The sequence below is a fragment of the Cryptomeria japonica genome, chromosome 3 (assembly GCF_030272615.1).
Source record: "Cryptomeria japonica chromosome 3, Sugi_1.0, whole genome shotgun sequence".
NCBI classification, from domain to species: Eukaryota; Viridiplantae; Streptophyta; class Pinopsida; order Cupressales; family Cupressaceae; genus Cryptomeria; species Cryptomeria japonica.
Window position 1 is genome coordinate 570,351,873 of NC_081407.1, and position 144,179 is coordinate 570,496,051.

The window sequence follows — 144,179 nt, forward strand, 5'->3', positions numbered from 1 at the left end:
TGGTAGTGGGGTTGTTAGGATTATCTGCAACCCCTGTAATTTGACTATGGGTTGGGCGATTTTAACAGCTCGTGTGTCCACAACACCATCATTAATAATATTTTTGTTCTTAGCCCAAAACTTTGGTTTGTCACTGTTGTAGGCTGGTCTTGGACCCTCCTTGTTCTCATTGTATATTTTGACAAGTCCTTTTTTGATAAGGGCTTTCTCTATTTTAAGTCCTTGAGCTATGACTTCTTTGAAATTGTCAGAACATTTTATGTCTAAGTAAAATTCCATTTCCTCATTTAAGTTTGAAATAAAAATTTCAACTAATTGCTCTTCGGGAATGGGAAAGGAACTTCTACTAGAAATGTGTCTCCATCTTTATAAGAATGTTAAAAATAACTCACCATTGTTTTGTCTTGTATTGCATAGATCAACCATGGAGATATCATGTTCTATGTTATGTGCATGATGAGTGATAAATTTTTGTATGAGGTCCTCAAAGGTCCTAATCCCACCAGGTAGGTGTGAGAACCATTGCATGTTTGAACCTCCCAAACTTTGGGGAAAGAGGCGCATTAAATATGTGTCCTCATATGCAACCTCTAAGTAGGTGGAGAAAAAATATCACACATGATCTCTAGGATCTCCCTTTCCTTTGTATTTATCAAACTTTAGGGTTTTGAAGGTGCATGGGAAAGAAGGTATGTATATGTTTCTATCAAATGGATATGGGCAGATATCTTCGAGAGCATATTGCTTGTGTGTCCTTCCTAAGTGCACTTGTTGGGCGAGATCTTGCATCTGTTGTCTCAACATATCCATTTCTGTGTAGGGGAAAAAGCGAGACTAGGCTAACATGTCCTAATCCTACCTTTTGACACACATTGTGAAATACGAAAGAGCCTAGAGGTATCACACAATTGGCTACTTCTTTTTGTGAAAGAGAGAGCCATGGGCTACCTATTAGGGTTTCTATTCCTTTGTTGTAATTGAAAGATAAAATGATGCAAGTTCAATTCCTAACCTCAGAGTGCAAGTATGAACTAATAACAAAATTGCAGAATTAAAGTTAAACAATGGAAAGCTGCAAACACAAGAACAAGACAAGAATGCAGATGCATACTCAGAGTTAAAATCTGAGTGAAAATGTTCGGGATGGGGGTGCGGGCGCCACTATCCTGATTCTGCTCCTGAAACTGCACCTGAAACTGCTATTTTACAACTTGGAAAACTGTAGGAAATGTTGTTTGATAGAAGGACCAGGGCACCCAGCGCCCCTGTCCCAGGGACCAGGGTGCCTAGCGCCCCTGTCCTGGCAGGACCAGGGCGCCCCACGCCCCTGTCCTGGTTTTTTGCTCTGAAATTTGGTGTGTTGTTCTATCTCGGTCTGCTTCCATCGGATCTGCAACTTGCGGCGTCGTCCGAATCCTGAAACCTGCACTTATATCTAAAAAGGTATGGTGGGCGGCTATATAGGGTTTTGCCTTAGTCAAACCCCCACTTTGGTGATTTCCACCTCCACGAATAGCCAAGTTGTATTGTAAAAGTAATGTGTGTGCAGACCTTGTGTGTGTGCAAGATCCTAAAATGCAAGTAAGCAAACTAGAGCAACCTAGAAAGTAAACCCTAGTTGCTTGTAAATGATAATGTAAATGCTCCAAATCAAGATGTAAAGAGATCTAAAGCATGAATACAAGTGATATAATGAGGCTTATGCAAAGACATGAAAACAACATGAAATCATACCCAACCCCAAGGGAGGGGTACAAGCCAATCTTCAGTCGGTGATCCCTTATTGCTCTTCAATGCCTTCAAAGCCCTAAATGGATGAATGAAATTGATGAATTCTTGATGGATGGATGTTGAATGTTGTTGAAGTCTTCAAAGATCTCTTCCGATCCCTTCAAATGAAGAAAGAGAGCTCTTATATATGAAACCCTAGGTCTTACTTTCAACTTTTGGCCGACCTAGAGATTGAATCTCCCACCAATTTCTTGGGGTTAAGCTTTATTTTATGATTGGATTGCGCTCCTAAAATTTCAGGAAAAATGTCCGGGACCATGTGCACTCCGGGCGCCATGGTCTTGACAACTTTTCACCAAATTTTCAGGGCCGTCGGATATGATGATTTTAGAGAGAATCCTGAAGTTACAGGTGATTTCGAGATGTTTTGACCCCCGAAATCAAGCCCCCAAGTTCAAAATAGGACCTAATTAGGGTTTTTGATTAAATGATGTATTGGAAGAATAAAATGAAAGGGGCACACTTTAATGAAAGGGCCCAACTTTATGATGTGGAAGATGATGAAATAGGACCTTAGACCTAATTAATTTGATTAATTAAGTGCTAAAGGGGAAATGTAATGCAAAATGCAAAATGCGCCAAGGCGGGTGCTAAACTAGGTGTGAAATTGTACTACTTTAGCAAGTGCGTACAATTTACGACGTTACAATTTCTATAAGAGGAGTGGGGGTGTTTCTGTTAGGATAACCGGTGAACAACTAAGAAGGGGGGGGGTGAATCAGTTGTTAACAGATTATATTTAATCCACTTAATAACCTTTAACCAGATTAAGTACCAGTAGGGAAGAAACAAATACCGGTAAACAATACAACTTAACAATTAAACAGATAATCAATGCAAAGCAGCCATACCACATAACACCATGATTTGTATGTGGAAAACCTGGAAAGGGAAAAACCACGGTGGGAAGCCTACCCACAGTTAGATGATACTTTTGCAGAAAGTATGTGTTACAATAAGGGGCGTGCACATGCAAGAAGGCACATTGTCTAGAGCGTATTGCTCATTACAAAAGAGTCTCACTGACTACAGAGAAGCAACAACCATCTCAAGATAAATGGACAACAATCCAATAGAGTGAATTGCCAGAGATAGCATCTACCATGCCTGATTATAGTCCCGGTTAAGCTCAATACCAGAGGCCTTTGACCTCTTCCTTATTCCCAATTTGATCACCTATGATCAACCGAATCTCCTCCGCATATGATATTGCATTCCAAGACCACGACACTTATTACATTCCCACACCAGGATCTACAAGGAGATCTTACATCATTTTATACCAACCCTAAGGCCTAAACCAAGTAGGTCAGCCACTTAAAAGATATTACAATAAGATCACTACATAAATCCATATTACAATGATATGCCATGTCGGCTTAAGACCAAAACAACAATAACAAATCCATAAATCATCCTGAAACATCCTAGTAACGTGTAGAGTACACGTTAACATGATATCGATCCATAACCTAGATAGGTATCAGACCTATTCTGGGTCCACCAAACCAAGACAATGTCTTCAAGTAGTTGAAGCATGATCAAAGAACATCTTCAACATCCTAAAAGCCATCTAGAAGCTACACCAACACCAATTATGCATCCTATCAAGATTCCTTAGTGAAAGCTTTGCCGGTTAAACCTTAAACCAATGTCGGTAAGGGTTTACAAGAGTGTATGATAGCATCCGATTAACAAGTCAATACCATCTGACCAAGACATGCTCCAGAAGCACATACCACATGTAACCAATCACATTCCATAGATCCAAATATGTCGGAAGTGTCCAACAAATAGTCTCTTCTGGCAGTAACACTAGATCTTCTACCAGTAACCAAAACCTGTCTGTCGATAACCAACCATAATGGCTAGTGTTGACATCAATGACAAAACATCAATGCAACACATAATCAATTCATCCATAATGCCAACAATCTCCCCCTTTGGCATTGATGGCAACACTAGATGTGAAAAACATCTAAGTACCAAGAAATGCCAAACAAGTCTCCCCCTGTGGAAGACAACCAACAATCTCCTGAATATCAATAACTCTCCCCCTGTGAATGATATCTCTGAATTTATTTTTCACATCACTATCACTCCCCCTTTGACATCAATGTCAGAAATCTAACAAAAATATCAAAGCAAGAATATAAACCTCTGAATATCAAAGCTGACTACTCCCCCTGAGTAGTAGCACCAATCATCAGTGCCGAAATGAATAATATCTCTAATAATGCATGTCAGACTGATGACAAACTACATCAATCAAGTCTCTACCAGAGGGGTAGAAACCCCTAACCCATCTCTCAAATACTCAAAGGATTCCTTAGACAGTGGTTTAGTGAATATATTTGCAATCTGTTCTTTAATGTTCACATTAACCACTCTGACTTCCTTTGCTTCTACCTTGTCCTTCAGAAAGTTATACTTTATTGATATATGCTTAGTCTTAGAGTGAAATACTAGATTATTAGACATGTCAATAGCTGCAGAGTTATCACAGTAGATAGCTCGCAGTTCACTATAATTTACCCTGATATCCTTCAACATTTGCTTCATCCACAAGACTTGAGTGCAATTAGTTGCTGCTGCAACATACTCAACTTCTGGAATAGATAAAGAAATGCATGACTATTTTTTTCTAATCCATGAAACCAGTTTCTTTCCAAGAAAGAAAGCTCCACTAGAAGTGCTCTTCTTGTCATTGGTATCTCCTACCCAATCTAAGTCAGTATATGCACATAAAGTGAAATCATCAATTTTAGAATATAATAAATCATATTCTATTGTTCCTTGCAAATACAAAAATATCCTCTTTACTGCACATTCATGATTTTCTTTAGGATTACTTTAATATCTTGAAACAATACTTACTACATTCATAATATCCGGTCTAGTCTAAGTTAGATATAACAGACCACCAATCATAGACCAAACCTTGTTGGATTTACCGTTGTAGAAGTATCCTTGATAGATAATTTCTCACTTGTCACCATAGGAGTACTTACCGGTATGGAATTATCCATACCAAACTTCTTCAACAATTCCTTCAGATACTTAGTTTGACAAATGAAAATGCCTTTGTCAGTTTGAGTAATCTGCAAACCTAAGAAAAATTTCATCTCACCAATCATGGACATTTCAAATTCATTCTTCATATTGTTAGCGAATTCCATGCACAATTTATCTTCTCCTCCAAAAATGATATCATCAACAAATACTTCAATAATCATAATATCATTATCAGTGACCTTATAATATAAATTACTATTAGCACTACCTTTAGTAAAACCAAGCTTCAAAAGATATTTATCCAATCTTACATACCAAGCTCTAGGAGCTTGTTTCAAACCATATAAAGTTTTCTTCAATCTGTAAACCATATCTTTATCATCCGTTAGTGAAAATCCATCATGCTGCTCAATGTATACTTCTTCCTCAAGTTCACCATTTAAAAATGCACATTTACATCCATTTGATAAACCTTATAGTTCTTATAAGCTGCATAGGCAAGAAATAGTCTAACAACTTCAATTCTAGCTACAGGTGCAAATTTCTCGCTATAATCAATTCCTTCCATTTGATAATATCCTTTACAAACCAATCTAGCCTTGTTTCTTACAACTTGACCATCCTCATTCAGTTTATTCTTAAAAACCCATTTAGTTCCAATAACATTCTTTTTTTTAGGTTGGAGAACTAAAGTCCAAGTTTCATTCTTCTCTAGCTGATCTAATTCATCTTCCATAGCCTTTAACCAATGTTTATCCTTGCAAGCTTCAATAAAAGTTGCCAGTTCAACTTGAGATATAAGACATATCTCTTCATTTGCATGTCTTCTTCTTGTCATAACTCCCTTGTTCCTATCTCCAATAATTTGATCTTCAGAATGATTTAATCTTACATACCTTGGTGTCTTTTGAACTTCAAGTTCACTGCTCTGATCATCAGTCACAGTTGAATTTTCTGATTGTGTCGGTGTAACTATCTCGGTTTCTTATACTGGTTGAGGCATTGTCGGTTCAGTTATGATCATTTCCACTGCCGGATCCCTGCAATATGATATAGATTGATTTATGTACTTCTCATCCACTTTCACATTAGCACTCTCCACAATTTTTTGCAATCTTTTGTTATAACATCTATATGTTTTTCTTTGAATTGAATAACCAAGAAATATCCCTTCATCACATCTAGGATCAAACTTTCCAATTAAATCATCTCTTTTGATATAGAATTTACTTCCAAAAATTCTGAAATATTTAATAGTAGGTGTATGTCCAAACCATAGTTCATAAGGAGTCTTACCGGTTTCACCTTTGATGTGAATTCTGTTGAATGTGTAGACTATTGTACTCACTACTTCTCTCCAGTAGATGTGAGGCAATTTGGCTTCCTTCCATCATCATAGATCTTGTTGCATCCAAAATGGTTCTGTTCTTTCTTTCCACCACTCCATTCTGCTGAGGAGTCTGAGGTGCAGTTAACTATCTCTTGATTCCATTTTGCTAACAATAACTATTAAATTCATGAGAAGTGAACTCACTGCTATGATCTGATCTTAGATATTTGATTTTCAATCCAGTTTCTGTTTCTACTTTTTCTTTAAAGATCTTGAATTTCTCAAAGGCTTTAGACTTTTCCTTAAGAAAAGTCACCCACATCATCCTAGAATAGTCATCAACAATCAACATGAAAATACCTATCACCTTGAAAGCTTCTAGTCCTTGCTGGACCACATAAGTCAGTGTGAATCAAATCAAGTACATCATTAGATTTATCATGTATGCTCTTAAAAGAACTTCTAACTTGTTTTCCCAATTGACATTCCTTACATACCAGATTATGAGGCTTCATAATCTTAGGTATATCTCTAACTGCTTTAGTTGAACTAATCTTAACAATACAATCAAAATTAACATGACACAACTTTTTATGCCATAACCAACTCTCATCAATATGAGCAACCAAACATGTCTTATTACTAGTGTTCAAGTGAAAGATATTACCTCCAGTCTAAATACCGGTTGCAATCTCCAAACCAGTCTTGTTAATGATTTTGTATTTTCTATCTTTAAACTGAAGTTAGAAACCCTTGTCCACCAAATGGCCACCACTCAAAATATTATGCTTTAAACCTTCTACATAATAGACATTATCAATGTTATGCTTTCCATCCAAAAAAATAATACCTCTACCTCTAATCATACATGCTTTGTCATCTCCAAATCTGACTTGACTGCCGTTGTATTCTTGCAGGGATAAAAATTTCCCTTTATCTCTAGTCATATGATGTGAGCATCCACTATCAATTACCCATTCATCCTTATCTTCAACTTTTGCTGACAAGGCCTTTTCTTCATTTTGATACCCAGTTCTGGTTCATCTTCTTTTAAAGCATAGAACACCCATTCCTTTTCATTGTTGGATCCACTAGCAGAGTCTTTTGTCGGTTCATCTCTAGAGTCACTAGTTAATCCTTCCTCATCCGCTATGTAGCATTATTTACTTTTCTTGAATCTATATCTGTTATGGTTAGGCTTAAATGATTTCTTAACTTTTTCCTCAAACCTTGCATTCCTCCCAGGGCATCTAGATGCAAAATAACCAATCTTATTACATGAAAAGCATTTAAAAGGTGCTTTTCCTTCATACTTACTTCCTGTTAGACCTTTAGGTACTCTTCTAACAAATAAGGCTTCACGTTGCTCAAATTATTCATCTTTTTTCCTCATGTCTTTCAATTCTTTTGCATATAGGACTTTCCAATCACTTTTGTCGGTAGATGATGATGATGATGCATGAAAAGCAGGTTCAGACTTTACAACTCCAGAAGATCCAAATTCTTCAAGCTCAAAAGAAGATAATTTCCCAATCAGAATGTCTTTGTTAACTAAAGAGTTTGCCATTGTTCTCAACTCATTAATTGCAGTTGCCTTCATCTTGTAAACCGGTGGAAGGGCTCTCAAGACTTTGGAAACTATTTCATCTTCACTCAGAAATCCTCCACAATGTTGAATTCCCATAACAATCTCATTTACTCTTTCCATAAACACAACAATTCTTTCATTATCTTCCATCTTTAAGTTTTCATATCTTACCCGGTAACCATCAAGTTTAGCAATTTTGACAGTAGGATCACCTTCATTTAGAGTTTGCAATCTATCCCACATAACCTTTGCCAATGATTTATCAGTCAATCCCATGATCTTCTAATCAGTAAGTGCACACAAGAGGGCTTCTCTAGCTCTGCAATCATTTTCAATATTCTTGTCCAAGTCTGCAGGAGTAGGATTGCTAGATGTCGGATCATAAGGTGTGTATCCTTTCTCAGTGATCTCCCAAATATCCTTTCCAAGACATCTAAGATGAGTCTCCATTCAAATTTTCCATATCCCATAATTTGTTCCATCAAGCTTAGGGATTTCTCTTCTGAAAATAGTTGCCGGTGGATTAGAAGTGTTAGCTACCATAGGATCTATCTCAAGCGGTTAAACTTATGCAAAAGATGACCAAAGCTCTGATACCAACTGTTAGGATAACTGGTGAACAACTGAGAGTGGGGGGGGTGTGAATCAATTGTTAATAGATTATAACATTTAATCCACTTAATAACCTTTAACCAAATTAAGTACCGATAGGGCAGAAACAAATACTGATAAACAATACAACTTAACAATTAAACAGATAATCAATGCAAATAAACCATACCACATAACACCATGATTTGTATGTGGAAAACCCAGAAAGGAAAAAACCATGGTGGGAAGCCTACCCATAGTCAAATGATACTTCTGTAGAAAGTATATGTTACAATGAGGGGTCTGCACATGCAGGAAGGAACACTACCTAGAGCATACTGCTCATTACAAAAGAGTCTCATTGACTATAGAGAGGCAACAACCATCTCAAGATAAATAAACAACAATCCAATAGAGTGAACTACCAGAGATAATATCTACCATGCCTGATTACAGTCCCGGTTAAGCTCAATACCAGAGGCTTTTGACCTCTTCCTTAATCCTAATTCAATCACCTATGATCGACCAAATCTCCTTCACATATGATATTGCATTCCAAGACCATGACACTTATTACATTCCCAAACCATGATCTATAATGAGATCTTACATCATTTTATACCAACCCTAAGGCCTAAACCAATTAGGTCGGCCACCTAAAAGATATTACAATGATATGTCGTGTCGGCTTAAGACCAAAACAACAATAACAAATCCATAAATCATCTCGAAACATCCCAGTAACGTGTAGAGTACATGTTAACATGATACTGGTCCATAACCTAGATAGGTACCAGACCTATTCTGGGACCACCACGCCAAGGCCATGTCTTCAAGATGTTGAAGCATGATTAAAGAACATCTTCAGCATCCTGAAAGCCATCTAGAAGTTGCACCAACACCAATTATGCATCCTGTTAAGATTCCTCAGTGAAAGCTCTATCGGTTCAACCTTAAACCAATGCTAGTAAGGGTTTACAAGAGTGTATGATAGCATCTGATTACCAAGTCAATACCATCTGACCAAGACATTCTCCAGAAGCATGTACCACATGTAACCAATCACATTCCATAGATCCAAATATGCTAGAAGTGTCCAACAGTAGTCTCTTATGTCGGTAACACTAGATCTTCTACCGGTAACCAAAACCTGTTTGCCGGTAACCAACCATAACAATTAGTGTTGGCATCAATGACAAAACACCAATGCAACACATAATCAATTCATCCATAATGCCAACAATTTTCATGTTGATAATTATCATCATAGTTATGTGTATTCCTTGCCTCCCTTTCACCGTGATTTTGTTCAAGTGCTGATGGCTATTATGGTGGGATTGTTCTGGTATATGCTTAAGTTGTGATACGTTAAAGTCGGTGGGAAGTTTGGCTTCTTCTTGAGCAAGTTTTAGAAAATGGGCATCAACACTTCCTTTGAGAATTTCTTCAAAAAGTCTGTTAAATCTGGGGTTGCTAAGTGCGTCTTCTATTTGTGCTTGTGTAGGGGTCTCTAGGTCTCCTCTTTTGGCAAAGGGGTTAACGTTCGCTTCTTCTTCTTCCCATATTTCATTTTGATTTTGTCGATAACTCTGAGACCTAGTCCTAGCCACGTTTGAAGCATGCTTTTGTGGGTGAAAAAGTGTGTGGTTGAGAATGGGATGAATGAAAAAGTGGATGTGTGATCCCTTCTTATAACTCCAAGATTTTAGGATGATGATGATGAGTTGAAGTGTTTGTGGATGTTTTATCTCCTACACTAAAAGTTGGGTATCAACAAAGTCCTCTTTAGAATTGCTCGTTTGATGTCAACAATTATAAGATGAGGTGTAGCAAGGTTTGTGTTGTTACAAACATAAGCTACCTAGTAATGAGAGGATGCTCTCATGGACTAGTTTTAACCTATCTAGTGTTAGACAGTTCAGACGAAAGACAACTGAGAGAGGGGGGTGAATCAATTGTCAAAGATTACCAGAAGCATTAGCAATTTAAACTTTAATACCGGAACCCAAAACAATAATACCAGAATAGCAGTTAATGTAATTAAGCATAAACAATAATCACAGAATAAAAGCCATTCACATAACACCAAGATTTATACGTGGAAAACCCGGTAAAGGGAAAAACCACGATGGGAAGCCTATCCACAGTTAGATAATACTTCTGCAGTAAGTATGTGAATTACAATGAAGGGGCATGCACTTGCAGGAAGGGCCAACAGCCTAGAGCACACTTCTCATCACAAAAGGAGTCTCACTGACTACATACAAATCCAGACTACAATCCAGAGAAGTGTTGAACTACAAAAGATAACATCTCCTATGCCAGAGTACAGTTTCAGTTAAGCTTAATACTGGAGGACTAAATCCTCTTACACAAACCCAATTTGATCTCCAATGATCACCCAACTCCTCTACCTAAATGATATTACATTATTCACACATTACATTCCTTTACCATGACCTCTTACATTAACCATGATGCTCTACAATGAGATCTTACATTTATATATACAAACCCTCAACCATAAACAATCAAGTCAGCCACTAGACAATAAACTAATTACATAATTACAAACCATGTCAGCCTAAGACCAAACAAGTAATATCAACACATAAGACATCCCGAAAATACATCAATAGGTCCCATCCACACGTTACATCAATGTCGGTCCACAACCTAGATCAACTAGGACCAAGTATAGGTCCACACGCTTCAACAATGATCTCCAAATGCCAAGTCTCGAACATGATCACCAACAACATCTTGAAACTCTATCAGAAGCTGCACCAATATCACTTATGCAATTCATCAAAGATCTTCATCAAAAGCTCTATCGGTGAAACCCTCACCATAACCAGAAACCAATCTTTTGAGCAAGCAAGATTCATCCAATCACCAAACCAAAACCAACTGACAAAATATGAGTATAAGTATCATGAACAAGCCAATTCCATCATCAAATTATACTGGAGCTTGTCGGATCATGCTGGATTCAAGTTAACCAGAAACCACTCAACCTACCGGGACCAGAAGGGTGCCAGTAAAGCATCCAAACAACTAGTGTTGACATCAATGACAAAACATCAATGCAACACATAATCAATTCCACCAAATGGCCAACAATCTCCCCCTTTAGCATTTATGACAACACTAGATGTGAAAAACATCTAAGTACCAAGAAATGCCAAACAAGTCTCCCCCTGTGGAAGACAACCAACAATCAATATCTCTCCCCCTGTGAATAATATGTTTGTAAAGCTCTGAATTTCTCTTTCTTTTACTTTTCATATCTCTCCCCCTTTGATATTTATCATTTTATTTCTTTAACTTTTTCACATCAATATCTCTCCCCCTTTGATATTTATCATTTTATTTCTTTAACTTTTTCACATCAATATCTCTCCCCCTTTGACATCAATCTCAAAGCTGACTACTCCCCCTAAGTAGTAGCATCCCGCGTCAGTTTCGGAATGAATAATATTTATGATAATGCATACTGGAATGATGCCAAACTGCATCAATCAAGTCTCTGCCGGAGGGGCAAAAATCCTCAATTTGTCTCTCAGGTACGCAAATGATTCCTTTGATAAAGGTTTAGTGAAAATATCTGCAACCTGCTCTTTAGTGTTCACATAAACTAGTCTAAAGTCATTTGCTTCCACCTTCTCCTTCAAAAAGTTATACTTGATAGATATGTGATTTGTCTTAGAATGAAATACCGGATTCTTTGATATATTAATAGTAGCAGAGTTATGATAGTGAATAACTACCGGTGCATCACAATCCACCTTTATATCCTTCAACATTTGCTTCATCCATAAAACTTGGTGTACAATTAGTAACAATAGCAACATACTTAGCTTCAACAATAGATAGAGAAGTACATGACTGTTTCTTGCCGATCGATGAAACCAACTTCTTTCCAAGAAAGAAACCTCCACTGGAAGTGCTTTTCCGTTCATCAACTTCTCCAGCCCAATTAGCATCTGTATACGCACATAAATTAAAGTTATCATCCTTAGGGTAGCACAACCCATATTCTGATGTACCTTGCAAGTATCTAAAAATCCTTTTCACCACCATCTCATGATTTTCTCTAGGACCACTCTGAAATATTGAAACAATACAAACAACATTCATAATGTCAGGCCTAGTCCGAGTCAAATAAAGCATACCTCCAATCATTGATTTGTATCTTGTAGGATTTACCGGTGCAAAAATATATTTTCTTGTCAATTTCTCACTTGTAACCATAGGAGTACTTACCAGTTTAGAGTCTCCCATACCAAATTTCTTCAACAATTCCTTAGCATATTTAGTTTGACAGACAAAAATGCCTTTGTCATTTTGAGTAATCTATAAACCTAAGAAAAATTTCATCTCACCAATCATAGACATCTCAAATTCTTTCTCCATATTCTTAGAAAATTCTATTGATAATTTATCTTCACCTCCAAAAATAACGTCATCAACAAATACTTCAACAATCAGTATATCATCATCAGTGATTTTATAATATAAATTACTGTCAACACTGCCCTTAGTAAAGCCAAGCTTCAAAAGATATTTATCCAACCCTACATACCAAGCTCTAGGTGCTTGTTTCAATGCATATAAAGCTTTCCTTAACCTACAAACCATATCAGTATCATCTGATAGTGAAAAACCATCAGGTTGCTGAATATAAACTTCTTCATGAAGATCCCCATTCAAGAATGCACATTTAACATCCCTCTGATAAACTTTGTAATTTTTGTAAGCAACATAACCAAGAAATAATCTTACAGCTTCAATCCTAGCTACAGGTGCAAAAGTCTCTCCATATTCAATTCCTTCCTTCTGAGAATATCCTTTAAAAACCAATCTAGCCTTATTCCTTATAACTTAACCATCCACATTCAATTTATTCCTAAAAACCCATTTAGTTACAATGACATTTTATTTTTAGGCTGGGAAACCAAAGTCCATGTGTTATTTTTCTCAATCTGATCTAATTCTTCTTCCATAGCTTTTAACCAATGTTCATCTTTACATGCCTCAATTACTGATACCATTCAACTTGTGAAATTAAACATACTTCATTAGTTTCCAGTCTTCTTCTTGTCATAACTCCATTGCTCTTATCCCCAATGATTTGATCTTCAGAATGATTCAATCTCACATACCTAGGAGTCTTCTGACTCTTTGTTCCTCTTCCCTATTCTTCATTTACTATAGAATTCTCTGATGTTGCCGGAGTAACTGGTTCAACTCTCTATTTTGGTAAAGGTGCTACCGGTTCAGATATAATCATTTCCACTGCTAGTTCCTTCTCATAAACTTTGATTTGACTTTTGTTCAACTCATCTACTTTGACATTAGCACTCTCCACAATTATCTACAATCTCTTGATATAAAATCTATATGTTTTTCTTTCATTAGAGTAACCAATAAATATGCCTTCCTCACATCTAGGATCAAATTTCCCAATAGTATCATCTCTTCTAATATAACATTTACTACCAAAAAATTTTAAATACTTAACTGTAGGTGTATTGCCAAACCATAATTCATAAGGTGTCTTACCGATTTCTCCTTTGATATGTACTCTATTGAATGTATAAACTATTGTACTCACTGCTTCTCTCCAGTAGATATGAGGTAGATTAGCTTCCATCATCATTGTTCTAGCAGCATCCAAGATAGTTCGGTTGTTCCTTTCCACAACTCCATTCTGCTAAGGTGTCCAGGAAGTAGAAAATTATCTTCTTATACCATGCTTGTCACAAAAGTTATTAAACTCACCAGATGTGAATTCTCCACCATGATTTGATCTCAAACATTTAATCTTCAATCATGTCTTAGTTTCCACTTTAGCCTTAAAGATTTTAAACTTTTCAAATGCTTTAGACTTTTCTCTCAAAAAAGTAACCCACATCATTCTAGAATAATCATCAATGATTAGCATGAAATGTCTATCACCATGAAAACTTCTAACTCTAGCAGAGCCATACAAATCAGTATGAATAAGATCAAGAACATCATTTGATTTATCTTGTATACTCCTAAAAGAGGTTCTGACATGTTTACCCATTTGACATTCTTTACATACCAGATTATAGGGCTTCATAATCTTAGGTATATCCCTAACTGCCATAGTTGAACTGATCTTTACAATGCAATCAAAATTCACATGACACATCCTTTTATGCCATAGCCAACTCTCATCAATCTGTGTAATCAAACATGTCTTCTCACCGGAGTTCAAATGAAATATATTACCTTCTGTTTGTGTACCGGTTGCAATCTCCAAGCCAGATCTGTTAATGATTTTTCATTTTCCATCCTTGAACTGTAATTGAAATCCCTTATCTACCGGTTGTCCTACACTCAAAAGATTATCCTTCAAACCTTCAACATGATAAATATTGTCAGTATTGTTCTTACCATCCAATGATATAGTTCCTTTTCCTTTGATCATACATGCCTTGTCATATCCAAATCTAACTAGTCCACCATCAAATTCTTGCAAAGATAAAAACTTCCCTTTATCTCCAGTCATATGATGTGAACAACCACTGTCAATTACCCATTCATCCTTGTCCTCAATTTTAGCAGCAAGTGCCTTCTCTTTAGGTACATTCTCTTCCAGTGTTGATTCATCTTCCTTGATAGCCAAGAATACCCATTCTTTCCCATTGACGGATCCACTAGCAGAGTCTTCTATCGGTTCATCATCTGAATCAGTAATGCCTTCCTCACCCACTATGTAGCATGATTTGTCTTTGTTTTTCTTGAATCTATACTTTTTCTGATATCCAGGGTTAGGCTTAAATGATCTTTTAACTCTTTCTTCAAATCTTGAATTCCTTTCAGGATATCTAGATGCAAAATGACCAATCTTATTACATGCAAAACATTTAAAAGGTGTTTTTACTTCATACTTACTTCCTACTGGTCCTTTCGATACTCTTCTAGAAAATATTACTTCAAGTTGCTCAAACTCATCATCTTCTCTCTTCATATCTTCTGATTCTTTTGTATATAAAGCTTTCCAGTCTTTCTTACTGGTTGCAGATGTAGATGCATGAAAAGCATGTTTAGTCTTCACATCTCCAAAAAGGTCCAAATTCCTCAAGCTCAAAAGAAGATAGTTTTCCAACCAAGGTATATTTGTTGATAGATGTATTAGCCATTGTTCTCAATTCATTAATAGCAGTAGCCCTCATTTTTTAAGCTGGTGGTAGGACTCTCAGGACTTTAGAAACAATTTCATCTTTGCTCAGAGTTCCTCCACAACATTGAATTCCCATAACAATCTCATTTACCCTTTCCATGAATGCAATAATCCTTTCATCTTCTTCCATCTTCAGGTTTTCATATCTCACCCGGTAACCATCAAGTTTAGCAATCTTCACTATAGGGTCAACTTCATTAAGAGTCTCCAACTTATCCCATATAGCTTTTCCAGATGATTTGTCTGTTAATCCCATTATTTGTTGATCAGAAAGTGCACACAAGAGGGCTTCTCTTGCTCTACAATCATTCTCAAGATTCTTGTCCAGGTTTGTCGGAGGAGGATTGCCAGATCCCAGATTATAGGGTGTGACACCATTCTGTGTGATCTCCCAAATCTCCTTACAAAGACATCTCAGATGAGTCTCCATCTGAATCTTCCATAATGTGTAATTTGTTTCATCAAGCCTCAGAATATCTCTTCGAAAGATAGTTCCAGAAGAACTAGATGAACTTGAACTGTTAGTCACCATAGGATCTTTCTCAAGCAATTAAGCTTTCTGTAGAGAGGACCAAAACTTTGATACTAATTGTTAGACGGTTCAGATAATCGGAAGACAACTAAGAGGGGGCCGAGGGGGGGGGGGGGGGTGAATCAGTTGTCACAGATTACCAGAAGCATTAGTAATTTAAACTTTAATACCGAAACCCAAAACAATAATACCAGCATAGCACTTAATCTGATTAAGCATAAATAATAATCACAGAATAAAATCCATTCACATAACACCAAGATTTGTACGTGGAAAACCCGGTAAAGGGAAAAACCACGGTGGGAAGCCTACCCACAGTCAAATAATGCTTCTACAGTAAGTATGTGAATTACAATGAAGAAGCCTACACTTTCAGAAATGCCAACAACCTAGAGCACACTGGTCATCACAAAAGGAGTCTCACTAACTACATACAAATCCAGACTACAATCCGGAGAAGTGTTGAACTGCAAAAGATAACATCTCCTATGCCAGAGTACAGTTCCGGTTAAGCTTAATACTGGAGGACTAAATCCTCTTACACAAACCCAATTTGATCTCCAATGATCGCCCAACTCCTCTACTTGAATGATATTACATTATTCACACATTACATTCCTTAACCATGACCTCTTACATTAACCATGATGATCTACAATGAGATCTTACATTTATATATACAAACCCTCAACCATGAACAATCAGGTCGGCCACTAGACAATAAACTAATTACACAATTACAAACCATGTCGGCCTAAGACCAAACAAGTAATATCAACACATAAGACATCCTAAAAATACATCAATAGGTCCTATCCACACGTTACATTAATGTCGGTCTATAACCTAGATCAACCGGGACCAAGTATAGGTCCACACACTTCAGCAATGATCTCCAAACGCTAAGTCTCGAACATGATCACCAACAACATCCTGAAACTCTATCAAAAGATGCACCAATATCACATGCAATTTATAAAAGATCTTCATCAAAAGCTTTGCCAGTGAAACCCTCGCCGAAACCAGAAACCAATCTTCTGAGCAAGCAGGATAACATCCAATCACTAGTCCAAAACCAACTAACCAAATATGAGTATAAGTATCATGAACAAGCCAATTCCATCACCAGATTATACCAGAGCCTGTAGGATCCAAGTTAACCGGAAACCACTCAACCTACCGGGACCAGAAGGGTGCCGGTAAAGCTTCCAAATGGCTACTGTTGATATCAATGACAAAACATCAATGCAACACATAATCAATTCCACCAAATGGCCAACATCTAGATGTTTAGTAATGCCCTTTTAGGATGATTGATCCTAGATGTAGAGACACATTAGAAAGTAATTTTGTTCGTATGATAAGCAATATCCGAAAGGACAAAGGACAAGACCTCTTTGTGTTGAGAGTTGAATGAATTTTTTTATGTGTTTGGAATGAGTGTGAACCTTGGAATTTCTACTAAGGGACTATGATTTTTTTGGAAATGATTTTGAAGTGACAAAGATGGAAGAAAATGTAGGAGGATTATGTGAACTTAGGAGTCTGTAGTAAGTGATTGCGGGTTGTGGAATGTATGATGGAGGAATGCGTTGATCGTGATTGTGATGATATGATAGAGCCCTTCTTTTAAAGAAAGCTTGTGATGCAAGTGGTTCTAATTCAAATTCGTTGTAAAACCGTGACTAAAATTGTGATATCAATGCATGAAAGTGTGATGTTTCAACAACAACTTACGGTTTGTGTATAAGAAACTTATTCTTTTTGGGTTTTCGTTTCACTTTGCTTCTTTTTGGTTTTTCTATAAATTGACTTTTTGACATATTTGAGAGATTTCCAAACACGAAGCATGGGTATCTTTTTGCGAGAATGTGTGAAGTTGTTTTGTTGAGATTTTTGTTGGGGTGTAACTTGTTTCAATTTGTTTGAATCCTTTGACAAGAAAATACATCAAGCACACAAACACATATTCTTGCCTTTTTAAAAAATGGCATAAAAGGTGTGGGTCTAAATCAACCCAATCATGAACTTTTTGACCCTGATAAATGTATGTATGTTCATCGGCCCAAATTTCCATTGGTATGAAACAAGATGAAGACAACTCAAACACTTTTTATCCCTAAGCTAATGGCCAGTTGCGATATTTTCAGCCCACAACTTGATATTTCTTCGACTTTGGTACTACATACCTTATGTATCCCACCGTAGCAAGTAACGATGTGATATACTAAGTCTTGCATGATAATAACAGATAGGTGGTCCCTATGATGGGGGAGTCACCACTTTCATTCAAGATACAAGTAGCCTTTCAAAAAGCCATGTTTCTACTCAAGGAAATATGTGTGGTGAGTATCTTGGGAGAAAAACCATCTATGCTCTTACACTGAACTTTTCACAAATATCCTCAATCAATAGAACAGGTGAGCTTCTAAAACAAGAGGTGTCTATTAATGTTCGATGTCTTTGGACGTAAGTTCATTTTGCAGTGACTCACTTAAAAGCCTGGGAACTCATGGTGGGGACCATATGTCCTTTTGACAAGTTACATTGTAGGAACAACTACACCCAAGGCTACAACTTTCGCTCTCACCTGATTTCTATAGCGACTCGAAGGATTTACTACGCAAGGTCATCCCAAGAGTGATGTGTCTCTTGGCAGGCCTCTCTTAAAAATAGAAAATTTAGAGTGTTACTAACACTTTTCTCTTGCACCTAGGACCACGAGAGCCAAGGGAGAGGATAGTGTGTGTTAGAATTGGGACCACTCTACAAATTTGCACAAGTGTGCCAAACACAAAAGACACTTTTTCTTTTTAACCTTTCACTGCAATGTGATCTATTTGCTACTTGAAGATGTTGCTCCAATAGATATGGTGTTCTTTTTAACCAAGATAAAAATTGTTTGACACTTGACAAACTTTTGGAAAGCAAAAACCTGGTCAACAAAAATTAAGTCATGTAGCCTTTGTAGCAAAAAGGTAAATGTGAGGTTCTTTTTATGCACCAAATGAAAAGTTTGAGTTTGTTTTAGTTGCACCAAAAGACAATGGAGTTCATTTTATCCCTTTGTTTTGAAAAACAAGAAAGATTTGATTCATTTTATGCACCAAAATAAAAAGTTGATTTTGTTTTAGTTGCACCAAAAGACAATGAAGTTCATTTTATCCCTTTGTTTGAAAAACAAGAAATACTTGATTCATTTTATGCACCAAAATAAAAGTTGAGTTTGTTTTAGTTGAACCAAAAGACATTGAAGTTCGTTTTATCCCTTTGTTTGAAAAAAAAAAGAAGAAAGATTTGTTTTAAACAAAAGAAATTAAAATGCTTTTTAAACTAACTCCTTCCAAAACCTGCAAAAAACTGTTAGACCTGCAAAATCCACTCAAAAAGTTAGGCAAAATGGTGGGCTTGACAAGCCTAAAACTTCATTTTTCTTACAAGAATTAGCTCTCTGCTCGATACAAAAGCACTAATCTAGTGCAGGTTTTTAAAGCACCATATAGAGAACAAAAGCGCTACAATAAGTTAACAATGCTATAAAATGTTGCAAAAGCGCTAGAAAAAGTTAACAAAAGCGCTACAATATGACAAAAGCGCTAGAAAAACTTAACAAAAGCACTATTTTTAATTTTTTAGACTGGTAACATGGTGCTAAACCGCACTACAAAAGCGCAAAAATGCGTGAAAAGCGCTATTTTGGGCAATGAAAGCACCAAAACTCAGAATGGTTAGTTAAAAAGTATCAGAAGGTTGCGTGTTCGATTCACGTCGGGTTCACCAAATGATGTCATGGAAATGGGGACAAGGTAAAAACATAGTTCAATGTTAATAAGTTAGTTTCAAAGAACTAAAAATCATTCCAAACATATCAAAAGAGATCTCAAAAAGCATGGAAGAAGTTTAACAAAACAAAAGAAAGGAGAAGAGTCTCCCTAAGATGCTTCCATGATGCCTTTTGATGCTTCTCCCTTGTTTCTCCCCTCTCCAGGTCCCAAATGAGTGTAGCTCTCAGCTTTTAGCACTATACATGGATGCCATATGGAGATTCAAGATGGTTGTAGATAATAAACAAATGCTTATGCAAGTGTAAAAGGGTTTCTATGAGAAAGCTCCTAATGTCTATGTGAATTCCACTATAATAACAATGCTCTAATGTTCTCTAATGCCTTTTTTTGCTTGGGGAATGAGGTCCTTTTACAGGGAAAAATGTCGATTGAATGGCTAAGATTGAATGGGCTTGTGAAGGGTCAAGATTGATGGGTTTAGGGTCCATGTGATGACTTTCAACCCAATCCCATGATGCCAAGTGTCAACATGAAATGGCTTGAGAGGATAGATAAGGAGCATTTGATGCCTGAGGAGACAAGAGAGTAACCTCATGTGGGTTGGGTTATTGGATAAATATATTATCCAAGGGATAAACATGGTCAAAATAATGAATGCTTGAAGAGACCCATGAGTTAAAGGATGGTTGAGTGAGAGAGAAAGTCTCTAACCAAAGGTTAAGTTTGAGTTAACCATTTATGGTCATGTAAGAGACTTTAATGGTTTTAGAAGACTTTTGATGTTAGCTTGTTGGAGACACAAAGCCTTTAATGGTTATTGAAGACTTTTGGGTTGTTTTGAGAAGTGACCTTTCTTAAGGGATGTGCAAATGATTAGAGAGGGGGATTAGGCTAATTAGAAGGGGTTAGAAGAGTCTAGAAGGAGGTTTAGAAGAATATAGAAGGAAGTTAGTGAGCAAGTGGGTGAGGATAAAAGGGGATTTTAATTAAAATAAAATCCATTCATTTCAACTAAAATTATGCAACTTGCATTTGTAGGAGAATGCAAGTGGGAGGGTTTTAGGGGTTAGAAGATTTTATGGATGTAAATAAATGTTGATTTATTTAAATGTGGAGAGGGGTTAATTAAACAAATATGCTTTATTTATTTAATTAATTATCAGATCATGGTTTAATGAATTAAAATAAATAAATAGAATAATTTATTTAATTAATAGGAGAAGAGGGTTTAAGATAAATTTAATTAATTACTGATCGATGGTTAAATAATCAAATAAATACTAAGTATTGTTTATATTAAGTAGACAGATTTGGGTGTCTACAACTTGTTTTAGTAATAAAGTAGGAAAGAGGAGAAGTTGAAGGATCCTCGATGGAGTGGTTTAATACTCTTTTAATATGGTTTTTACAGGACTCTGTTTAAGACTTCTTGTCTACTTAAGTATGTCAATGATGTTTTAAACTTGATATTTTGGTATGCTATGACATAAATGCTATACTTTCATGCTTATGTATATAATTTGATGGAGTAAATATTATGATAATGTGTGTAGATGTGTTAAATGTGGTTGTTTGCATACTAACTGTCTTTTACAGCATCTGGACATAGTAAATTGATTTATCTCCTACAGGTTCAAAATGTCAAAAAACTTGCAGTCATACAAGGAAGCATAGTTGAACTGGTCCAATGAAGTGGGGTGTTCCTATTGACCCAGAACAAGAGATGAAGATGGAAAAGACTTCTTCCATTGGAGTTTGATTGTTTATAACAAACTATTTATTGTTCATGTTATTGTGTATAAGAGATGACAGGTATGGTTTAATCGTTGATGTTATATGGTGCTAATAAGACCATCTCTAATGGTTGTTAATCTTTATAGTTTATTAAATTTCCTTCCTAGATCTAAGAAGTTAGTTTCCTAGGTAGTTGAATAATTTAGACTTTCATAAGATCTATATAATACAGTTTCATGTGCCTGTAATGGCCAATATTGTTAATGAATATATTTATGTTATATTTGAATATATCTCTGATTGTAATTGCTATTATCATTCATCTATGAATATGTGAAGTATTGTTTTGATTTCTATCTTCTGTTGATCATAACTATAGTGTAATTAGGGGGACCCACTTGAGGTACACTTCATTTGTTTTATATTAGTAAAGTAGATAGTTCAATTTGTTGTTAATAACTCAATGAGGTTGAACAACACTAGCAAACTATATGTTATTCTTGCAACTTGAGTAGTTTTAATGAGTTGATAGTATAGTGGATTCAATTCAATTAGTATAATCATTTTCATATCCTTTAGTTGTTATTTGTTACTACACTTGGTTAGAAGTTAGTTAATTCATTTCATAGCTGTAGGTATCGTTGAATTGTTGAATACAATTATGTTGGAGTAATGAGTAGCTTTTTCCTTGTAATTTGCTTTCTAGTCAAATAGGTGACAACCTAAGTAATAACATGATGCATATATTGTGTTGGTTCATTTCAAGTTTACGGCCCTAGGTTGACAATTAAATGTGTCAATATCCATGAGGGGTTACTCTATTAGATAGGTTATCTCTGGGTTTATAGGCTACACAACTAATGATCACAAATGGATATAGGAAACTCTACAATTCTCTCAAGAATTTAATTTTCTACTCTATTGTATTGGTGAGTGTAGTTGTATTTGTTCCTAGCTCAAACATATATGTGAATATTAATGTCTATTATTGAAGTGATAAATTTCCAGAAAAGAATCCAAATGAACTGAAAATATGGAATAAGGAATAAGAATATGTTTGGAAGACAAAAATCTGATCTGCAATGAAAAATGAACAACTACTAGAAAATGTTGAAAGAAACACAAAAACTGCACCACTGAACTGAATAGGAACAAAACTAAAACACATATTTTTGGTTGATGCAAGATTTCTCATCGACTAGGGATGCTCCTGCATCAGATACCCCAAGTAGAAAATGATGTTCCATGAGAGGAAGCTCATGAACATCGAAAAGGATTTGAATATAGACCCCATTCTCATTTTTGATCCAAATATCCTCTTTGTTTGCAAAGTTCTTCTTCCTTACCCCTTTCGGTAACTCAATTGAATTCTCTAACTTCTTTTCCACTTCTCCTCTTTTTCCTTGCTTTATATCTTCACATTGTGTCTTATTACCACTCCCTTTCTTTCGCAAACCTGATTTAGTTCCTCCATCAAAATTCATCTTGTATGGCACCATAACTCTAATCTTACTGCCATTTGGTACCATCTTACTAATAGATCCATCCACAAGATCCTTCTTCAGATCCGCACCATCATCCAGTATAACCTCTATATATTGCTTCTCAACACTCCAACTCTTCACAAGACTCAAATTCTTCACTTCCTTCTCTTTCTCCTTCAAAGAAGCCAAAGTGAACTTCTGTACTTCCTTCTTAATTATGTTCAAGTTTCTTCTACAATCATAGATAGCTCCTCTATCATACTACCAAGGTCTACCCAGCAAAACTTGGCAAGCACTCAAAGGCACAACATCACATAAGACTTCATCTTTGTAAGGCTCGATATTAAAATTCACCAAGAACTTCTCTCTCACCTCTACCACATGGCCATCTTGCAACCAACTCACCTTGTAAGGACAAGGATATTCAAGGCTATTCAAACCAAGCTTCTCTACCATCTCCTCTAATACCAAATTTTCAGTACTACCACTATCCACAATAACCTGACAACACTTACCTCCTGATTTGCAAACAGCTCGGAATAGAGTCTTCCTTTGAGTAGGTCTGGTTTCTTCTTTGCTTTGCTCCATCAAGACTCTTCTAAACATAAGGGATTCTCCTTGCTCCGATGCTATCATACCCACATCTGCAACTCTAGTTTCCTTGTCTTCACATGCTAAGAAACTCCTTACCTTTCCTTTGTTATCTTGGGGACACTCATAAAGCTCTATATCCGGTTTCTCCCCACTTGAAACATTTACCCAAGAACTCCCTACTGCTACTACCATTTCCTTTTCTTTGTGTCTTGTGCTCTAGTTCTTTACTCCATTTAGATTTTGGTTCCTCGAAAGTCTACTTCTCCATACTGCCACTCATCTGCCCTCTATCTGTTGTATATCTTTCTCTTCCCTTAGGGTTATTCTACTATCTTCTCTTCAATTTATCTTCTACCTTCAATGCATATTGATAAGCCTCCTCAACTGTGGAAATCTTCAGCATACTCATCTCATCCCAAATGTTAAATCAGAGTCCATTTATGTATCTAGCCACCTTCTCCCTATGCGTCTCTTGATGTCCAAATCTGATCATCACCTTGTAGAATTACTCAGTATACTCCTTCACACTCATGTCCTTCTGCTTTAGGTTCTGCAACTTCTTGAACAACTCCAACTCATAGTCTCCCAGAATGAATTTAGCCTTCAGTCTCACAACCATGCCCCCACTGGGTGATTTTCATCTCACCATTCTCCACTCTATCTCTCTACAACTATCTCAACCATAAAGAAGCATGCCCTTTCATCTTAGTTTGTGCTAACTAGACTCTCGAAGGGTCTTTAACATCGTTAAACTCGAAGTAGTCCTCCAATTCTCCGATCCAATCTATCCGGTCTTCTGGATTCAATGTACCTGAAAATTTTAGAAACCTCAACTTTATGAATTTTGCTTACTTGCACCACCGCTCTAAGAAATATTTCTTCTCCCTTACTTGTCAGTCCTTCAACTTCTTCGAACTCTAGCTCTTCTCCTGCCTCTTCATACTCATCCTTTGATTCCAGATTCCTTCGCAAGCCAGCCAACACGTTTCAAATCTCATTCCTCATCTCATTCTTGAAATCCTCCATCATCTGCTCTACCCTTCTAGGGTTCATCCTTATCAGCGAAATCTCCTCCTTTGATATGGTGCAACTGCTTCAACTCAGCGATCTGACTACAACTTTTCAATTTCCTCTCTATCGATGATCTATTAAACACACTTGCCACCTGCCTCAAATCAACGATTTGTTCACCCAAAGGAATGCCTCAAGGCTCGCAACCAGCTTTGATACCATCTGACACAACCATGACCTGGAGGATCCTCAATGAGAACAATCTGGATCATGCAGTAAGAGTAAAACAACGAAAGCAACAAGACGTAAGGTAGAAAATGGACAATTTGACATCCACAATATCATAGATTCATCATAAGCCATTTGACAAAATCCAGTAAACATATAGGCTTATAGGCCTAGTTTAGCATACATTCCAAATTATAATCTATCTAGACCTCCAATAGGTATCCAAATCATAGATCATGATTCTAAATCATCATACCACTTCTATATCCACCAAAGGATCAACTACAACAATATATATAACATCCAAAACACATCTAGGTCGACCACAAAAGATCGCATTCTCCAAGACAGGAAAATGAAATGTGTAAGATAGGTTGGACCCAAAACGTGAAGATCTCCTCCACCAAAGACAAGAATGAAGTGCAGACCACCAAGGAAGGTCGGCCAGGGACCAAGGAACATCGCGCAAGGTGCCAATTAGATCCGCAAGTCAAGAAATCACTCCACACGAGAAGAAATCCCCAACTAGCCATTAAGCTCAATGCTCTGAGAACTAAGAAACAGACAATCTGGAAGCGATAACTTATCGGAAAAGAATCCAAATGAACTAAAAATCTGGAATAAGGAATAAGAATGTCTGGAAGCCAGAAATCTAATCCACAAAAGAAAATGAACTACAAGAAAATACTGAAAGAAACACATAAATTGCACCACTGGACTAAACAAGAAGAAAACTAAAACAAATATTTTTGGTTGATGCAAGATCTCTCATCGACCGGGGATGCTCCTGCATCATTAAATAAAGGGTAATTTTTTCTTCGAGGACACTTTCTTGAGTTTTAGCTAGGGATACTACCCCTACTTAGAAGTTACCCCTAGATCCTTATTGTGGGATATACCCTTGGGCCCCAACTGAGGGGATAGGCCCCCTTGAGCCCCATAGGAGGGGCTCTAGCCCCCTACACTCCCCCATTAATTGGTTTGGGGGGAAAACATGGCTAACAAAGTCACCACAATTTAATCACAATAGCATGATCAATTTCCACATACCAACAATCTTCAACCTGGAGATTGATTAGGGTCCACAACAAATAGAAGGTACATTTGAGATTACCATGTCTAATTATATGTATGTTAAGATACTATCATCAATTCATCAACCGAAACCTAATACCAAGTTTTTTCACAATTCATCAATTGAAACAACTCCGACTATCCATTTGATTTGAGAACAAATCTCTTGTACTTGGGATCCAAAAGACCCAATCCACCTTTAGCTTTAGGTTGAATAGAATGCAAGCATGAAGTAGATTTAAATCTAGCTTTTCCATCCCAATTAAACCACAAAAAATGGTGAATAATTTTATTTTATAACTCATTACCCTTTTTGAGGAGAATCCAACATAAAGAATAATACACATGAGAAGCAAGGAATATAAAGTCCACACTAGAATCACTAGTGACAAAAAAATGTTTCCCCAACTCAAATGTTTGTTTTTTAAACTTAGTAATGAATTGCTTCTACATGTTGAAAAGAGGGGCACATGGACTAAAAGAAATATGTAGATAACAAGTGACGTCTGTGTTGTATATGCTTCCATTCTTTAGGAATCCACTGACATAAGCTCAAATTGAACCAAAAAAATTTCAATTTTATGATGTACTATCTTTGATCGCAAAAGAGAGCAAGATACGTTTAAGATCTCCACCACATTATTAATTTCCTTACAAGTGAACACTCATAGTCTAAGGGAACAATTTAAGGCACTTGAAACCTTTTGTCAAGGATGGAAATGAACACTAGCAAAACCAAAGTGATGTTCTTCTCTTTACAGAGAAAAAAAATGAAGCAAAATCACTTTCTTTTTAAAGGCTATCCATTGGAGGTTGTGAAGGAATACAAATAACTTGGGCTTGATATTCACAACAATCTTAATTGAGAAACATGCATAGAAAAACAAATTCAAGGAGGGTGGAAAACTTTCTATTCTCTACAAAATAGATGTAGGGATGTTGGGAAGGAGAAACAAGAAAATGTTTTTTCATTTGTTGGTCAACCCGTTCTTTATGGGTGTGAAATCTGGGGCAGCAACATGTCAAGTCAGAAATGGAGGTAAGTAGAAAGAATTCAAAAGCATCTAATCATAAGCAACCTCAAAATTAAAACAATTGTCCCTTATGAGATTTTATTAGCAGAAACATGGACCTTTCCTTTGGAAGCTTTGGCGGTGATCTGATTAGTAAGTTACTACAAAAAACTCAAAATATGGAAAAACATCATTGGCCTAATATGATTATGGAGGAAGAGCTAATTAGAAGGAAGAAACAAAATATCAAATGGATGAAAAAATGGAACACTACTTTTGAAGAATACTTAATTATTAATGAGGAAATTAAAAAGTTTGTGAAGGAAAAATTCAAAAATGGAATATAGACAAAACATAATGGGTGAAAAAAAACTTACTATATCAAAGAATTTAATGTAGGTGAGATCATGAGGAAAAAACTTACATAGGAAGGAATATTAAATGGAAAGCAAAAATGTTAATAGCCTAACTAAGGACAAGTTCTCATCACTTGAGAAAATACTTGAAGAGGAGTGGGAAAAAAGAATATGCCTATTTTGCAATAGGGGAGTGGCAGAGACAGGATGCAATTTCATCACGAAACGCTCAGAGTATTGCGGAATTCACATCAATTATGAGGACATCTTGAAAACTAACAATCTAAGCACACTGTTTGAAGATGTAAGATTAGGAAAAACAACAAACTTATTGATCAAAATTCATTGTTGAAGATCAAATCTAAAAAAGAGGTTACAAACTACTGATGACCTTCAAGGCCCTATTATTGAAGGGTTTTGTACTGTTCTTGTATCTTTAATTTGTTTCGGCTTCTAGTTATTAAAATATTTCTTTCTTTCATTCATTACCTTAGATCTCATCTTAAACATTACATCTAGATCTTTTTTTATAGACCACGTCTCAATAACACACCTACCTCTTGATAATTACCAATTCTTTATTCAGCACATTGTTTGAAGATGTAAGACTAAGAAAAACAAACATACTTTTGATCAAAATTCATTGTTGAAAATCAAATCTAAAAAGAAGATTACAAACTACTTAAAACTTCAGAACCCTACCATTAAAAATATTTCTTTAATTCATAACCTTGGATCTGGTCTGAAACATTACATCTAGATTTTTTAACATCTCAACAAGACACCTGCCTACTAAGAATTGCCAATTCTCTGCTTGCCACAGCCCATCTGATCACTGCCTCCCTTTAAAACCCTTACCTGTTTTATCTGCTCCCATCAGGCCCACCTTCCACTACCAGAACAGCGGCCCTACCGAAACCCCAGGGAGTGAACCGCGGGGTCCCTCCTGTCTGAGATAACCCCTGCTTGCTCGGAAAAGAAAAGTAGAAATGGCGCAAGCCACCTTCATAACACTAGCTCCGCAAGAAAGTGATGGATTCCAGATCTGCCCGGTAAACAGGTGCGGACAAATCAGCATTATCAAATCCAGCCCCAGAAAGAATTGACAGGCTTTGAATTGGCCGTTTTCTTGTTGCGTTGGCCATCAATTGACGTCTGATGGCCCTGTTGAGATGGGATATGCCAGAGAATATATGGGGTCGGCTTTCCACATCGGTAGACATGGATAAAAGGATATGCTTATGGGCAAAGAATGTATGCTTGCAAATTAAATAATAAAATACTCCCATTTCATTGGGGATGACCGCCACTGCCAGGCCTCCAACCTTATCCATCTAGTCGTGGTATATGTTCAATGTATATCCAATTCAGATTGTATCTGTCCACATATTTCTATTTCTGTTTCAATGCGTATTTAGCTTCCAATGTGTGTGTATATTCCATTTCAATATTTCCTGTTGAAACGTATGCCTTTGTTTTTGTTAACCTAGGTTGGTGTTAATCTAACTTTGTGGCGTCGCCACTCCGATATTCGGCATTGAATTCAGGACGTTCTGCCCATAAGAGGCATTTGTTGTCAACACCTCTCTGTGAGATTAGCGGGATTCGAGCTTGGAACTTTCATGTTTTATTGTATTTTTTCCTTTACTAAGGGGTAATAGCTTGTTTAACCTTATTAAGATGAATGCTCTTGTTGCGACCAGTCCCAACTCTATGCAAGCAGGTCGGCTTCAGGGGTTGGAATCTAAGCTTGAACGGAGTTTGTTAGTTCCTTTTCTTGAGATGAGGGTAAGATTTCAAATGAACACACCTTTCATTAGATTGTGAAGTATTTAGTATGTTTTCATAAAAATTGTATTTTTTTGAATGTCCTTTAGTTTTTATGCTACATAAGTCCCGGGTCATCTTGATCTCAAGTGGGTATTTGGGGTTTTTCCTTGAAAATGCAATCAGGGATATGCCAGCGCCTCTTATGTATGGTTTATAAAAATTAACAATATTTTCTGGTTTGAAGCTTTCAATAAATCATGGTCTGATTAGTTGCCCCTACCAGGCATGACCTAAGTAAGTTTATCGTTGACCTTTAAGACCTGAAACTATGCTTTACTAATTGTAATTCCATCAGTAGATTGTTTTTATTTTCTTACATACAATCTTTTGAATCTTCGACTGCTGATATTTTTGATAATGTAGTTTTGATTCTGTTCCTTAGGTCTGCTTCATTCATATCTGTAGTTTGTCAAGCCCTGAAAGAAGGAAATAATTCATTTCTATCCGGGGACACAGACTTTAATCCTTACCCCAAGTCAACTATATTATACCCAAACGACTATCCAGAATTCAATTCCATGGTTAAAGTTAATATGTATTGGGTGGAAGTAGCTTCATCTTTCTATGGTAATGTATTTGTGCAGTATATTGTGTTTACTGTTATTCATTTCTCAAGGAATGATAGGATGAAGTTGAAATGAACTGTAATTGTTGTGGCACATTGTTACGGAGATCTACCTCTCAAGTCCATGGGAGTTTCCCTGGCAGAATTTTCCAAGGCTTATTTAAATAGTATCTGCTCCCCTTAGAACAAAGGTTAAAGGAGATGGTAGCTGGCACTCGCTATTGAATGTTTAGCTTCTATAGCCCATGCCTCATATTCCTTCCCTTACAACAAGGGAAGTAAGTGATTACTACATTTTTGGTCTTCTTAGAACATAAATCTTGCCTTGGCAGATTGAAAGAAGTGGGGTCAGGTCTGATGGTTCGCATCTAATAACTATCAACCGGAAGTTATAAAGTTGTGGCAGACGCATAAAATTATAGATACTAACTGAACATGCATTGTGTCTGCGAGGATCATGTTTATCATATTTCCTCCTTGTTGAATTTCTTTTTGCACTGATTTTTCTAGGGAAATATTTCAGCCTAGTACCTAAAGTAGTTCATTTAGGGAATCCAGTGGGCAGAGCTTGCATTTTAATTGAGTTGCCACTTCTGGATTTGAGTTCTTTGATTGCAACTTAATGTAATATTTTCAAATTCCTGAATTGATCAGCACAGAGTGGTTTTTGTAGGCTGACCTGTATAGGGTAGTCCATGTAAGTATTTTAATTAATAACTTGAAGATTAGTTCCCCTGTTGAGCCCTGCAGTAATAGGAAACTACAGATGAAAGGCTGCTGCATATTATCCTTTAAAAATTAGCGCATTTCAGGGACAACTCCTGAAGGGTTTGGGTGATGTTCTGGACATACCCTGGATTTAGGGACTTGGAAGGGATGTCCCCTTCTTTCAATACCAGAAAGCCTGTACCATTTGGTGCATAATATATATGAAGGGTAATTCTTAAGATTGCCAAAAACTTCTAAAAAGCTATTATTATTGTAAACTTAGTACATTGTGTTTATTTATTTTTATGGAGGATTTTGCATGTGTAATTCAGAAACAATTATAACTTTACAAAGCTGTTTTAATTATATGATATAGGAGCATTGAGGGGTATTTATTCCGTCAAATTTGTTCGAGGTACGATCTTAATCTCATCTTTTATGGTGTCAAAGTCTTACAGTCAGTAAGACTTGATTCCTGATAGACTCATTAAAAACCTTCCAACTTAACTGTTTCCAAAATATCAGAAAATTTTAATCACCTCTGAAACCACATTCCTATGTCTCTGTATCCCATGTGTGAAGCTCAGAGATACACTGATAGAAGGTACAAAAAGCAGTCTTCCTTTACTTATTTCTGAAATAAACAAAGGTGATGCTTGAGTTCAATAGCTGACAATATTGAAGGGTGTTTTATTTCAATCCCGATTCTTACCTTGATCTCACAAAAGGAATCAACAAACTGTGTTCAAGCTTGGGTTCAGCTCCAGAAGTCGAGCTGCTTGCTTGAAGTTGTGACTGGCTGCAACAAAAGCATTTATGGCTCATTAAATAAGCTATAACCCTTTAGTTAATGAACCTTGCAGTGTTTTGAATGATCATTACTCTCTGATGTTATGTTCCGGGTCACTTTGATCTCAAGTGGTACTTTGGAACTTTTGCTTGTATAAAATGCAATCAGGGATATTATGCCATCCAGCGCCTCTTATACATTGATTATTATTGGAATTGCATGGATTATTAATAGTTCCAATATTTGTGGTTTGAAGCTTTGGATAAATCATCCCGATCGGTTACCCATAATTTGGATTTATTTTCAAATATTAGTTATTAAATTATAGATATTCTATAACTTTTATGTTAAATAAATTGCACCTATAAATTGCATATTTCATTCAATTTGGTTTCATTTTAAGGATTTTGGATTTGTATATTATTATTTATATATAAAAATAGATATCTGGATTGTTTTGCATTGGCATAAAGAATTATAGAAAAATAAAACTTTCTAAATGAAAAGTTGTATTTTATAAAGAAGGATAACATAGAAATGTTAAAATAAGTCGTAAAATAAATATCACCAAACAATCATGTTTTGAGTATACAAGGCTAGTTTCATTATTTGTAATAAAAACAAATATAACCATTCATGTTATAAAATACATAAGGGTTCAAATGGAATATATAAAAGAACATATAAGTTTAAGTTTTTTGAACCAATGTTTTACATTATTTTTTTGGTACTGTACTTTTATAAATGAGATCAAAATATTACGAAAATCTTTGGAGCCATCTTAGCAAACAAAGCATAGGGATAAGTATAGAAGTTGTCTTAAATAGATTAGTTTTAATGTATCATATGTTAGACATAAAGAGGCAAACTTTGATTATTGGCATTATTATTAAAGTCTATTTTCACTTGATATAGTAGCATTCATAGAAGCACCCACAAATGTATGCCATTGATTCATAAGCATTGGTTTGAAATTCTACATAGAAACAATTAAAAGAACACCGACCACTCTTAGATGCTACAAAATTGATATTAGCTTCAACTAAGTTGGCTAGGAGATCTTGAGACAATATCCCACCAACATTTGCAACTCTATTTTGAGTGTTGTAACTCACCAAGGCATTTATAGAATATGACTTTGTTACTTAAATCTTATTGATGTTGGCCTTAACAATGGCATACACTATATCTTTATCCAATGATATATCAATTTTGTTGGATAGAAAAAATGATGGTATTGTGTTGTTGAAGTGACTTGGAGGAAACTCTTGAAGCAATTTAAGGCCCACCACCTTATGGATTATTCTTTCAACATGGGGGAATCAATGATGAATATCTTCATGGTGTGCCTTTGGTAATATTTGGCAAATTAAAGGGTTTCCTATTTCCCAAGCTTTATTATTTACTTAGATTCATGATGGTACACAACACGCTACTTAGACTTAATTCATTCTTGATTACTTCATCTTAGAAAGCCATGGTTTATATATGTAGAATGCATGCATATTGTCTTCTATGAGAATGTTCATTCTCACTTGCTTTACAGACTATCACGAGGACATTTTAGTGTTACCTTATTCTTTGGATGAGCATATTTCTAGATTATCATTATTTCAAAGAATATCCCAATCTAGCCATGAAGTTCGATTTATTGCAAAATGAGTGCCATTGTCATTATAAGAGAATACTGAAAATGATTCATCGAAGGGGGGGGATACTGAAAATGATTCATCGAAAAGCAGGGAATTTTGATGGGCTTAGGATTTGGTGGATGAGTTGAATAATTAATCAAACTTAGTATGACCCTACATAGAATCACCAAATTTGAGTCCAATCCATTAATTGAAAAAGAAGCTAAAATACTATTCTAAATTGTATTATTAATTAAATTAAATCACCCCATTTAATTTAAGAAAAGAATAACAATGTTTTGAGATATTTGCAATGCACAATGAATGGATGATAAATTAGAAATGTATTGCACATGAAATTTTAATGTTTTTCAACACAAACTCATTTAATAAACTAATGTTGCAATTAGTAGATTAATCATTGTGTTTGAAGATCTTATTCGTAAATGTGAATTAGAGAAATTTTTTTATAATAGATAAAAGATAGGGGTTTTGAAAGGTCCCCCAAAACTTTTTTGTCAAAATTGAACAAAATGTACTAGACTTGACCACTATGGGTCAACTAGAGCAACTAAAAGCATTCACCATCATCTTTCTATCTTCCATAATAAAAACTTCTTTGTATACCTTTCATGGCCTAAGATTAGTTAGTCTTTAGCGTCATTTATCCTATGGTTGTTGGCAAGAGACACTGTATCGGAAGAGATAAGTGATTGAGGATTGTTTTGGTGTTGTCATTGATAGCAACTCAAATCATAAGCTTCATTTAGAATTTGTAAATTCATTCTATTGGAAGTTCAAAGTCTACTTTGCTCAAGTCTAGAAGGTGGAACATAGTGGTCGTCAGAGTATGAGTACATTAAGTAGAACTCAATTTTGGGTGCATATTTTTCCTTGCAGAGGAAGAGGTAGTCAATTCGATGATTGGAATAGCTTAGTCCGCAATCCTAGCCTTCGATATTGATTCTCATGCAAGATTGATGATCCAGTATCTGACATTTCAGGAAGAACAAGGTTATTTGGGTGATTAGTGGTGTAGCATGTTATGCAAAATCTTCGGGATGATTTTGTTGATTGGTTCCAAGTTCAAAGTTGTTGAGCCAACATATGTGAAGCATATAATCAATTTGTTTTGGTTTGCACGTGCATTTGTAATAGGATTGAGCCGACTTCTTGTTACACATTTCATGTTTTGCAAATGTTTTTGGAGCCAACATGTTGGTGACCTAAATCAAGTGATGCAAATATATAAGACTGATCTATTTGATCATTTTGGTGATCGATGTTGGCGTGCAAAGATTGTATGAGTGTCTGTGCGTAGTTTCACATGCACTATCTTTGGATTTATGCTCCGGTGTATGACAGAAAACAACAGAACATAGCAGTGTGCCAGAACAATGGAAGATAGATACTTTGTGCTTAACCAGAACTGCACTTTGGCATTTGTAGATGCGATTCATTAGTTTAGACATTCAAGTTATCATTTGTAAACATTTGTAGGACAATGAGTCCTCCAAGGGTTGTAGCCCTCTCTTATAACTGAGTAGCGAGTTCTAGGCAATGTGTTCGAATGCATGTGCATCCCCCTTGTAATATTATTATACTCTTGATCACAGTATTTTGATATCATGGGTCTCAATCCCACCGTGGTTTTTCCCTTTTCGGGTTTCCACGTAAAAATTCTGGTGTTATTGTTTTGTGCTTGTTTGTATTAAGTTTTTGCACTTTACTTTTATTCATCTGCATCAAGTGGTTTAAGAATTTGTTCAAGAAAGTTAAAAATTGCAGAACACTAATTCACCCCCACTCTTAGTGTTCATTGATTCCAACAATTGGTATAGGAGCCTAGTTCCTCGGAGGAAGCCTAATAGCTTGAGGAAGATCCAGAATAGTGAGTCAATGGACTCCTGTTTACAGAAACAACTCACTGTGGTACTTGAAGATCTAGATACAACAAGAAAAGAAGCAAATAGCTTGAGAAGAAATTTGAGTGATGCTGAAGACTTCATTGAGTCATTGAAGGAAAAAGTGAACACATCCAGAGAAAAGAGAAAGGAGCTTATGGACAAACTCAAGGAGAAAGAAGACCAAAGCATTGATGACCAAGCCTTAAAAGACAAGACAAATGAATGTGAAAAAATTGCTAGAGATAATGCAGTCTTGAAGCATGAAATGCAATCCATTGTGATGAAGTTGACAAAGGAGATTGAAGACAGGAAGAAAAATGAGGAAAGTTTGACTCAATCATTAAAGGATAGATCTGATGAATGTTGCAGACTAAATCATGAAAATGGCCTACTAAAGCTTGAATTGATACACTCCAAGAATAATGAGCAAGATCTTGAAAGGCAAATCATAATTCTGATAGATGAACTTACCATTGCTAATGAGTATAAAGAAAAATTCAATGCTAGCTCAACTAAACTAGATGAGATACTACAAAGTCAAAAGAGTAAAGGTGATATGGGAGGACTTGGATATGAGAAAGGAGAAAGCTCTGGATCTGGTCAAAACAATGCTAAACCTCATCATCAAAAGAACAAGAGAACTTTGGTAAGACAACCTAATGCTTATAAATTCAATGGTAAATGCTTTGTTTGCAATAAATTCGGTCATATGACAAGTCAATACAGAAATAGGGCAAATCAAAATAGTTCATCATTCTCCGGACAATGTTTTAATTGCAATAAATATGGTCATAAGTCAAATGAATGCATAAGTATGGTAAATAGGAGAAATATAAGATGCTATGCTTGTGGAAGATTTGGACATATTGCTAATCAATGTAGGTCAAGGGGAAATCAAGGTAATTCTAGGCCTAATTAGAGAAATAACATTGATTGCTATGCTTGCAACAAATCCGGTCACATTGCAAAATTATGTAGAAGCAACAATATGAACAAGAATGTTTCAGCACACAAGAACAAGTTATATGGTAAGGGCAAAGTGAAGGTTGAAGAGATAAGAGAGAAGTAGAAGAAGAAATCGATCAAAAAGGGTGACTCAGATGCAATGAATGGATCTGCACCTGATTCCGGTGCTAGAACCTCATTTGGTAACTAAGGCACTTGGCCTTAGGGGTAAGCTTTTCATGCATATTCTAAATGCCCCTTATCTAAGATCTGTAATTGGCTGTGGCAGGTTGCAGATGATTGTGAATGATTGTGTAGTCGATCTTGAAGGATCTCCAGAAGACCATGTTGATTTGAGACTACGAAATAATACTCATGAGATATAGAGCATCCAGAAGAGTTAGGGTTGAGCATTTATTATACCTAAAAGTTAGGTATGCGGTGGATAAAAAGGGCGATTTAACACTCATTTCTCACATTGCGTTTGAAGCAAAGGAGCAGGAGAGCTTGGCGAAGAAAACTGTGTAGTGAACCCTGAGCTTGAAGAGATTCAACGAAGATTTCTTGCATCTGGTTGGAGACTAAAAGGTTATTTTCAGAGTTCGATAACTTTCTCTATTTATAACCTAAAATTCGACAATGGCATCATCTAGTGTGGCAACTCCATTGGCTGTTGACATAATTGATCGAGCAAGGACAATGTTTAAGAAACACCCATATAAATCGATGGAAGATGATCCGAAAGGAGCATTTTCATCTGTTCCGTATGGTGCTTTGCATGTTTAATATATTAGGGCTTACGTCCATTGCAACTTTAAAGAGCTTGGGAACACAAAAATGATGAAACTTTATACAGAGCACATGATAGATGGCATGGGAATCCTAAAACCCGAATTCAAATCTCTCCAGCACAAGGGTTTCATTCAATTCGTAAAATTTCTGGTCTTTGACAAACCCGAATGGGTTAGATACATTCTAAGCAAATTTCACGGCAAATTTATATGTCTTGACAAGTCACACAAGATCACAAAGCTAGCAATCAAAGCCATAACATGCTTGAATGCAACCGGTGAAGTTCTTGGCCTAAGGAATGTAAAGAGCCAAATCGTGACGAAGACAACCGGTGAAGTTCCTATTGGGAGATTGATGACAATCAGTGACATTATTGAATATGATGTCAGGTTTGCATCCATGGTGATAGGCTACAAGATCTATCAATCGGCCAGCAGAGACAACTCAGTATCCGATACGACCATTTATGCTGCCTATCAAATTCTCAAAGAAGGCAAGTTGTATGATCTATGTGAGGTGCTCCGGAGTGAGCTCTTGAACAATCTGAAGAAGATAAAGCAAGATAAAAAGCATGTATTTAAATTTGGTACCCTGATCATTTCCCTGTACTTCTATTATATGAATGAGGTCCTTGGTGTAGGAAAAGTTCAATGGCCCATGATAGGTCAGTGGCGGTGCAAATAAAGGAAACTCTAGAAGGTTTAGGAGATGCACAAGTTTAGAAAGCTATTTTGTGGGGATACTTCAAAACCTTCCAAAGCATGATGCAGACTAGGGAAAGGATCCCTAAGAAAATTGTGGAAAAGTATGAAGACTCCATATGTTGGCAATATGAAGGAATTGATTATGTGTTGCATTGATGTTTTGTCATTGATGTCAACACTAGACATTATGATTGTTTATCAATAGACATATTTTGATTGCTGGTAGAAGAACTAGTGTTACCGACAGAAGGGACTATCAGTTGGATACTATCGACATGTTTGGATCAATGAAATATGTTTGGTTTGATGTGTTGCATGTTTTTGGAGTATGTTTTGGTCAGTTGGTATTGACTTGATGATTGGATGCTATCATACATTCTAGTCAGCCTATACCGGTAAGGGTTTAGGGTTTTACTAGCAGAACTTTTACTGAGAATCTTTGAAAGGATGCATAAGTGGAGTTGGTGCGGCTTCTAGATGGAATTCAGGACGCAGAAGGTGATCTTTGTTCGTGCCTCAACTGATTGGCGACATCTCTTTGGCATGATGGATCTATTGGGGTCCGGTATCTATCTAGGTTATGGACCGGTATCTTGTAACATGTTATTAAGTGTTCTGTACACGTTACTGAGATGATTTAAGGATTGGTTAATGTTGTTTTGGTCTAAAGCCAACATGGTATATCATTGTAATGTGGATGTATGTAATGTTCTTATTGTAATATCTTTTAGGTGGCCGACCTAATTGGTTTATGCCTTAGGGTTTTTATAAATTGATGTAAGATCTCATTGTAGATCATGGTCATGGAATTAAATGTGTGAATAATGAAAAGATCATATGCGAAGGAGATTTGGTCGATCATAGGTGATCGAATTGGGTTTATGTAAGAGGTCAAAGGCCTCCTGTATTGAGCTTAACTGGGACTGTAATCAGGCATGGTAGATGCTATCATTGGCAGTTCATTCTTCCAAATTGTTGTCCAATTATATTGAGATGGTTATAACCTCTCTGTTGTCAGTGAGACTCCTTTGTAATGAGCAATATTCTCTAGGAAGTGTGCCTTCCTGCATGTGCAGGCCCCTTATTGTATCACATACTTTCTGCAGGAGTTTCATCTCATTGTGAGTAGGGTTCCCACCGTGGTTTTTCCCTTTACTGAGTTTTCCACGTACAAATCATGGTGTTATGTGGTATGGTTGCATTGTGTTGATTCTTTGTTTCATACTTAAGTTTTATTGCTTACCGGTATCTATTTTTTTAATTCCGATATTCAATGTTTATGTGCTCTGGTTAAAGGTTATAAAGTGGTTTGATTGATATAATCTATTGACAACTGATTCATCCCCCCCTCTCAGTTGTCCACCAATTATTATAACAATTGGTATCAGATCTTTGGTTCTCTTTTGCAGAAGCTTAACCGCTTGAGGTAGATCTTATGGCAGCTAATAATTCAAATCCACCGACAGCTATTTTCAGAAGAGAAATCCCTAAGTTTGATGGAACAAACTATGGGATATGGAAAATCCTAATGTAGACTCATCTTAGATGTCTTTGCAAAGATATTTGGGAGATCACTGAGAAAGGATATACACCTTATGATCTGGCATCTGGCAATCCTGCTCCCACAGACTCGGACAAAAATATTGAAAATTATTGCAGAGCTAGAGAAGCCCTCTTGTGTGCACTCACTGATCAACAAATCATGGGATTGACTGATGAATCATCTACAAAGGTTATGTGGGATAAATTGCAAACTTTGAATGAAGGTGACCCTACTGTCAAAATTACTAAAACTTGATGGTTACTGGGTAAGATATGAGAACTTGAAGATGGAAGATAATGAAAGAATTGCTACATTTATGGAAAGAGTAAATGAGATTGTCATGGGAATTCAATGTTGTGGAGGATCTTTGAGTGACAATGAAATAGTTTCTAAAGTTTTGAGAGCCCTACCACTGACTTACAAGTTGAAGGCTACTGCAATTAATGAATTGAGAACAATGGCAAACACTTCAGTTAACAGAGACATTCTGACTGAAAAATTATTTGCTTTTGAACTTGAAGAATTTGGATCCTCTAGAGCTGCAAAGTCTGAACCTTCTTTTCATGCATCATCATCTACCGACAAAAGTGATTGGAAATCCCTATATGCAAAATAATTGGAAGATATGAGGAAAGAGGATGAAGAATTTGAGCAGCTTGAAACACTATTTTCTAGAAGAGTGCATATAGGATTGACATGAAGCAAGTATGAAGGAAAAGCACCTTTTAAATGTTTTGTATGTAATAAGATTGGTCATTTTGCATCTAGATGTCCTGAAAGAAATTCAAGATTTGAAGAAAGAGTTAAAAGATCTTTTAAGCCTAACCATGAATATCAGTTCAAGAATAAGCATAGGAGAAACAAAGATAAATCATGCTACTATGTTGATGAGGAAGGAGTAAGTGATGACTTAGAGGAAGAAACAACAAGAGACTCTGCTAGTGGATCCGATAGTGGAAAGGAATGGATGTTCTATGCTATAAAGAAAGATGAATCAGAACTAGTTATTAAGAATGAAGAAAAGGCCCTGGAAGCAAAAGTTGAAGACAAGGATGAATGGGTAATTGATAGTGGATGCTCACATCATATGACTAGAGATAAAATAAAATTTTTGTCCCTGGAAGAATACAATGGCGGTCAAGTCAGATTTGGGGATGACAAAGCATGTATGATCAAAGGTAGATGTATTATTTCTCTCGATGGTAAGCATAATATTGATAATGTTTATTATGTAGAAGGTTTAGAGCATAATCTTTTAAGTGTTGGTCAATTGGTGGATAAGGGATTCCAACTTCAGTTCAAAGATAGAAAATGCAAAATCATTAACAGAATTGGCTTGGAGATTGCAACCGGTACTCAGACTAGAGGTAATATATTTCACTTGAAAACTGGTGATAAGACATGTTTGATTGCTCATATTGATGAGAGTTGGTTATAACATAAGAGGTTGTGTCATGTTAATTTTGATTGTATTGTTAAGATCAGCTCAACAAAGGTAGTTACAGATATACCTAAGATTATAAAGCCTCATAATTTGGTATGTAAGGAATGTCAATTAGGAAAACAAGTTAGAACTTTTTTTAAGAGCATACATGATAAATCTAATGACGTGCTTGATTTGATTCATACTGACTTATGTGGTCTAGCAAGGACTGGAAGCTTTCAAGGTGATAGGTACTTCATGCTAATAATTGATGATTATTCTAGAATGATGTGGGTGACTTTTCTAAGGGAGAAGTCTGAAGCTTTTGAGAAATTCAATATCTTTAAAGCAATGGTGGAAATAGAAACTGGATTGAAAATCAAATGTCTAAGATCAAATCAAGGCGGTGAGTTCACATCTCATGAATTTAACAGTTATTGTGAGATAAATCGAATTAGGAGATAGTTATTTGTACCCTGGACTCCTCGGTAGAATGGAGTAGTGGAAAGGAAGAATATAACCATTTTGGATGCAACAAGAACCATGATGATGGAAGCCAAATTGCCTCACATCTACTAGAGAGAAGCAGTGAGTACAACAGTCTACACATTCAACAGAGTTCATATCAAAGGTGAAACCGGTAAGACTCCTTATGAATTATGGTTTGGACATACACCTACTCTTAAATATTTCAGAATTTTCAAAAGTAAATGTTATATCAAAGGGATGATTCAATTGGGAAGTTTGATCCTAGATGTGATGAAGGGATATTTCTTAGATATTCAATTCAGAGCAAAGCATATAGATGTTATAAAAAAAGATTGCAGAAAATTGTGGAGAGCACAAATGTGAAAGTGGATGAGCAATACAAAGATCAATATATATCATATGACAGAGAACCGACAATAGAAATGATTATAACTGATCCGGTAATGCCTCAACCGGTACAAGACACCGAGACAGTTACACTGGTACAATCAGAAAATTCAACTGTGACTGATGATTAGAACAAAGAACCTGAAGTTCAGAAGACACCAACGTATGTAAGATTAAATCATTCTGAAGATCAAATCATTGGAGACAGGAATAAGGGGGTTATGAAAAGAAGAAGACTAGAAAATGAAGAGGTATGTCTTATTTCTCAAATTGAACCGGCATCTGTTATTGAAGCTTGTAAAGATGAATATTGGTTAAAGGCTATGAAAGATGAATTAGATCAGATAGAGAAGAATAAGACTTGGAATTTAGTTCCCCGACCTAAATATAAGAATGTTATTGGAACTAAATGAGTTTTTAGAAATAAACTAAATGAGGATGGTCAAGTTTTTAGAAACAAGGCTACACTGGTTTGTAAAAGATATTCTCAAATGGAAGGAATTGATTATGGTGAGACATTTGCACCAATAGCTAGAATTGAAGTTGTTAGACCGATTCTTGCCTATGCATCATACAAGAACTATAAGGTCTATCAAATGGATGCTAAATGTGCATTTTTGAATAGTGAACTTGAGGAAGAAGTATACATTGAGCAACCTGATGTATTTTCATTGTCAGACGACAAAGATATGGTTTGCAGGTTAAGGAAAGCATTATATGGATTGAAACAAGCTCCTAGAGCTTGGTATCTAAGGTTGGATAAATATCTTTTGAAGATTGGTTATACAAAAGGTAATGCTGACAACAATTTATATTACAAGATCACTGATGATGATATTCTGATTATTGAAGTATTTGTTGATGATATCATTTTTGGAGGTGAAGATAAATTGTGCATGGAATTCTCTAATAATATGAAGGATGAATTTGAAATGTCTATGACTGGTGAGATGAGATTTTTCTTAGGTTTTCAGATTACTCAAACTAACAAAGGCATTTTTATCCATCAAACTAAGTATCTAAGGGAATTGTTGAAGAAGTTTGGTATGGATAATTCCAAACTGGTAAGTACTCCTATGGTGACAAGTGAGAAATTATCTATCAAAGACAGATTTGCACTAGTAAATTCGACAAGGTATAAGTCTATGATTGGTGGCTTGTTATATCTAACTCAAACTAGAACGAATATTATGAATGCAGTAAGTATTGTTTCAAGATATCAAAGTTATCCTAAAAAAAATCATAAATGTGCAGTAAAGAGGATATTCCGGTATTTGCAAGGAACAACATAATATGGCTTATGGTACTCTAGAGATGATAACCTCACTTTATGTGCATATACAGATGCAAATTGGGCAAGAGATACTGATGACCAAAAGAGCACTTCTGGTGGAGCTTTCTTTCTTGGAAAGAAATTGGTTTCATGGATAAGCAAAAAACAGTCATGCATTTCTTTATCTACTGCAGAAGCTGAATATGTTGCAGCAACAACTAATTGCACACAAGTCTTGTGGATGAAGCAAATGTTGAATGATATCATGGTAAATTGCAGTGAATCGGTAGTTATCTATTGTGATAACTCTATAGCTATTGACATGTCTAAGAATCTAATATTTCACTCTAAGACTAAGAACATATTAATAAAATATAACTTTCTGAAGGAAAAGGTGGAAGAAAAGGAAGTCAAATTGGTTTATGTGAACACTAAAGAGCAGATTGTAAATATATTCACTAAACCGTTGTCTAAGGAATCATTTGAGTATTTAAGAGATAGATTAGGGGTGTCTACCCCTCCAGCAAAAAATTAATTGATTGAGCAAAGCATCAGTTCGGTACTCTAGATTGATGTAGTGGTGCTACTACTCAGGGGGAGTAGTCAACTTTGAGATTCACAGGATTTTGATAGCTATGTCATATCTTTGGCATTGATGCCAAAGGGGGAGAGTTATATGATGTGAAAAATAATATCATAATATGTCATATGGGGGAGAGATTCAGATTAGTTTCAGATTGGAATGCACTCCTCAGGGGGAGTTGCTGAGATTTTTAAGTTTTTCATTGTTATATCTTCTATGAGAATTTTTTTGGTATTTCTTGGCACTTAGATGTTTTCTTTTTCACATCTAGTGTTGCCATCAATGCCAAAGGGGGAGATTGTTGGCAATATGAAGGAATTGATTGTGTTGCATTGATGTTTTGTCATTGATGCGAACACTAGTTGTTATGATTGGTTATTGACAGACAAATTTTGATTACCAGTAGAAGAACTAGTGTTACCGGTAGAAGGGACTATCAGTTGGATACTACCGACATGTTTGGATCAATGGAATATGTTTGGTTTGATGTGTTGCATGTTTTTGGAGTATTTTTTAGTCAGTTGGTATTGACTTGATGATCAGATGCTATCATACATTCTAGTAAGCCTATATCGGTAACGGCTTAGGGTTTTACTAGCAAAAATTTTACTGAGAATCTTTGAAATGATGCATAAGTGGAGTTGGTGCAGCTTCTAGATGGAATTTAGGATGCAGAAGGTGATCTTTGTTCATGCCTCGACTGATTGGAGACATCACTTTGGCGCGATGGATCTATTGGGGTCCGGTATCTATCTATGTTATGAACTGGTATCTTGTAACATGCTATTAAGTGTTCTCTGCATGTAACTGGGATGATTTATGGATTGGTTAATGTTATTTTTGTCTAAAGCCGACATGGTATATCATTGTAATGTGGATGTATGTAATGATCTTATTGTAATATGTTTTAGGTGGCCGACCTAATTGGTTTAGGCCTTAGGGTTTGTATAAATTGATGTAAGATCTCATTGTAGATCATGGTCATGGAATGAAATGTGCGAATAATGAAAAGATCATATGCGAAGGAGATTTGTTTGATCATAGGTGATCGGATTGGGTTTAGGTAAGAGGTCAAAGGCCTTTGGTATTGAGCTTAACTGGGACTATAATCAGGCATGGTAGATGCTATCATTGGTAGTTCATTCTTCCAAATTGTTGTCCAATTATATTGAGGTGGTTATATCCTCTCTGTAGTCAGTGAGATTCCTTTGTAATGAGCAGTACGCTCTAGGCAGTGTGCCTTCCTACATGTGTAGGCCCCTTATTGTATCACATACTTTCTGCAAGAGTATCATCTCATTGTGGGTAGGGTTCCCACCGTGGTTTTTACCTTTACCGGGATTTCCACGTACAAATCATGGTGTTATGTGGTATGGTTGCATTGTGTTGATTCTCTATTTCATACTTAAGTTTTATTGCTTATCGGTATCTATTTCTCCTATTTCAGTATTCAATGTTTATGTACTCTGGTTAAAGGTTATAAAGTGGTTTGATTGATATAATTTGTTGACAATTGATTCACGCTCCCCCTATCAGTTGTCGACCGGTTATTCTAACACCATATGCTTCATGGTGGACATCGATCAATGCTTGATGGAGACTGTTGAACCTAGGACAACATGGATCATGCTGATGGTGATACTCTTAATGCGTATTCTCAACACCTCTTGATAAATCTGATAGACAAATTAGAGGAAAGATTTGGGACATATAAGGAGAAAAGCTTGATCCTGCACTCCCAATTCACCAAATCTAGGATGCAGAGAAGGGTAAGGAAGGAAGTGGAGCAGTTAGTAGAGGATATTGGAATTACAAAGGAAGTAGTCCGAAGAGCCTGAGAGAGGAACATCTTGAAAGATGAAGCTATGATCAAACCAAATAAGACCAAGTTGGAAACTCCTTTACCAATGCCAAGGAAAACAAGGAAACCAACACCTTCCTCTGGTGCTCCAAAAGCCTGTTCCACCACCAAAGCCTCAATCCAAACCATTCAGTGGAGTTGAGAAGAGGAAGAAAGGGAAAACATGAAGAGTTTATGTGGCATCCACTATGGAAGAGGAGACTGAATCAGATGAAGCAGTGAGAGAAGTCAAGAAGAGTGCTACTACTACTAGGGTTGTGAAGATGCAACATTTTGGAGAAGGTCAGCCTAACAAGAAGCCCAAAGTTCAAGCTGAACAATCTAGCATAACTCTTAAGCAAGTGAAGGAATCAATAACAGAACAAGGTAATCTAAAATTTCTTTCTCAATTTTATGATCGATTGGATGAGAAAGGGAAGAGATCATTAGAAGAGACTACAATTGTATATTTGAATAAGTATAGCAGGGTGCTTATAGAGATTGCATATCAAGGTCCTAAAAGTTTGTATGATATTTTGGATTTGAGAAAAAAAACTGATAGAATAGAACATGAGAGAATAAGGGAATATGAGCTAGCACAACCTAGTTCAGTCATTGCCAAGATAGAAGTTGGCAGAATTATTAAAGAGAATAAAGAAAGATTTAGAAGCAAAACCGAAGTAAATAAAATAATGATTGGCAAGAATGAGGATGTACACAAGGAGACATGAGAAATTTTGAGGGAAATACTCAAAAAGTATGAGTATGATGTAGTTCCTGAGAGATCTCAGGAAAGTGTTCAAAAGTCTGTTGTGAAAGTCCTTGGGATGCCACCCATAGGAGATGAGACCAAAATTATAAAACCAGATGAACATACAACTAAACAAGTTGCTGTTGCAGATGATATTGATGACAGTCAGCAAGCAACTCAGAATCCTTCGATGATGACTGTTGAATTATAGAAGAAAGCTGAGGAGGTTGGTAATGAGAAGGGAGAGGAAGCAAAGAATGAAGAGAAGGAGAAGGATGAAGGCAAGGATGAACACGTTCCGTTGGTAAGATACATTTTGGAATCTAAAAAGGGCAAGAAAATAATAAGCGACATAGATCTCATCCAAGGACCTATCAATCTTAATTCCTTATCTCCTATTCAAGCACTCAAGTTTGTAGCAATAGACCAAGCTAAAGCCAATGGAGACTTATTAAAGTCCCACATTGAGGAAAAAAAGCTTATATCTTTAGCTACAAGTGTTCTTGAGAAAATATGAATCACCCTCTGACAAGTTGAGAAGTATGCTTAAGTCAGTGGGAACCATTTCAATGCCATGAGGTTAAGGACAATTTTGAGGATGGTTGAAGGAGATAGGATTAGTTTGATTACCGGTGTGAAGAGAATTCAAGAAGCATTGGACAGAGGAAAATCTAAAAGTCATGTCTTCTATTGCCAAAGTTCACTATAGGGCTTGATAAGAAGATCAAAGACTGTGAAGGAAAACTGGGTAGTATATCTCAGTCCTATGCCCCCAGGCCATCTTGGCTAGTCATTATGAAGCTCAAGTGATGGTTCTTCTAGATAAAATCAAGAGCCCGAATCAAGAGAAAGATAGAATAGTTGGTAGAGTGGGAGAGCTAAGGAGCCTAATCACTCCCTGGTTGGATACTATACTTAGTAGTTAGCAGGATGCCATGAATGCACTAAATAAGAGTGTTCCTTCATACCTCAGAGGAGCAGAAATGCATGCATATCTTTTTAGTGCTCTCATCAAAATTTTGGAGAACTTGAAGAAAGGTTGGGATGATCAGTTGCAGCCATTGAGGATCATTTTTTTAGAAATATTTAAATTTTTGTAAGTTGTTGTGTAACCCTTGTACATAGAATTTTGAGCGGATACCTACCTTTTCCATTGATGTCAAAGGGGGAGAGAGAAGTGAAAAATATTGTATATTCTTAGGGGAAGTCTATTGGAATCTTGCATTTTTGAAGTTTTGAAATTTTACAGTGTTTGACATTTTTGGTTTAATACAATCATTTTTAACTGTGTTGCCATAAATGCCAAAGGGGGAGATTATTGGCAAGAGACACTATACCGGAAGAGATAAGTGCTTGAGGATTATTTTGGTGTTGTCATTAATGGCAACTTAGATTGGAAGCCTCATCTAGAATTTGCAAATTCATTCTATTGGAAGTTTGAAGTCTACTTTGCTTAAGTCTTGAAGGTGGAACCCAATGTTTGTCGGAGTATGAGTACATTGAGTAGAACTCAATTTTGGGTGCACATTTTTCCTTGTAGAGGAAGAGGTAGTCGATTCGATGATTGGAATAGCTTTGCCTACAATCCTAGCCTTCGGTATTGATTCTCATGCAAGATTGATGATTCAATATCCAACATTTCAGGAAGAACAAGGTTATTTGGGTGATTAGTGGTGTAGCGTGTTATGTGAAATCTTTGAGATGATTTTGTTGATTGGTTCTAAGCTCAAGGTTGTTGAGACAACATATGTGAAGCATATAATCAATTTGTTTTTGGTTTGCATGTGCATTTGTAATCAGATTGATCCGCCATCTTGTTACACATTTCATGTTTTGCAAATGTTATTAGAGCCGCCATATTGGTGACCTAAATCAAGTGATGTAGATATATGACCGATCTATTTGATAATTTTGGCGATCTATGTTGGTGTGCAAAGATTGTATGAGCATTTCTGCGTAGTTTCACGTGTCCTATCTTTGGATTTATGCTTCGGTGTATGACAAAACAATGAAATAGAGCAGTGTGTCAGAACAGTGGAATATAGATACTTTGTGCTTAACTAGATTTGCACTTTGGTATTTTTAGATGCTATTCATTAGTTCAGACATTCAAGATATCATTTGTAAACATTTGTAAGATAGTGAGTCCTCTGCGTGTTGTAGCCCTCTCTTGTACTGAGCAGTGAGCTCTAGGCAATGTGCCTGAATGCATGTGCATTCCCCTTGTAATATTATTATACTTCCGATCACAGTATTTTAATATTGTGGGTCTCAATCCCATTGTCATAGAATTTCTGCTTAGGTCTTGTGTCTGGGTAATATTTGGTTCAAAAGACTTTCCTAGTTGATGTCTTTTTAAGTATTCCTGGAACTGATTCATCATTTACCTAGGGTTGTTATCTAATGATTTTTAATGGTTCGTCTATGCAAATTATCTAAATCAATCTCATAATGTTTAATTTATGTTATGTTAACATCAATAGATACACATGCTTTTGTGCACATTAACATCATGATGCAGGGTCAGCCAAGATGAAAGAAAGACCAAGCTGGCAGTTAAGAGGAACATCAACATGCCGCTATGATGCAGACCCAGTCAAAGTGGACAATCATTGAAGAAGATCATAAACACTTGATCGCTTCCTCAGCAGAGCGGTTTGTGGAACATGCATAATTGTTCCTAGTGGAGCTTAAATCTAAGAAGGAAGTCGCGCTATATCTTCTCAGTTGTAGGACAATTATTGTTGTTTTGTTTTCCCGCGCAGACTTCTTTTTATGTAATAAACCTTGTTTGCCTATTCCTTTGGGACGTGGGTTGATCAGTTAGGAATCTGTTATGAAGTTTCCTTATAAATAAAAGGTCTCTATCTCCTCTTAATGGGACGAAACGATCTTAGAATTTGTAGTATCCAGTTTTCAGACTCATGTATTTTGCAATCCTTTTGGAATAAAGGAGATAATGTTATTTTGAGCTTATTAGTTGTTATCTAGAATTTTGGATATACTCACTCAAGGGGGCCCACTTGGTGAGTAGTTCCTTTGTGTTTCTCAGTTAATTTACATCTTGGAATAGTTTTTGTTTTGGAATTTGACTGTTCCTGCAGCCACTTGAAATAGTTCCTGTGTCTGTCCATGCAACCACAATGGGTAGAGTAGCTCCTATCCACTAGCCAGAACATTGTTCTTCAGTAGTAGTTGGTTAAGTTACTTTTAGTTGCGAGTTCTGATAAAGTATTAGTTCATCATGTTTTTGCATATTTATTTCAGATAATTTCCTTTTCCAACAGTATGATAGAATGGTTGCAATTTGAAGTTGGTGCACATATAGTGCTGACACGTTTCAAGTTTACATCCCTAGTCGCTAAAGTAAATGAGCCTTTGCTACAAGAAAGCTAGATGTTTAGTAAGGATGTCCAATCCATGAATTGGGTTTTTATAACCTAGTTACCATTCCAATTGTGAGGACCAACATTTTTGGCACTGTTGTCGAGGATGATGCCAAACTAAGAACCTATTGTAACCATTAGTTTTAAGCTTTCTTAGTTTTCTTTAAGAATTAGCTCTTAGAATTATTTCATAAAATCTGCATGCATAGAAGAAGAAGAGATGCATTAGGAATATTTCTTCCCTCACATTCCACTCGTGAAATAAGATCAGATCAAACACCAAAAGTAAATCCTTTTGCAAAAACTTTTGTGCGAGCTACAAACCAAGGTGTTTTTGATTTGTCAGAGGGAGACCTTGACTTTTTAAATGAACCCCCTGAGCAAAACATTTTCCTTTATTTCTTTATCAAGGACCAATGGAAGCAAATCCTCCACCTTCGACTGCAAACTCAACATTTGAGACCAGCATGATAATGCAAACTTGAAGAATATACTAGCCTGCTCTCTTCCAAAGTTTTATGGCTTGGTCACAGAAGATCTCGATACCTTTCTGTTTGAATTTGACGTCCTCTGTAGAATTTATGACTATACCACTGATGCCCATAAAGTCAAGTTATTTTGTGCTACTCTGAAAGAAGCTGCTCTTAGGTGGTTTATGAGTTTAGGTAGAGATGTAATCACTACCTGGGATGAAATGAAGGAAAAATTCTTGGAGAAGTATAAATATTATTGCAGGGGAATGGATCAACATGGTGATGATATCTTCTGGATGACACAAAAAGAAGGTGAGAGTCTGGAAGATTATCTTGAGAGGTTTATGTTTAGTGTTATGAAATCCAAGCATAACACCTTGAGTGAAGAATCTTTGAAATTGATTTTTCTAACGAGAATCTATGAGGACTGTATTTACTCATTGGACCCCATGGGAGGAGGAGACATTACTCAAGTTCAATGGGATGACATCAGGAAGATCTGTTAAAAATATTTCAGAGCTTCAACCAAGAAAGGAAGACACTATAGGCTTGGCTCTTCAACAACAAAAGCATCTACAATAGTTTCAAGGATGGAGATAACTCGTCTGCTAAAAGAATTTAAAGAGGATATTATTAACAATATGGCTACTCAGTTGGATACACTTCAAGCAAGGAAGAAGCTTGAAGAAGCGTAAGCCATGCTCGCTGAGTTTTGTCCTCATTGTCGACAAAAGAAAAAGGACTACAAGTGTAAACTCCTTGCTAAAATTGACAACCATCAGGCTCCCCCAGATTTTAAGCTAGTCTATGGTGATGATGAACAACTCTTTTATGTTGCACAACGTCTATCTCCTCTCATTGGAACGAAACGATCTTAGAATTTGTAGTATCCAGTTTTCAGACTCATGTATTTTGCAATCAATTTGGAATAAAGGAGATAATGTTATTTTGAGCTTATTAGTTGTTATCTACAATTCTAGATATACTTACTCAAGGGGGCCCACTTGGTGAGTAGTTTCTTTGTGTTTCTTAGTTAATTTACATCTTGGAATAGTTTTTTTTTTGGAATTCGACTGTTCCTGCAGCCACTTGAAATAGTTCCTATGTCTGTTCATGCAGCCACAATGGGCAGAGTAGCTCCTATCCACTGGCGAGAACATTGTTCTTCAGTAGTAGTTGGTTAAGTTACTTTTAGTTGCGAGTTCTGATAAAGTATTAGTTCATCATGTTTTTGCATATTTATTTCAGATAATTTCCTTTTCCAATAGTATGATAGAATGGTTGCAATTTGAAGTTGGTGCACATACAGTGCTGACCCGTTTCAAGTTTACGTCCCTAGTCGCTAAAGTAAATGAGCCTTTGCTACAGAAAAGCTAGATGTTTAGTAAGGATGTCCAATCCCTGAATTGAGTTTTTATAACCTAGTTACCATTCCAATTGTGAGGACCAACATTTTTGGCACTGTTGTCGAGGATGATGCCAAACTAAGAACCTATTGCAACCATTAGTTTTAAGCTTTCTTAGTTTTCATTAAGAATTAGCTCTTCGAATTATTTCATAAAATCTGCATGCATAGAAGAAGAAGAGATGCATTAGGAATATTTCTTTGCTCACATTCCACTCGTGAAATAAGATCAGATCAAACACCAGAAGTAAATCCTTTTGCAAAAACTTTTGTGCGAGCTACAAACCAAGGTGTTTTTGATTTGTCAGAGGGAGACCTTGACTTTTTAAATGAACCCCCTGAGCAAAACATTTTACCTTTATTTCTTTATCAAGGACCAATGGAAGCAAATCCTCCACCTTCGACTGCAAACTCAACATTTGAGACCAACATGATAATGAAAACTTGAAGAATATACTAGCCTGCTCTCTTCAAAAGTTTTACGGCTTGGTCATAGAAGATCCCGATACCTTTCTGTTTGAATTTGACATCGTCTGTAGAAGTTATGACTATATCATTGATGCCCATAAAGTCAAGTTATTTTGTTCTACTCTGAAAGAAGCTGCTCTTAGGTGGTTTATGAGTTTAGGTAGAGATGTAATCACTACCTGGGATGAAATGAAGGAAAACTTCTTAGAGAAGTATAAATATTATTGCAAGGGAATGGATTGACATGGTGATGATATCTTCCGGATGACACAAAAAGAAGGTGAGAGTCTAGAAGATTATCTTGAAAGGTTTATGTTTAGTGTTAGGAAATCCAAGCATAACACCTTGAGTGAAGAATCTTTGAAATTGATTTTTCTAACGAGAATCTATGAGGACTGTATTTACTTATTGGACCCCATGGGAGGAGGAGACATTACTCAAGTTCAATGGGATGACATCAGGAAGATCTGTTAAAAATATTTCAGAGTTTCAACCAAGAAAGGAAGACACTATAGGCTTGGCTCTTCAACAACAAAAGCATCTACAATAGTTTCAAGGATGGAGATAACTCATCTACTAAAAGAATTTAAAGAGGATATTATTAACAATATGGCTACTCAGTTGGATACACTTCAAGCAAGGAAGAAGCATGAAGAAGCGTAGGCCATGCTTGCTGAGTTTTGTCCTCACTGTCGACAAAAGAAAAAGGACGGCAAGTGTAAACTCCTTGCTAAAATTGACAACCATCAGGCTCCCCCAGATTTTAAGCTAGTCTATGGTGATGATGAACAACTCTTTTATGTTGCACAATGTCTATCTCCTCTCATTGGGATGAAACGATCTTAGAATTTGTAGTATCCAGTTTTCAGACTCATGTATTTTGCAATCAATTTGGAATAAAGGAGATAATGTTATTTTGAGCTTATTAGTTGTTATCTAGAATTTTGGATATACTCACTCAAGGAGGCCCACTTGGTGAGTAGTTCCTTTTTGTTTCTTAGTTAATTTACATCTTGGAATAGTTTTTGTTTTGGAATTTGACTATTCCTGTAGCCACTTGAAATAGTTCTTGTGTCTGTCCATGCAGCCACAATGGGTAGAGTAGCTCCTATTCACTGGCCAGAACATTGTTCTTCAGTAGTAGTTGGTTAAGTTACTTTTAGTTGCGAGTTCTGATAAAGTATTAGTTCATCATGTTTTTGCATATTTATTTCAGATAATTTCCTTTTCCAATAGTATGATAGAATGGTTGCAATTTGAAGTTGGTGCACATACAGTGCTGACCCATTTCAAGTTTACGTCCCTAGTCGCTAAAGTAAACGAGCCTTTGCTACAGGAAAGCTAGATGTTTAGTAAGGATGTCCAATCCCTAAATTGGGTTTTTATAACCTAGTTACCATTCCAATTGTGAGGACCAACATTTTTGGCGCTGTTGTCGAGGATGATGCCAAACTAAGAACCTATTGTAACCATTAGTTTTAAGCTTTCTTAGTTTTCTTTAAGAATTAGCTCTTAGAATTATTTCATAAAATCTGCATGCATAGAAGAAGAAGAGATGCATTAGGAATATTTCTTCCCTCACATTCCACTCGTGAAATAAGATCAGATCAAACACCAGAAGTAAATCCTTTTGCAAAAACTTTTGTGCGAGCTACAAACCAAGGTGTTTTTGATTTGTCAGAGGGAGACCTTGACTTTTTAAATGAACCCCCTGAGAAATTTTTTTTACCTTTATTTCTTTATCAAGGACCAATGGAAGCAAATCCTCCACCTTCGACTGCAAACTCAACATTTGAGACCAGCATGATAATGCAAACTTGAAGAATATACTAGCCTGCTCTCTTCCAAAGTTTTATGACTTGGTCACAGAAGATCCCAATACCTTTCTGTTTGAATTTGACATCCTCTGTAGAAGTTATGACTATACCACTGATGCCCATAAAGTCAAGTTATTTTGTGCTACTCTAAAAGAAGCTGCTCTTAGGTGGTTTATGAGTTTAGGTAGAGATGTAATCACTACCTGGGATGAAATGAAGGAAAAATTCTTGGAGAAGTATAAATATTATTGCAGGGGAATGGATCAACATGGTGATGATATCTTCTGGATGACACAAAAAGAAGGTGAGAGTCTGGAAGATTATCTTGAGAGGTTTATGTTTAGTGTTAGGAAAACAAAGCATAACACCTTGAGTGAAGAATCTTTGAAATTGATTTTTCTAACGAGAATCTATGAGGACTGTATTTACTCATTGGACCCCATGGGAGGAGGAGACATTACTCAAGTTCAATGGGATGACATCAGGAAGATCTATTAAAAATATTTCAGAGCTTCAACCAAGAAAGGAAGACACTATAGGCTTGGCTCTTCAACAACAAAAGCATCTACAATAGTTTCAAGGATGGAGATAACTCGTCTGCTAAAAGAATAAAAAGAGGATATTATTAACAATATGGCTACTCAGATGGATACACTTCAAGCAAGGAAGAAGCATGAAGAAGCGTAGGCCATGCTCGCTGAGTTTTGTTTTCATTATCGACAAAAGAAAAAGGACTGCAAGTGTAAACTCCTTGCTAAAATTGACAACCATCAGGCTCCCCCAGATTTTAAGCTAGTCTATGGTGATGATGAACAACTCTTTTATGTTGCACAACGTCTATCTCCTCTCATTGGGATGAAACGATCTTAGAATTTGTAGTATCCAGTTTTTAGACTCATGTCTTTTGCAATCAATTTGGAATAAAGGAGATAATGTTATTTTGAGCTTATTAGTTGTTATCTAGAATTTTGGATATACTCACTCAAGGAGGCACACTTGGTGAGTAGTTCCTTTGTGTTTCTCAGTTAATTTACATCTTGGAATAGTTTTTGTTTTGGAATTTGACTGTTGCTGTAGCCACTTGAAATAGTTCCTGTGTCTGTCCATGCAGCCACAATGGGTAGAGTAGCTCCTATCCACTGACCAGAACATTGTTCTTCAGTAGTAGTTGGTTACGTTAGTTTTAGTTGCGAGTTCTGATAAAGTATTAGTTCATCATGTTTTTGCATATTTATTTCAGATAATTTCCTTTTCCAACAGTATGATAGAATGGTTGCAATTTGAAGTTGGTGCACATACAGTGCTGACCCATTTCAAGTTTACGTCCCTAGTTGCTAAAGTAAATGAGCCTTTGCTACAGGAAAGCTAGATGTTTAGTAAGGATGTCTAATCCCTGAATTGGGTTTTTATAACCTAGTTACCATTCCAATTGTGAGGACCAACATTTTTGGCGCTGTTGTCGAGGATGATGCCAAACTAAGAACCTATTGTAACCATTAGTTTTAAGCTTTCTTAGTTTTCTTTAAGAATTAGCTCTTAGAATTATTTCATAAAATCTGTATGCATAGAAGAAGAAGAGATGCATTAGGAATATTTCTTCCCTCACATTCCACTCGTGAAATAAGATCAGATCAAACACCAGAAGTAAATCCTTTTGCAAAAACTTTTGTGCGAGCTACAAACCAAGGTGTTTTTGATTTGTCAGAGGGAGACCTTGACTTTTTAAATGAACCCCCTGAGCAAAACATTTTACCTTTATTTCTTTATCAAGGACCAATGGAAGCAAATCCTCCACCTTCAACTGCAAAATCAACATTTAAGACCAGCATGATAATGCAAACTTGAAGAATATACGAGCCTGCTCTCTTCCAAAGTTTTATGGCTTGGTCACAGAAGATCCCGATACCTTTCTATTTGAATTTGACGTCCTCTGTAGAAGTTATGACTATACCACTGATGCCCATAAAGTCAATTTATTTTGTGCTACCCTGAAAGAAGCTGCTCTTAGGTGGTTTATGAGTTTAGGTAGAGATGTAATCACTACCTGGGATGAAATGAAGGAAAAATTCTTGGAGAAGTATAAATATTATTGCAGGGGAATGGATCGACATGGTGATGATATCTTCCGGATGACACAAAAAGAAGGTGAGAGTCTGGAAGATTATCTTGAGAGGTTTATGTTTAGTGTTATGAAATCCAAGCATAACACCTTGAGTGAAGAATCTTTGAAATTGATTTTTCTAACGAGAATCTATGAGGACTGTATTTACTCATTGGACCCCATGGGAGGAGGAGACATTACTCAAGTTCAATGGGATGACATTAGGAAGATCTGTTAAAAATATTTCAGAGCTTCAACCAAGAAAGGAAGACATTATAGGCTTGGCTCTTCAACAACAAAAGCATCTACAATAGTTTCAAGGATGGAGATAACTCATCTGCTAAAAGAATTTAAAGAGGAAATTATTAACAATATGGCTACTCAGTTGGATACACTTCAAGCAAGGAAGAAGCATGAAGAAGCGTAGGCCATGCTCGCTAAGTTTTGTCCTCATTGTCAACAAAAGAAAAAGGACTGCAAGTGTAAACTCCTTGCTAAAATTGACAACCATCAGGCTCCCCTAGATTTTAAGCTAGTCTATGGTGATGATGAACAACTCTTTTATGTTGCGCAATGAAGTTATTGGCCTCCAAGACAAGGTATGCCACAAGATCCATTGTCTTTTTATGGTCCTTATATGAATTTTAATGCACAAAATAATCAGTTGCAACCTCCATATTCCCAAAATTTTGGGAATTATAATCCTCGGTCTTGGAATAGCTCTCAAAATCATTGGCCGAATTATCATAGCCCTTCCTTTCAGTGGCAGCAACCACAAGGGAATTGGTCACCACCTCAAGGTAATTGGCAATAGTCGCCACAATGGAGGGGAGGTCAACAATGGTCAAACAAATCATCAGGTTTCATGCAACCACCACAACAGTCCCAACAACCAACTTTAATTCCACCAGCTCCTAATGCTACTCCACCTAAGCCAGCTCAACTACCAACACAACATGTGCCAAATATCAATAAAAAACCTCAACAATAGCAACAATTTTATTCAGCTGATCCTAATCAATATCCTTCATATTCTCTTAATATAAGTGATATTCACTTACGATCAGGAACAACTTTGCCTGATCCATCTCCTCCATTTATAAAAGAATTACCATCAGAGGAGATTTCTCAAAATACTACACCTGATCAACCCGAAAACCTAAGCAGGTACCTCAATCTGAGACTTCAGGCACAGCTATTAGAACACCTCTATTTCCTCAAAGATTGCAGGTAGAAGTGTCTAGGCAGCTGTATAACATAGCTTTTGATCTTATTGATCAATTAAAACATATATGTGTAAAGATTCCACTGTTACAAGCTATTAAGGATATTCCCATATATGGAAAAGCTATTAAGGAGTCATGTTTAAAAAAACCTGGATGAAAGAAAAAGGTCCCACAAACAATACACGTAGTAGGACAACTGGCTGATATTATGTGAGGAAAAGTTGTTGTCCCTAAATATTCCAACCCAGGTAGTCCTGTTGTAAAGGTAGTCATCAATGGAACTCAAATTGAAAATGCCCTGATACATTTGGAAGTGGCCATAAATGTGATGACCAAGGATGTCATGCAGCAACTCAATATTACTAGTCTTAGGTCTACCCCAATAGTCCTACAACTTGCAGATAACTCCACTCTCCGACCTGATGGGATGGTTGAGGATATTGTTGTCACACTAGATTCTTGGGAATATTCAGCTGATTTTATGATACTCTCTCCTAAAGAAACATTGGGGGAATATCCAATCATTTTGGGAAGACCTTGGCTTGCTACAACTGATGCATACATAGGTTGTAGATCAGGGGACATGACCATTTCAGATGGTATCAATACTAAAACTCTTGCACTTTATTCTCCAACACAACCACAACTTGATCAAGAGCAAGTAATATGGACATATATAGGAGAAGAAGCAGAAAAGTTTAACTTTGTTCAACAACTTATGATGTTGACTAGGGAATCATTCATAGAACTCCAAGAGGATGATGAGGTACTGTCTAACATCATAGGAAATCATTATGGAGCAGATCAACAATTGCTTGGTATGCCAACATGTCCTTTGCATACACTCCTCCTGTCTACAAGTTCTTTGGATTCTCCTACAACCACAGATATATTTCATACCTTATTGCTGCAAGAAACTTAAACCTCTTGTTTATCTGAACTATCTAATATTGAGTCAATCACTCAAGTAGAGGTTGCTTCAAGAAGGAACCTGAATATCAATAGTCGGCTTATAGTAGACCAAAGGTTGTCCTTAATAGAACTACTCAAGACCCATAAACAAGCATTTGCATGGGATTATCATGACATGAAGGGACTAGATCCTACATTGTGCTCTCACAAGATTTATATCAGAGAAGATTGTAAACCCGTTAGGCAACCTCAACGAAGGATTAATCCTACATTAAGGGAAATAGTCAAGGAGGAATTACAAAAGTTACTCAATGCAGGGTTCATTTACCCTATTTCAGATAGTTAATGGGTATCTCCTCTTCTTATAGTCCCTAAGAAAGGAGGTAAATGGAGAGTTTGTGTGGACTATAGGGAGCTCAACACTGCTACTAAGAAAGATCATTTCCCACTTCCATTCATTGATCAAGTATTAGATTCTTTAGCAGGCAAGCAATACTTTTCATTTTTGGATGGTTTTAGTCGATACAATCAAATCAGAATAGCTCCAGAAGACCAGGAAAAGACAACCTTCACTTGCCCTCAAGGAACATATGCCTATTTAGTTCTTCCATTTGGTCTGTGCAACGCTCCTGCAACCTTTCAAAGGGTCGTCCTCAATATGTTTTCAGATATTTCCCATGATTGTATGGAAATATACATGGATGATTTTACTGCTTATGGGGCCACCTTTGAGGAAGCATTACAAAATCTTGCAAAAGTGTTGCAATGGTGTAAGGATCATAATTTGTCCCTAAATAGTAAAAAATGCTTCATGATGATGCAAGAAGGGATAGTATTGGGACATCATATTTCTCAGTCAGACATTCAAGTTGATCCAACCAAAATTGAGGTAATAGTTAACCTTCCCACTCTCGCAAAACAAAAGGATGTAAGAAGTTTTTTAGGCCATGCAGGGTACTATAGGAGATTTATAAAGGACTTTAGTAAGATGGCAGGACCTCTATATTCTCTCTTAACACAAAATGCTGAGTTTGAATGGATGCCATCATGTGAAGAGGCATTTTTTAAACTTAAGGGAGCCTTAACCCAGGATCCTGTACTCAAAGGACTTGATTGGACTCTTCCTTTTCATATTCACACATATGCATCAGATTTTGCAATTGGAGCAGTCTTGGGGTAGAAACAAGGAGTTTTGGAGAATGTAATTTATTATATTAGTAAAAATGTGCAAGGACTTGAACTAAACTATACTGTCATAGAAAAGGAAATGTTAGCTGTTATCTATGCCCTCAACAAGTTCAAACATTATATCATTGGCTATCAAACCTTTGTGCATATTGATCATGCACCCATCAGGTACCTTGTGAGTGAAACTTCCATTTCAGGTAGGTTGGAATGATGGTTATTGCTAATGCAAGAATTTGACATCACTATCATTGATAAGCCAGGTAAGGCAAATGTAGTGGCAGACTTTCTATCCAGACTTGAAACACATGATGGTCATGAAGTCATTAATGATTCCTTTCCAGATGAGCATTTGTTTTTAATTAATGTGAACATCCCATGGTATGGTGACATAGCTAACTACTTAGCTGCTAACAAAATCCCTCATTATTTCTCACCAAAAGAAAGAAGGTTACTGGTAGAAAAGAGTTTCAATTTTTCATGGATAGCAAATTACTTATTCTTTATAGGGCTAGATCAAGTTATGAGGCGATGTGTTAGAGAAGATGAAACTTATGATATCCTTCATGCTTGCAATGATGAGCCTTGTGGAGGTCACTTTGTTTCCAAGAGAACAACTTTAAAGATACCGACTATAGGATATTATTGGTTGACTTTGCACAAAGATGCAGTCAAGTGTACCAAGAAATGTGAGAGATGTCAGTGAATGAGAAGACCAACTCGGTCTAATGAGATGCCTTTGCATCCACAAGTGGTTGTTACCCCATTTGACAAATGGGGGCTAGACTTTGTTGGGCTAATTGATCCATCCTCAAACAGTAGGTCATACATTCTTATGTGTACTGACTATGTTACAAAATGGGTTGAGGTCAAAGCATTCAAATATGACAGGGATAACAAGGTAGGAAAATTTTTATATGAGGATATCTTTACACAATATGGAGTTCCCAAAGAGATTGTGACAGATCAAGGGGCACAATTCATTTCCACTTTGATCACTGCCCTAGTCAATGAATATAATATAAAGCATAGGAAATCCACTCCCTACCATCCTCAAGCAAATGGGTTGATGGTATGATGAAAGAATAAGTATCCGATAGATTACTAAGAGGGGGGGTGAATCAGTAAACTAAAAAACTAATACAAACTTCCCAAACTCAAACTCAATCACACAAAGTAAACTTATCACTGTCAAAATCAATACTCATAAGAATATTCAACATCAACCGGTTAACTGTTATAGTAACATAACAGTAAACAACTTTAATCTTGTAAACATCCAAATGCTTAATCATATATCAACACACTCCATCTCTCAATGCTTCCAATTATCATGCCTTATCAGAATAGTTAAGTAGTTAATCAAATCAACAAATAAGATCATAACCACAAAAACATTCACCACATGACACAAATGTTTGTACATGGAAAACCCAAATAAGTAAAAACCATAGTGAGATGAGACTCACAAGATAGCTATCTGAACTCTTCTGAATTTTGCCCTGTTAGGAGCCAAGCCTGTTAAAGCTTTTACAATAAGTCCTATTAAGAAGTGATCCTATTAGGAATCAACTGGTTAAGGGATTTACAAATGCCTTGATAAAAAGAAAATATCCTGTTTGGTGTAACCTCGGTAGAGGATTTGAGAATCCAAGCTAATGGACCACCTTGTTAGAGGATTTAATAAGTAATCAAACTTGTTAGAGCTTACCCGGTTAGCGGATTTCAATTTTGCTATAATTGTTAGAAGACAACAAGTTTTTCTTGATCTGTCTGAATAGCACTACATTTTCTTGATCAGATCATTTTAAGCTTCAATCTGCATTTACACAAACTGCAAATTCATTCTCCGGTTAGGCAGCCACACACTCAACTGATTTCTGCCAACTCTTGCCAACACCTTTTACAAAACAACTTCATCGACCTTAAATACAAATCAATTAGGTCGGTAACACAACAAAAACCTAATTCTCTCATAGAGATTACAAACAAATCAGTTCAAGTGTGACCATTGGATTTACATAGCAATCTATACACATTCTTCAAGAAAATTCCAACCGCTCCATGATCACCGCTTCATCAGACTTGTAACTCATCACATGCTTTGCATTAGATGCAATCCACTTTGCACATTCCCTATACAATCAAACAAACATGCCAAAACAATCTGAACTTATCTTCATACAATAACCACGCGTGTCACCATCATTACCACTCATCATTAATAAACCAACATAACCATTTCAACAAACTTAATCGGTTAGGGTTTAACAAAAAACAACTGGTAGGGTTTACTGGTTACATAACATAGAAAGGGTTTAACCTTATACATTGGTTACTGGTTCAACTCACATACTTATATACCGATTTACAAAATCTTCCTCAAGTCTCTTGCTATAGGTTACAAGACAATATCAATAATAACAACAATATCAACAATATCATAAATATCATTACCGGTTCAATTGACATCAATGTCAACATAACATATCATTAATGCAATCTTCATGCAAATGCCAACATGGGAAAGCTGAGATCACCAATAGAGAGATTGAATCTATTTTAACCAAGACCGTATCCCTTCGTCATAAGGATTGGTCTAGTAGGTTCTTTGAAGCGGTATGGGCCTATCGAACTACATCGAAAACTACTACAGGGTTTACACCCTTTGAAATGGTGTATGGGATAAAAGCTATGATACCTATGGAATTTGAGCATAAGGCACATAGAAAAACCATTGCATTGGATATGACTCTCTCTGCAACACAACAAGAAAGGCTCCTGCAACTTAATGCCTTGGATGAAATTAGGAAGTCAGCCCTACAACACACATAAACTGTATACACCTAAAAATGGTCTGAAGATAATTAATTAAATACACAATTATTTAATTAATCCCCCTTCTCAATTAATCGAATTCACAAGCAAATTTGATTAATTCCCTTATTCACATACTAGTAAATAAATCTAAATGATTTATTTATATAGTTCATTTCACATCCCTTTCGATTAATTAATCTAAATTAATTAATCCTTCCCCCACCTAAATCAATTCTTCTAACTCCTAATTAAGATTAACAAACTCAAGTTTGTTGAGATTAATTATCATTTTCTAATTATTTGAATTTCTAAATTCAAATGAGCACATGGCTCCTAACTTTTAACCACCTAACCTAACCACCCTCTAACCTAACCCATTCTATCTAATCCTAAGGTCTAACTAACCTTATCGTCTTGCACATCCTAACCTCCTTATCCTAACCTCTTATGGTGTGGATATTCTCCCCTTAAGACACATGGTACTTTTTCCACATGTCTCCTCCCTTGAACACTTTCTCTCTCATGAGAAAGGCTCCTTAACACTTGTCACCACAAAGATGACAAGTGTCCCTTTCTCCAACCTCTTCTCCAACTTCCTCAATCTTGGCCCTTGATATCTTTAGATTAGATCTAGATCTTTGATTCCTGCCACCTTAGCTTTGGCCTTGGAATTCCTATAAATATCCCCCATTTTGGAGCAATGAGAATCCCTTACATTCATAGTTTTAGCATCATTACTATAGGCATTTTAATTTCAATCATCTAGTAATTAGCATTTTGGATTAATCATAGCATGTTAATCTAGTTTCTTAGATCATGCATTTCATATCATTTGCATAATCAATCATGGTCAAGTAGCTACTCAACTCTTGAGTTTCCACTTTGGAGTTCATTTTCTCTGTTGAGAGCCAATCAAATCCAACACCTTCAAGGTCCTCAAGAATAGAGGAAAATGGGACATTTCAAGGGAGGCTTATGGTTTGCATCTTTAATTTAGTTTTCAATTAAGATTTCCAGATACAATTCAGAATCAACGTATGAAATGACATGATAGATATATAAAAGACAAAGCATTCAACCCAAGTGATTGGGCCCTTCTCTATGATTCCAGGTATAAGGACAATTTGGGAAAACTGCAAACCCGCTGGTTAGGGACTTATGATGTGATTGAAACATTCTCTAATGGTGCAGTACGATTTTCCATAATTGATCCTGTCAAATTCAAATTTTTGGTGAATGGTCATCGCTTGCACCTCTATCATAAGCCTCTTTCCAAGGATAAATTCCTACAATAGTTCACTACTCCAGAAAATGCCGAGATTCCTGCAGCAATAGGCGGTGACCTTGCCATTTCACCTTCTTCCTAAATATTTATTGCATGCTCATAATAAATACTTTCATATTCATTGGAAGTACTTTTCTTCGCAATAAATATTCCATTTCCGCCTTCACCCATTCCCTTCCACTTCCATCATTCATTTGTCCACCTCACTTGCTGTGCATAGTGGATCAAGTTCATACATAATGAATTTCTCCAACTGTCATCATTATGTCACACTATCAGGTACGCTCGTGTGTATTTTTTTTTTACATACATGTAATTAAACCATATTTCATATCATAATGATATTTGCATAGTGTCCTTTTCAGTCATCCTCCACATGTGTGGACACCTGTTAAACCTTAGGTTGTGGGGGGGGAGTATGATGTGAATTATTCTCACAGATAATTCTTATGCCATCTCAAATTGAGTTTCAATTTAAATTATTTTGGTTTGATGTGATATTATGTACTCTATTCCTTTTGTCTGCCTTGAGTTATTTTGGAATTGTAGTTGGGTTCGCTGGGTTCTTGGCAAATAGAGCATATTTATTTTGAAAGTTTGTAGAGTTGGGCATATTTCCGCCATTGGTGAGTTGAGAGTTTCAGTGTTATGATGGGTGGTCCAACAATTTGCCATGAACCTACAATCCATGATATCCTTCTACATGACCAGGACTGTGAACAAAAATTCTGCAATAGTGGGTGGTTAGATTATGTTTTGAAACTAACTGAGTTCAATGATGAGGTTGCAACAAAGTTCACTCGTACCTTTTCAGATGGAGAAGCTCAAGTGAAAGGATTGAGAGTTGTAGCGATAGAATAACAGATTGTAAAAGTAACTGGGCTGCCAGCAGATGGGAAAAAATACCCTGAATCAAAGGACAAACGAAGTGCAAGAGCAGAATTTACACGACAGGGAGACCCACCTTTGGTAATAGATAAGTAGGGGGCCAGACGAGAATCCCTTTCACCTGAATGGAGAGCAGTGGCATTATATGTCATGAAATATTTAACTTGTGAAGGGAGATTCTCATGTCTACATTCCCATCATTTCAAGCTTCCGAGTCATCTACGCCATGAAAGAAGAATGAATGTTCTGAATATATTGTACAATCTTCTTTCTATTAGTGCAATGGAAACACAAAAAGGTAGGCCTCACTCTATTACTCATCATTGTTTTATTAAGCTATTGATTGAAAGGTCTTTAAGCGATGTTTCTCAGATGTTCTGGGATGAATTTGTAAAAGTAAAAAAGATTTAGGGTAGGTAATGTGGGTCCAACAGAACCACTCCCATCTCAAGAGCGAGAAAATTTAGAAAGACCTAGTCTTGCCATTGAACCATCATCCTCTGGGGTATCACCAAATCAAAATGTTCCTGCAACAGAGGAACCCTCACAAGGATAAGCCCTATTTGAAGCAAAAGAAGCCTCAACATGGGTTCCTTTGCAAATCCTAATAAGAACTAGGGCTGCTGCACGGAGGGAGAAAGCCAAAGGCAATGAGGGAAAAATGATCCACTTGTGCAAATTTTTTGGTAATGGACGTGCCTAAATATACCACAGGAGGATCTTCTTTTGATTTTGGATTTTCTTTATTGGCATCACCCACATTTGATATGATTTTGAAAGTCTCATTCTTGTAATCTGGAAATTTCATCACTTCAAGAAAAGGCATAGAAATTTTTACCTGAGACAATGCTTGCGGCATAAAAGTTCCACAGTTTGAAAGAGGCTTACTGATTTGTTTTTTTCTCTATAGGCTTGACCAACTTCAGAGCATCAATCTGCTTTGTTGGTTCACTTGGATCCTCTTTTCCTTTCTTGTCATTTGCCTCCTTGTTCACACTTTGTCTTGAGACTTTTGCGAATGTTTCTCAGCTAGTAATTACTCTTGGCCTAGGCAACAACAACCACTATGAATTCTCTCTTCTCCTCTTTAGTCAAGTTTCTCAAAGAAGGCACTACTTCCTCTTGAAATAATTTTCTCAAGGTAGGGGTATCTTCATCATCATTAGAAAAAAACTGTTGTATGCTATACTGCTGATGGTTTCTCATCCTTTGCATATCTGAATGTTGCTCTTCCTCAGATGAATCCTCATCTCTACCCCACATAGGATTTGATGACAGAACATTGACTATAGGCTCACATTCTTCTTCTTGATGCCAATCCTCTGTCAAACCCTATGCAATCATGCATTGATTTTCATCATGTGGTAGGTTGCAAACCTCACACCATAAAAAATCTCCAACAAAGTTATTTTCTCTCTTCAGTGGATCTGGAGTTTTTTTACTCAGATTTGGTTTTATTAGCTTCCCATCCATCCAGTTGGTATTATAAGGCATATCATGGAGTTTGGGCCTATTGAAATTTATTTTCTTATTATTTCTGTATGGTGGCTTTTCATTAAGATTTTGTTTACCTTTTATGTCCTTAAGCATATCCATGATCTAAGTAAGGTCATCTTTCTTGGGAACCCTAGGATTGTATAACTTTGGATCATCTCTTTTAGCAATTTTCCCAGCACCTTCCTATTGTTCTCAATAGTAGCATTAATCTTGAATGCTTGTTGTAGAGTATCAGGTCTATGAGACAAAATCTCATAATGGGTTTTGCTTTCAAAAGCACTCAAATAAAAGTTAATCAGAAAAGAATCAACAAGTCTAACATCTCTTGGTATTCTATTTAATACTTTATTAAATCTTTTGTTAAACTCAATAACTGATTCATTCAGATTTTTCTTTATACTTGTTAACTCATGGGATGCAAATGAAGGATCATTGTGATCTCCAAATTTATCCAAGAACAATGTTACAAACTCATCCCAACTGCCGATACATCCATCGGGAAGATTCCTATACCGTTCCCCTGCATCTTCTGTCAAAGATTGAACAAAAAATTTCATGAATATATCCTCATGAGGAAACTCAAATTCTTCAATGATATTTTTTACATTAACTAAATGTTGTTCTGCTGAATCAGTTCCATTCCCTGAGAATTTGGGGATTGCTGATCTTAAATCACTAATGATCTGATTTGGATAACCAACAATGATAGTGAAATCCAACTGTCTATATCTTTCAATGATCATAGGCCATTTGCCGACATGATGGTTGCCTTGATTGTTCATACTTCCTCCACCATTGTTACCATAATTACCATTGTTCCCACTATTTCCACTGCCATTATTATTGCCATTGTTTCCATTATTACCTGTTAGGACACAGAGGCAACTGAGAGGGGGGGGGGGGGGGTGAATCAGTTGTCTATTAATTTCAACCCAAATATAACTTAATCAAACTTGATGCATAATACCAGTAAACCAAACTTAATGTCGATTGACAGTTTAACAGTTAATAATAGTACCGGTGAAGCTTAATACATGAAACAAAAAGAGAAGCAACATCCACAACACATAACATAGATATTTATACATGGAAACCCTGTAAGGGAAAAAACCACGGTGGGAAACCTTACCCACAATCAGATGATACTACTGCAGATAGTATGTGTGTACAAATGGGGTCTGAACATGTAGAAAGGCCAACTACCTAGAGCTCACTGCTCAAATGGGAGTCGCAATGACTACAGTAGGATGGTTAAATCCTAGATAATGTACTGCTCAAAATAGTATCTTCATATGCTAGATTTAGTATTAGTTAAGATCTGATAATCTTCTTCAAACCTTCCTTGATTCTTCAAGTGGTGTTTGCATGAGTAGCTCTGCTTATATTCGCATATACCGAATATCACAACCTTATAATACCTTATGTCCTTTTCTATATTAATCTCACAATTGAGATCTTACATATATACCAAAACCTAAGACCAAATGTGTAGGTTGGCTCACTAAAAATATTATAATTAAATCAATTACAAATGAATCAATATGTGATGTATCATGTCGGCTCAATGCATTTACAATAATAACCAATCAATAAATCATCTTCATAACATTTCATGCTGATCTGGAATAGATAACGCATGCTAGATCATAACCTAGACCAATTTGCCAGTAATAGTAAATATGCCAACTCGATTAGACCAATAACCAAATCATCAAAACAAGTGTCCAAACCATGTCTTTGACACAACCAAGTAATCTCTAGATGATAATAGATCATCCTCAGTTTCGGTGAACAATATAACTTGTCAGTGAACCAGATACCAGTGACTGTGCATAAGTCACTGAACATGCTAGTGAACATAATGTGTCAGTTCAACATAACCAAAGATCTCCAGAAAGATAAGTGCTGATAAGTGTTGACATCAATGACAAAACCAATGCAACACATCCATAATACCAACATTACCTCCATTGCCATTATTGTTGTTCCTATCTCCACCATTGCCATTTCCATAGTTGCCATTGTTACCTCTATTATGTCCATTATTTTGACTACTGCCATACCCATTAACTCATGTATGGTTACCCCTATTTGTGTTATTCTAGTTCCCATCATTATGCCTTTCTTCTCTTTGATCCCTATGTACATCCCTCCATCTTCATCATAAGTTACAAAAGGATGTTCTATTCTTCTCATATGAGGGGGACTATATTTAGGAATTGCTGGCCTATTTCCTTCACCTTTACTTTTGTCTACAATTTCTTATGTCCTAGGGCTTTGAATTGTATCTCTATTTATTCCTAGCTTTTGCAACACCCAATCCAGTTGTCTCTTAAGAGCTTTCACCATCTTGGATTCATCTCCATTTAAATCGGCCATTTTAAGTATGATTTCATCTAGTTGCTTGTCCTCCTCAGTCAAGATCTCATCATGACTATGTCTATTATCATTTGTACTAATTTTATAAAAAGGATTTTTCTCCCTATTTTCAGATTTGCTAGCAGATGAAGAATCTTCCTCCCTACTAGGAAATCTCTTATATCCTTCAAATGCCATGTTTGATTTCTTCTCTTTGTTCCTTTTCTTGGGACTCAACTGAACAAAATCTTCTTGTCCTTTGTGTAGAGACCTCTGTTGGTATTTTGGTATGGTTTTGTCATTGATGTCAACACCTACTAAAACACTAGCACTCTAGAGATCTAACAACATTCACCGGCAAGCAAGTAACTATTGCACAGTTACTGGTATATAGTTCACCGACAGGATATAATGATCACCGACACTTGGAATGATATGGAAGACACTTGGTAATGTCGAATACATCGTGTGGACACTTTGTTTTGAAGAATTAATCATTGGTATATTCATATTTGCATATTTTCTTTTACCGATAAATAGGTCCAGGGTTACCTAGGGTTACACTGGCAGGTTTATCTTTTCCAGATTAGCATGGCACGCTATGGAGATGATTAATTATTGTTGTAAATGCATTAAGCCGACATGTTTAATTGGTTATTGCATCGGATATTATTTTTTTATTGTAATATCTTGTAGAGCCGACCTACTAAAATTGGTCTTAGGTTATGGTATAAATGTAAGATCTTATTTGTAAAATCGAATGTGGAATGCGAAAAAGAATTGTGTGAAGGTATATGTGAGATTAAGCAGAGCTATACACGAAGACATCATTTGAAGGTGAAGCTAGGTTTTTTTGAAAGCATATTAGCATTACACCAGTACTGAATCCAGCATATGAAGATGCTATTTTGTGCAATACATTCTTATTGGATTTAACCATCCAACTATAGTCAGTGTGACTCCCATTTTGTGATTGAGAAGTGAGCTCTAGGCTATTGGCCTTTCTGCATGTGCAGACCCCATTTATGTACACTTACTATCTGTAGTAGTATCATCTGATTGTGGGTAAGGTTTCCCACTGTGGTTTTTCCCCTTACAGGGTTTCCATGTACAAATATTGGTGTTATGTGTTGTGGATGACTTTTTGTTTATGTTTCATGCATTAATCTTTACCGGTATAGCAATTAACTATTAACACTGTCTACCGACATACTTAACTGGTTTATCAGTATTAAGAATTAATTTGGTTAAGTTGTTTTTGGTTTGAATTTAGTTGACAATGGATTTACCCCTCCCTCTCAGTTGTCTCCGGGACCTAACAATTGGTATCAGAGCTAAGTCCTCTTTTGCAGAAATTTAACAACTTGAGGAGATCCAATGTCTACTAATTATTTCAGGAAGGACAATCCTAAACTTGATGGAACCAAATATGGCATATGGAAGATCAGAATGGAGACACATCTGAATTGCATTGGTAAGGACATCTGGGATGTTACAAAGAATGGTTATACTGCTACTATACCTGGTCAGCCTAGTCCTGCTAACTTGACAAAAGATGAGGAAAATGATTGCAAAGCAAAAGAAGCACTTTTGAGCACTTTATCAGATCAACAAATCATGGGATTATCAGATAGGTCTACTGCTAAAGCTATTTGGGGATCATTTGGAAACACTTAATGAAGGGGATTCCACAGTCGAAATTGCAAAACTTGAAAGCTTCCAAGTCAGGTATGAACATCTGAAAATGGAAGAAGATGAAAGGATTTCTGCTTTTATGGAAAGAGTTAATGAAATTGTTTTGGGTATTAAATGTTGTGGAGGAACCTTAAGTGAGGATGAAATTGTTTCAAAATTTTTAAGAGGATTGCCACCGGCATATAAAATGAAGGTTACTGCTATAAATGAGTTGAGAACAATGCCTAATACATCAGTAACTAGGGATACATTGATTGGAAAACTTTCAGCTTTTGAAATTGAGGAATTTGGTCCTGTTGCTACTATAAAGACAAATTTAGCCTTTAAAGCATCAACATCATCTGCTCCATCATTTGACAAATCAGATTGGAAAGCCTTTTATGCAAGAGAACTTGAAGAAACTAGGAAGGAGAATGATGAACTTGAAGAACTTGAAGCACTATTTGCAAGGAAAATGCCTAAAGGTCCAATTGGAAGTAAGTATGAAGGTAAAGCACCCTTTAAATGTTTTAACTGCAATAAGATTGGTCATATGGCTTTGAGATGTTCTGATAGACATGCTAGACTAAGAGAAGAAGCTAGAAGAACATACAAGCCTAATCCTGAATATCAGAGATACAGATTTAAGAAGAACAAAGACAAATCTTGTTACATTGCTGATGAAGGTGTGACTGATGATTCTGATGAGGATCTGGCAGACAATGGATGGGTTTTTGTTGCTATAATAGAAGATCAACCGGCACCTACAATTCAACCGGTAGAACAAGCCCTAGTAGCTAAAGTTGAAGTAAAGGATGAATGGATCATTGACTCAAGATGCTCACATCATATGACAGGAGACAAAGGTAAATTCTTGAACTTTCAAGAATACAATGGAGGTTTAGTAAGATTTGGAGATGACATAATCTTTTAAGTGTTGGTCAATTGGTTGAGAAAGGATTTCAGTTACAATTTAAGAATGGAAAATGCAAAATCATGAATAGAACTGGTTTAGAAATTGCAACCGGTAATCAGACTAGAGGTAATATCTTTCATTTGAATAACAGTGAAAAGGCATGCTTGATTGCACATAAAGATGAAAGTTGGTTATGGCATAAAAGACTCTGTCATGTAAACTTTGATTGCATGGTAAAGATCAGTACTTCTAAGGCAGTTAGAGATCTACCTAAAATTGTGAAACCTCAGAATACAATATGTAAGGAATGTCAATTTGGAAAGCAAGTTAGAGCTAGTTTCAAAAGTATTCCAGAAAAATCCAATAATGCTCTTGATTTTATTCACACTGATTTATGTGGTCCAGCTAGAACTAAAAGCTTACAAGGTGATAGATATTTCATGCTCATCATTGATGATTATTCTAGAATGTGTTGGGTTACTTTTCTCAGAGAAAAATCAAAAGCGCTTGGAAAGTTCAAACAGTTCAAAGCAATGGTTGAAAATGAAACCGGTAAGAAAATCAAAAGTTTAAGATCAGATCAAGGAGGTGAATTCACATCTAAGGACTTTAATACATTCTGTGAAGTGAATGGAATCAGAAGACAGCTATCAGCACCTCAGACACCATAGCAGAATGGAGTTGTTAAAAGGAAAAATAGAACTATCTTAGATGCAACAAGACATATGTTATTTGAAGAAAATTTACCACGTGTATTGGAGAGAAGCAGTTAGCACAACGGTCTATACATTCAATAAAGTTCACATCAAAGGTGAAACTGGTAAGATCCCTCATGAACTATGGTTTGGTAATACTCCTACTCTTAAGTATTTCAGAATTTTTGGAAGTAAATGTTATATCAGAAGAGATGAGTATATTGGCAAATTTGATCCTAGAAGTGATGAAGGAATATTTCTTGGTTATTCATCTAGGAGCAAGGCATATAGATGTTTTAACAAGAGATTGCAGAAAATTGTTGAGAGTACAAATGTAAAGATTGATGAACAATTTAGAGGAACTTCAAGGTATATAGACTTTGAACTGGCAACAAAAATTGTGACAAATGAACCTACACTAAATCCACCGGTACAGAATGAAGATCCAGTTACTCTGGTACCATTTGAGGATTCCACAGTAATTGAAGAACAACAACAAACAAGACACCCCGATATGTAAGGTTGAATCATTCTGAAGATCAAATAATTGGAAATAAATTTAAAGGAGTTATGACAAGAGGAAGATTGGCAAATGAAGAGGTATGTCTTATTTCTCAAATAGAACCATCATCTGTTAATGAGGCATGTGAAGATAAATTTTGGATTAAAGCTATGGAAGAAGAATTAGAACAAATTGAGAAAAATAACACTTGGACATTAGTTCCCCGGCCTAAAGATAAAAATGTAATTGGAACCAAATGGGTATTCAGAAACAAACTTAATGAAGATGGTAAGGTTGTCAGAAATAAAGCAAGACTAGTGTGTAAGGGATATTCTCAGAAAGAAGGAGTTGATTACAATGAAACCTTTGCACCGGTAGCTAGAATTGGGGCAGTCAGATTATTCTTGGCTTTTGCAGCACACAAGAACTACAAAGATTATCAAATGGATATTAAATGTGCATTTTTGAATGGAGATCTTGAAGAGGAAGTCTATATTGAACAACCTGATGGATTTTCTTTGACAGATGACAATGATATGGTTTGCAGGTTAAGAAAAGCTCTGTATGGACTGTAACAAGCCCCAAGAGCTTGGTATGCAAGATTGGATAAGTATCTTTTAAAGATTGGTTTTACTAAAGGAAATGCAAACAACAATTTATATTAAAAAATAACTAATGATGACATCTTGATTATAGAAGTATTCATTGATGATATAATCTTTGGAGGAGAAGATGGATTATGTAAAGAATTTTCTATTAAAATGCAACAAGAATTTGAAATGTCTATGATTGGAGAAATAAAATTCTTTTTAGGATTGCAGATTTCACATACTGACAAAGGTATATTCTTGAGTCAATCCAAATACTTGAAAGAGTTACTAAAGAAATTTGGGATGGAGAACTCTAAATCGGTAAGCACACCTATGACTACAAATGACAAATTATCTCAAAGGGATGAATCTACATCTGTTAATCCAACTAGATACAAATCTATGATAGGAGGTTTACTTTATTTGACACAAACTAGACCTGATATTATCAATGCAGTATGTATTGTTTCAAGATTTCAAAGTAATCATAGAGAAAATCATGAATCAGTAGTAAAAAGGATTTTCTGGTACTTACAAGGCACTGTAAATCTTGGATTATGGTATCCTAGAGATGAAAATTTTGATCTATGTGCATACATAGATGCAAATTTGGTAGGAGATGTGGATGATAGAAAAAGAACCACCAGCGGAGCATTCTTTCTTGGAAAGAGATTAGTGTCTTGGTTGAGTAAGAAACAGAGTTGTACATCTTTATCAACAACAGAATCATAATATGTTGTAGCAACAACTAACTGTACACAGGTACTATGGCTTAAACAAATGTTGAAAGACATAAAGGTAAAATGCAAGGAACCTATTACTATATATTGTGATAACACTGCAACAATTGATATATCTAAGAATCCGGTATTACATTCTAAAACAAAAAATGTTTCTATCAAACTGAATTTTCTAAGGGAAAAAGTTGAAGAAAAGGAGATAAAATTGGTTTATGTGAACAAAAAAGAACAACTTGTAGATATTTTCATAAAACCTTTGCCTAAGGAGACTTTTGAATATCTCAGAGATCAGCTTGGAGTCATACCACCATCGGTAGAGACTTAGACAGTTGATGATTGTCATCAATCGACAGAATTAAATGACAAACTTTTACTCCGGTCTTTGATGAGGAAGCTACTTCTTAGGGGGAGTAGTTGGTATTTTGTATATGAACTTGGTATTATTGTAACTTTGAAATTTGATGTCAAAGGGGGAGAGATATCTATGGAAAAACGCATTTTCCTTGTAAGGAGAGATTGGTATTGAAAAACTTTGGATAACACATGTTGCTCCCAGGGGGAGAGATTGTTGTTTAGGAGAGATTGTTGGATTTTGGTATTTGGCATTTCTGTTTTGGCACTTTGATTGTTTTTCCATCTTGTGTTGCCATCAATGCCAAAGGGGGAGATTGATGGTATTTTGGTATGGTTTTGTCATTGATGTCAACACCTACTAAAACACTAGCACTCTAGAGATCCAGCAACATTCACTGGTAAGCAAGTAACTATTGCACAGTTACTAGTATATAGTTCATCGACAGGATATAATGATCACCGACACTTGGAATGATATGGAAGACACTTGGTAATGTCGAAGACATCACGTGGACACTTTATTTTCAAGAATTAATCATTGGTATATTCATATTTGCATATTTTCTTTTACCGGCAAATAGGTCCAGGGTTACCTAGGGTTACACCAGCAGGTTTATCTTTTCCAGATTAGCATGGCACGCTATGGAGATGATTAATTATTGTTGTAAATGTATTAAGACGACATGTTTAATTGGTTATTGCATCAGATATTATGTTTTTATTATAATATCTTGTAGAGCCGACCTACTAAAATTGGTCTTAGGTTATGGTATAAATGTAAGATCTTATTTGTAAGATCGAATGTGGAATTCGAAAAAGGATTGTGTGAAGGTATATGCGAGATTAAGCAGAGCTATACACAAAGACATCATTTGAAGGTGAAGCTAGGTTTTTTTGAAAGCATATCAGCATTACATTGGTACTGAATCCAACATATGAAGATGCTATTTTGTGCAGTACATTCTTATTGGATTTAACCATCCAACTGTAGTCAGTGTGACTCCCATTTTGTGATTGAGCAGTGAGTTCTAGGCTGTTGGCCTTTCTGCATGTGCAGACCCCATTTATGTACACTTACTATCTGTAGTAGTATCATCTGATTGTGGGTAAGGTTTCCCACCGTAGTTTTTCCCCTTACAGGATTTCCACGTACAAATATTGGTGTTATGTGTTGTGGATGACTTTGTGTTTATGTTTCATGCATTAATTTTTACCAGTATAGCAATTAACTGTTAACACTGTCTACTAACATACTTAACTGGTTTACTGGTATTAAGCATTAAGTTGGTTAAGTTGTTTTTGGTTTGAATTTAGTTGACAACTGATTCACTCCCCCCCCCCCCTCTCAGTTGTCTCTGGGACCTAACAACCTCCTTCCCTGCATAAATCTTATGGACAAATTCTTAGGGGTTTCTCTTATTTTCTCAACATACCAATTATTATTCATGTATTATAATGTAGAGTTGCTACCTCCTAAGAGGAAATATTACCAACTTAACTGAGCCTTTGGGACATCTCCTCCAGTAGAGTTTGAAACAAACTACCAAAATTTTTAAAAACTTCGTGTGACAACTCCCCAGCAGAGTCGCCAATCTGTTGGTGCCCAAAACCACAGATTGAAAAAACCAAAAGACTTGCCAAATCCGTAAGTAGTCCAATCAGCCTTGGCCAACGAATAGGGATGGTCAAAGACCAAATACCTCTGCACTTTAGGCTCCACTGAACCTAGGTGGGTATGCCTTTTCCTCTCAAGCACAAGAAGAGGTTATTTATATTGGATTTAAACCCTTTAGAAAGTTTACACAACTGGCAAATTATTGTTCTGCAACTATGCTTTATTATGTGCTTTAACTGAATGCTTTGAAAAGAAATGATTGTGAATGTATATTAAAGATGAGATTGCTTTTAGGACTTAAATAAAATCTACATAGATTAGTTCCTATAGGATTTGGGAAGAACGTTTCTCTATCAAGGACCTTGAATGTATATAGATCAAAACCTTAAAAGATGAATAATAGACTAGTGCCTCTATCCAGGGGTATATATGACACTCTGTGGAAAAAATATCTTATCAACTCAAGAAAGAATTTCTGATCAACTATGAAGGTTTAGTATGCGTTACACAAACAATAAGAACTCAATCTTTTACTAAATGCAATGGCATATGATTCACATCATAGAAAATCTATAAACAGATTTATCAGTAGGACAAAGATAACTCATCAACACCAAAGTATACACAATATTTGGAAAAAGAGATAATGAATCTTTTATATTAATCTTCAGGAAATAATTGCATACATAAGCTACACTTGTAAATACTTCATTACAGATTGTTTGCATAAAATGATTCTTCTTCTTCCTATAGACTTCTCTGATACAAAATGATATTCAATGCCTACAATATTATGTTGTTCTTCTGACTCTCTCCCCTTTTACATAAAAATGACTCCCTATAAGTATGTAAATCAAAAGACATATATAAAAGGACACACCCTTTCATACACAAAAGGGAGTTACAAACAAATTCCCTCCAAAGGACACACCCTTTGGTTTAATAAAAAATTACAAATGAGAACCCTTAGAAAATACTAAATGATGCTTTAATAATGTGCCTTCTAATCTTCGTCTTGATAAAATTCTTCAGCAAATATTCATCATCGTCTCATTATTTTTTGCACACAAAGATAAGCCAATCAAATTCCTTGATTAAAATATCTCACCTTCAATTATATTTTAATTGGAAGAATCAATAATCTTTATTTCCTTATACAAATACTTGTTAAAATAATTCATTTAAATCAAAGTTTTAAACACTTGTAAATATTTATTTTAATAAGATAAATTACCATAATGATAGTTTTTTCATAATCTAAGGTAAAATATTTTATATGACAAGTAAAACAAAATACTTCCCTTTTATTATTTTAAGGAATCAGTATTTTGGCCGTATTTCCTCCTTGTAGTCTGAGCTATACTTTTAACTTTAATTTTTTCCTTTGTTGTGCATCCATTTGTGCCATGTATCTGCTTTTGATTGGCTCTAGGGTCTTTATCCTGCCACCTCAGTATGGCCTAGACTCACACCCAAAGTGAGGCTTTTTGAATTGCTTCCTTATCGGGCCCCACCATTCAGTGGCCATGTCGCGTTGAATATACATCGAGCACCTTCCAATCGTAGTATAGTGACCACTATTGGATTGATTCATCCGACTGTCTGATCTTCCTTATCTGCTCAGCCTTTATCCTTGCCAGAGCAGCTTTCTCTTCTCTTTTTCTATCTGTACCGCATGTCACTCTTTGGTTCACCCACAGATCCACCTCGACTGCCACTAGACACCACCTTTCTTTCCATTTCATCCGCCACTAGACCTGGGTTCTTCTTCTGCGCTCCACCACATGGCACATCCTGATTCACTTGCAGATCCACCAGGATGACACCTCATCTGCCACCTTGGTAGTCGCTATGTTGTAGGGAATATGGGTTGTGCAAGTTTCTATCATGGTATAGCGACCTCCGTTAGATCTTCCCTGATCTTCGTTGATCCATCTGAACCTGCATTCTCGTTAATCATCATTTTCAGCATGTGCTTAGTTGCCAAGCCGCGGGGATAAATCAACGTGCATCTCTATCTTGCGACATAGCGATAGCCATCAGATCCTCTATGATTACCGTCTGATCAGTCAAACTTGCATGAGCTTTAGCCTTGATTTTCACTAGTCTATTGTAAAACTTTGGTTTCCTTGGGATACGCATGCAGGTGGGGTCCACCGACTTCAGCCTTCTTCACGCAAAAAGCCTTTTGTCTTTTGACAGTTATCATACGGGGCACTTTGGACTTAAACATTAAATGAGCTTATCCCACAAACAATGTGGGATAAAGGCTTTCCCTCTGCTAGCGCAACACACTTGAAAGTTTCCAAATCCTTTTCCACCATTCTATATGCGCAGGTTTGGGAGTCTTGGTGATGCTAGTTAATCTTTGGACAACTCCATTTTCTTTAGTATGCTCCTGCATATAAAACACCCGCAGTAAATGGTCAAATGATAAGAAAAAGAGCATCTATATATAGCACAAAGTATTTTGTAAAAATATGTGCTAACACATCCAAAGGGAAATAGTACATTCTAATTTGTACCAACTATGTCACTAAATGGGCAGAAGTTAAAGCACTACCTGTGGCAAGAGATGACAAAGTTGCATATTTTCTTTATAATCATATTCTTCAAAGGTTTGGTGCACCAAGGGAGGATGATGAATCCTCAATTTTGCTATCATATTGATAATATTATGTGCTCAAAAATTTATTGTAGACACCCAAATCTATTCACTTAATTAAATGAATACTTAGTAATTATTTTATTATTTAACCATCAAGTAGCCCTCTTCTCCTATTAATTAAATAAATTATTCAAGTTATTTGATTTAATTCATCTTAACCCTCTTCTCCTATTAAAAAAAAAATTATTCAATTTATTTGATTTAATTCACTTGACCAAATTCAGAAATTTAATTAAATAAATAAAGCATATTTGTTTAATTAACCCCTCTCTTGCATATTTATTTAAATCCCTAAAAACCCATCCCTCACATTTAAATAAATAATATTTATTTAACTTCCTAAATCCCTCACCCATTTGCACTTTCTAAAAAATGCAAGTTGCACACTAACCCTTCTCCTAATCATGTCTAAACCCCTATTATTAGCCTAATAACCCTCAAGTGTTTGCAAATTCCTAAATTAACGGGTTTGTGAATAGTCACTTCTCAAAACATTTAAGGCTCTTACAAAGTCTTAAAGGACTTCTCCCTTCCACAAGCAAGCCCACATGGGTCTTTGACCAAACTAACCCACCTTTGACCCTTGTTTAGAGACTTATCCATTAACCCAACCATCCATGGTAACCCTCAAGCCTCTTCAAGCATTTAATTCTTTGACCAAACTAACTCATCTTTAATCCTTGCACATTCTCCCAACCCTTGGTTAAATTCTTATCCCTTAACCTAACCATCCATGGTAACCCTCAAGTCTCTTCAAGCATTTAATGCTTTGACCAATCTAACCTTTTAACCTTTGCACATTCCTTTACCCCTTGGATAAAAGTTTTATCCATTAGCCTAACCTTAACCTAATCACACATGGTAATCATCATATCTCTTCAAACATTTAATGCTTTGTCCCTCTCCTCTCAAGCCTTTCCTTGTTGACACTTATCAGCATGGGATTGACTTGAAGAGGAGCACATGGATTGAGGATCACTCCTTCCTTAGGCAATCCTAACCCTTCCTCAATCAACTTAATCTCAACCCTTAATTTACCCATTTCCTATATAAATAGGACTCTTTCCTTCATTGTTGAGGATCACACACACACAAGAGTTATCCATACATTGTTACTTTTCTTAGAATTTGAATGTTTTGTAGGAAGTCTCTGTATTATGTTTTAGCTCTTCCACTAGTTGGAATTTCTATTTAACATTAATACTCCATTCACATCTTCAAACATTCAACACTTCACATAATCAACCATTTCCCATCCTTCATTTGACATCCATTTGTGCTAGTGCTCAATTTGAAGGCATACTTCACATAGTAGCAGGATCTTGGAGAAGAGGAGGACAAGGAAGAGCCATGGCATAGGGAGCAACTTGGGAAATTAATTTTGTTTTGTTTATTTCCTAACTAACCCCTTGTGTTAATATTATTTGATAATGCTTTGAATGGATTTATCTTCATGCCATGCTTATGGTTGAAATATCTTACTAACATGATTTCCTATTGGTTTATAGTAACCTCCATTTTCAGAGTGTTTCACTTATAATATTTTGGCAATTAGTATGTATGGTGATAAACTGGAGTCATATATTATCTCTTTTGTGTTATGTGTGGCTAATTGGGGATTAAATTATATATGATATTTTGATATAAATGTTTGCTTTATATGGTTTGAATGATTGATTAATGAAATTGAATCATGATATTTATGTGATATTGTGTATATCTATTTTAAATGGTTATGTTTTAGATCTAATGAGATAATTGTTGCATAATGTAGCAGGTTTTTGAACTATGTTGTGTCCATGTGAAGCTCTTGATCGCCCCAAAACACTCTGAGTTGCCTATCACATCTATTATAGATCCATTTTGAAGACCAAACACTATTTTCTACAAGTGAAACTTCTAGTTCTACTAATGAGCAACGAGAGATTCTAAATAGAACATCCAATTCTAAGTCTTTGATTTTGTAACTGTCGCTCAATTATCTGAATTAACACTCTTTGTATTTGAATTTTGAATAGGGGTATATATTTACCCATTGTTGTAGCAAGTTAGGAGTTAATTGATGTTAGTCAACATAGTCTATTATTCTTAGTATTATTTTCTGCAAGTTAGAAACTCTGTTTTAACCACTTCGGGGAGCTATTTGAATGCAAGTTTGAAGAAGATGATCCATTTGTTGTGTTTCCAAGTCCCTCTGGATGCAGAGAAGGGCCCGCTCTTCTGAAGGAAGGTGATCTTGTTATAGTTGTTTTTTTTTCATGTTTTTTAGATTAAGATTTGGAATACTTCAATTTAGTATTTTTTAGAGATTCCTAGATTAATAATTGTTTCGTTTTGACAATCCTAGGTTAACAAGGTTAGTCACTGACACATGTTAAATTAGTTATTGTTAGAGTAGATTGAGTTTCAGAAGCAATAATTTCTTCTAGCAATGTTTCTAGTAGGGATTAAAGTAAATTGCATAAGTAAAGATTAGACATAAGCTTTATTGTGCTCACTCATGGAATCGATTTACTTTCTACAATGTGTGTTTTTAGATTAAGTCTATTCTTTTCTTTAATGCAAGCGTAGATTAAATTGATTTGTTGCAAGGTAGAATTATAATTTTATTTTCAGCAAAATAGGAATTGACTTAGATTTCATGTGTTTAACTTGGTAGAATAGATGACTTCATGAACTGTTCATATGAAGTAATTTTTGGTCTAAGCTGAGCAATTAAGAAGCTTTAAGGAGAAATTTGATAGTTTGGTAGAAGTCATAGTGTATATGTAGTAAAGGTTATTTGAAATTTTGTAATAAGAATTCATGATTGATAGCTCCTGAGGGAGCTTGATGGAGGAAATATAATAATACTTGGAGAAAAAACCCCCCAAACTAAAAACAACCTTATCACATATAGCTCTAGACACACCCAGTTCAATATATAAGTGAAATGATGTGAGTATTGTGACATCAATGGCCTCGCCCATCACTACTAGACCAGTCAATCACAAAGTCGAACATAGTCTATGGCTACTTCTAGCAATAGGGGTGTTATAAGTCATCCATCAATGCAGCTAGACCAACATCTTCAGGACAAGGAGGAGTAGGTACGTCTATTGGTGGGGATGCCAGGCCTACAAATTTGGAAGGTTGACGGAAAAGTGGTTGACTTTTGTATCATGGACACTTATGTATTATGATTGCACTTTTCAGCTCCCTTTAGATAGACATTTTGATATTATAGTCTAACATATTTTTGAGAGATAGCATTTTTGGTAGTGATTTTATCATGTGTTCCATTTTCTATATGCATATGTATCTTTTATTCGATGTTCTATGATATGATGAATGTATTATGATGTTTATTTGATTCTTTATGATATATTTATGATGAATGTTTATGTTGGATGCATGTTCTATGATGTATGCACATGATAGTTATGATTTTATATGAGATGCACATGATGAGTATTATTCTATAATGATTATATGATGTACCTAATGATATGTATGCTCTTTACATGATGATGTTGAATGTTTACTTTAACAAAACCTTAATGCATGCATGTTCTAACATGATTCTTTGTATATTTATGGATGCATTATGAGATTACCTATATTTTAAAATATTTTTAAATGCATAATAATGATGATCTTATAGATGTGATTGTTGGTATTTTGGTATGGTTTTGTCATTGATGTCAACACCTACTAAACTCTTATCAACTCTGGCACTTTGGAGAATCAACAACATTCACCGACAAGCAAGTAACTATTGCACAATTACTGGTATCTGGTACACTGGCAAGATATAATGATCACTGACACTTGGAATGATATGAAAGACACATGGTTATGTCGAAGACATCGTTTGGACATCTTGTCTTGGATTTTTGTTCATTGGTATATTCATAGTTGCATATTTGTTGTTACCGGCAAATAGGTCTAGGGTTACATCGACAGGTTTATCTTTTCCAAATCAACATGGCACGCTATGGAGATGATTAATTATTGTTGTAAATGCATTAAGCCGACATGTTCAATTGGTTATTGCATCGGATATTATATTGTTTGTAAAATGTTTTTATTGTAATATCTTGTAGAGCCGACCTACTAAAATTGGTCTTAGGTTATGGTATAAATGCAAGATCTTATTTGTAAGATCAAATGTGGAATGCAAAAAAGAATTATGTGAAGGTATATGAAAGATTAAGAAGAGCTATACATGCAGACATCATTTGAAGGTGAAGCTAGGTTTTTGTGAAAGCATATCAGCATTACATCGGTACTGAATCCAGCATATGAAGATGCTATTTTGTGTAGTACATTCTTATTGGATTTAACCATCCAACTGTAGTCAATGTGACTCCCATTTTGTGATTGAGCAGTGAGCTCTAGGCTGTTGGCCTTTCTGCATGTGTAGACCCCATTTATGTACACTTACTATCTGCAGTAGTATCATTTGATTGTGGGTAAGGTTTCCCACCGTGGTTTTTCCCCTTATAGGGTTTCCACATACAAACATTGGTGTTATGTGTTGTGGATGACTTTGTCTTTTATTTTCATGCATTAATCTTTATCGGTATTGCATTTATCTGTTAATCTGTCCATCGGTATAATAGACTGTCTCACCGGTACTAAGTAGTAAGTTAGTTAAGTTGTTTTTGGTTTAAATTTATTTGACAACTGATTCACCCCCCCCCTCTCAGTTGTCTCCGGGACCTAACAATGTAATCATATTCTATGATATGCCTATATTTTAACACGTTTATGGATGCAGGATGCAACTATGTTTCTGCATGTGCCAGAGTACTAAACCAAAATGGTGGCATGGACTTATATAAGAACTATTAGGTGGATGAATGAGTTAGGAAGATGTGAAGAATAGTTCTATGATTTGGGAGAGATAATTGATCGACAAAGACTATCAAGTAGTCTTACCAAAATATGATGAGTTGGTATTAAACTTGGATTGTGATTTCATTGGTGTATGACAATATGATCATTGACCCTTATTATGTGGCAAATGGAGGTGTGTGCACTAAGATATAGAAAACCAAGGTTTTTATGCTTATGCTTTCTATTTGCATGAATAGGCATATTGTAGACAATGAATGTTTCCATGTATCCTAGTACTTATGTGTTAAGGGTCAAAGCATGTGCAACAATCACAAACATATTGATCCATGACCATAGGTTTGTATTGGATCTTTGTTGAATGAGCATTTCCAACACAAACACTCAAAATATTGACATCCCAAAACTTCATGAAAACACACCACAAGGAGAAAATAAAAGATAACAAGATCATGAACCACCATGACTCATCTAGTCACTTGTGGACATCCTTGAGTAGCATAAGAACACAATCTAAGATAAATCAATAAAGATAAGACTTTCTTGACCAAACAAGTCAACAACCATACTAATCTTTGTCATTGTTTGATTGTTTGTGTGATAATAACGATGTCTAATTTTAGAAATGGAATACCTCGTGTAAGAATAATCCATCTATTTTAAAGTGTACCATCCTCCATATAAAACAAATTGATAAATAATTGATAGGGATTGATGTTGTTTGATTAGACATGTGATAAGTTTGATCGCTGACTCAGTTGATAGATTGTCTATTGTTATGTGATTTGTTGAGTTCAGTATTTTGAATTGTTTTTTGTTTTTGTTTGGTTATACATCTATCATCACAAGATGATAGTTTATTGTGGATTGTGATTGATAATTTTTTTGGGGGATTTTGATTGTTTTTCAAGTTTTTAGTGTCTTTTCTTCATAATTCTTTTTCGCTCTTTATGCTTTTCTTCGAGACATTTTTCAATTTTTTATGGATTATTTAAAGATATTTTCTAAATTTTGTAGATTTCTTCAAGACATTTTTTGATTTTTATGGATTTCTTCATGACATTTCTATTTTTTATGTATTTATTTAGGACATTTTTAAATTTTAATAGATTTTTTAAGACATTTTTATTTTTATGGATTTCTTTAGGACATTTTCTGATTTTTATGTATTTCTTTAGGACATTTTTCAGTTTATGATGTCGGATTTTGCCCCCAGTCAGGCCTAGGAACATTTATTTTGGGAATGGGAAGAGGGGCTGACTTTTGTGACCATTCTTGGAATCAATGAACACTAAAAGGGGGGTGAATTAGTGTTCTGCAATTTTTAACTTTCTTGAACAAATTCTTAAACCACTTGATGTAGATGAATAAAATTAAAGTGTAGAAACTCAATACAAACAAGCACAAAACCATAACACCAAATTTTTTACATGGAAACCCGGAAAAGGGAAAAACCACGGTGGGTGTTGGTCCTCACAACTGGAATGACAAATAGGTTATAAAAACTCTATTCAGGGATTGGACATCCTTTTTGAATAGCTATCTTTCCTATAGCAAAGGCTCATTTACATTATCGACCAGGGACGTAAACTTGAAACAAGCCATTAATGTATGTGCACCAAGTTCAAATTGCAACCATTCTATCTGACTGCTGGAAAAGGAAATTCTCTGAAATAAATATGCAAAAACATGATGAACTAATAATTTATCAGAACTCACAACTGAAAGTATCTTAAGAAACTACTACTGAAGAACAATGTTTTTGCCAGTGGATAGAAGTTACTTTGCCCACTGTGGCTACAGGAACTGTTTCTAGTGGCTACGGGAACAGTGGAATGCCAAAAAAAAAACTATTGCAAGATGAAAATTAACTGAGAAACATAAAGGAACTACTCACCAAGTGGGCCCCCTTGAGTGAGTATATTCAGAACTCTAGCTAACAACTAATAAGATCAAATAACATTGTCTCATTTATTCCAAATTGATTGCAAAATACATGAGTCTGAAAATTGGATACTACAAATTCTATGATCATTCTGTCCCCTTGAGAGGAGATAGAGGCCTTTTATTTATAAGGAAACTTCATACAAGATTCCTAACTGATCAACCCAAGTCCCAAAGGAATAGATGAATAGGGTTTATTACATAAAGAAGTCAGCGTAGGAAAACAAAACAACAACTGACCTGTAGCTGAGAAGATATAACGCGACTTTCTTCCTGAATTTAAGCTCCACTAGGAAAAATTATGAATGTTCCACAAAGTGCTCTACTGAGGAAGCGATCAAGTGGTTATGATCTTCTTCAATAGTACTCCACTTTGACTGGGTTTGCATTGTAGCAGCATCTTGATGTTCCTCTTAACCACCAGCTTAGTCTTTCTTTCATCTTGGCTGACCCTGTATCATGATGTTAATGTGCACAAAAGCATCTGTATCCATTAATGTTAATATAACATAAATTAAACTACATTCTAAGATTGACTTAGATAATTTGTATAGATAAACCATTAAAAAAAATTAGATAACAACCCTAGGTATATAATGAATTAGTTCCATAAATACTTAAAAAGACATCAACTAGGAGAGTCTTTTAACCCAAATATTACCTAGACACAAGACCTAAGAAGGAATTCTATGACAAAATCTATCAAAACAGAGCCATTATTTGAGCTCATCATCGCCCCCCAACCTAGCTTCTTATTCATCCTCTAGCAACAGGAAAGTTTCAAATTCTAGCATTGATTCAAAAATTGTTGGGGGTAACCTTCCCAGAACCTCATGTAGACAAACTCCAATAGAACCCTTTAATCTTTTCCAATCTTGTCCACTTGGAGGGTTCTGTTGCTTCATCATATGGTATGCCATTATTATTGCATCCCATTAGTGGCCATAGGAGAATTGGCGGCTGGAAGCTACGGGGCAACCAGTGTCTCCCTTTCATTCTTCCCAAATGTATATATTTGATTGCCCGCCTCCACATTGTATGATAATTTGATAAGGAGTGTGGCTTGGAATTTTTCAACTCATCTGGTAGGCTATTCTAGTGTTGGACTAAATATCCAATTGCTACCTGTCCTTCTCCTGTAGCCATTTTCTCATATTCCTTGTATATTTCTTCTCTCATGGGTAGAATGTTTTCCCAAAATTTGGCTGATACATAATTTTCTACCAGTCATAATAAAGCCTTCTTGGATTTCATGACTCAGCTCTCAATGGAAGTGAGAGATCAAGTTCTTCCTTCCTCTATATCTTGAATTGTTCTCCCCTTGTAATTTCATTTTGAATCCACGACATGAGAGCTCTCAGTTGGATATCTCCAATGTAAAGCAGAGGATTCCAATTAGCGTCATCAGGAACATCGTAATTATGTAAATAAAATTGAAAGAGCAATTTTTTTATGGTTGTAGTAGATGTTGGGTAGACATGATAGAACTCCTCAGGTGTTTTTAAAGAGGGTCTTAGATCCCATCATTTGAAAACAAATATGTTGTTCCTTCAAATACAAGGACTAAACTCGAGGCAGTTCTCTACATTGTATTAGTTGTGGTATCATGGTGACTACCATTTCCATATTAATTTTAAGTTGACTAATCTCCTCAAATTTTATTCAATAACCCTCTTGTGCTAGTCAATAAGCCTCTGCATTTATTTTTTTTCTAATTCTCATTCTCGGTAAAGGAAAGTGCAACTGCATGACTTTTCCTTTCTCGATAAAGGAAAGTAAATCTGCTTCTCTTTACTTCACACAAGTGGACCCCTTATGGAAAATGTTATGCAATGGATAATAGGTCAATCCCAATGGTTGGGATCATGAAGGATATTGAGTTCAGGTTTCCAGCTTGTCCAGAGACTACCTATAAAATAGATGTAACAGTTGTACAAGTGCCTGCAAACTATGGGATGTTGCTATCCAGACAGTGGTCGAACTAGGTAGGTGGATATGTGTAATTAGATCTATCATATGCTACCATCCTGATCAAAGGAGTAGAGGTAATAATCAATAGAGAACCAAGATCTCCCTACCTCATAGAGGAAGTTGACCCAGATCAAGTAACTTGCTTTTGCCATTCCGACATGGACAACTTTCAGGTAAGTATTTCTAAACCTTTAGAAGTTGAAAAAATTGCAGAGGCTATTAAACACAATGAAAGTTTAATTTGGAAATTGCATTTTGATGGTGGCTACAGTAAGGATGGAAATGGAGTAGGAGTTGTGTTTATTTCACCTAATGGAAAATCTTTTAAATACTCTTTCTCATTAGCTTTTGAATGTACTAATAATATTGCCGAATATGAAGCTCTCTTGTTAGGACTTAAATTAGCAAACAAGCATGGCATTATGTTCATAACAGTTTATGGTGATTCAAAATTAGTTGTTTTGCATGTTAGAGGCAAATTTTCTGCAAAAAATACAAAATTAAAAAGTTATAGGAATGAGGTTTGGGATTATATTGAACTTTTTGATGCTTTTTTCATTAATTGGACTGAAAGGTCTAATAGTATTTTGGGGACTTTATGGCTAACTTGGCAGTTAAACATAATGATATCCCTTTTGATGATATTACACAAGTTTAAATTAAAACAAGACCATATGTTCCTGATAATGTTAAGAGTTGGCAAGTGTTTGATGATGACAGGGATCTGCTAAGATTTCTCTTTTGTGAAGATCAGTATGCAGACCAACAAATTGATTGGAATGGACTTGTAGAAGATAAGGATGGCACATAAACAATACTTGGGCAGGAAGTGTTGCAGCTGAAGACAAGTAAAATCCCGAAGGGATTGGTAGAGCTGGAAAGAATGTTTGATGATAAAGACATGACTAGTTTTACACCTAGTTCAGGAGGGTGTAAAGGTGTTGAAAAATTAAACTTGGGAAGTGAGAGCAATCCAAGAGAAGTGTATATTGGAAAAAAGCTCATACCAAAGATTAGAACAACATTGATAAATTTATTGAGGAAGTATAGGCATGTCTTTTCTTGGTCATATGATGACCTTAAGGCATAGAGAGAAGACCTTTTTCAACATGAGGTACCATTAGAACCAGATGCTAAACCTTTCAGGCAAAAACAAAGGCCTATAAACCCTACCTTGGCTCCTAAGATGAAGGAGGAGTTAATGAAAATGAGAAATGTAGGGATTATTGAGCCTATAAGACACTCAACCTGAGTGTCAAACTTAGTACCAGTAAGAAAGAAAAATGGTGATATTGGGTTATGTGTAGATTGCAGAAATCTAAATGTTTCATCTTTGAAGGATAACTATGCTTTGCCTAACATGGAAGCTTTGTTGCATAAGGTTACAGGAAATGAATTGCTATCTATGATGGATGGGTTTTTAGGTTATAACCAAGTTAAGTTCAACGAGTCAAAGAAATACAAGACAACCTTTACTACACCATGGGGGACTTATGTATATGCAAGGAAGCCTTTTGGATTAAGAAATGTTGGTATTATGGATGTGTTGCATTGGTTTTGTCATTGATGTTAACACTTGTCAACACTTATACTTCTGGAGATCTTTGGTTATGTTCATTGGCATGTTCAATGACTTATGCATAGTCACCAGTATCCGGTTCACCAATAGGTTATATTGTTCACCGGCATTGAGAATGATCTGTTATCATCTGGAGATTACTTGGTTATGTCAAAGACATTGTTTGGTCACTTGGTTTTGGTGATTTGATTTTTGGTACAATCAAGTTTGCATATTTGTTGTTACTAGCAAATAGGTCTAAGTTATGGATCGGCAAGCGTTATCTATTTAGTTCAGCACAACACGTTATGGAGATGATTTGTTATTATTATAAATACATTGAGCCAACATCAAGCATCACATATTGATTAATTTGTAATTGATTTAATTGTAATATCTTAGTAAGCCAACCTACACATTTGGTCTTAGGTTTTAGTAAATATGTAAGATCTCATTTATGAGATTATGGAGACAAGGTGAAAAAGGATTGTAATAAGGTATATGCAAACATAAGCAGAGCTATACATGTAGACATCATTTGAAGATTCAAGGAAGGTATGAGGAAGACAATCAGAGCTTAACTGGTACTGAATCTAGTATATGAAGATGCTATTTTGAGCAGTACATTATCATTGGATTTAACCATCCAATTGTAGTCAGTGTGACTCCCATTTTGTGATTGAGCAGTGAGCTCTAGACAATTGGCCTTTTTGCATGAGCAGACCCCATTTGTACACACATACTATCTGCAGTAGTATCATCTAATTGTGGGTAAGGTTTCCCACTGTTGTTTTTCCCCTTATAGGATTTCCACATACAAATAACTATGTTATGTGTTGTGTATGTTATTTGTCTTTCCGTTTCATGCATTAAACTTTACCGATATTGTCATTAACTGCTATACTGTCTACCGGCATTAAAGTTTGGTTTACCGGTATTATGCACTACATTTGGTTAAAGTATAATTGGGTTGAAATTAATAGACAACTAATTCACCCCCCCCTCTCAGTTGCCTCTGGGTCCTAACAATTGGTATCAACGCTAAGTCCTCTTTTTGCAGAAGTTTAACAGCTTGAGGAGATTCTATGGCAACTAACTATTTCAGGAAGGACAGTTTGAAGCTTGATGGAACTAACTATGGTATATGGAAGATCAGAATGGAGACTCATCTGAATTGCATTGGAAGAGACATATGGGATGTTACAAAGACTGGCTATGTTTTTCCTACTCAGAGTCAACCTAATCCACCAACCTTGGCTAAAGATCAGGAGAATGATTGCAAAGCAAGAGTAGCACTTTTGAGCGCATTGTCAGATCAGCAAATCATGGGATTGTCAGACCGATCTACTGCTAAAGATATTTGGGATAAATTGGAGACATTAAATGAAGGTGAAACCACTGTCAAAATTGCAAAGCTGGAATGCTTCCGGGCTAGGTATGAAAATTTGAAAATGGAAGAAGATGAAAGGATTTCTGCTTTTATGGAAAGAGTTAATGAAATTATTTTGGGTATACAATGTTGTGGAGGATCCTTCAGTGAAGATGAAATTGTTTCTAAAGTTTTAAGACCATTGCCACCAGAATTTGGTCCTATTGCTACAATTAAGACACATTTGGCTTTCAAAGCTTCATCATCTGCAACATCATCATCATCATCTAAAAAATCCGATTGGAAAGCACTCTATGCTAGAGAACTTGAAGAAATCAGAAGAGAGAATGAAGAACTTGAAGATCTTGAAGCACTATTTGAAAGGAAAATGCCTAAAGGTCCAGTTGGAAGTAACTATGAAGGTAAAGCACCATTTAAATGTTTTAACTGCAATAAAATTGGTCATATGGCATCTAGGTATCCTGATAGACATGCAAGATTGAAAGAAGAAGCTAAAAGAACATACAAGCCTAACCCTGAATATTAAAGATACAAATTTAAGAAGAATAGAGACAAATCATGTTACTATGCTAATGAAGGAGTTAATGATGATTCTAATGAGGAACCGACAGACAATGGATAAGCTTTTGTTGCAATAACAGAAGATCAACCATGTAATGCCCCGCCAGGAAACCCCTAAGGGTTTAAATTAAAAACACTCAAATAGAGTGTAAATTTTTTTTTTTTATAATAATTATTTAGAGCGTTAATGAAAAGTTACATTATTAAGATAAATTGAAGTTAACTCAATTCATTATTAGACACGACATTAAAATACAATGGAGATTGTCTATCAACTTAGATATCACAGCGGAAGGCTCAGCCAATCCTAAGGAGTTTCCTAACGCGATTACACAACCTTACACCTAACTCAACTTGCGTCATTAGATCCATTAAACTGGATATCTTAATTACGAGGTAATGCATAGTCCTTGATTAAATATGTGTTCAATGGTTTAACACCTTATATCTTTAGGAGGCGTTCAATTACTTCGATGGTTAGGAGGCCATTGAGGAGATTATTTATTCATCGCACTTTAATTCATAATTACATTAGGAGGTCTCCAAATGGGATCAAGCGTTTTAAATACAACAAAGTTCATTCGTTAGAGTTTTAAAATAACCATCCACACTTGACATCATCCTATAATGCTATAAATGTGCTTAATGAGATTCATTCATTTAAGGCTAAACTATGATTAGTAAAGTGAGGATTCCTTCATTTGATTTTAAAATATTCACCCACATTTGATACCTCTTTTAAAATATTAAAAAGCATGGTTAATAAGATAAATTTGTTTCTTTCGGATTAAACTTCCACGAGTAGAGTGAGGTCTCTTCATTTGTTATCATGCGTAGCCTACTAATGAGTTGAAGTTCTTTTATGAAAGGTAAAATATGAGTAGCCATATGATACATTTGAAGTTTTAATAATGCAAGTAAATGGGCTAATTTTCATTAAGATGGGTCTGCATTAGAACACACGAGAGCATCCTTCAATTTAAAGAATCGTTAACTAGATGACATTCGTCATTTCAAGATTAGAGAGATAAGATCATAATGACGTCCTTCTATTCGGATTAAAATACAATTATCTTTTTTTTGCATATCTCTTGTTTTGTTCTCTTCCTGTTAAATGATCTTAAAATGAGAGAGATACTTTTACTAGGATTTAATGTTTGAACAACAAATCAATTACTTTTCCATTTTAGATTTATTTTAGCAATCACGAGGGATTCCTTTTATAAGGATTAAAATATGGATATCTATTTGAGTTCACACTATTATAAAGTTAAACTAGTGAGGATTATTGATTTATAATTACAACATGAATTACTAAGTATATTCATCCATTATACAACATGGATGCCTAGTTGAGTCCTCATGAATTATCAAATTAATCTGATGAGGATTATTGTTAAAATTTAAACGTGAATTAACTTATCAAATTCATTCAATGTAATGAAACATAACTAACATGGCGAGATTCGTTTACTAAGGTAAAGGATAGATATTTCTATGATGTTCATTCTTTAGTTTTTTATCTAAGAATTGTGACGTGAATTTTAACTTTATTTCCTTTTTACATTCATTCCATTGATATACTTAATATCAAGTTAATCCAATAAATTAATTCTAATTAAATTTCTTCCACTATTACATTTTAAATTAACATTACCAATTTACTTTTTCCCACACTTTAATTTCAATATTTAAATACCATGCCATATTCATAATTCACAACATTTAATAACTTAAACAACTACGTTTATCCATGTGAATAATGTTATGCATTTAAATTCGAATTCATTTAACTTCCATTATACACTCATGCAAGATTACAACCATTCATGATAACTTAAAACATAAAACAAGTACGCTAAAAACATCACATGACACAGAATATGATCTCGGAGTTCACCCCGGATGGGCTACATCTCCGGGTCTGCTCAACTGCAAGACCCCTTTTGGTATTATATTGTTAGGAATACATAGTTTATAAATCTTTTACATCTTGCCACTTAGGCGAACACATACACTAGTCAACATCTACTTGAATTGATTATTACATAGTGATCCCCATTTGAAAACGGGTCAAATAGAATCATAACAAATAAAAGAAACAAACAATTCTGGATTCTTTTTTTGAACGGTATCCTAATTAGGGCTTGACCCACTCATGACCAATCCCTATCATATCAAGTCTTCCATTACAAACCAAATTCAATAATAGAAATTTTAATTCAGCATAGGCACAATCTGGTAGAGATATTTGTTTACCATATTGCTCTAACTATTAGTGTCGATCCATCGGTAGACTTGCTAAGTTAGCTTTTATTCTAAACTCATATTAATTCGCCATTACTATTTATTCCATGTTAATAATGAGTAGTAGCCCGCGTATGATGTAATTCAATATGAAGTTAATTAACTTGTTCATTAGTATAGATTTTCTAAATGATAAATCTCTAAAATCCAATTATACGATTTAACGATATGAGATGAGATATTAAAACAATCATAAAAAAACTGAATTTAGGATTAAATAATATGAAGGGCTAAGTTTAATTTTCCTTATATTAATTCTAAATTCTCTTATCATTCCGACTCTTCTTTACTTTTACATATTGGACACAGCTTCATGCTTAACACACCCTCGCACATAAAAAGAATATATGAATATATATATATATATATATATATATATATATATATAACGCTGTTTTGCAATTAAAAATAAATAAACTAATATATATATGTAACGCTGTTTGGCAATTATACTGCAAGAGTCTCCTTTTTTTCAATATGTCCCAACACAATTTTAAAACTTAAAATAAATTAAAACACACGGAAAAAAAAACTTAAAATATCTATCAAGCGAAGGGGCGCTGCCTTTACGGTACCCGCAGGGTTTTACCCTGCGAGCCACCGTGGACGCAGGGTTACCCTGCGGACACCGTGGTCGCAGGAACCCTGCGGCCCACGGTGGACGCAGGGGAACACCCTGTGGCCCACGGTGGACGCAGGGGAAACCCTGCGTGCCACTGTGCATGGGACGGGAAGTGGGGGAAGGGGGGCGGCGGTGGCGGCGGGAGCCGAGCTTCGGCTCCTCCGCCCGCAAAACCCTAGCCCAAAAAAAAATACTTCTTTCTCCTTGTTTTTCGTTCTCCCTTTTTTTTTTATATTCTTTATTTTGTGTTTCCTCTTTTTTTTTATAGATTTGTTTGAAAATCACAGTTTGAACTAGACATCTCTTTTTTTGGAAGAACACTGAAGAAAACACACACACAATTCACAGCCATTGCTTAGTTTTCCTATTTTTTTAAAAATATTTCCAGCACGTATAAGCAAGTATTGGGGAAGATTTTCCCCCTACTAAATGTCCAAGTAGCCATGTCAAAGCTTGGATCCAAGAACAACAAGCTCCCAAATCTAAATCTAAAACTAATCTTCAAGCAGCTTCATGGTTTTCTTTTAAAACAAAACATTTCTTTCTTTTCTTTTCTCAACAATTCATGGAGATCAAAACAAAAAAAACAAACGGGTAGATAGAATCCTACCTCCAAATGCATTCCGGGAAGGGATTCCTTTGACAAAGAGCTCCACCTGCAACTCCCATGCAAATCTCCCATTTCTTTTTTCCAAAAAAAACTCCCAAGCCCCCCAGAACCCCCAAAAATGACTCCAAAACTAAGTTAAAAATGAAACCCTAATTTTGCCCTAATTTCAATTTCGAAATTAGGTATTTATTTTTAAAAATAAAATGATTGAAAGTCCCAAAATGGAAGTCATTTCTTTCCATTACTTATTAATCTTATTTGTTTTCCTTATTAAAATTATAATGCTTCTATTTCTTTATTGAGTTCTAAATTTTAATTTCTCAATAGCGATTTGGGCCTACATTTACACTTTGGAACTATTTACCGGGTAGGGCGTTTTAATTAAGTTTTAAATTTTCTAAAAGTCAAAATTTTATATTATGTCGACTTTACAAGTAAAGAGAAAATAATTTCATTTAAATAATAATAATTTACCCCTTTTCTTCCAAAAATGCGAAAATGAGTAATTTAATTCTATCTCTCCAATGACTCTAAAATTTTTCCCTTTCTAAAATGCATAACTCAATAAATTCGTTATTTTAAAATTAGCTATTAAATTAACTCGCTATAACATAATAAAGCGACATTTTTAAATAAATGACTAATCTAATGCAAGAGTCTTGTTTATTCAAATTTCTCAACTACATATGCGTAAATGTTACAAATGCGTAAATGAGTACACTAACCCCAGTTAAATACCTTAAGCTAGCTACAATCATAATTTAAAGCAAATCTCTTTAATTACTGATTAATCGTATAAAAGGAACTTCCTATTTAAATTTCTATATCTCTAATGTGTACGTTTAATCATAATTTTAAATTTAATACTTAGGATAACATACCTCACTTACCTCGCGCAAGGCACGCAAATCGAGGAAGTCCTCCAAATCTCTCGACATGCATCCCAATGAAAGGCAAGTCCCACGAATCCACACACGATGCTCACCTAACCATGGCTAAGGCAAGGACGAGAGTTATATGACCACTAAATCCGAATTCAAAAGATGAAGGAGCATACTCAACCTTGCAAATTCCAAAGGAGATGAACCTTGCCCTAAGCGGTGTTGTACCTGCAAATCTCCTGCACCCATGAATTCATACAAGCATGCATATACAAATACATATTCAATGAAGACGTTAGCTCAAGATTTATCACAAGGGTTAGGAACAATTACATTTACACGAGAATCGATGCAAAAGCACAATAATATGTATGCTCAGTTTATTTATATTATCTAAACTACACATTGCATATCGGTTAATCTACCATTCGAGAATGCCACATAGGAAGTCAATCAAGGTTAAACGGGTTTTAAAAGTCCGACTAGGGTATGGGCATTACAAACCAACACTCATTGTTCAACCGGTAGAGCAGGCCCTGCCAGCTAAAATTGAAGATGAATGGATCATTGGTTCCAGATGTTCACATCATATGACTAGTGATAAGAGTAAATTCTTAACCTTTCAAGAATACAATGGAGGTCTAGTAAGATTTGGAGATGACCAAATTGTTTGATTAGAGGAAAAGGCACTATATCTTTTGATTGTAAGCACAATACTGATAATGCGTACTATGTTGAAGGTTTGAAGCATAATATTTTGAGTGTTGGTCAATTAGTTGAAAAGGGATTTTGGTTACAATTCAAGAATGGTAAATGCAAAATCATGAATAGAATTGGTTTGGAAATAGAAATTGGTAATCAGACTAGAGGTAATATCTTTCATTTGAATAACAATGAGAAGACATGCTTGATTTCACATATTGATGAAAGTTGGTTATGGCATAAGAGACTTTGTCATGTAAATTTTGATTGCATTGTGAAAATCAATTTAACTAAGGCAGTAAGGGATTTACCAAAGATTGTTAAACCTCACAATCCGGTATGTAAGGAATGTCAATTTGGAAAGCAAGTTAGAGAAACTTTTTAGAGTATTCCAGAAAAATTCAATAATGTTCTTGACTTAATTCATATTGATTTATGTGGTCCAACAAGAACTAGAAGTTTACAAGGAGATAGATATTTTATGCTAATCATTGATGATTATTCTAGAATGTGTTGGGTTACTTTTCTTAGGGAGAAATCATAAGCTTTTGAGAAATTCAAACTATTCAAAGTGATGCTAGAGAATGAAACTGGTAAGAAAATTAAATGTTTGAGATCAGATCAAGGAGGTGAATTCACATCTAAGGAATTTAATACATTATGTGAAGTGAATGGAATCAAAAGACAATTATCGGCACCTCGGACACCCTAGCAAAATGGAGTTGTGGAAATGAAGAAAATAACTATTTTGGATGCATCTAGAAGCATGATATCAGAAGCAAACCTACCTCATGTGTATTGGAGAGAAGCAATCGATACAGTTGTTTATACATTCAATAGAGTTCACATCAAAGGTGAAATTGGTAAGACCCCTCATGAACTATGGTATGGTAATACTCCTACTCTTAAATATTTCAATGTATTTGGAAGAAAATGTTATATTAGGAGAGATGATTATATTGGCAAATTTGATCCTAGAAGTGATGAAGGAATATTTCTCGGTTATTCATCTAAAAGCAAGGCATATAGATGTTTTAATAAGAGATTGCAGAAAATCATTGAAAATGCAAATGTGAAGATTGATGAACAATTTAGAAGGTCTATGGACTCTGAACTGACAGTTGAGATAATCACAAATGAACCTACAATGAGTACACCGGTACAAAATGTTGATCCAGTCACACCGGCATCATCTGAGAATTCCACAGTGACTGAAGAACAACAACAAGTGAATACACCCAGGTATGTAAGATTGAATCACTTTGAAAGTCAGATAATTGGGAATAAGTATCAAGGAGTTATGACTAGAGGAATACTGGCAAATGAAGAGGTATGTCTAATTTCTCAAATTGAACTAGCAACTATTAATGAGGCATGTGAAGATAAACATTGGATTAAGGCTATGGAAGATGAATTGGAAGAAATTGAAAAGAATAACACATGGACATTGGTTCCCCAGCCTAAAAACAAAAATATAATTGGAACTAAATGGGTATTTAGAAATAAACTTAATGAAGATGGTAAGGTAATCAGAAACAAAGAAAGATTAGTGTGTAAGGGATATTCACAGAAAGAAGGAATTGATTACAATGAAGCCTTTGCACCGGTAGCTAGAATTGAGGCAGTCAGATTATTCTTAGCTTTTGTAGCACACAAGAACTATAAAGTATATCAAATTGATGTTAAATTTGCATTTCTAAATGGTGATCTTGAAGAGGAAGTTTACATTGAACAACCTGATGGATTTTATTTAACAGATGAAAAAGATATGGTTTGCAGGTTAAGGAAAGCTTTATATGGATTGAAGCAAGCTCTTAGAGCTTGGTATGCTAGATTGGACAAATATCTTTTCAAGCTTGGTTACACTAAAGGTAATGCTGACAACAAATTATACCACAAAGTGACTAATGATGACATCATGGTTATTGAAGTTTTTGTTGATGATATCATTTTTCGAGGAGAAGAAGGATTGTGTAAAGACTTTTCTAATAAGATGCAAGAAGAATTTGAAATGTCTATGATTGGGGAGATAAAATTATTTTTAGGTTTCGAGGAGAAGATGGATTATGTAAAGACTTTTCTAATAAGATGCAAGAAGAATTTGAAATGTCCATGATTGGGGAGATAAAATTATTTTTAGGATTGTAGATTTTATAGACTGGTAAAGGTATATTCATAAATCAATCAAAGTACTTGAAGGAATTACTTAAGAAATTTGGCATGGAAAACTCTAAACCGATAAGCACACCTATGACTACAACTGATAAACTATCATTGAAGGATGAATCAACACCTGTTAATCTTACAAGATACAAATCTATGATAGGAGGTTTACTGTATTTGACACAAACAAGACCTCATATTATGAATGTAGTATGTATTGTTTCAAGATTTCAAAGTAATCCTAAGGAAAATCATGAATCAACAGTAAAAAGGATTTTCTGGTACCTACAAGGCACAACAAATCTTGGCTTATGGTATCCTAAAGATGAAAATTTTGATTTATGTGCATACACAGATGCAAATTGGGCAGGAGATGTAGATGACAGAAAAAACACCACCGACGGAGCATTTTTTCTTGGCAGTAAACTAATTTCATGGTTGAGCAAGAAATAAAGTTGTACATCACTATCAACAGCAAAATCAGAATATGTTGTAGCAACAACTAATTGTACACAGGTATTATTGATTAAACAAATGTTGAAGAACATAAAGGTAAAATGCAAGGAAACTATAATCATTTACTGTGATAATATGACAACTATTGATATATCAAAGAATCTGGTATTTCACTCTAAAACTAAACATGTTTCTATCAAATACAATTTTCTGAAAGAGAATGTTGAAGCAAAATAAGTGAAATTGGTTTATGTGAATACTAAAGAGCAGATTGCAGATATCTTTACTAAGCCTTTGAGTAAGGAAACTTTTAAATATCTAAGAGAGCAGCTTGGAGTTATACCCTCACTGGTAGAAACTTAGATAGTTGGAGCGTGGCATCAGATCGACAGAATTAACAGAGAATTTTTTTTTTCTGGCTTTGATGAAGGAGAGCCACTTCTCAAGGGGAGTAGATTGAATAAATTTGGTTATAGAAATTGGTATTTGTAATAAGTTCTATGAACTGATTGTATTTGGTTTTGTATTGCTTTGGCATATGATGTCAAAGGGGGAGAGATATCTATCGAAAAACACATTATCTTTTGGAGACATTATTCATCAGGGGAGAGATTGTTACTCTTTATATTTGTCTTTTGATTTCTGGTTAATGATCTCTTTAAGAGATTGTTGGTTTTTGGTTTTTGGCATTTCTGCTTTGGCACTTAGATGGTTTTTCCATCTTGTGTTGCCATCAAATGCCAAAGGGGGAGATTGTTGGTATTATGGATGTGTTGCATTGGTTTTGTCATTGATGTCAATACTTGTCAACACTTATACTTCTGGAGATCTTTGGTTATGTTCACTAGCATGTTCAGTGACTTATGCACAGTCATCGATATCTGGTTCACCGACAGGCTATATTATTCACCGACACTAAGGATGATCTGTTATCATCTGGAGATTACTTGGTTACGTCAAAGACATTGTTTGGATACTTGGTTTTGGTGATTTAATTATTGGTACAATGGAGTTTGCATATTTGCTGTTATCGACAAATAGGTCTAAGTTATGGACCGGCAAGCATTATCTATTTGGATCAACACGACACGTTATGGAGATGATTTGTTATTATTATAAATGTGTTGAGCCAACATCATGCATCACATATTGATTAATTTGTAATTGATTTAATTGTAATATCTTAGTAAGCCGACCTACACATTTGGTCTTAGGTTTTGGTATATATGTAAGATCTCATTTATGAGATTATGGAGACAAGGTGAAAAAGGATTGTTATAAGGTATATGCAAACATAAGCAGAGCTATACACGCAGACATCATTTGAATATTCAAGGAAAGTATGAGGAAGACAATCCAAGCTTAACTGGTACTAAATCTAGCATATGAAGATGCTATTTTGAGCAGTACATTATCATTGGATTTAACCATCCAATTGTAGTAAGTGTGACTCCCATTTTGTGATTGAGCAGTGAGCTCTAGGAAGTTGGTCTTTCTACATGTCCAGACCCCATTTGTACACACATACTATCTATAGTAGTATCATCTGATTGTGGGTAAGGTTTCCCACTGTGGTTGTTCCCCTTACAGGGTTTCCACGTACAAATAATTGTGTTATGTGTTGTGTATGTTATTTGTCTTTCTGTTTCATGCATTAAACTTTATTGGTACTGTCATTAACTGCTAAACTATCTACCGGCATTAAAGTTTGGTTTACCGATATTATGCATTAAGTTTGGTTAAAGTATAATTGGGTTGAAATTAATAGACAACTGATTCACCCCTCCCCCCCCTCTCAGTTGCCTCTGGGTCCTAACAAGAAATGCAGGAGCTACATTCTAGAGGGCCATGGATGTAGCCTTTGAAGGGTTAATTGATCATATTTTAGCAGTGTACCAAGATGATATGACTGCTTATTCTAAAAATGAGGAAAACCATTGTAACGACTTAGAAATTTTTTTTATTAGAGCATTAGAATATGACATATCTTTGAATCCTAAAAAATGTCACTTTGGGGTTACTGAAGGAAAGTTGTTAGGCCATATTTTTTCAAAATATGGTGTAAGAATTGATCCAGAAAGGATTACTTCTATTGATAAAATTCAAATCCCAAAAACAGTTAAAGCAATTCAATCTTTTTTCAGTCAGATTAACTTTGTAAGAAGATTTGTTTCAAACTTCTCTGAAGTCATAAAGCCTATTGCTAAAATGTTGAAAAAGGGTGCTGAAATAAAATGGACTAATGAGGCTCTTGAAGCTTTTTTAAATATCAAAATAGCCATCAAAGAAGCCCCCGTATTAAAATCACCCGATTTCTCTAAACCGTTCCAAGTGTTTTCATTTGCTTCATTCCATACTAGTGCTGCTATCATGTTACGAATGAATGATGAAGGTTATGAACAGCCAGTGGCATTTTTTATCAAAACATTGCAAGCATCTGAGTTGAATTATGATTTAAATGAAAACCAAGCTTATGCTCTTGTGAAAGCTATGAAATCTTTTAGATTGTATCTAGTTGGTGCCACTGTCATTGCCTATGTACCAAATGCTGTTGTTAAAGACATCATCAGACAATCAGAAACTATTGGGAGGAGATGTAGATGGATAAATCAGATTCAAGAATTCAATATTGATCTATAAATAACAAAGTTGGTAAGGGGTCAGGGTTTGGCAAAGTTAATGGCAGAATCCAATTTTGAAGCAGCACAGGTAAATCAGGTAGAGTTGGAAAATGTAAAAATTAGCATTGAGAGATGTCCTTGGTATACAAATATTGTATATTACTTAAGATACATGAAATGTCTAGATAGTTTAAATGATAGTTAAAAGAGGACTTTAAAGCTTCAAACGTCTAAGTATGTGTTACTTAATGGAGACCTATATTGGAACAATAGAGATGGTATTCTTTTATTATGTCTAGATGAGTGTCAAGCATCTGTTGTTTTGAGAGACTTACATGAAGGCATATGTGGAGGCCATTTCTTAACTAAAACCACTGCTCATAAAATTCTAAATGCTGGTTATTATTGGCCCCAAATTTTTACAGATAGTCATGCTTATATCAGAAAATGTGAAGCATGTCAAAACTTTTCAGGAAAACTTAAGTATAATGGAGTCATTCCTCTCAGACCCATGCATACAGAGGAACCATTCTAGATGTAGGGTATTGAATTCATAGGGGAAATAGCAAACAAATATAGTGGTGGGCATAAGTGGATTTTGGTGGCTACTGACTATTTTACTAAGTGGGTTGAAGCCATTCCTACAAGACAGGCTACTGACAAAGTTGTGATAAAGTTTCTTTTGGACATTCTTACTAGATTTAGGGTACCTCAAAAAATTATGGTAGATAATGGGATGTGTTTCAGAGCCAATGAGTTCTTGGATTTCTGTGAAAACTATGGCATTACTTTGTCCTATTCATCACCTTACCATCCCCAAGGACATGGGCAAGCAAAATCCAACAATAAAAACTTGTTGAAGATTATCAAAAGGATGTTGGGTGATAATAAAAGAGCTTGGGATTTGAAATTGATATTAGTAGTATGGGTTGATAGAGTGATAGTCAAAAAGTCTACAGGATTTGCTCCATATGAGCTTGTGTATGGCAAAGAAGCAAGATTACCTTTGAGTAATTTGCTCCCAGTTTATAAATTTGTTACAAAGGCATTTTCAAAAGAAGTAAACTTTATGGGGGACAAATTGATGGCTTTGGATGAGTTGGATGAATGTAGAAAAGAGGCTTAGGAAAGAAATATTCAAAGGCAACAGATGGTTAAGGCTTTACATGATAAAAGGGCTTGTGACAGAAATTTTGAAGAGGGAGAATGGGTACTAAAATAGAATGCCAAAGACCAAGACAAAGGAAAACATGGAAAATTTGATGCACTCTAGATAGGACCATATATCATCTTTGCAAAAGGTGGAGAAAGATCATATTACTTGCAGGATACTGATGGAGAAGTGCTAGAATTTCTAGTTCATGCTCAATATCTCAAACTCTTCTTCTCTTGATGATCAGGGAGTATTTCTTATATTATAGCAATATAGTTTTTTCTCTTGTTTTCTGTTTTATGTTTTCAATTCTCATTTTGGTCTGCTTTCAAGAGATAACTAGGATCTTGCTATGTCCTTAAAGAGAACATACATCCCTAGAAAGAGCCATTGTTAGCACATATTTTTACAAAATACTTTGTGCTATATATAGATGCCCTTTTTCTTATCATTCAAGCATTTACTGTGGGTGTTTTATATGCAGGAGCATACTGAAAAAAATGGAGTTGTCCAAAGATTAACTGGCATTGCCAAGACTCCCAAACCTGTTCATATAGAATGGTGGAAAGGGCTTTGGAAACTTTTATGTGTGTTGCGCTAGTAGAGGGAAAGCCTTTATCCCACATTGTTTGTGGGATAATCTCATTTAATGTTTAAGTCCAAAGCAGCCTATTGATAACTGTTGAAAGACAAAAGGCTTTTTGCGTGAAGAAGGCTGAAGCTGGTGGACCCCACATGCATGCATATCTCAAGGAAACCAAAGTTTTACAACAGACTGGTTAAAATGGAGGCTAAAGCTCAAGTAAGTTTGACTGATCGGATGGTGATCACAGAGGTTATAACGATCATCACTATGTCGCAAGATAGAGATGCATGCTGATTTATCCCTGCGGCTTGGTGACTAAGCACGTGCTAAAAATGATGATTAACGAGCATGTAGGTTTGGATGGATCAACAAAGATCAAGGAAGATCTAACGACGATCGCTATACCACAATAGAAACTTGCACAACCCATATTCCCCGCGACATAGCGATTGCCAAGGTGGCAGATGAGGTATCATCTCACTAGATCTGCAAGTGAATCAGGATGTGCCATGTGGCAGAGCGCAGAAGATAAACCCAGGTCCAGTGGTGGATGAAATGGAAAGACAGGTGGTGTCCAGTGGAAGTCGAGGTGGATCTGTGGGTGAACCAAAGAGTGATACGCGACACAGATAGACAAAGAGAAGAGAAAGCCACTCTGGCAAGGTCAAAGGATGAGCAGATAAGGAAGATTGGATGGTTGGACGAATCGATCCAATGGTGGTTGTTACACTGCGATTGGAAGGTGTTCGATGTATATTTGCCTCGTCATGGCGATTGAGTGGTGGGATCCACTAAGGAAGAAATTCAAAAAGCCTCATTTCGGGGGCGAGTCCAGGCCATACTGGAGGTGGTAGGATAAAGACCCCAGAGGCAATCAAAAGAAGATACATGGCACGAATGGATGCGCAACAAAGGAAAAAATTAAAGTTAAAAGTATAGCTCAGACTACAAGGAGGAAATACGACCGAAATACTGATTCCTTAAAATAATAAAAGGGAAGTATTTTGTTTTACTTGTCATATAAAATCTTTTACCTTAGATTATGAAAAAGCTATCATTATGGTAAATTATTTTATTAAAATAAATATTTACAAGTGTTTAAAACTTTGATTTAAATGAATTATTTTAACTAGTATTCGTATAAGGAAATAAAGATTATTGATTCTTCCAATTAAAACATAATTGAAGGTGAGATATTTTAATCAAGGAATTTGATTGGTTTATCTTTGTGTGCAGAAAATAATGAGAGGATGATGAATATTTGCTGAATAATTTTATCGAGATGAAGATTAGAAGGCACATTGTTAAAGCATCATTTAGTATTTTTTAAGGGTTCTGATTTGTAATTTTTTATTAAACAAAAGGGTGTGTCCTTTGGAGGGAAACTATCTGTAACTCCCTTTTGTGTATGAAAGGGTGTGTCCTTTCATATATGCCTTTTGATTTGCATACTTATAGGGAGTCATTTTTTATGTAAAAAGGGAGAGATTCAGAAGAACAACATAATGTTGTAGGCATTGAATATCATTTTGTATCAGAGAAGTCTATAGGAAGAAGAAGTATCTTTTTGTGCAAACAATCTGTAATGAAGTATTTACAAGTGTAGCTTATGTATGCAATTATTTTGTGAAGATTAATAAACAAGATTCATTGTCTCTTTTTCCAAATATTGTGTATACTTTGGTGTTGATGAGTTATCTTTGTCATCCTGATAAATCTGTTTATAGATTTTCTATGATGTGAATCACAAGTCATTGCATTAAAAGATTGACTTCTTATTGTTTGTGTAACACATACTGAACCTTCATAGTTGATGAGAAATTGTCTCTTGAGTTGATAAGATATTTTGTCCACAGAGTGTCATATATACCCCCAGATAGAGGCACTGGTCTGTTATTGATCTTTTAAGGTTTTGATCTGTATGCATTCAAGGTCCTGGATAGAGAAACGTTCTTCCCAAATCCTATATGAATTGATCTATGCAGATTTTATTTAAGTGCTGAAAGCAATCTCATTTCAATATACATTCACAATCATTTATTTTCAAAGAATTCAGTTAAAGCACATAATAAAGCATAGTTGCAGAACAATAATTTGCTAGTTGTGTAAACTTGCTAAAAGGTTTAAATCCACTATAAATAACCTCTTCTTGTGCTTGAGAGGAAAAGACATTCCCACCTAGGTTCAGTGGAGCCTAAAGTGCAGAGGGATTTGGTCTTTGATCATCCCTATTTGTTGGCCAAGGCCGATTGGACTACTTAAGGATTTGGCAAGTCTTTTAGTTTTTCAATCTGTGGTTTTGGGAACCAACAGGATGGATCATCAATGGGACCCACAAAATCAATTCCCCATTATTCAAATGGTTCTAGAGTTATCTATGGTTGTAAGGGAATCTCCATAGTTGGTGTCGATCTCCCCATACATTGGCATTGATCACAATGCCTCACATAGTTAGAAACATCCTTTGACATGTTTGTCCAATAGTATTTGGCTCGAAAAATCTTATGTATAGTTAACACAATAGAATAGTGTCCTCCCTCTGCTTCATCATGACATGCATGCATGATGTCATAAACATCTATTTTTGGTACACATTTGTGTAGAACATGATCAAGACACATTTTAAATAACATTCTATTGATCCACTTAAACTTAGAACTTTCTTGAATTAATCTTTTCTTTTTCTTAGAATTAAAATGATGGGACACTTCCCTGTCACAAGATAATTTGTAAGATCAACGGACCATGGAGAATGAATTGATATCACAAATAAGTGTTCATTAGAAAATGCATCATTGATTGGTTCATCATTACCCTAGAACACCATTATTGATTAGAAATCAACAATGACATTATCTTTTCTAGGTTTATCCATGATAGTTATATCATATTCTTACAACAATAAAAACTATTTTATAATCCATACACCTACAACATTTTTATTCATCAAATAACTAATAGTAGCATGATCAATATAGACAAAAACTTTATTCCCAGTAATGCAATGTCTAAATTTATTAATTTCATAGACAATAACTAAAATTCCTTTTTCAGTTGTGGTGTAATTTCTCTCTGTCGGGCTCAAGTTCTTGTTGATATAGTAAATAGCATGCATAGCTCCATTCTCATATTTTTGTCCTAGTACTGCTCCAATTTCTGAGTTAGATGCATCAACATGGATATGAAAAGGCTCTCCCCAAACAATTTCTTTGACAATCATCAACACATTCGAATTCCATGTCTTTATTGAGGAATGTAAACAAGGGTCCAATAATTTTACTGAATCCTTCAATAAATCTCTTGTAATAACCTGCATGGCCAAGAAAAATTCTAACATTAGTTTGAGTTTCTAGAACCTCTATCCATTAGATAATATCAACCTTTGTAGGATCAACTTGTATATATTCCTTTGAAATTTGATGACCCAAAATAACTCCCTCAGTCATCATTAATGAACATTTCTAATGGTTTAAAGATAAATGATGATCCTTAAACCTTTCTAAAACCTTGTTTAGATTCTCCAATCCTTTGATAAATGTCTTACCATGAATAGTGAAGTCATCCATTTATACTTCCACCCATGTAGTAGTTAAATTTGCAAAAATAAAAAGTAATGCCCTCTAGAATATTGTATGCGCATTACAAAGTCCAAATGAAAGGACTCTATATGCAAAATTACACCAAGGACATGTAAAATTTATCTTATCCCAATCCTTAGGAGCCACTTGAATTTGGTTATACCCACTAAATCCATCAAGAAATGAGAAATAACTACTACCAGCTAAGTTATCAAGAACTTGATCAATAAATGGAGAAGGAAAATAATCCCTTTTAGTGTCTTTGTTCAATTCCCTATAGTCCACAAACACAAGGCATTTACCATTCTATTTATGGACAATCACTAATTGGGAAACCCATTGGCTGTGTGAGATTGGATAAATGAAACTAACTTGTTGTAGTTTTTCTATTTCTTGTTTTACAAACTCTCTTTAAGTAAGGTTGATTCTATTTTGACCTTGTCTTACAGGTTTAACATATCTAGTATAGATATGATATGCACAAATTGTTAGATGAATTCTTCTCATGTCTTTGTATTCCCAAGCAAAGGCTTATGTATGATTTTTCTTGAGTAGAAGATAATGCTCCTTTGATAAATATTGGTTTATCTCCTTCAGTAGTAATCTCCTTTACCTCATTTTGGACATTAGATAAATCCCATAAAAGTACATTCAAAGGAAAATTATGAGGGAAAAATTGATGCAACATTCTCTTATGATGCTCATCCGTTCTATCCATCTTTTCAATCAAAGAACATTCTTCAAGGGATTTCTCAAAATTCTCTCCTTCGAGAGGGGGGTATATAAATTTCAAGGCCAATACTAAACTCTATTTCTTGCTCTAAGTATTCCTTGTACTCTTCCACATGTTCAGTAAGTGTTGTTAGTCCCAACTGGCACTGAGAGAGGAGGGGTGAATCAACACTTTACCAGTTTTACAAAATTAAACCTTTTAACTCAAGTCTGCACTAACTTAATATTTATCAATACAAATAGATTGCAGAAGAACATGCATGCATGAAAAGATACACAGTAACATCAATATTTATCTCATGGAAACCCAAATGGGAGAAAACCATGCTGTGAGTAGAAACTCACAAAATTTGCACTCTTCTAGAGTACGCCCGATGAGGAGTCATCCCTATTAGGAGATTACAAAGACATTGTTAGGTGCCACTCAGATAAAGGATTTTATTTAAGGCCTGTTAGTGCCTTTACCCTGTTAGAGGTATCCTTGTTAAAGGACTTAGGATCATTAATTAAGATGTCACCCGGTTAAGGGATATTGCAAAAGGGACTTGTTAAAGTCCACCCGGTTAAGCGATTTTAAGGTTAGAATGCAACAGGAAGTTGATTTGCTAGAATAGCTACTTATAGCATGATCAGATCATAATGAAAATCATACTCTGTCTACACCGGTTGTGTCTGCTCTACACTACACCAGTTATCTACTTATACCCTCAGCTCTACACTATGCTAGTCCTTTGCTCATATCCTCAGCTCTGCACTCTGTCGATCTACTTCACACACTCTGCTCTGCTAAATCATTTAGCACTTCCTCACTCTTCACTTATGCACTTTGGATCGCCTCTCATAGGATCTACTCTTTGCAAATTTTTTGATAAAAAATGTTTTGTATGAACTCAAAATACTTTATACACTCTCTATCGTCACCTTCAGGTGTTTCCTTAATCAATGCAACCCCAAATTTTGGTAGATTTGAAATTAAAATCCCCCTGCTCTTTCTCTATGTGCCCTGCAATAATTCCACCTACTACTCATCCAAATTTGCCACTGCATCCCCAAAAATAGCGACTTATGGGTTGACTTAAGTCTTTTAAATGCGAACTAGAAAATTTGCAAGTAATCATGGCTTAACTACATGATGAATGAGGTTGACTTCACCAACCTTTAGATTGGTGTTGACACAAACTCATCAACTCACCTTTTTCCATCGTAACTATGTAACCGATCACAGCTCTAATATTTATGGTGACCACCTATCTACCTTTTTCTTCACCGATCTACTGGTATACCATTGCGCTCTTCATTACCAGTTCATCCTTTGATACTGGTTTGCAGTACTTCCATCAAGCCTCTTTTTCTGACTGTCAATGAGGTTCTAGTTTTCATAGAACCTCAAGCCGTCTTGCCTAAGTTACCTTTTGTGACTTCATCATCATCAGAATGGCCATCTTGAAGATCTGACCTTAACATCAATCTTCTTGAATGACAGATTGGTTAGCTTAGTCTGTCTTCCCTTGAGCTGATTAAACCTTGATCTTCTATCTCTGATTCTTATTCCATGTTGTTTACAAGCCATCACCTTTTCTACTGAGATACACCACTCCACTGGTACCACTCCACCAATAAGTGTTAGTCATCAATGACAAATCTCAACTAATATACTGGTTCGCTAGATTAACTGATTTTGTCAATGCTAACAATAAACCCCTTTGGCATTGATAGCAACACTTCAAAATCTATCTTATCAATTTCTCCCGCAGTTGCTCCTGCATCTTCATTTCTTTCTTTATTTTTGTTTTGGTCATTACTTCTACTTTGAATAATGAATATCTCCCCCTAACACTGACAATACTCTACTTCATCAACTTCTGCTCAACACTACTTACCAATACTCAAACACTATAATAATCTCCCCCTTTGAAAACAATGCCAAAGGTGTATTTCAGTACACTTATAAGACTTCTCCCCCTAACCGGAGTAGCCCACACTTATCAATCTAGTCTTAGAATTTTTTCATAAAGAAATCATACCAGATTGATGTAGAGCCCTTTTTCGCTTACTTTAATGTAGGTAGGGGTATCACCCCTAGCTTACCTCTGAGGTATTCAAAGGTGTCTTTCTGTAGTGGCTTGGTGAAGCTATCAGCCACCTGTTCTTTTGTTGGTATATACTCCAACCTCACTTCCTTGTCTTGAACCTATTCCCCGAGGTAGTGGTATTTGATGGCTATATGCTTTGTCTTGGAATGCATCACCAGATTCTTGGATATGTTGATAGCACTAGTGTTTTCACAGTGAATCACCATAGGTTCAGTCATCTTTTCTTGGATACCTTCCAATAATTGCTTGATCCATACTACTCATGTACAATTGATTGCAGTAGCCACATACTCTGCCTCAGCTGTGGATTGAGAGATGCAATTATGTTTCTTGCTTGTCCATGCCGCAATCCTATCTCCAAGAAAGAATACACCTCCACTAGTGCTCATTTTGTCATCAATGTTCCCTGCCCAGTCTACATCGGTGAAGAAACTTAAGTTGAAATCTCCCTTATGTGGATACCAGAGACCATACTCATCAATTCCCTTAAAGTATCTAAATATTCTCTTAACAATCACCATATGCATCTCTTTTGGATTTGCAACAAATCTAGCAACCAAGCCAACAACTTGTTGTATATCCGATCTACTATGTATTGCATACTGCAACTTACCGATCATGGATCAGTAAAGTGTCTCATTCACTTCATGAGCCTCATCATTTTTGGAGATCTTGCAACTTGTAACCATTGGAGTTCCAATAGATGTGCAATCTTCCATTCCAAAAGTCTTCAATATTTCCCTTATGTAATTGGTCTAGCTAAAGAATATACCATTCATTACCTGAGATACTTGTAGGCCAATGAAGAATTTTATTTCACCAATCATGGACATTTCAAACTCTTGCTTCATTTGTTCTACAAAAACTCTCCTCATCTCATCATCTCCTCCAAAGATGATGTCATCTACAAAAAATTTTGCAATCAAATGTTTTCCTTCTTCTCCGGTCTTCAAATACAAGTTACTAATGTCCCTGGTTCTCATGAACCCTATGCTTAACAGATATGAATGAAGCCTCTCATACCAAGCTCTTGGTGCTTGTTTTAGCCCATATAGAGCCTTCTTCAGCTTGCATACCATATCTCTTCCATCTTATGAAACAAACCTTTTCGATTGCTCTATGTACACTTCTTCCTCTAAAACACCATTCAATAATGTCATTTTGACATCCATTTGGTAAACTTTGAACTTCTTGTAAGCAACATAAGCAAGCAAGATTCTGACCCCTTCCAGCCTAACCACTAGTGCAATGGTTTATCCATAATCCAAACCTTCTTCCTGAGCATACCCTTTGCAGACTAACCTTGCTTTGTTTCTTACTACTTGACCAGTTTCATCCATTTTGTTTCTAAACACCCATTTGGTGCCTATCACATTTTTATTCTTTGGTATGGGCACTAGAGTCCAAGTTTCATTTTTCTCAACCTGCTCCAGTTCCTCCTCCATGGATTTGATCCAGTCTTCATCTTTTAGAGCCTTCTTTTCTATTTTGGGCTCAATTTTGGAGAGTAGACAAACATTTTCTCTTGCTCTTCTTCTAGTTAATACTCTTGCATCTTTGTCACCAATGATATTTTCAGCAGAGTGATTGTTTCTAACATACCTTGCTAGTACTGGTTCACTTATTGGAGCTTCTTCTACCGGTTGTGTATGTTATACTTCACATGCTTCCTCATTTGCCACTACAACATGATTCTCCTTAGCAGGTTCGGCTGATACAGTGTACTCGAATCCTTGATAATCCTCTGGTTCACTCTTGCTATCTTGTTCATTTTTCTTAGAGAACTCATCCACTCTGACATTGACACTCTCCACAATCTTACCGACCCTTTTGTTCAAACACCAATATGCTTTACTCTTTGTGGAGTAACCTAAGAAGGTTCCTTCATCACTCTTGGGATTGAACTTTCCAAAGTACTCATCCCTCTTGATATAGCACCTGCTTCCAAATACTTTGAAATAGCTCACATTGGGTGAGTATCCACACCATAATTCATAAGGAGTTTTAATTGTCCCTTTCTTCACCTGTATCTAGTTTAAGGTATACACAACAGTGCTTACTTCCTCTCTCCAGAAGATATGTGGAATATCCTTCTGTATCATCAGAGTCCTTGCACAATCAATTAGAGTTATGTTCCTTCTTTCAGCAACCCCATTATACTGAGGTGTTCTTGGTGCAGACATCTATCTCATAATCCCCTGTTCTTCATAGTAATTCATGAAATCTTGAGAGGTAAACTCTCCTCCTCTATTTGATCTTAGACATTTTAGATTCTTACTAGTTCCTCTCTCTACTCAAGCCTTGAACACCTTAAACATGTGAAAGGCTCTAGATATTTCTTTCAAGAATACAACCCACATCATTTTTGAGAAGTCATCTACAAACAACATGAAATAACGGTCCCCATAGAAACTCTTGGTCCTCATAAGACCATACAAGTATGTATGAGCTAAGTCTAGCACATTCTCAGATGAATAAGATTTGCTGCTAAAACTAGACCCGGTCAACTTTCCTAGTTGGCATTCTTTACACATAGCATTTTTTGGTTACATAATATGAGGCATACCTCTGAAAGACTTCATTTTACTAAAATTTGCTATGCTATCAAAGTTAACATGACATAGTCTTTTGTGCCACAACCAACTATCTTCTACCTTTTCCATTAGATAACTACCTACAATGGTGTCTAGGTGAAACAGATTACCTCTAGATTGTTTACCGGTAGCAATCAGACTTCTTGATTTGTCATTTATTTTGCATATTCCTTCATTGAATTCTAACTGATAACCCTTATTGTTAAGTTGTACAGCACTTAACAGACTATATTTTAGCACTTCTACCCAATAAACATCTTCACAATTTGTTTTATCATTTAGGGCTATAGATCCCTTACCTTTTATTGCAAAAGGAGCATCATTTCCGAATCTCACCATTCCTCCATGCCGAGGAATTTTTTTTTGTCACTGGTCATGTGGTGAGTGCAACCACTATCAATTACCCAGTCTCCACACCGGTTTGAACTAGAGATCAGTGTCATATCACTTTCCTCTATGTTATCTTCCTTTACCACTACAAATGCAATTCCATCTCCATCAGATCCTTTCGATTCTTCATCGATAACTCCCTTTTTCTCTTGTCTTTGTAGCTTCTAAAATTATCCTTCCTATTATTGTTAGGACATTTGGATACAATGTGACCTATTCTATTGCAATAGAAACACTTGAATGGAAGTTTACCTTACTTTCCTTTTCCTCTTGGTAGCCTTCTTGCTAATAAAGCTTCAATCTCATCTTGTTCATGTTCTTTAGATAATAGGCTGTCACATTCATGAGAATGACTGGTTCTTATAGTAGAATGTTTCTGATTTCTTTTCTTCTCCTTGTTGGTGCAGGTATCATGGAAGATTTGAAGGCAACATCAATCTTTGGTACACTATTATCATAGTTGCTTAGTTCAAAATCAGTCAACTTACCAAACAGTGAGTCAAGTGAAATACTAACTTTTCCCAAGGATCCGAGTTCCTGAATTGCAGAAACCCTTATGGCATATTGTGGTAACAAGGTTCTCAAGATTTTTCTGACCACATCATCTTCTTCAAGATTTCCTCTAGCACTTCTGATGGAATTTACTACATCCTTTATTCTTTTTCTATATTATTCTATATTTTCTCCTTATTGCATCCTCATCTCATCAAATTTGCCTCTCAAGCTGTCCACCTTAGCCTTTTGAACATGAGGATCTCCTCCATAAACAATCTTTAGCTTATTCCACATCTCATAGGCTATTTTCAGATCTTGAACCTCAACATACTCATTATCAGATAGAGTTCTAGCAATCAGATCCATAGTTGTAGTGTTGTCATGCCTTTCTTTGATCCGATCTATAGTGAGAACCCCTATAGGTTCATTCTACTCCATGATTACATGATTCTAGTATTGATCTCCTAGGGTTCTTAGGTAGAGCTTCATTCTACCACACCATAATGTGTAATTCTCCTTAGAGAGCTTAGGACCCTCCTTTCGCATCATCTTGGATCTTTCCTTAAGCTGTTAAGCTCTTCTGAATCTAAGGACCAAGGATTTGATACCAATTGTTAGTCCCAACCGGTGCTGAAAGGGGAGGGGGGAATTAGCACTTTACTAGTTTTACAAAATTAAACCTTTTAACTCAAATCTGCACTAACTTAATATTTATCAATACAAATAGTTATTGCAGAAGAACATGCATTCATGAAAAGATACACAATAACACTAAGATTTATCTTGTGGAAACCCAAATGGGAGAAAACCATGGCATGAGTAGAAACGCACAAAATTTGCACTCTTCTAGAGTACGCCTGGTGAGGAACCATCCCTTTTAGGAGATTACAAATACACTGATAGGTGTCACCTAGTTAAGGGATTTTATTTAAGGTCCGTTAGTTCCTTTACCCTTGTAGCATCCTAAAATTGTGACACTTGCAATTTCGACTGCATTTCAGTCTTCATGATGGCGACACAACACGCAACCTGAATGGAGACCCCGAAACTTGCTCACGACACTGAAAACTGCATTTTTCAAGCACCTTGGCCTGAACCTCCTTGCACCCTGCTGTCCCGGGAGGTGGGACCAGAGCGCCCAGCGCCCTGGTCCTTCAGGACCAGGGCGCCCAGCGCCCTGGTCCCCAGGACCATGGCGCCCAACGCCCTGGTCCCTGGGTCCTATTTTGGGCCCGGTCTCCTAAGGGGTCTTGGGTCTTTTTGTTTGCAATTTGGAAATTAACTTTCCTGGTTGGCCTAAGGTCGGGAAAATTAGTCTATCAGCCCTAAATGACAAGTATATAAACTACATTTTTCTCTCTCATTTGGGATGAAGAGGATATGTGTACAAAGCGTGGAAATTATACTCAAGCATTCAAGCATTCAAGCATTCCTTCAAGCAATTGATCATTTCAAGTCTCCATTCAAGGCTAAGTGTTGCATTCAAGACAAGGATTCAACCATTGAAGAGGAGATCACATACTACATGCTACATACAACATACTACTACAACATACAACATACAACATCTAAACCTTCGCACATAAGGATACAAACATCCTTAGAACAAGGTATTAGTACTTGTTTTACATACATTTACATTTATAGCTCTTGCTCATTTCTTGGTTAATTCCAAAACCGGGGTTTGACCTAAAGGCAAACCCCTAATCCCTAACCCCCCAATCATCTTTGCTTTTCTGTGTGTAGGTTGCAGGTACGCGGCTGAAATTGAAGATCTGGAATCCTTGTGCAGAGACGAACAGATCCCCCTTCGTTTCGCGGATTTTTCGGAGGACCATGGCGCCGGGCGCCATCGTCCTGACAACTTTTGCTCAAATTTGCAGGACAGCGCCGTATCGACATTTTACTGCTAATTCCAGGTCCGCAGCTTCATATTATAACCCGAACTCAGTTTATAAGCGAATCTTTATGACTTTCTATGCATTCCTAGCTTAATTTCCTTAACAACATTCTTTACAAAAGAGGGTAGCCTTGCTTTCCTAACCCTTGAAACACATTTAGCATCCAATCTTGCATTGCGTGGGATTGGATCTTGTGGGTTTCAAACCCTCTTTTGAATGTAAAGTCTCTCCCCTAAGTGAAAACCATTGAATCCTAGCGAACCTCCCTTCTCTCTCCTCGGAGTTGGAAGAGGGGAGAACAACTAGGGTTCGATCGCGATTTTCCGCTTTACAACCCTGTTAGAGGTAGCCTTGTTAAAGGACTTGGGATCATCAATTAAGATGTCACCCAGTTAAGGGATTTTACAAAAGGGACCTGTGAAAGTCCACCCGGTTAAGGGATTTTGAGTTGCAATGGTTAGAAAGAAACATGAAGTTGATCTGCTGGAATAACTACTAATAGCTTGATCAGATCACAATGAAAATAATACTCTATCTACATCGGTTTTGTCTGCTCTGCACTACACTGGTTCTCTGCTTATACCCTCGGCTCTGCACTCTGTCGCTCCTTTTCTCATACCCTGGGCTCTACACTCTATCAGTCTACTTCACACACTCTGCTTTGCTAAATCATTTAGCACTTCCTCACTCTTCACTTCTGCACTTTGGATCGCCTCTCACAGGATCTGCTCTTTGCAAAATTTTTGATCATAAATCTTTTGTCACAATACGTTTGGCCTCAAATTCTGATGGAGGTTTCTGATAGACAAGGCATTTTGTGATCAAATCTGATTTTTTTTTTAAATGCTTGATAACATCGAAATGCTGACGACAATGCTGACAACGTTTTCCAACAAAGCCCATGTTAGTTAGAATTCTGATGAGCGCATGCATTATGAAAAAAAAGAAAAAAGGGCGGGTTCATTTGAAAACCATGTGCGATGGATTGAACTCTCTACTTCCTCTGCCTTTGCCAATTCCTTTGTTTCTTTTCGCTCTTCCTCTTCCTCTGCCTCTGCCTCTACAAATCGGGTTCAATGTGTCCTTTGCCTCTTTTGCCTCTGCAAATTGGGTTGTCTAGCAGGTGATGTCGAAGGATTGATTTTGTAGTTTGGAGGGTTTCGACCTATTGGAGATGGTGAAATTCCTGTAGATTTTTGCATGCCTATAAATTCTTGTGGACTTGCAGGTTGTGTGTTTGAATCATGTAAAGTTGGCTGCAGACAAATTCATTTCAGAGTGTGTGTCTCATAAATTTGAGCTTGTCATCCTACTGATATGTTCTCATTTATCTATTTTTCTTTACTTTCCTTATGTTGCAGTTCCTAGTTATTTAAAAGTCTTCCAATTATCGATTATGTTAGATAAAGGCTAAAAGTATTGTATAAAAATTTAAAAATAAGTAAACCCTATTTACTATACCAGAATCAATCTGGTTGCTTGTAAATGAATGTTTATAAAGTAGTGATTGTATGAATTAGAAATATGTTTCCTTAATGAAACTTTCTTTGGAAATACTCGATTCAAATATAAAAAATCAATAAAAGACAAGTGACTTGATTCCTTACTGGTTTCATATCATTTCAAATGAAAAATCTTACGTTTAACCTTAGAGACAGTTTTAATAACTTGTTAATGTAACAAGACCATCATCTCAAAGGCTTCCATATGAATTGAAATTAAAATGTGACATGCAGTTAGTCTTACTGAATTTAACGTTACTTTGAAAGACCAATAAGACAATTCAAAGTTTGCCAACCAATCCTTCAAATTGATATTCAAACTGAAAATCAATCTTAATTACAACAACATAAGATTGCACAATGAAACAACCAATGTAAATATATTTATCCAAGGAACTGATCAATCCATTGAAAAGATAGATACCATCATGAATGAGAAACACTTGAATCTTTATATTGAAAATAAAATACTTAAACCAGTTGATTTCAGTGCATATTCTCCATCAACTTGGTACTTCCAGACAACGAGTTCATCAGAAAATGCATAGAGATTGTCTTGATAAAAAAACCTATAAACTCGTGATATCTGTCTCTCCTAAAAGATCCTCCACATATAGATGAGGATTCGGTTTGAAAAATGAAAGGGCATACCCTTTCATTAAACTAAAATTAACAAAAAACTAACTAGAAACTAACTACCTAAAAACTTCCCTAACAAACTAAAACTATAAAATACAAAGTCACATCTTTAAACATCTTTTGATATCTATGGATAGTCTCCAAGCATCTGATCACAATTCTAAATGTGCTTCAAATATCCCTCTTATTTGTAGGTATCTACATCATAGATAATAACTATGACCACAATCTTCAAACTGATGAATTTTTCCATCTGCTCGATTGTCTCTATCATGTCAAGTACATTAGACCGAGCAATGTTAAGGGAAGCACTGAGAATACTTTGGCACTCCACAATCCATTTATCCTTATCCTGAATCTATCCATTCTGATCTTCAATTTCTGGAAAACCATTCTTTACTATTTCCTTACATTCATTAAATTCATTTTGCAATTCTGTGTCCTTGTCTTCATGCTTTTTCAACAACTTTTTTATTCCTTTAATAACTTCTACATATGTATTGGCCATTGTCTTATCATACAATAGAGTTCCTAGTCTGTTATAAATCCGGTTGTGAGATATTGCATTATCCATATTATTTTGATAAACAACCCATAAATCTTCAAGGAAACCCTGCAATTTTTCAGATCTCTTAGTGAATAAAATAGAGGTTGTGTCAGCCCTCACACTCTGCATTTGCCTTTTCAACTTTTTATTTTTCAGTTGCACTTCCTCACATTTCTTTTTCCACTAAGACCCATCATGGATTTGTGGCACAAGCTATCCTCCTCTTTTTAGCAATTCTTCATATAATCCCTTGTACTCATCTCTTTCTTTGATCACTTTGACCAATTGTGCTTTATTAAATTTTGAAATATCAATACCCATATCAGCAATAACAATGGGATCTACTTCACCAACTTTCAATTTCATCATGTGACCAAAGGCTTTATCCACATCAATGATTTTTGGACTCTTATTTGTAGGGTAAAGTGCCAATAAAAGAAAAGCTTCTTCATTCTGGTCAAATCTAGAGCCGACATACACATCATTTACCCCTTGAATATCCAATTTAAAATCCTTATTCTTAGAATGTAGCATGCTATCAAAAATAAATTATGTACTCATGTCCCATCCTGGAAAGATGATGATGCCTGCTTCACTAAGAAGCTGTCTTCCCATTTGAGGGGTTATAGTGGTCAATTCTAAACCTATTTCTTCCTTTAGTCTCCCCAACAATTCTGATTCTTTTTCAGGGGTTACATTTGGGATAGAGTCTCTCTTTTTTTTCCCTTTGAAATTATATAAAAAATATTTAAATTCTTTTGACTCAATAAAAACATCATCAAACACAAAGGCAAATACTCATCGTATCTTGCATCACTATGGATGTTCAGCCTAGCAACAATTTTCTCTTGCAAGTCTGGCTCTTTTGCTATGTCTGGTGCTTGATGCCTAGATACCACCTCAACTTCTTCGGACTCACCTTCACTGTCTTCTTCTTCAGTTTCCATTTCTTCTACTCTACTGATAGTTTTTAAAAATTCAAATAAATATGTGCCTATTTTGTTTACAAAATATGTATGCTCAACTCTTCCCCTTGCTTTGCCAACACCTCCAATAGCATTTTAAGAGCATAATTAAGGAAATTACACAAAATAGCATTTTTAAGAGCATAATTAAGGAAATTATAGAAAGTAGTATTTTTCAGGAAATTATAGAAAAATTATGTGCTAACATATTGCACTGTCTAAAAAGGATAATCTTTACAAGGATGCAATGGAAACTAGTTCTCAATTGGGTGATCATGAACTTGCAGAGGAATTGCTGGTGTATTTTGTGGAACAAGTATATAATTGGTAAAACATATAGTTGGTTGTTACCTCTCATAGGATAAAGTATATTTTGAATTTTCATTTTGATTGGGGCATTGAAATGGGGCTTACTTTTGCATTGGAACTGCAGGGCAAGAAAGAATGCTTTGCTTCATGCTTGTTCATATGCTATGACTTGATCATACCAACTATGGCTTTGGAACTTGTCTGGATGAATAATATGATTGACTTTGTGTTTCCATACCTACTTCAGGTTCTTGATATACTCTGATGATTTTGTGAATATTTTAAGCTTCTCTTTAATAAACATTTTAAATCTTTTGCAGAAATATATATGTGCCTATTTTGTTTACATAATATGTATGCTCAACTTCTTCCCCTTTGCTTTGTCAGCACCTCCAATGCTTGGCATGGGAGTGGGCATGGGAGGTTTCCTTCAGCTGGGTATGAGTGGAATGGGAATGCCTCCCATGCCAACTTATGGTATGCCACCTATGGGTGGCTATTGATGGGATTGAAGAACTTAACGTGGGACACAATTCTTCAATCATACATGGTTTTTTGAGATTGGTCTTTGAGTGGAAATATTAGATTGTCAAATTGTTTTTATTATCGTTTGGTTGGTTAATACAAAATAATGAATCTTTAGTATTATCGTATCGGTCAATCAGTTCAAATCTTTCCATCTACCAAGCATTCGACGCCCAAATCATCGCATGATTAGATTGTCAAATTGTTTTTATTGTCATTTTGTTGTCTTATATAGAATAATGAATCTTTAGTATTATCGTATTGGTCAATAAGTGCAAACCTTTCCATCCACCAAGCATCCGATGATGATGTTGTATGCCCGACAACATCTTCATTGGATAAGCAGTGAATTTCGATGCCCACCAATTTTATTCCAATGACTTATCACGTTTTGTTGACGGCTGAGCAGTGAAGGGGCATCAGAATTCTAACACCCACCTAATTTATTCTGATGACTTATCGAGTTTTGTTAACAGGTAAGAAATCAAGGGGCGTCAAAATTCCAAAGCCCACCCAATTTATTTTGACGCCCGGATCATCGCACATACAGTATCCTTATCGGTGCGGATGCCCTCATTGTCATCGGAATTCTGACGACTACATAGTAATGGGGCCGTCTAAATTCAGACGCCCTAGCCATCGCACACAACATCCTCATTGGTGTGGATACTCTGGTTGCTGTTAGAATTCCAATGACTTATCGAGTTTTACCGATGGATAAGAAATTAGGGGGCCGTCAAAATTCCAATGACTTATCGAGTTTTACCGATGGAGTTCTTTTGTCGGCTAAGCGCAGTCATGGTCATTGTTATAAGAGTCTTCGACTCTGTCAAAATTTTGACGGTCTTGAGCATCGTCAAAATGTCCAACTATGAGTTTTTGATAGCATTTCTTGTCGACAGTCTGATGAATTGTAATCAGAATCCCGACAATCTGCCGTTAGAATTTTAGGCCAAATGTACTAATGAACTCAAAATACTTTATACACTCTCTACCATCACCTTTAGGTGTTTCCTTAAGCAATGTAACCACATATTTTGGTAGATTTCAAATTCAAATCCTCCCGCTCTTTCTCTACATGCCCTACAACAATTCCACCTACTAATCATCCAAATCTACCACTACATCCCCAAAAATAGTGACTTCTGTGTCAAGTTCAGTCTTTTAAATGCGAACCGGAAAATCCGCAAGTAGTCATTGCTTAACTGCATGATGACTGAGGTTGACTTCACCAACCTTTAGTTTGGCATTGACACTATTGGCAATATAACATTATAATAGACAATGGGAGATTGTTGACATTTCAATAAGGATATTGAGAAGGTTGTTGATGATTATGGATATAACTGATTAAGGATGTTTACTGTCTTGATATTATTATTTTGTCATTGATGTCAAGAAATTGATTTTCTAATTCAGTATGATGTTGCCATATCTTGAGAAGTATGATTTGAAGAATATAAAGATGTCGGTAAAAGACCCAGGAAAGATTATGATGAATAAGGGGATGAATAAGGTATTCAATGGGCAACTATTACCGAGTCAAACAATGATGAGATCATGATGTTTAGATTGTTTTAACATCATACATATGTTGTAAATTGTAAGGTTAATAATATACTATGTTATCAAGCAAAGACCCTAGTCGGTAAACCCTAAGGAACTCAGCCGGTAAACCCTAAGGTTATCGCTATCGGTTAATGAAGGCGGAATGTCTACCGAGTGAAGTTTAGTATTTACCGAGTTATAATCGAGTTGTAACCGAGCTATAACAAAATGCATTAAATGGTTACATGAGTTATTTAATGAAGGAAGCTAATGATCTGGAACTGATTAAATGATTGGTATGTCATAAATATAGTTTGTTAATGAATCTAAGGCAATGGAAAGTTGGCATGAAGATCTACAGCACAGATTGAACCGCAATACCCTGGCACAAGTTCCAAGAAATATATGCAAGTTCCTAGGCAGGGCAAAACGTTTTCAGATTGAAAGATGCATTGAACCTGGACAAGTTTGAAGATCTGATGGCTATGATTGATCATGGGAAATGTGATCAAGGAGATTAAGCGGTTAGCTAATTGTTTATAAATAGGGAACTGTTGATAAACAATGTATGCGGGCAAGTGTATGCACAGGGATGCTACATAGTGATTACCGAGCATAGAAGCTTGAAGGCCTGTTTGAATAACAGAGTATAGAAGCCCAACAGATGGACAAGATTAGTTCTATGTCTAGATTGTATTGAACAAATAAGAATCTGCTTTAGTATTTTAGATGTGAAGTTGCAGATAGATTTTTATTACTGTTATTTTGTGAAAGTGACAGAAAATCTCTTTACCGAGTGGACTTAATAGCCTTATTTGTAAAACCCTCTAGCAAGGTGACATTCTAATTGAGTGTTTGAAATCCTTTAACAAGGTCACTTCTAACAAGGTGAAGATCCTAACAGATTTGAGGGAAATCCCTTAACTAGATCACATCTAGCAATGTGTTTGTAATCTTTAATAGGATTTGCTTTTAACCGAGCATACTCTAGAAGAGTATATTTCTTAGTGGGTCCGAAATCCCATAGTGGTTTTTCCCTATTTGGGTTTCCACGTTAAATCTGGTGTTATGAGGTTTATGATGTTTATATGCTTTTGATTTTGCATGTTTAACAGTTTTGGTTATATTACTGAAGTATATGTTACCGAGGTTGAATCTGATGTTTTTATGGAAGATTAAGTTTGTATGATTCACCCCCCCGTCTCATCTTGTTGGCTATTGGATTTGTACTTACATTAAGTATCAGAACTATCATTTGGTATCAAAGCTTTGGACTCCGGAAGGAAGTTTAAAGGCACTTGAGTTAAAGATGGACAATATGTATAAGAGGGATGCACCAAAGCTGAACAAGTCAAGTTTCTCTACATGGCAGAAAAGAATGAAGCTACATCTATCAGGAGTTGGAGAATATGCTATATACTATCTCGAGAATGATTTTGTTACACCGAGCACCTATCCATTGACTATGGAAGAGATAAAGGCAAAGAAAGAACATATTCATGCAATGATTGAAATAACATTTGCATTGACCGACTCAGAGTTTAATGATCTAGAAGGCTGCAATGATGCAAAGGCAATGTGGGATAAGCTCATATCAGTTTATGGAGGAAATGAACATGTTCAAAGAGAAAAAGTAGATAGTCTAAGAGGACAACTTGAATCCATGAGGATGAATGAAGGTGAGAACATAACTCAGTACAACATAAGACTAAAGGAGATTGTCAATCAAATCAAAGGAGCAGGTGGAACTATTGAAGAAAAGGATATAACAAATAAGTTGTTGATAACCCTTCTACCAGCTTATGCAATCTGAGTCTCTGCAATCAATGAATTAAGGTCTATACCTAATATGCCAGTTTCTTTAGATGCTACTATTGGTAAGCTACATGCATTTGACTTAAGTAACTTTGATAATAGTGGATCTTTGGTAAATAAAGTTGAATCTGCATTTAGTTCTTTTCATCTTGATGAATCTAATGATTTCAATGAAAGAAAGTATAAGTACTCTGAAGGAGATCACAGTGGAGCAAGTGAAAGATTTCATAAGAACATGGAAGAAGTACATAAACTGTATGAGGAAATTAGAAAGCAGGAAGAGTTTGAAGCACTATTAGCCAAAAGGTTACCGAGAGGCAAAGGTAAGTATAAAGGAAAACTACCTTTGAAATGTTTCAATTGTGATAAAATAGGACATATGGCTTCTAACTGTCCTGACAAAGATTCTATTGAAGAGAGAGATTACCGAGATGACAGACAAAAAGATAATCATTACAGAGGACACCGAGACTTCAAAAGAAGAGGTAGTAAGACATGCTTACTAGCTGATGAGGAATCCAATGATGATAAATCAGATGAAACTGATACAGAGGAAGTAGTTTATGTGGCTATCAAAGATGGATCAAATGAAAAAAGGTATGAAGAAAAAGCCCTAATATCTCACATAAACACTAATGCTTCTTGGATTATAGATAGTGGATGCTCACATCATATGATAGGAGATAAACACAAGTTTGTTATATTAGAAGATTATGATGGAGGCTATGTTAGATTTGGTAATGGTGCACCATATCTGATGAAAGGTAAAGGATCTATAACACTTCTTGACAATGCAAGATGCAATGATGTTTATTGGGTTGAAGGTTTGAAATACAATTTGTTGAGTGTAGCACAACTAAACAACACAGGTTACTGAATAGAATTTCAGAAAGGAATTGTCAAAGTTCATGACAAGAATGGAAAGTTAGCTACTACCAGGACATAGACAAAAGGTAACACATTTCACCTTGACTCAACTCATAATAAGTGTTTGTATGCAAAGATAGATGATACCTGGTTATCGCATAAACGGTTTTGTCATGTAAATTTTGATAATCTAATCAAAATAAGCAAGAAGCACCGAGTAAGAGGTCTACCAAGTCTTGAAAAACCTGAGAATGCTATGTACCAAGGATGCCAGATGGGTAAGATGACAAGATCAAGCTTGACAAGTAAGTCTTACACTTCTAAGGGAATTTTAGATCTAGTGTACACTGATCTTTGTGGTCCTATGAAAGTTCAAAGTTATTATGGTGATAAATATTTCATATTATTTGTGGATGACTATTCAAGGATGATGTCAGTAATGTTTTTAAAAGATAAATCAGAAGCTTTTCAAATGTTTAAATGGTATAAGGAAAGAGTTGAAAATGAAATAGGAAGACAACTGAAATGTCTTAGATCAGATAGAGGAGGAGAGTTCACATCTGATGAGTTCAACTTATTTTGCAATGATCATGGTATTAAAAGACAAGTCTCTGCACCGAGAACTCCACAACAAAATGGAATATCTAAGAGAAGAAACAGATCTATTGTGGATTGTGCTAGAACATTGATGATTGAAAAGAAAGTGCCACAAACATTTTGGAGAGAAGCAATAAGCACAACAGTTTACACCCTGAACTGAGTACAACTGAAGAAAAGTACTTTGAAGACACCATATGAAATCTGGTATGATAAGAAACCTTATGTAAGTTATTTTAAAATCTTTGGAAGTAGATGCTATGTTCACAAAGATGATAGAAATGGCAAGTTTGATCAGAAGAGTGAAGAAGGAACATTTCTAGGTTATTCTTCTAGAAGCAAAGCATTAAAATGTTTGATCAAATCATCTAACAAAATAGTAGAAAGTGCAAATGTGAAAATTGATCAATTTGCAGAAAGAAATAATGAAGGAAATTCCAAGGAACTAGAAGACTATGATGAATTTGTCTATGTTCAACTGACAAGTCTTACCGAGAAAACTGTTGAAGAAAATGAAGAGAATATCCAGTTATTGAGTGATGAAGAAGATCATATAGAGCCTACCGAGCCTGTATTAGCCAAATATGTCAGAAGACATCATGCACCAAGTCAGATTATAGGAGATAAGGATGGTCCAGTGATGACAAGGAACAAACTGAGACAAAACACATGTCTGATATCTGAATTTGAACCGAGAATAGTGAAAGAGGCATTTAACAGTGAAGATTGGATAAATGCTATGACAGAAGAGATTGATCAAATCAAGAAGAATGACACATGGACACTAATCCCAAGACCAAAGGACAAAAATGTAATTGGTACAAAGTGGATTTTTAGAAAAAAGCTAAATGAAAAAGGAGAGGTCATTCGAAACAAAGCAAGACTAGTTTGCAAAGGTTATGCTCAAGAAGAAGGAATTGATTATGGTGAAACTTTTGCACCTATTGCTAGACTTGAAGGAGTAAGAACATTGTTGGCATATGTTTCTTTCAAAAACTTCAAGGTATATCAAATGGATGTCAAATCTGCATTTCTAAATGGAATATTAGAAGAAGAAGTTTTTATTGAACAACCTGAAGGATTTGTTGAAGACAATAATAAAGATCGGGTATGTAAATTGAACAAAGCTTTATATGGTTTGAAACAAGCACCTAGAGCATGGTATGAAAGATTGCACTCTTATTTGATTAAGATTGGTTTTATAAGGACAAGTGAGAACAACAATATGTACATGAAGAATGATGAAAATGGAATACTGATCTCAGCCATATTTGTTGATGATATTATATTTTGTGGAAATGACTCTTTATGCAAGAAATTTGGAAATGAAATGAGCAAAGAATTTGAGATGTCAATAATCGGTGAGATAAAGTATTTTATAGGTTTACAGATTCTGCAAATGAAAAATGAGATTTTCATTACTCAATCCAAGTACATAAAGGAAATCTTGAATAAATTTGGAATGGAGGATTCAAAACCAGTAAGTACTCCTATGACTACCAACTGTAAATTATCAAAGAATGATGAATCTGCATCTGTTGATGAGACACTTTACCGATCCATGATTGGAAAGCTACAATATGTTGTTCACAACAGACCAGACATAGCACATGCAGTAGGTATAGTTGCAAGATTCTCTGTAGATCCTAAGGAAACACACATGACAGTAATCAAAAGAATTTTTAGATACTTGAAAGGCACTGAGGATTATGGCTTAGTATATCAGAAAGGAAATGATTTTGATTTAAAAGTTTATACTGATGCTGACTGGGTAGGCAACATTGATGATAGAAAAAGCACAAGTGGAGGAGCTTTCTTTTTAGGAGAAAGACTAGTGAGTTGGCTTAGCAAGAAACAAGGATGTGTTTCATAGTCAACAACAGAAGTTGAATACGCTGCTGTAGCATTGAATTGTACCAACATTGCATGGATCAAACAACTGTTGGAAGGTATAAATGAGAAAGTTACCGAGCCAGTAACTATATTCTATGACAATACTAGTGCCATTAATATTTCAAAGAATCCTGTTATGCACTCTAAGACAAAGCACATCTCTATCAAATATCATTATCTTAGAGAAGAAGCTCAAGAGAAGAAAGTGGTGTTGGAGTATGTTAGCACAAAGGAACAAATAGTAGATATCTTCACCAAGCCACTACCAAGGGACACTTTTGAATATCTCAGAAGTAAGTTAGGGGTCCTACCCCTATCTTCTACTCCCTGACCGAGTTCAGTGAAAGCATCAATCCGATGACTCTATCGAATATCTTTTAGGAGTTGATGCTGATTTAAACCCTTTAGGATGTTTTCTAAAGGTGTACAGGAAATAATACAGGAAACAATATAGGGAACAGGAGTTGAAGATAAAATGCTCTGATCGAGATAGAATTGATACACAACAGTAGGAAATCACTTCATACAGGAAGAAATTATGTTTTAGTTCTTTACTTTTTGGCATTGTTGTCAAAGGGGGAGAATACTAATAGAAAGGGGAGAAGACTACATATTGGAAAGAAGATTGAAGAAAATAGGAGAAGTCTAATGTGTGGGGGAGAGCATTTCAGCATTTCAGAATCACAGCAATCCGAATCTTTTAAGGTCAAATCAATTGGTTTTTCCATCAATGCCAAAGGGGGAGATTGTTGGCAATATAGAATTATAACAGACAATGGGAGATTGTTGACATTTCAATAAGGATATTGAGAAGGTTGTTGATGATTATGGATATAACTAATTAAGGATGTTTAGTGTCTTGATATTATTATTTTGTCATTAATGTCAAGAAATTGATTTTCTAATTCAGTATGATGTTGCCATATCTTGAGAAGTATGATTTGAAGAATATAAAGATGTCAGTAAAAGACACAAGAAAGATTATGATGAATAAGGGGATGAATAAGGTATTCAATAGGCAACTATTACCAAGTCAGACAATGATGAGATCATGATGTTTAGATTATTTTAACATCATACATATGTTGTAAATTGTAAGATTAATACTATACTATGTTATCAAGCAAAGAACCTAGTCGGTAAACCCTAAGGTTATCGCTATCGGTTAATGAAGGCGGAATGTCTACCGAGTGAAGTTTAGTATTTACCGAGTTATAACCGAGTTGTAACTGAGCTATAACAGAATGCATTAAATGGTTACATGCGTTATTTAATGAAGGAAGTTGTTGAGCTGGAACTGATTAAATGATTGGTATGCCGTAAATATAGTTTGTTAATGAATCTAAGGAAGTGGAAAGTCGGCATGAAGATCTACAGCGCAGATTGAATCGCAATACCTTGACATAAGTTCCAAGAAATATATGCAAGTTCCTAGGCGGGGTAAAACATTTTCAGGTTGAAAGATGCATTGAACCTAGACAAGTTTGAAGATCTGATGGCTATGATTGATCATGGGAAATGTGATCAAGGAGATTAAGCAGTTAGCTAATTGTTTATAAATAGGGAACTGTTGATAAACAATGTATGCAGGCAAGTGTATGCATAGGGATGCTACATAGTGATTACCGAGCATAGAAGCTTGAAGACCTGCTTGAATAATAGAGTATAGAAGCCCAACAGATGGACAAGACTAGTTCTATGTCTAGATTGTATTGAACAAATAAGAATCTGCTTTAGCATTTTAGATGTGAAGTTGCAGATAGATTTTTATTACTGTTATTTTGTGAAAGTGACAGAAAATCTCTTTACCGAGTGGACTTAGCAGTCTTATTTGTAAAACCCTCTAGCAAGGTGACATTCTGATTGAGTGTTTGAAATGCTTTAACAAGGTCACTTCTAACAAGGTGAAGATCCTAACAAATATGAGGGAAATCCCTTAATCGGGTCACATCTAGCAATGTGTTTGTAATCTTTAACAGGATTTGCTTTTAACCGAGCATACTTTAGAAGAGTATATTTCTTAGTGGGTCTGAAATCCCACAGTGGTTTTTCCCTATTTGGGTTTCCACGTTAAATTTGGTGTTATGAGGTTTATGATGTTTATATGCTTTTTAGTTTGCATGTTTAATCTGATGTTTTTATGGAAGATTAAGTTTGTATGATTCACCCTCCCATCTCATCTTGTTGGTTATTGGATCTGTACTTACATTAAGTATCAGAACTATCAGACACAAACTCACCAACTCACCTTTTGCCATCACAACTGTGTAACTGATCACAGCTCTGAGATTTATGGTGACCACTTATCTATCTTTTTCTTCACCATTCTACTGGTATACCATTGCGCTCTTCATTATCGGTTCATCCTTTGATACTGATTTGCAGTACTTTCATCAAGCCTCTTTTCCTAATTGTCAATGAGGTTCCAGTTTGCATAGAACCTCAAGCCATCTTGCCTAAGTCAGCTTTTGTGACTTCATCATCATCAGAATGGCCATCTTGAAGATCTGACCTTAACACTGATCTTCTTGAATGACAGTCCGGTTAGCTTAGTTTGTCTTCCCTTAAGCCAATTGAACCCTGAGCATCTGTCTCTAATGTTGCTTCCATGTTGTTTACAAGCTATCACCTTTGCTATTGAGATACACCACTCCACTAGTACAACAAAATTTTTAGCCTCAACTTGAATTGTGGAAGGGAATTTCTTCTTTCTTCCAGACATCTTTATACATAGTGACAATGATATTATTAATCTCTAGAATGTCTTTACTATCTCTTAGAAGAGGTATTTCAATATTAATCTTCTTTAGATCTTTAAAGATTTGAGAGTCTTCTATGACAATTAGATCATTTTGGGGGTCTTTAAAACTTATCTTGTTTGTTATAAGGCGATCAAGATATGGTGCTTGTTCATCAACATCTTGTCCTTTTTCTTGAAATTTATGAATTTTCTCCCCTGCATGGTCTTGAACATCAACCTTAGAGGGAGCATTTCTTTTTCTCAATTGGATACCATTTATTTCAATGACATTCAAGCTAGTAGGATTGGATTCAACATTCATTGCTTGTTGAGAACGACTATTTTTGGCATTCGGGATAGGTTAAGTTCCATTTGAGGTTGATTGAGTTTCTTATTAGTTGCATTAGGACCATTCAACAAAGGTGGGGGTTGTACCCAAGGATGTTTGGATCCTTGATTTTTCTATGGCTAATATTATGATTGGTTTTTCTACCACTATGGTTGATTTTGTTGCCAATGTGGTTGATTCCATTGCCATTGTGGTTGATTCTATTGGGGTGCAACTATCCTTGGTGGTCCCCAATGTTCTTCTCGTGGCATAAGAGGTGGTTGCACTAGCATATGAGGAGTCTATTTATTTTGATTAGGCCAAGAATTAGGAGTCCAATTATTTTGAGGTATAAATTGACTTGGATAGGGATTATATCTAGTTTTCTATTACCTTAGCCCACTATAGTTTATATCTTCTTCTACCACATAAGTTTTATTCAAATTATTCTTGATTTCAGGTAGAAGACTCCATGTTCTTTTTGCATGTTTCTTTTCACATATCTCACACACATCAACTTTATTTAAAGGGCATTATCTCAATGGGTGCTTCTCTCTACACTTAGGAAAAAAATAGCCAAGGGTTATGTGGTCCTTCTATTAGGATAAGAATTAAGATGCAACATGATATTAGTTTTTAAATTGGATAATTCTTCCATAGCCTTTGACACATCTGGGGAAGATCCTCTATTTTTCCTAGAGCCCATGGTTCCAACTCTAGTCCTTTAGTAGTTTTTATAGATTTCTAGAATCTCCTCAAAGGTGAGTTTGTTAACATTTCCGTTTCAAATTAATTTCAAGGCTTCTCGGGATTCATGATCTATACCCTTAAAAAGATAACCTTGTAGATCTTAGTATTTAACCCATTGACACATTTTTTTGGATAAAATTTGAAATCTATCAGCATAATCTTCCAAGCTTTCATCTTCCATCTATTTTATGCAAAAAAACTCTTCTTTTCTATCCCTTACTAGACAATAATTTTGGTACTTGTCCAAGAAGGTTGTCTCCATTTAATATAATATTGAAACAATGTGTGTACCTAATCCCATGAACCAACACAAAGTTGATTCTTTCAAATTAGAGGAAAATAATTTCAACTCCTGATTATTAGTAGAGTAATCACAGGTTTGACTCAATATTTTAAACTCAAAGAGGAATTTGTCAAGATTCTCAAAACCCTTTCCTCTAAAGGTAGGAAGAACAAAGGTTGAAATATTTTTCATGGGAAGCTCATCGTCTCCTCTATTTAAATTGATGGGATATGAAAATGTCCTATTAGGTGTAGATTCTCTTTCAACCATCTTTTCTATTTGTTCTTGCTCTTTGGCTTCCACAATTTGTGTTCTTGAGCTTTGAGATTATTCTAATGTATTATCTTGATATCTCAAGAGAAATATAGAAAAAGGGGCCTTTAGCTCTTCTCATTTACGTTTAGAAAATAATTCCTTAGCAACACTAGGGCTTCAAAACTTATAGCTTCTAGATCTTTGTTCCCTGATAATGACACCAAAAATAATGGTCGAGGCTATTGATGTCACAGTACTTGCATCATTTCACTTATATATATCGATCCAGGTGTGTCAGAGCTATATACGATAAGGCTATTTTCAGTTTGGACAGGTTTTTTCTCTGAGCGTTGTCATATTTCCTCAATCAGACTCCATCAGGAGCTATTAGTCATGAACTCCTATTACAAATTTTCAAATAACTTTTATTACCTATAAACTATGACTTCTACCAAACTATCAAATTTGCTGGGAAAAATGGTGCCTCATCCTTGTATTTACATGACATTACTATTTATAGTAAGCTTTCATTTGAGCACTGAATTGTGCAAAATTCCTATTGAAGCTTCTAGTTGGCTAGATAATCATTCCGATAAAATTACATCACAAGATCATAGCTAGTTTTGAAGATATTAAAGTTTCCATTTTGGAGGGGTATAATGAAAGGTTTAAATTTAATTTTGAGGATATTAGATCCTCCAAAATTCCCTAAATAATGTTCATAAATGGTGTGGCTATTTACAAGGTGATAGAGAACTTTGCAAGATTTTTGATGCTTCAAACGATTTTTCAATAGGACACACGGTTCTCAATTTATGGCCTCCGAAAGTTTGTACTCCTAAAATAGGAAATATAAATTAGATCAGACACGTAAATGAGCTGTAAAAGGGAGGAACACGTGTTGATGTGTGTTTTAACATGTCATAGGGAATCTAGAATGGAGATAAGGTCAGCTCTAGTTTATTGGGAGGTTTTGGCCCATGGTTTTGTAATACCGTTTGATGATTTCTTGTATTGTATCTCCTATATATGAGGTGCATGAGATAGAGGTTGTGTGTGAATGTCTTATGGCTATTGAGTTACCTCCAAGTCTCTAATTAGTGGTACTCCTGTGAAGAGCTTTCTCTACAAGTATATTATAATATGTTATTAATTGTTGAATAATATATTGAGCTACTTTTGGAGTGTGGGGTTTTTCTACCGAAAGGGTTTTCCCCACATAAATAATTGTGTTGTTGTGTTGTGGTATGCATGATATTTTATTTATTTCTGTTAAGCTTCTATAACTATTATAATATTTTATAAATTTTTTGAATTACCCTCCTCTCAAGGTTAGTGTAGGAAGTTGTTCTGCTACTTAACTTCTTTACAAGTGGTATCAGAGCTTGATCACCTTTGGTTTCAGTTGTGGGTTGTTGGGATTTTTGAAATAATCCATATTTAGTGGGAGATTGTGTAGAAGACACTTTTTGATCTTGTTGCAAGAATTTTTAGATGGCAAGTTCATCAGGGATAATAGAGATGGAGAAATTTAATGGGAGTAATTTTGAGATGTGGAAGCTGAAAATGGAAGATCTGCTAATTTATTGAGATCCATGAGATCCTGTTGATGTGAATGTCTCAAGACCCTTAGATCCTACTATGACTGCTCAGTATGATGTTATGGATAGAAAATCCAAGGGTCTAATTAGATTGTGTCTGGCAGACTCTGTTCTAATCAATATCCACAAAGAGAATACTGCAAAGAAGTTATGGGCCAAGCTTGGTGAAATGTATTAAGCGAAATCTTTATTAAATCAGATCTTATTAAGGAAGAAATTGTATTCCTTGAAGATGGAAGAGGGTGGATGAATTGCAAACCACTTAGAAGCATTTAATATGTTGGTGGCTGAATTGGTATATGTTGGTGTTAAGATGGATGAAGAGGAGAAATGCCAGATCTTGTTTTGTTCTTTGTCTGATTTGTGGTATTCTCTTGTTATCACTATCAGTATTACTTATGTTGTTTTAAAGTCTAAAGATGTGGTGGGTGCCCTACTTGGTGAAGAGATGCAGAGGAAGATATCCATCAATTTGAGGGAAGCCCTAATTGTTAGAGGAAGACCTAAGGAAAAAGGTAAGAACAATGAGAGGTGCAATGAGTCCAAATCCAAAGGGAGATTGAAATCTCTTGGAATGTCCAAAGTCATATGCTGGAATTGTGGTAAACCTATAAGGACTGGGAAAAAGAAAAGAAGAAGAAAAACAAGAAGTTCATTTCTAATTCTAATTTTGAGAAGAAAGATGGTGATGCATTCATTGCCGTTTTGGCTACTCATGTAGGTAATGATGCATGGCTAATTGACTTAGATGCATCTTTTCATATGACTTCCAATAAAGTTTGGTTTTTTGAATATGAAGATTTAATGGAGGTAAGGTGCACTTGGGTGATGATTCACATTTAGACATTGTTGGTCAAGGTAAAGTTAGGATTAGGTTTCTTGATGGTATAATAAAAGGGATTAGTGGTGTGTTGCATATCCCTAGATTAAAACAAAATTTGTTATTTGTGTGCAAACTGATAGATGTAGGTGTGCAGGTAGTATTTTTTGATGTGGGATGTAAGATGATTAAGGGTGCTATGGTTATTGCTAGAGGTGTCAGGTTTGGCACTTTTTATAAGATAGAGGCATACATTGTTGAGTGTAATATCATTTCTATAAAAATCAAATTTATGGATACTTCATTTGAAGACTTGAGGGTTTCACCTTCAATGGATGGACATGGCTTTTGGTCACCAAAGGTTTCTCTTTCTTTTGAAGCAAAATTACTTGCAAAGAAGACTATGTTATGGCACCAGAGACTTGGCCACATTGGAGAAAAGGGTCTAAGGAGTCCCTTGAAAAATAAAATCCTTGTTGAAGGTTTGAATGAATGTAATCTTGACTTTGATTTCTATGAGCATTGCATTTATAGAAAACAAAACCATGTTCAGTTTTATTCGATTTCTCATAAATCTTGTGATGTTTTGGATCTTATTCATTTTGATGTGTTTGGTCCGATAAATGTTCTTTCCCTTGGAAAATCCACATATTATGTTTTATTTATTGATGATTTTAGTAGAAGGACATGAATATAATTTCTAACGAGTAAATCTAAAGTTTTTAGTTGTTTTAAAGAATTTAAATCAATGGTTGAATTGCAGTCTGGAAAGAAAATAAAATGTTTGAGGACTGATGGTGGCGGTGGATTTTGCTCTAATGATTTTGATAGATTCTATAAAGACTGTGGTATTTTAAGACAAAAGACAACTTCATATTCTCCACAATAGAATTGAGTTGCAGAAAGAATGAACATGACATTGATGGAGAAGTTGTTGCCATTTATTGCTACGTGATTAATAGGTCTCTGACATCAGCTCTTGTTGATAAAACGCTTGTGGAAGCATGGTCGGGTGACAAGCCTTCATTGAGACATCTTAGAGTTTTTGGTTGTGAGGCATATGCACATGTGCCAAAGGAGAAGAAAACAAAGTTGGAGAATAAGGCTATGATATGTATCTTGATTGGTTAGAGTTATGGTGTGAAAGGATAAAGCTTTGGGACCCTGTTGCTCAAAAGGTAACTCATAGTAGAAGTGTTATTTCTAGAGAAATTAAGTCTCCTTTTATGTTGTAGCCAGAAAAAATTAAGTAGGAATATGCGATTCAATTCCTTTTTGCATCTAAGAGAGTTGAATCAAGACTTGTTGATAGGAAATAAGTTGAGGAGATCTCATCTAGCTTTGAATATTCAGAAGAGGATGAATAACCTCCAACTCATCTTGTTCGAAGGTCTACAAGACATAGACAACCACCTGAAAGGTATTCACCTAAATATCAGAGATGTATTTTTTCTTTGAATACTAATGTGGATGAACCTAGATCTATAAAAGAGGCATTAGGTATGAATGATGCAAAATCATGGAAGATTGTTATGGAAGAAGAAATGATAGCTTTGAAAAAGAATGATACATGAGATCTTGTACCATTGCTTGAAGGAAGGAAGTCTGTTGGTTGCAAATGGGTGTTCAAGAAACATATTGGTTTAGATGGAAGCATTGAGATGCATAAAGCAAGGTTGGCTGTAAAAGGCTACTCTCAGGTTGAGGGAGTTGATTATGATGAGATATTTTCTCTGGTTGCAAAAATGACATCCATTAGATTTTTTCTTTTTTTGTTGCTGTTGTTTATGATTTAGATGTTAAGAAAATGGATGTGACAATTGTTTTCCTTCATGATGACTTGGAGGAGGATATTTATATGACACAACCAGAGCACTATGTGGTGAAAGGTAAAAGTAATTTGGTCTATAAATTAAAGAAACATTTGTATGGCCTCAAACAAAGTCCTAGGATGTGGTAATAGAAATATGATGAATATGTGTTGAGTTTTTAATTTGAGCAATTTAAATTATATCACTGTGTTTATTATAAATCTGATGGTTATCATTTTCTATACATTGCATTATATGTTGATGATATGTTATTAATTGCTAAAGGGAAAGGTATGATTTCAGAACTAAAGTCTCAGCTTGCTACTAAATTTGAAATGAAAGATCTTGGTGTAGTGAAACACATTCTTGGGATGGAAATTAGAAGAGATAGAGTGAACAAAAAGATATGGCTAAGCTAGAGTAAGTATGTGAATTCAGTATTACAGAGGTTCAACATGTAGGATTATAGACCATTATGTGTTCCCTTGATAGTTGGAACAAAATTACCTATTTCAAATTGTCCTACATCTCCATCAAATATGGAAGACATGAGTAGAGTGCCTTACTAGAGTGCAGCTAGAAGTTTGATGTATGCTATGGTCTATACTAGACCAGACATTGCCCAAGTAGAGGGAGTTCTTTCTAGATATATGTCTAATCCTGGTAGAGTTCATTAGGATGTAGTCAAAAGAGTCTTCAGATATTTGAAGGGTACCTTTGAGTATTCTTTGTGTTATCATTGTAATTTGGTTGGAGACGTGATTTCCCTTGATATTCATGGTTATGTGGACTCAAACTGGGAAGGTGATATCGATAGAAGAAAATCCACCAATGCTTATGTGTTTACTTTATTTGGTGGTGCAATTAGTTGGATGAGTAAGCAACATGTTGTGGTTGCTTTGTCCACTATAGAAGAAGAATATATGGTAGCTACTCATGCTTGTAAAGAAGCCATTTGGATTAAGAGATTGTGTTAATATATTGGAATAAAACAAGGGGTAGTAATAGTTTTTTGTGACAGTCAGAGTGCAATTTGCCTAGCTAAAAACCTAACATTTCATGCTTGGACCAAGCAGATTGATTTTTAGTATCATTTTGTAAGATATATGGTCGAAGATGGTATGGTATAGCTGGTTAAAGTAGAAACTTTAATGAATGCCACAGATTCTTTAACTAGGGCTGTGAGCACAAAGAAGTTCAAGTTGTGTTTGGAGTCTATGGGCCGCATGGCCCCTAGCAAGTAATTTATTGTGTTGATACTCCCTTTGCTCTTGTAAGGTGTTAGATAAGTGGGATAAATGTTGGGAAAAATGGTGTCTCAACCTTTCATTTACATGAGGTTACTATTTATAGTAAGTTTTCATTTGAGCATGAAATAGTGTGAAATTCTCCTCGAAGCTTCTAGTTGGCTAGATAAGCATTTTGGTAAAGTTACATCTCAAGATCACAACTAGTTTTGAAGACATTAAAGTTTCCATTTTGGAGGGGTGTAATGAAAGGTTAAATTTAATCTTGAGGACTTTAGACCCTCCCAAATGTCCTGAAAAGTGGACGTAAATTTTGTGGTTGTTTACGAGGTGATGGAGCACTTTGTGAGATTTCCGATGCTTTAAACAGTTCATCAATAAGACACATAGTTCTCAAGTTCTAGGTACTCCTAAAATAGGAAATATAAATTACATCAGACACATAAATGAGCTCTAAAAGGGACGAACACATGTTCATGTGTGCTAACATGTGATAGGGCATCTAGAATGGAGATAAGGTTGGCTCTACTTTATTGGGTGGTTTTAGCCCATAGTTTTGTAATACCATTTGATGATTTCTTGTATTGTATCTTCAATATATGAGGTGCATGAGATAGAGGTTGTGTGTAAGCTTTCTATGGATATTGAGTTAGCTCTGAGTCTTTGATTAGTGGTACTCCTATGAAGAGCTTGTTCTGTAAGTATATTGTAATATGTTATTGATTGCTAAATAATATATTGAGTTGTTTTTGGAGTGTGGGTTTTTTCTCCTGAAAGGGTTTTCCCCACGTAAATCATTGTGCTGCCATGTTGTGGTATGTATGATATTTTGTTTATTTCTGTTAAGTTTTTGTAACTACTGTAATGATCTATAAATTTTTTTGCGTTACCCTCCTCTCAAGGTTAGTGTAGGAAGTTGTTCCACTACTTAATTTCCTTACAAAATTTCTCCTTAAAACTTCCTAATTGCTAGCTTAGACCAAACATGAATTCATATGAACAGTTCATGGAATCATCGATTCTATCAAGTTACACAAATGAAATGTAAATTAATTCTTACTTTGTTGAAAATAAACTTCTAATTCTACCTTGCAATAAATCAATGTAATTTGCACTTGCATTAAAGAAAATAACACACTTAATCTAAAAACACACATTATAGAAAGTAAACCGATTCCATGAGTGAGCACAATAAAGCTTTTGTCTAATCTTTACTAATGAAATTTACTTTAATTCCTACTAGAAACATTGTTGAAAGAAATGATTGTTTCTAAAACTAAATCTACTCTAACAATAACTAATTTAACATGCAACAATGAGTAACTCTATTAACCTAGGATTGTCAAAATGAAACAATTATTAATTTATGAATCTCTGAAAATATTGACTCGAAGTATTAGAAATCTTAATATAAAAAATATAAAAAATAAATAATTGAAACAATGTCACCTTCCTTCAAAAGAGCGAGGCTTGCTCTACCTCTAGAGGGACTTGGAAAAATAGAAATTAGATCAACTTCTTCAAACTTTCATTCAAATGGCCCCTCGATGGGGAGTACAATAGAGTTTCTAACTTGAAAAAAATAATACTAAGAATAATAGACTATCTTGACTAACATCAACTAACTCCCAACTTGTTACTAATAGGTAAATACTCCTTTATTCAGAATTCAAATGTAGAGAGTTTTGATTCAGATAAATGAGTGGTAGTTACAAAATCAAGGACTTAGAACTAGACATTCTATTCAAAATCTCTCATTTCTCATAAGTAGAATTAGAAGTTCCACTTACAGAAAACAATGCTTGGTCTTTAAAATGGATGTATCATAAATGTAATAGGTAGCTTAGAGCATTTTGGGGCAATCAGGAGCTCCACATGGAAACAACAAAAATAAAAAAACCACCACATTATGCAATGATTATCTCATTTGATTTGAAATATAACCACTTAAAATACTTATACATAATATCACATAAAGATAATGATTCAATTGCATTAATCATTGATTCAAACCATATAAAGAAAACATTTATATCCAAATATCATTTCTAATTTAACCCCTAATTAGCCATACATAACACAAAAAAATAATATATGAGTCTTCAATTTATCATCATACATAGTAAATGCCAAAAAAATTATAATTTTTTGAGCTCAAAATATAATCAATATGATAGCAAAATTGAGCTCTCATCATGTAGCTTGATGCTCTCTAATATTTTGGCACTACAATCTCATAAAGAAGCCTTTGTTGCCTAGCCTCTTTCCTAACCTCAAATACCGATCAAGTCACGATAGGAGAGTCCTCAAAGAGAAAAATACAGACTCTGCAACAAGAGACACAACATAAAAAACATAACTATGATGGAGGAAATGTAGAACAATCTATATTATATTATGAAAATCAATTACAAACTGCTGACAACATGCATTCTTACAAGATTCAACACACCGACCTGATTACATACATGCTCAAATACAATATACAGCTCAATCAAGATTGTGAGCCAACTCTGGACCTCCTAATCTTTGAATTTATCTTTTATGTTCTAATTATTGATTTATAAATGCTTATTTATATTGATTTATTTGATCAAGAATGATCTGCGTCAACCAAACATGAAACAAATGCCAAAGAATAAGATGTAATGTGTAAAACACCAAGGTCGGCTTTTGCCAAAGAGATCCCTTCAAAAAATCCAAAGAATGAAGTGCAGACCCAAGGGAAGTTCGACCACACGCCAAGGAACTTTGGAGATAAAAAATTGAATCTCCACAAGCTATGGAAGAGTTCCGTAAGATTCACCAATAGCAAATAGGTCCAAGCAGTTCTGGTGCTCTAAGCCAGAAAAATATCTTGGATTCTGGAAGCAATAACTTGCCAGAAAATGATCCAAATGCCTGCAGACTTAGGATAAGGTAGATGAACATGTCCATGAACAAAATCCAACTCTGCAAGATTCAATGATCAAATTCAAGGAAACACAAAGAAATTTTGAACTGCAAAACAAGAAACAAACTGAAAGAAATTTTTTTTGGTTGATGCAAGATTGCCAAGAACCACAGATGCTCCTGCATTAGACATCTGAGGTTTTTGAATAAAAGTAAGTCCTTCACTGTGCTAGGGTCAAAGGAAAACCAAGATGATCTACCTCTGCCTGAGAAATCTATTATGAATATTCAACTGATCTTCATTTCCACTTCACAAGATACTCTCTATATTGGTTGTAACGGGTGCTACTCCCAATCCTACTATCTAAAATATCTTCAATCTAATTTGGTTCCCTCCGGGGTATCTTCTTCTCCAAATCTACTACATTTTCCTCACTAAATTTTGTCTCATGGTACTGATGTAAATCTGCAATGTTGAATATATGTGAAATTTCCAAAGTATCACGTAACTCCATTTCATATTCATTTCTGGAACTGAATTTCTTCAAGATCTACAAGGGCCAAACTTCCTCATTTGCAACTTGTTATAGGTACCAACTAGAAATCTCTCTTTTCTCAGATATACCATCCCTTCATCACCAACTTCAAATTCCTTATGTCTCCTCTTCTCATCTGCTTTCTCCTTATACTTGTTGTTCATGTCTTCCAAATGTTATTTGACCTATATATGTACTGTCTTCATGTGCTCTACACATTATTCTACTTCTTCACTCCTTTTATCTTGATTACTGATGTCTCTCAATTTTGATGTCTCTAGGATGTGCTCCGGTAACAATCTCAAAAGATGTATTTCTAATACTCCAGTCCCCTAAATTATTGTAGGAAAATTCAGCTTGTGTAAGAATCAAGTCCAAACTTCCGGTCTTCTCTCCAACTAAGCATCTCAAAAAATTTACCAAACTCCTATTCACTACTTTTGTCTACTCATCAGTCTGTGGGTGAAAAGTAGAATTGAATTTCAAATATGTCTTCATCTTCTTCCAAAGATTTCTTCAGAAATATCCAATAAACTTAGTGTCTCTATCTGAAACTATGCTCTTAGGTAATCCATGTAATCTCACTACTTCCTTGAAAATTAGGTTAGAAATATGTATTGCATTTGTTGTCTTCTTATAGAATATGAAATGTGCCATCTTTGATAATCTATTGACCACCACAAATATAATATCATTTCCTCTCTGTGTCTTAGGAAATCTAAGTATAAAATCCATGGTTATGTCCTCCCAAGGTCTCTTTGGAGCTATCAAAGGCTTATACAATCCGACATTCTAACTACTACCTTTTGCAAGTTGACAAATTCTACATCTCTACACAAATTTGCTGACATCCTTATGAATCTAATGCCAAAAGTAATTCTCACTAATCAGTGCCACTGTCTTATCAACACCAAAGTGTCTGGCTAATCCTCCACTCTACTTTTCCTTTATCAGACTCTCCCTCATAGACCTCCTAGGTATACACAACTGAACTCCTCTAAATAACATCTCATCTTGAATGAAATAGTCCAACCACTTACTTCTATCCACCATAATCGGTTCCTTACAAGCTTTCCAAGGTTCTACAAAATCCGAGTCTTCGTTATACAAGTTCTTCAATTCTTCAAAACCCAACACTTCCACTCTCATCTTTGTCAGCAAGTTCCTTCTTCTACTTAGGGCATCGACAACTTTATTTGACTTCCCACTTCTATGCTTCAAAAAAAAAAATCTCTGCAAGAACTCCACCCATTTTATATGTCTTTGATTCAACTTACTCCGACTCTTCAAATATTGTAAAGCTTGATGATTAGTATACAACACAAACTCCATAGGCAACAAATAATGTCTCCACTTCTTCAATGATTGAACTATGGCATAGAAATCCTTATCATACACTAAATATCTCCTCCTTACATCATTCAACTTTGCACTGAAATAAGCTACTAGGCTTCCTTCGTACTTAGCACTGCTCCAATTGCATTCCCACTTGCATCACAATCCACATGAAATATTTGCTAAAATATGGTAAAGCCAACATAGGCAACACTGTCACCTTCTGCTTCAACAATTCAAAGCTCCTATTTTCTTTGGTTTTCCACTTGAAATCCTTTCTATCTCCTCTCATTTCTTTTGTCATAGGACTACAAATTGAACTAAATTTTTTGATAAACTTATGGTAGAAACTAGCCAGTCCATGAAATGATCTTACCTCTCCAATGCTTTTTAGCATAGGCCATTCAACAATTTCTCTTACCTTCTCAGGATCCATCTTCAATCCATTTGTAGATATCACAAATCCCAAATAGACTAACTCTTCCTTCATGAAACTACACTTCTTAATGTTTATCAACAACTTCTCTTCCCTTAATCTATGCAAAATTTGTGTCAAATGCAACACATTTTCTTCCTTGCTCTTACTGAAAATAAAAATTCCATCCAAATACACAATATAAAACTTACCCAATAATTTCTTCAATACCTCATTCATCAACCTCATGAAAGTACTCGGTGCATTAGTTAGTCCAAAAGACATCACCAACCATTCATACAGTCCTTCACTTGTCTTGAATGTTGTATTCCACTCATCTCCTTCTTTGATTTTGATATAATGTTATCTAGTCTTTAAGTCTATCTTTGTGTATTATTTGGCTCCACTCAAACAATCCATTATGTCATCCATTCTAGGCAAGGGAAATCTATACTTCACTATGATCTTGTTTATTGTTCTAGAGTCGGTACACATCCTCCATTCTCCAATCTTCTTAGGTGCTAACACTGTTGGTACTACACTAGAACTCAATCTTTCTCTGATCAAACCTTTCCTCAACAATTCCTTCACTTGTCTATTCATCTCCTCATTCTCTATTGGTGTCATTCGGTGTGCTTCTTTATTAGGCAAACTAGCTTCGAGAATCAAGTCGATGAAATGACTGATACTTCTCATAGGGGGTGATCCATCGGGTACATTATCTGAAATTATGTCTCCATACTTTATTGGAATATCCTTTATTTCTTCTATTTCTTCTCCTCCATGCTCTGGATCTTCAGTCTTTTTAGGAACTAAGGCAAAACATAAATTGTCATGTCTTATCCTATCCAAGAATTTTCTTCCATCCATGAAGAAAATTCTAGCACTTGTACAAAATTTAGTTTTCAGAGGCTCCTCTAATGGTAACAAGGTTTTCTTCATCCGATTTGCAACAATAGTGTATATGCTCTTTCTACCATCATGTATTGCTTGTCTATGATAATACCAAGGTCTACCCAATAAGATATGATAAATATCCATAGGCATAATATCACACAAAACTTCATCATGATAATCTCCAATTTTCAATTTCACCAAAAAATGTTCACTTACTAGTATCTTATGATCATCTTGAATCCATGCTATCTGATAAGGCTCAGGGTTCTTCAATCTCTCCAAATTCATCTTATTCACCATCTTGTTGGAATTTGATAATTTGAACTAAACCGATAATGTTTGTTTGCTTGATGTAACCAGATTATGTCTGTTGTGCATACAGATTAGATTTGTGTATGATGACTATTTTGTATGTTGTCATTGATGGCATCTTTGTTTCTTTAAGTCATCTAAGTCCTTCAATTCAACCAACTAGACTTAATTGGTAAAGTAGAGACAATTTCATCAGAACCGGTAATCAGGACTTCAACTAGTAAATGAGAGACAAAGTTACAATCTGTCAAGTGGTACGTGAAAATCACGAAGATCGAGATGATGTGTTTTGCAGTAGCATTGAAGACTATTAGATGAATATATATTCATGACTGCATGTGTAGATTTGATCAGGTGAACGAGATTTGTTTGACAAAACAGATTAGTTGATTGAGACTTAACTGGTAGTGATGAAAATCACTTAGATTGGTAAAACGACATAGAGTTGGATTTGTTATGTCAATGGCCAACATAACTAAAGCATACAATGCAAGATTGTATAGATGCATTGAACCTAGGGAATTGTTACAAGGTTCTACCTGACCTTATGATGATTTTAAATATGTGATGAGGTATGAAAGGATATATATATATATACATATATATGAGATTGATAGTGTGATAGAGGATGAACGAATTTTATATTTCTAAGAGTGTGATGATCAAAAGAGTTGAGAGATGAAGTCTATGTGATGTTATAATGTTTTGAAGTGGATCTTATCAGACACTGAAGGTGTTATACTGAGATAATTTGTACTTGTTGTCTCCCTAATAGTTGCAAAAAGAAAATGCTCTTACAAGGTCACTCCTAACAGGGTGCAGTCAGATCCTAACAGTTCTGATCATTAAATCCTCTAACCAGGTGACACATTATCTTGTGTTTGCAAATCCCAGTAACTTGGGTAGCTCCTAATAGGGTGGGTCCTCACAAGCCTTTTGTAAATCTCTTAACCGGTCTTAGACATTTCTAACAGGGTGTGCCCCTAACTGGGTGTTGTAGACCTTAACCGGTCAGATCTCTATACTACAGATAGTGGATCTTGTGGGTATTAACTTCCACCATAGTTTTTCCCATTTGAGTTTTCCACATATAAACTCTTGTGTCATGTGGTTTATACTTTATGTGGTGATTGCATACTTGGTGTTATTTCTTACATGCTTATTGAGTTTTAAGTTGGTGAAATTGATATTTAGATTTGTATTGTTTTTACTATCACTGATTCACCTCCCTCTCAGTGCCTTATAAGTTCATCACATCTCCCCCAAAACAAGATTATATGAACTTCAACTATCAATAATGAATTTAAAACACTTACCAGATACCTTACATATGGTCTTGAATAAATTCCTCTACAAGGGCTCTTCATCATCTCCAGTATGACACAAAGCTCTCCCCATCACCAACAATTCCCCGTCTTCCAATTTATTAGTTGATCTAGTATGGTCTTCTTGTACTAATTTTTCTCTTTTGGTTCTCTCTATCTTCTAACATTCAAAAACATGATGTCCTTGTCCTCCACACTTAAAGCAGGTTCCTCTAAGCATTCTTTTATCATGTCTTCTATCATCTTTTCCATAACCTTCACTCCGGTATCCATTAGTTTCTCTTCTCCAATTAAAAATTATGTCATCCTTCCAATATGAACTTCCCTCTTTGCTAATTTCCTTGTCTTTGTTTTGATCTGCACAGGGTCCTCTTCATCTAGTATAGCTTCTTCCTCCCTGAAATATTCTTCCTCTACCTCTTTTCTTTTTCTCATGTCTTTTGTTCAACTTCTCTTATGCTTTCAGGGCATATTGATAAGCTTCTTCAACACTCTACAACTTGATTAAACTAAGTTCATCTTGTATATACATTTGTAACCCATTCAAATACCTAGCAACTTGTTCAATCTCATCATCAGTATGTACGGACTTGATATTCAACTTGTGGAATGCTTCGGTATACTCCTTCACACTAGACTCCTTCTGTTTTAGATTTTGCAACTTTCCGAACAGATTCACTTGATAATCAACAGGCACAAACTTTGATTTCGAACTTGTTAACCATCCGCTCCCAAGATTTAATCTTCTCTTTACCTCTTCTCTGTCTATCTACTTGCAAATGTTCCCACCAAAGAGATGCATGACCCTTCAACTTAGTACAAGCATATCTTACCTTCCTATCTTCAACCGTGCCTTCAAAATCAAAATACTTTTCCATCTCCAAGGTCCAATCTAGCAATTCATTTGTATCCAACTTGTCATCATAATCTGGTGGGGTAAAATGTGGTATGGTATTCATTCTAGATAATACTCATAAAACTTTCTCCATTCAGATCATTCATCGATGGATTTGTTCCTTGTTCTCCAATTGCCACTTCTTCTTCATCTTCGCTCACATCTTCAATATGTCAATCTCTTCTCTACGTCATTTCAATAGCTTCCAATCAGGCTGTAATTCCTTGAAAAATTTCCATCATAGAAAGGTCTACATTTCCACATGCTCCACCACCTCTAGCATTCCTATGGTCCATCTTTACGCCAGTCCTCTGCAACTGCAAGCCGGATCCATAATCTACTACCCCACAATTTTTTTTTACAAGACTCTGCAATCTTCAAAATGAAAACATTGCTCCAATACCACTTGATGTAGTCACGATAGGAGAGTCCTCAAAGAGAATAGTCCAAACCATGAACCAAGAGTTACACAATAGAAAAAATACAATCATGATGGAGGAAATGTAGAACAGTCTTTATTATGTCATAAAAATCAATTACAAACTTCCAACAACATGTGGGATTACAATATTCGACACACAGGCTTGATTACATACATGCTCAAATACAATATTTGGATCAAGAAAGATTGCAAGCCAACTCCGAACCTCCTAACCTTCATATTTATCTTCTATGTTATAATGATTGATTTCTAAATGCTTATTTACATTGATTTATATGATTAAGAATGATCCATGTCATCCCAAGATGAAACAAATATCGAAGAACAAGATGTAATGCGTCAAACAACAAGGTCGGCCTCCAGCGAAGAGATCCCTCCAAAAAATCCAAAGAATGAAGTGCAAACCTAATGGAAGGTTGGCCACATGCCAAGGATTGTTGGAAAAAAAAAACTGAAGCTCTGTAAGCTATGAAAGAGATCTGCAAGATTCACCAATAGCAAATAGGTCCAAGTGGTTCTGGTGCTCTAAGCTAGAAAAGTGTCTCAGATTCTGAAAGTGATAACTTGCCAGAAAAAGATCCAAACATCTTGTGAAATTAGGATAAGGTAGATGAACATGTCCACAAACAAAATCTACCTCAACAAGATCTGGTGATAAAATTCAAGGAAACACAAAAAGAAATGTTGAACTACAAAACATGAAACAAACTGAAAGAAAATGTTTCTGGTTGATGCAAGATTTCCAAGAACCAGGGATGCTCTTGCATAAAATACCCAACCAATCATGTCACAAGAACTAGCATCCTAAATAGAAGCAATAAATATCTAGAAATCCACATCAATCCTTTGGACCCTAGCAATTC

At 35.6% G+C, this 144,179-nt stretch overlaps 1 long non-coding RNA gene across 1 annotated transcript; it reads left to right on the top strand.

Annotated features, from left to right (window-relative positions):
- The first annotated feature begins 28,078 nt into the window (after window positions 1-28,078).
- LOC131075676 (uncharacterized) lies at window positions 28,079-29,400 on the top strand. Its single transcript, XR_009113250.2, has 2 exons — window positions 28,079-28,685; window positions 28,833-29,400. It is a non-coding gene; the product is annotated as an uncharacterized LOC131075676 (long non-coding RNA).
- Window positions 29,401-144,179: the final 114,779 nt, after the last annotated feature.